Source organism: Theobroma cacao, chromosome 3 (assembly GCF_053813885.1).
Source record: "Theobroma cacao isolate CCN51 chromosome 3, ASM5381388v1, whole genome shotgun sequence".
NCBI classification, from domain to species: Eukaryota; Viridiplantae; Streptophyta; class Magnoliopsida; order Malvales; family Malvaceae; genus Theobroma; species Theobroma cacao.
The window spans coordinates 43563917-43677415 of NC_142641.1; the positions used below are offsets into that span (position 1 = coordinate 43563917).

Below are 113499 nucleotides of genomic sequence, written 5' to 3' on the forward strand. Positions count from 1 at the left end.
TTATTCATATTTTAAAGTGACTTTTTTTAAATGGAATTTTTCGTAAGAAATGCCTTTTTCCAACAGAATTTTCACAAAAAATTTTATAGAAATTTTTTTGTAAATATCTAAATTGATAATACCTTCTCTCCAAAATGAAAAATTTTAAGTAATCATCGAATGTTTATCAATGAAAAACTATTCTTAATTGAAACATTTTTTTCAAAAATGAATTTGGTATTCTAGGTGTTATAAATTTATAATATTATGGTAAGTGAAAAGTTTATTCAAAATTTGTCGAAATTTTTTAATCGTATATTATTTTTAATTTTTTTTCTAATTTATTTATTTATTTTTAAACTAATTAGATAAAAATTAAAATATACCTAAATAGATAAAATTCTCTATTTCATTGGTACAATAATATTTTAAAAAAATATTCATGATTTTTAATTACATGTGAAAACAAAAAAATAGATACAATAATACAACTTTCCTAGAATAATACCACAGTGATCATAGTACAACTTCCTCAGTATGATATCGTATATTAATGTTGTATATACCAAAGAAGGGATGAAAAAAACAAAGCCAGCTTATTGAATTGTTTATTGGTCAATTTTCATTCTCCACTTCCACTGTTAGTTCATATTATCAATTTTAAAAAAAAAGAACTAACTTCCCTGTCACATTCAGTCTCATTCTCTCATTTCTAGATGAAAGGGTAATGATGAAAGTGAGAGCTAGAATCGAGTAATGGCTGTGAAAATATCAAAGCCCATTAATGTAAACTTGGAAAGGTGGGGGACATAGCAATATATAGACTTTTTAATACTTTGGAGTTTGGACAGGATATGGTGGTGGGAGGATCAGACACATCCTCTAACTCGATTGAGTTTACACTAGCTGAAGTCGTGAACAAGCCAGAAGTCATGAGAAAAGCACAGCAAGAATTGGATGAAGTAGTTGGCAAGGAGAACATTGTGGAAGAAACCCACGTTCACAAGTTACCATATCTACTTGCAATTATGAAAGAATCATTGCGTTTGCACCCAGTCCTCCCTCTCCTAGTCCCTCACAGCCCTAGTGAAGACTGCACAGTTGGCGGGTACGCTATCCCTAAGGGTTGTAGGGTGTTCGTCAACGCCTGGGCAATTCACAGGGACCCTTCTGTCTGGGAAAATCCGTTGGAGTTCAACCCTGACAGGTTTTTGAACAGCAAATGGGATTTTAGTGGGAGTGACTTCAATTATTTTCCATTCGGGTCTGGCAGAAGAATCTGTGCTGGAATAGCAATGGCTGAGAGGATGGTTTTATATTCAATTGCCACGCTCTTGCATTCTTTTGATTGGAAAGTGCCAGAGGGTAAGAAGTTAGATACTATAGAGAAGTTTGGGATTGTATTGAAGTTGAAGAATCCACTGGTTGCAATTCCAACGCCAAGGTTATCGAATCCAGCTCTTTATGAATAAAAATTTTAGATTGGAACCCTTCACTTCTTGTACTAATAAAAAAGAAAGTAAAGTTAATGCTAAATATGTATAAAATAAAGTACTGTTCAACATAATATATTATACTATCTATAGCTTCTCATCATTAGCCTTGAGTCCTTGATTACTGGCTAAGTTAAGTTGATTAATTGTTATAATTATGATATGAATTGTAACTTAATTAATATGATATCATTGTGAAATTATACACATGTAATTTATAGAAATCTGCCTCCCATTGACAAATGAAAAATTCAATATCTTTAATTGCATATTAATTTGAGATTATCGATCTTTCGTTCACAACTTAACATACACATGATATGTTTAATTTGTTCCAAAATTGAAGATTGAATGTTTTTGTAGGGTCAAGTCTTTTTGTTGCACATAAGTTTATTTTTTAATCAACAAACAGCATCGAAATTGTTGCATTAAATCTATTGACAAAATAAATTCTTTATTGTAACTAGTAATTTTTCATAAAATATAATTTTTCTTTTAAGAATGAATTTGAAAATTTTGTGTTGATGAAGAGTTTTTATAAAAGAGCCCAATACATCGAGGGGCCTAACCGACCCAATGACTACTAGGAAAGCTGCTATTGTTTGAAACTATATGTGGAAAGGGCCTCACGATGCTTTCGGCAAATGAACCAAATGGCCCAAATAAATCTGGCTGGACTCTGCAGCGTAGCTTATAGATAGCCACAATCCTTTCATAATCTTAACTTCACGTGGCTTTTTATTTTATTTTCTGAGCAAGCATGCCACCAGGCTGAGCTCCCACTCTGTGTTCCCTATCACCATGTTGTTCACCACCCTTTTGGAAGATGATGATAATCGTTTCATAGTCAGAACACGAACTCTCTCTACCATAAAAAAAAAAAAAAAGAAAATGAGAAAAGAAAGAAAAAAGGCGATGTTGGTGGAGAGAGAGAGGTGCGAGTTTGAAGTAACTGCAATTGCTGAGGCTCGACTAGAAAGAAAAAATTGTGAAAAATAATTAATCTTATAAGATTATTTTAACAATAGCATTCAATAAAATTAACTATTTTTATCAAATTTTATCATAATTTGATAAAAATACTCTTTAAATCGTTTCAAATAAATTAAATGTTCTTGATTTCTCTTACTCTCATCATCCAAACAAATTAAATGTTGTTTGTCTCTTTTGCCATCAAGCTTTATTTTGTCATCCATCTCTCTAATTTTAACACCATCATCATTTCTATATTTATCTCTCGTTATCTCGTCATATTGTCTTCAATCTACAAACTAAAGAGTAGAGATGATATCAATATATGTTTTTAAGTTTTTTTTTTATAATTAAAGAAGAGGAGATTCGAACCCTACTATTTATGTAGGGAATCATGCACCAATCAATGAGTTCAAATACTCAAGTGCAATATATGTTTTTAGATTTATTAGTTTACATTCACAAAATCTCAAAATTAATAGATTAAAGTTAAAAGTGAAATTTGTAAATTAAAACATTGCTTAGAGTTGTTGCTCGCCATGTCTACATATAACAACTCTAATGCACTTGGCACGTAACAAATCTATTGAACATAGCATAAGATATAATAATATTTTTTTAAAATAACGTGTAGCATAAATTTTTTTAAATATGATGTGTAATAATTTTTTTTAATATGATATATAGCAAAATTTTTTTGAATATGATGTGTAACAACATGGTTTTTTCAAAATTACATGTAGTAAAATTTTTTTGAACACAACTTGTAACAATAAAATTTAATTTTTTAATATGATGTGTAATAATTTTTTTTTCAACATTACGTTACGTGCCATTGAAGGTAATTTTGTCCCAAATAGAACTTTTTTTTCAGAGTTAGCAATTGGCCCAGCTTCAAAATCGTGTGCGTTTGTCTAGCACTGTTGCACTTTGGTTTTTGTTTATTATTGATTAAAGAAACCAACCATATGTTTGGTTCGCGGAATGAAATATAATAGAACAGAATAGTTATCTTATGAGAATAGAATAAAGAAAGAATAAAATAGAATAATTATTATATAATTTGATTCATGTATGATAAGAATTGTTATTATGACTCATTATGGTGTTTGGTTAGTAAGAATAGTTTTGGAATAGTTAAAGAATAAATGATCAAATGATTAAATTACCTTTTATTATAATTTAGTAACCTAGACAATTACTCATTATTATAATTTAATAATTTTTTTAATCTTTTAAATTTATTTTCATTAAAATTTTAAAATATTAATATTTTATTATTAAATTATTAATATAATTTTTTATTTCAATTTCTTTTTATTTTTTCTCTATTTGTATTTTCATTTTAATATTTTAATTTCTATTTTTATTAAAAACTTAAACATTAATAATTTATTATTTAATTATTAATATAATTTTTTATTTCAATTTCTTTTTATTTTTTCTCTATTTGTATTTTCATTTTAATATTTTAATTTCTATTTTTATTAAAAACTTAAACATTAATAATTTATTATTTAATTATTAATATAATTTTTTTATTTTTTTCTTTATTTTCATTTTTTATTTGTATGTTATAATTATTTTCAATAAATAGAGTCATTTTTATTCAATAAAATTTTGACTTTATTCCATAGTCATGAAATAGCCATTAACACTGAGAAAGGGGAAATAGTTAAAGCTCAAAACCAACCAAACAAAAGAATAAAAATGAGAAAGGAATAAGGGGGAATAGCCAAGCTATTCCCTATACCAAACGTGCCATAAGATCCTGTTTCTAGACATCATTAAAGGTTGCTTAAATATAAAACACAACCGTTTGCTCGTTGTAAGTCATAATTTGTGGGATTCATCAGCCTAAAAATTCGTAGCTTCAATATAAAACACAAATCAGTATATTTAGCTTGAACCATTTCCTTTTATTAAATTTTGAATTAGTTAAAAGTTAGTTATATAGTTAAGGCCCTGTTATTTAGTTCATGAGAAAGTTTCAAGAAAAGAATATATAATTTTAAAGATAAAAGAAAATTTAACTCTATATAACTTAGCACTTTGGAATGACTTGAGAAAAATAGAAGGAAAATGAATTTTTTGGTATATTTATCAATGTTAAATATAGAAAGAAAAATTAAAGGAAAAAAATGGACATCCTATTCTTAGTTGACAAGTTAGAATATAAGCAATACAACTTTGCTTTAATCAAATAATGGAATGGGTAGTTGGATATCCAGTATTCTTATCTCAATTTTTATTATAATCATAAATTTGTAACCAAAACTAACGTACTAAAATATAATTTGAATCAAAATAAGAAAATGGAAAATTGGATTATTTTTTTTTCCAAATTATAAACTGTGATTTGGATTCTAAAATTATTATTTTCCCAAATTAATTAAATACCAATTAAATTAGATGTCATTTATTCAAATTTTTTGGGATTAATTTTTTTTTTTGCAAACAAAAAGGAAAATAGCAATGGTTGATTTGGAAATATATGAGTTATACAGTGATAGAGTGCCCACTGCCAACTTCAAAGTATTCTAATTTTAGATAAATCATACAAAACACAATGATTCAATCGTTAACATTAAGGGTACATGAGATCATCCTGATGATAGAATCAAACCTTGGCAATTAAATCACTACAACATCGTAAAAATGATACCAAAATGCTATAAGTATTTGCTCAACTAGAGAGGTGGTTAAACAAGGTTGCTCCAAATTGGTTGGCAATGGGAGAAACACTTATTTTTGGTATGATCGGTGGTTAGGTGACAAATCACTAGTAGAGGTATGTGATCGAGCTATGAACTTGTTGACAAATGATGTTGTAAGTGATTTTCCTTGATGAGAATGGGAGATGGAAACCTGATAAACTGAATGATCTTCCGCAAGGCTTGCGAGATCAATTGTCTTTGGTGCATCTGCTTTCCAACAAATGGTCCCCTTCCCCTAATGGTATTTTCTCAGTTAATTCTGCTTATTCATTGATACAAAGCCATACTCCACTTCCTTTGCTTGGTCTCGAATATGGAACATTAGATGGTCCCCTAGAATTCATCATTTTTTTTAGTTGGTTCGACATAACCATATTCTTACAAGAGAGGCCTGCTTTTGAAGGAAGCTTTCAAATACCTCTCGGTGTCCAAGATGTGATGCTGAAACGAAAAATATATTGCATGCTTTAAGGGATTGTTTTGTCTCTCAAGCCATTTGGAGAAACTGGACTCATGGTGCTGACCTTGATCACTTCAATGGTCTTTCTTTGCATGAATGGCTCCTTTACAATTCTAATAGAAAAGATGTCCTTGTGGAAGCTAACATTTCATGAATCACTCTCTTTGGATTTACTTGTTGGCATGTTTGGAAGCTTAAAAATAAATGTCTCTTCGAGGAAGGATATCAGTGGCCTTTCGGCGCTAATTTTACCATCATTGCTATTATTAGGGGTTTTATAAAGTTTGAAGTAGGCCTTTATTCTGCCCTTTCTCGACAGTTGTGCTTTATTGCTTGGCAACCACCTCTAGAGAGCTTTGTTGAGATGAATGTCGATGCAGCTGTTATTTCTAATCTAAGAGAGCTTAGCATGGGAGATTTATGTCAAGATAATGGTGGATATTGGATCTTTGGATTCATGGGCAGACTTGGTATGGGTACTATTCTGAAAGCTGAATTACATGTTGTTTATAAGGGAGTTACACTTGTTTGGGATCATGGATGCCAATAGATTGTGGTTGAATTGAACTCCAAACTTGCTGTCTAAAAAATTTATCAAACAATTTAAGATAAAGACCTTTTTTCGCCTAATATTCATTTTATGTAGCAATTAATGATGAAAGATTAGGTATGCTTGGTACATCCTATTTATAGGGAAGCAAATTTCTATGCTAATTTTCTTGTTAAGAAGGCTCAATTGGGGGAATTTGAAGTTATTAAGCTACAATCTCCACCTAACTTCCTTTTTGCTTCAAAATGATTTAGTTGGTGTTACTAGGCCTAGAGCAGTGGTAGGCTAAGCGGTTTCGCTCCCATATATATAGTATACATTTTGGTATCATCTCTCGTCGAATATATATGATATGAGTAGGACACCCTGAAAGAAATGAAATGAAAATATCACTAGCTAGGAGGATAACCATGCCTGTCAAACCAATGAAATTGCAAACAGATATCAATGAATTTAAATATTTAATTTATCCTCATCTTACCCCCAAAAAATAATATATAGTTTTCTTGGAAATTGGACTTTTTGTTTCTTCGTTGAAACTGCAATTAATTCACCATATTGTGTAAATCAAAATATTTGCAAGATATTCATAAAAAAAAATCTACTACTACTATTACTACTATGTTCCGCTCTGCCCTTTGATATGAGTTTTCCTTTTAAATATACTTTACAAACCACGTCTATCTTTTCCATATGACGATTATAAATCTGGAATCCAAATCCTTTACCTCCAATTCTTGCCCTACTTTGTGTCCAAGCTTTCACAAGGTACCATGTGTCTATTTTTAATTATTAATTAATACTTATCTTGTTATAATTTTTTCTTTCTCTCTTATATTTTGATTTTAATTTTTTTCCTCTTTCTCTATCTTTTCCCATCTTTCTCTATTATCAAATGGTTGCTAATCTTTTTCCTTCCAATGCTTGTTGTTATTCTAGCAAGAAAAGCAAATGTATCATGGCCATGGGTTGGTAGCTGTTCGATCGGATGATTAGCATAATTAGATGACAGGTGAGGATCAAAGCAAGGAGTGGGTAGAGGAGGCTGCTCCTTTAGCAAGAATTGCACCACCGGAGACCAATTAAAGTTGGGATCTGCCGGAAGAGGTACTGGTGAAATAGAAGAGAAAGGTGAAAACTGTTTTTTCCCGATCAATATAAATCATGCTCACTTCCTTGTTGCAACGTTAAGCTCTATGCGCTTCCTCGTTGCTTCTGCCTTATAGCTTACAATTTCTTTTTCTTTTTTTAATCCCTCCTAGAATGTCGCACACAGCTTACACCTTGTATTCATGGCTGTGGGATGGTAGCAACCAGAAGGTTGGACTGCTTGGAGCAGTCTTCTCATTTTTTATTACCACGTTGGTAATTTCACTATGGCAACACTGGACTCTTAGGAAGTCAAGGAAGCCAATCGCTCCGTTGCCGCCTGGCCCCCGTGGCTTGCCATTAGTGGGATATCTTCTGTTTCTTGGAACCAATTTACACATGGTCTTTTCAGAATTGGCGGGAATATACTGCCCCATCTTCAAACTTTGGCTTGGAAACAAATTATTCGTGGTAATTAGCTCACCATTGATAGCAAAAAATGTGGTTCGTGTCCAGGATAAAACATTTTCTGAGCGGGATCCTCCCATCTCTCCGCAGATTATTACTTGTGGCTGCATGATATTGCATTTGACTCTTACAGCGGTCCTAGCTGGAAAATGAAGCGCAGAGTTCTTGCTAGCGAGATGCTTAGCAATGCTAGCTTTAATGCATGCTAAGGTCTACGAAGAGAACAAATGATGAAAACTATTGGGGATGTGTATAAAAACGTTGGTAAGCCAATAGATGTCGGTGAATTGTCATTTTTAACTGCAATCAATGCGGTCATGGGCATGGTGTGGGGAGGCAAACTCTGAGGAGAGAAAAGGGCCACCATTGAGGGTCGGTTCAGAGAGATTTCTACAGAATTAATGGTGCTATTGGGAAAACCAAACCTTTTTGATTTCTTCCCCTTGCTTGCACGATTGGACATACAAGGTATAAAGAAGGGAATGAAGAAAATCTCTCATTCGTTTGATCAAGTTTTGAGTCTGTAATTGAAGTAAAAACGAATTATATGGCCACCACGAAGGAAAAAGATGATACAACGAGTGAACAAAAAGACTTCTTGCAGTTTCTATTGGAACTCAAGGACAATGAAGGTAGCGCATCGCCTATTACAATGAGTCAACTCAAGGGCATGCTGATGGTACGATTTCTTACCATACACCAATTTTCCTTTTTTTTTTCTTTTTCCTTTTCGTACAACATCCTTTTAACTCTGCTTTCTGGTTTGGGTAATGCGTGCTAATAATTTTTAACTAGGACCTTCTGGTGGGTGGAACGGATACTACATCAACTATGATGGAGTGGACAATGGCAGAGCTAATCCAACATCCAGAAATAATGGAAAAAGTGAAGAAAGAATTAGCTGATGTTGTTGGGCTAAATAGCACCGTTGAAGAGGGTCACTTGCCTAATTTACTGTACCTACATGCGGTGATAAAGGAGACCTTCCGATTGCACCCGCCCCTGCCCCTCCTGGTGCCTCGTTGTCCTAGCGTATCAAGCACTGTTGGTGGCTATACCATTCCAAAGGGCAGCAGGGTTTTTTTAAATATCTGGTCCTTTCATAGAGACCCCGATATATGGGATAATTCTTTAGAATTTCAACCTGAAAGGTTCTTGAATGATCCTAACAAGTTTGACTACAATGGCAATGAGATCCGGTACATGCCATTTGGCTCTGGAAGGAGAAGGTGTCTAGGACTTCCTTTTGGAGAGAAGATGCTATATTTCATGCTGGCCTCATTACTGCATTCTTTTGAGTGGAAATTGTCCCAGGGCACGGAGCATGACATGTCCAGCAAATTTGGAATTGTTATGAAGAAAAAGAAGCCTTTACTTCTTATTCCAACATCAAGCTTACCTAATCTTGAGCTCTACAAAAAATAACTGCAATGCTGTAGTCGTACTAAACTATTATTGTATCTCCTTTATACAATTAGATTGCTTTTTAGCAAATTTCCTTGGCCACCAGCAATATTCAGACAATAGTGCCATGTAATACTTTCTTATCAAGTAAAAGGAAATATATTGACACACGCCCGCCATTGAGTCAGACGGTTGGGATGTTGCTATAAGTAGGTCGGCTACCAGACCGGGACCAAGGGCGGAAGGCCTCAAACAACCCTCGACGGCAGGATTCTGTAGTCTGAGACTGTGACACTCCATGGCTGCTGCAACAGAAAGTTTTCGTTTATCTTGGGCTTAATGTAAGCAGAAAAAGGTTGTAAGCTGATGTTATACAAGTCTTTACGCTGATGTAACTTTTGATTTTTAGTTGGTCAACAGTTCCAAATTTGTGATTGAAGATTTCACTCTTGTGTTATTATTGCTTCTTGTTTGCATCGAAGACAGGAGGAAGCAGGACCGACTCGAATACAGAATACTTATGGCCATCAAGAGGCTGGCCCATATATTTAAACTTTAGCGAACGGGGCGTGTGTAGTGCATGTGGTAGCGGGGTCAAGCCATGTGCAGATGCTACCTAACAAACTGGAATACTTTCAAACTATGTCCTACTCCTTCTGTGCCGCCATGATCTATCACACATCACTAATCCATACTGTAAACAGTGTGGTCTGTTTCCACTCATCGTCTCCACATACTGCTTCCGATCGATAAGATATTTTAAAAGTCAAAGAAAATAAAATGGGCTATTGATTGATTATTTCTTTTTTTTTTTTAGTAAAAACCAATAACCCTTTCTAGAACTTTAATATCCTTATTTTAGGCCTTATGAAACGAAAAGGAGTTTGCTGTTTAATTGAACCAAAATTAACTTCAAATAAATATTTTTGTACTATTAATTATTACTAACTTTCTTTACCCTCTAATCTCTATCATTATTATTATTTATGTTTTTTTAAGACTCAATGACCTAATAACCTTTCATATTGTGTTCTTCTTTTTTAAAAAATAAAATAAAGATAAAAATATTTTAGGGATTTACAACTCTAATTTTTTTTAACACTGTGATTGAAGCATTTTTTTTTTATAAAAAAAGATGGATTTTATTGACCATTTTACCAGCTAGCCAAAAATAGTCTCAAGCTAAAATCGCCGGAAACTCCTGTTGGCATCGAACCTGGCCTGGCAAAAGAGAAATACAAGAAACAGCAAACTGCTCACGTAAACTTTGGCAGTAGCCCCAAAACTCAGCTGATTCACCCTGTGATTGAAATATTGATTTCATGGTAGTAACATACTCTAGAAAACAAGTGTATATATAAAAAATGAAACAGTAAAAAGAAAATGGAAAGAGCATGTTGGCTTATCTGTTGTTAATTTTTAACTTGCATGGTAGGGATGGCTGATTTTTAGAACAATTCATTTTTCAAAGAATGACGTACAGAAATCTGATATGTTGGCAAAAAAAAAGATACTTATAATTGGGTTTGGGAGTCCAATAGATGATATTCATAAATTTTTCTTCTCCTAACAGTTAGATAGATATTCACATAGATTTTTCATAGAATGCCATAACATAATTCATTGATGTTGGTACTGAAAATGACTTGTTATAAAATGGCCCAATACATGGGGGGCCGAACCCAATTGCATCCCAAATCAGCAAAGGGCCGAACCAACCCAATTGCGTCCCAAATCAGCAAAGCTGCCAATTTTTAGAAACTATACGTGGAAAAGGGCCTTACGACTACCACATAAAGTTATGTTACGCTTCCTATAGTGCAAAATAAAGGAAAAAGAAAAACATCAAACAAGGTAGAGGAAAATGAACTCGCTTTTGCTTCTTAGAGGCTTTTGTGCCAAAAAAATTCACATGAAGTTTGAGATTCTTTCTATAATTCTTTTATTTATTTTTTTTCAATACACTTGTTATTATCATATATTATATGTGTAGGATTCAATTATTGCTTGTGAATCTCATATATATATATATATATATATGTACCTGACTAGTGCTAAAACATGCACTGAATAATAATGAAAAAAAATTAATATTTTAGTCAATGATAAGTGCAACAATCTTTCTATTTAAAAAATTAAATTTCAATTTTTATTCTTAGAAAAATAATGGACAAAGAAGTAATAATGACTCAATTAACTTCTATTCTCCCTCCACCGAAACTTATTGTTAATTAGGTTCAAACATTAATCATCAGAACTCATATGTTTAGGACTGAGTTTCAATTGGTTTCGGTTGGGATTGTCAAAAAGTCAACCTAATCGACGGCATTAGAGGAGTAATCAGCACCGACCAACCAGCTGGTAGGAAACACCATAGAGGTTGGAAATGACACTTGAAAGTCCATCACCATCGCGCATAACAATGTTTTTCTTATTCTTATATTCTTCATTTTTATTTATTTCTTCAATTTTTTTTTGTTTTTGTTTTTTTATGGATTTTTATACTATACATTATCATAGAGTTTTTAAATTTTATAAACGAGATTAAAGGATTGTCATTCCATTAAGTTATATTTAAAAAATTAAAAGTTAATATAGTAACTAAATAGATGCAAGATAATATTTTAACTCGTTTGTAAAATCTAAAAATTTTACTGACCCTTTTTATAAAACAATAATACGTTTTTCCTTAGTCAATGATATGTCATGATTTTTTTTGGCTAAAATCCGAATTCAATCTTTATTAACTTTTATTACCCAAAATGACATATAAATTAAAGAGAATGGAAAGAAATATATTTCAAATAAGGATTTTTCCCTAAATTTTGAGATATAAAGATTGAATTCGGATCAATTTGCATCTACACAAAAGTCTCCATGTGAGTATTTAAAATAGAGAAAATGCCAATGTCAAAATGGAAAAAGTCAAAGCAATTTAAGGTCAAAACATAAATGTGAAAGCTGAGGTTCAACCCACAAAGGACCTGATGACTGTGTTGGAACAGCCCTCAACCTTTGGTGTCACTGTTAAAGTGAGGTAAGGAATCCACGTAACGTGGATAAGTACATTTTATTTTCGGGGCCAAGACGTTTTTGAGAATTGTGTGCTGCTGTGAAGGCATGCTGATTGTGGGAGCTGCTGTGATGTTTGGTGTTTTATGAATGAATGAGAACTATTTCCACATCTATCATGATTTTGTTTACTTCTGGGAAGGTGTTTTAGGGGTGTTGATGATATGCTAGGTGTTATGGTGACACTAATTTCAGGCTCATGGATGTGGTTTCTTTGGTTTCTGATACTTGTGTGTAAAATGTACAAGTCCTTCAAAAAATTATGTTGAGGGACATGGGAAGTTTTTATGTTCATATGCTTGGCAGGGACACTTTGACCTTGTGTAAAAAGGGTAAAATAGTCATGAGAGGATGCTAAGAACTCTAGGCTTTGTTAAGAAAGGTAGAATCTTCTGTCAGATGTACAATTACTGTCCAGATGATCCTATGATGTTTTCTTCACTTTAGAGCATAACAAACTAGGATCAACTTGCTTTTGTTTTTCCTCAGGGGAGTGTTCTTGCCTCTCTTGTTAGTTATACACAATGAAATTTCAAAAAAAATAATAATAAATGTGAAGGGCAGCAATTTTGATTGAACAATAGATCTCGTGCAAACCAAGTTTGGCACCAGGCAGATGTTTGACATGAAGTAATAATTATACATTAAACTGGCCCTTAATTCATTTGGGCCAATTGTATTTTATGGAGGGTTCATAATATTGTAGTGAGAGCGATGTATTTCGACCTTAAATGATATATATATGTGATACTCCAAATTTTAATATACTCGCAAAGTAGTGTAATAATGGTGACATGGACTAAGAGTAATTTCATCTTCTTTTTGGTGAGTTTTAGCAAATATTTTATATTCAAGATTTCATAAATTATTTTTATAAAAAATAATATAAAAAATAAATAATTTTTATTTTATGGATAAAATGGTAATTTTAGATCTCAAATCTAAATTTTTAAGTTTTCATGAATTCGAATATCTCTAATTTATTGTGGACCTTTTTTCAATGTTAAAAGAGTTAAAAAAAAAGAAAAAAAATGATAAAGTTAACTTATTAATGGTATTTTCATAAATATTTGAAACCTTTGTCAACCTTAGGTATAAAGACCATGACTTTCCAGCATTTTCTTCTTCCTCTCATTTCTTCTCTCCGTTCCTAATCCTTCGTCTTCCATGGAGGCCATTCTTGAAGCTTTCATAACTTTCTCATATTAACTCCAAATTTCATGTTTTTATACATTTTTTCATAAGATTTTTCGTGCTCTTTGCTTCTTTCAGCTCAAAACCCTCCAAAAGTCTTCCCTCTACACTTTCTCTCACTACCTGAACATTTTAGAGAGAGAAACTTTTTAAACTAGCTTGAAAGCTCTTGAAAGACTTTTTCTCCATTTTAGTCCTCACAACACCTTCAAAAGCTATTCTCATTGAGGAAAATTAACTACGAGTCAACCAAGGTGAGTAATGGATTATGGTTGATTTTTAAGTTTGTTAATGATAGTTAATAATTAAATTTGTGGGCTGTTTTATTGTTGATGGATTATATTTTGGTACAAAGGTGAGTATTTATTATTAGTGCGACTAAAGTAGTGAAAATAAATGACTAGCTAATGACTAGAATGTTAGCTTTGTTAATTTAAAAGTATATTGATGCTTGGAACGGGGATTAGGGGATGTTTTGATGGGTTGAGATTGTTGGAGGGAGAAATAAATAATAATTATGGTAATTCATGGTTTAACTAGTAGTGTGGATGACTAATTTAATAAAGGGCATTGTATTGGTGTATGTCAACATTTCTATTTGGAGCACTAATTTAGGTGATAAAAAAAATCAATTAAAAAAAAAAACAAGTGGGTGAACTTGCATTTTAGATATACTTCCTCGCTGCAAAATCAAACTCTTGCACGTCCTTGTTGCTTCTGCCTTTTAGCTTACGACTTCCTTGTTTTTTTTCCTCCTAGAATGTCGCACGCAACTTACACCTTGTATTCATGGCTGTGGGATGGTAACAACCAGAAGGTTGGACTGCTTGGAGCAGTTTTCTCATTTCTGATTGCCACGTTGGTAATTTCACTCTGGCAACTCTGGACTCTTAGGAAGTCAAGGAAGCCAATCGCTCCGTTGCCGCCTGGCCCCCGTGGCTTGCCATTAGTGGGATATCTTCCGTTTCTTGGAACCGATTTACACATGGTCTTTACAGAATTGGCGGGAATATACGGCCCCATCTTCAAACTTTGGCTTGGAAACAAATTATTCGTGGTAATTAGCTCACCATTGCTAGCAAAAGAAGTGGTTCGCGTCCAGGATAAAACATTTTCTGAGCGGGATCCTCCCATCGCTGCGCAGGTTATTACGTATGGCTGCAATGATATTGCATTTGACTCTTACAGCAGTCCCAGCTGGAAAATGAAGCGCAGAGTTCTTGCAAGCGAGATGCTTAGCAATGCTAGCCTTAATGCATGCTACGATCTACGAAGAGAACAAGTGATGAATACCATTGGGGATGTGTATAAAAACGTTGGCAAGCCAATTGATATTGGTGAATTGTCATTTTTAACTGCAAACAATGCGGTCATGGGCATGTTGTGGGGAGGCAAACTCCGAGGAGAGAAAAGGGCTATCATTGAGGGTCGGTTCAAAGGGATTTCTACAGAATTAATGGTGCTAATGGGAAAACCAAACCTTTCTGATTTTTTTCCTGTGCTTGCACGATTTGACATACAAGGCATAGAAAGGAGAATGAAGAAAATCTCTCATTTGTTGGATCAAGTTTTGGAATCTGTAATTGAACTAAGAATGAACATGGCCACCAAGAAGGACAAAAATGATGGAAATAGTGAACAAAAAGACTTCTTGCAGTTTCTTTTGGAACTCAAGGAGAATGAAGATAGCGCATCATCTATTACAATGAATCAACTCAAGGGCATGCTGTTGGTAAGATTTGTTATCATACACCTATTTTCCTTTTTTTTTCTTTTTTTTGGGTACAACATACAGCCTTCATCTTTACTTTCTGGTTTGGGTAATGGGTGCTAATAATTTTTAACTAGAACATTTTGGGGGGTGGAACGGATACTACATCAACTATGATGGAGTGGACAATGGCACAGCTAATACAACATCCAGAAGTAATGGCAAAAGTGAAGAAAGAATTAGCTGATGTTGTTGGGCTAAGTAGCACCGTTGAAGAGGATCACTTGCCTAATTTACTGTACCTACATGCGGTGATAAAGGAGACCTTCCGATTGCACCCCCCTCTGCCGCTCCTTGTGCCCCGTTGTCCTGGCGTATCAAGCACTGTTGGTGGCTATTCCATACCAAAGGGTAGCAGGGTCTTTTTAAATATCTGGTCCATTCATAGGGACCCCAATATATGGGATAATCCTTCAGAATTTCAACCTGAAAGGTTCTTGAATTATCCTAACAAGTTTGACTACAATGGGAATGATTTCCGGTACATGCCATTTGGCTCTGGAAGGAGAAGGTGTCCAGGACTTCCTCTTGGGGAGAAGATGCTATATTTCATGCTGGCCTCATTGCTGCATTCTTTTGAGTGGAAATTGCCCCAGGGCACAGAGCATGACCTGTCCAGCATATTTGGAATTGTTATGAAGAAAAAGAAGCCTTTACTTCTTATTCCAACACCAAGCTTACCTAATCTTGAGCTATACATAAAGTAATTGCTACAATGTAGTCGTACTAAGCTATTATTGTATCTCTTTCATACTATTAGATTACTTTTTAGCAAATATCTATCGTCTATCTTTTGAAAAAAAAAATCTGTCGTCTATAGCAGGAATTAGACAACAGTGCCACGTAATATTTTCTCATAAATATCAAGTAAATTTTGTGAAATAACCCATTAAAGTAATTAAATAAAATTATATACTGATATATATACCTCATTGAGTCAGATGGTTGGGATGTTGCCGTAGGCGCAGTGGCTATCAGACCAGGACCAAGGGCCTCAGCGAACCCTCAGCCGCAGGATTTTGTAGTCTGGGACTGTCGTTACCGCTATAATGTATAGCATAAGCATATAAAACCAGGTGGTCCATGGTGGTAGGCTTGCGATTTAGATTTGTCACACCGCTGCTGGTGGTTTCAAATGGAACAAAGAAGTTGGGATGTCATATGTTTCATAATTTCAAGTTTTGTCGATTTTGGGTGGTCAACAGTTCTAATAATTTGTAATAGAAGATCTTACACTCGTTTTAAACCCTAGCAAATGGGCGGGTCCAATCCATGAGGGTAAAATAATAGCGAGGTCCAGCCATATATGGATGCTAACCAACAAAATTCAATACTTTCAAAATCTTTCCATTCCGCCACAATAGATCCCACACTCATTATCCATCCTGTAAATGGTGTAGTCTCTTTCCACGCATCTTTCCACATACTGTCTCCTTTATCTGCTGACTCACCCCTCTAGTAACTCCAAACAAAGCCCTCTAGCTAAGGGCTAAAGCCCCTGACTTGTTTATTTGGCTTTTTCCTGTGTCCGTGTTTCCTTAACTCCGGGTTTCACATTTCTCCGCCACTGGTTGTCTAATAGTAGTAGTTTTATTCCGTTTCCTTACAGCTAATGCCCAAATTATAGAAGTCGTGATCCCTTAAGCCAGCAATTCTTTTTTTTTTTTTTCTATAAGAAGCAAAACCAACAATTCATTAATCAAAGGGAGAGAAATCCTACACCACGGATGGTGTAATTTTTCTCTCCGCTGATAACAAGCATCGTTACTCAAAATAGCATTTTATCAAAGAATCAATACAATTACTTTTCATGAGTTAAAAATCAACACAGTATACAATTTTAGTAAACAAAACCCATCTCCATCCTATACAAATCAAGTAAACGAAAATCCATCTCAATCCAAACGTCCATCAATGCCAGCAATTCTAACAGTTCACTTCATTTTCCTTGATTTACATCCTTTAACAAACCAACACTTAAATTTTTTTTTTAATGCCGAGACAGATTAGAGCAAGTTTCGGGACCGTGAGGGCATGACTTGCAAGACTCCATTTATGTAACATGTTGTTCTGTCGAAATTTGAAAAGTTTTTTGATGAGTATAAGTATGCCATTGTCATCATCTTCCTTTAAAAAATGTTCGAAATAATTATCTTCATTACAATATTGACATAATTTCATTTTTTAATATACTGTGAACTTTGTAAAAAAAAAGAAAGTATAAAAAGTCAAATTCGGGAGTTTCATTTTGACAAAATTTCGAACTACTCTGATTAATCTTAATTTTTTTTATATAAAGATAGATACGCAAACAAAGACTCCGTGTCATTTAGCTAAAAATTGACTAATCCAGCGAGATTTTTTTTTTTTCCTTGACAGAACCCTGAGATTACGTTTCCAACTCTAAGTTACGACTAATCTTCCCTCCGATTTTTTTCGATTTTAATAATGTAACGTAATTCAAGGTTTTTTGGAGGGGCAGGGCTGATTTGCGATGTCGGAACATTTGTCTTCACATCCTGGATTTAAAATTTTCAGTAGTAGTCTACTCATTACTCAGTAGGATATACTAAAAGTCAAAGAAAATAAAACAAGCTATTGATTGATTGATTGATTCCTTTTTTTTTTAATGAAAACTAGTAACCCTTTCTAGAAGCCCGTTGGGTTCCCTAAAGGTCTATAAATATAAGACCGAAATAGCCTAACGAGACTTTACTTTCCTTATTTTAAAATAATAAAAAAAAAGATAGAATCATTTTATGAACTTATAACTTTTGTGTTAGGGATTCAAGACTTTAATTTTTTTTTAAAACATTATAATTGAGGTATTGATTGCACGGTTGTCACATGTTTCCGAAAACATGCATATATATATATATATATATATATATATATATATATATATATAAACAAGAGTTGGCTTATCTGTTGTTAATTTTTTAACATGCATAGTCGGGGCGGCTGATTTATAAAACAAATTATTTCTCGTATTGGGAAAGATTTTCAAAGAATCAGGTCAGGAAGAAGATTTGATATAATTGGGTTTGGTGAGTCCAGTAGATGAAGGTATCTTGTAGACAATATTCATATTTTTTTTACGTAGATAGATTTTTCATGATGACTCCTATATAAACTATATAAAAATGCCGTAACATATTTCATTAACGTAGGTATTGATAATGATTTGTTATATAAAGGGGCAATACATCGGGGGCCCAACTGACCCAACGACTACTATCCAAAATTAGGAAAGCTGCTATTTTTCGAAAATATATGTGGAAAAGGGCCTTCCGATCTGTTTCTCAAAAATGAACCTAAAGGGCCTAGCACACGCATCAGTGATCAGACCGGTGCCTAATTTATAGATAACTACAACCTTTTCATAATCTTATATTCACGTGGCCTTTTGTACATATATATGTCACACCTGTTTCCAAAGCATCTTTACAGTTTCGTCAAAAATATATGACATTTAAAATTTTCAAATAAATTTTTATTTTTTATTACATTAAATTAAGTATTTATATATTTATTTTAAATTAAATAAATTATTATATTTTTATTTTAAATTAAATATATCGTTATAACTAATTATTGATTTAGTTAAAGTGTCACACGATATTTTATGTTACGTAATATTGATATGACATATTAACATGTTATAATAAATAATAATTTAGTATATCAATATAAAATAATAATATAATTATGTGCTATTTTTTACTTTTTACATTAATATCACGTGAGTATATATAAAATGATAAGTGATATTTTTATTAATTAATAATTAATTAATCATTAATTATAAGAGTTTATTAGACTTAAAATAAAAATATATTGAACATAATAAAAGAATTAAATTTTATTTACATTTTTTTAAATAGTTTAAAAATTATTTCGAATATTATGTCAAAAAAATATCATTAAAATTTTCTTAAATATAAAACATATCCATTTGCTTGTTGTAAGTAATAATTTCGTGGGATTCATCCTGAAGTCGAAAAGTTCATGGGAATGAACAAAGGAATTAAATTGGATCGTTTTAACCAAACCAAAGAGCTAATAAAAAAGAGGTATGCCAAACTCTCCAATCTCTATTAATAAAATTGTCATTTCAATAAACTCGGTATATTTATCTTCAACCATTTCTTTATACTCAATTTTGGATTAATTAAAGTTAGTTATATAGTTAAGGCTCTGTTAATTAGGTTATGAAAAACTTTTAAGAAAAACAATATAATTTAAAGATAAAAGGAATATGCAACTCTCTATATATAGTATAATAATACTTTGGGATGACAAGAGAAAAATAGAAAGAAAAGAAGTTTTTATGTATATTTGTCAATGAGAAATATAAAAAAAACAATTAAAGGAAAAAATTGTAAATAACCTAAAAACTAAATATCCTATTCTTAGTTAATAAGTTACAAAAAAAAATTAATTTATCCAAATAATGGAATGGTTATCCAGTATTTTTCTTTTACTCCATCAAGTGATTAGTTTTTATTAAGTATCAATAATCTGACACAACTCTTGAAAAAGCCAAGTAACATAGAAGATGGGAACCCAGCACATGAGTCTACCTTTCTACAACACACCAGAAACCAACTGAAACGAAGGTCCAGAATGACGAAACAGGTTCCATAGCTGGAAACGGTTCACTTAAGACAGCTAGAGCTGGGAAAGACAACACCCGGAGGCACACATAAGGATCCGACGTCCACAAAGAAAACAGATCAACCCCTGTTAAAATACTCCATCAATGATACCAAAGTCACGTTACACAGCATGCAACACAAGAAACTCACATAGAAAACGTGTCAGCCAGAATAACTCAACACCTGCAGATGGAGAACCATTAGTCCACAACAGATAATCTGGCCTTAGAGCTTGTGACAGAAATGAAAGGGGCTACATTAGTGCCAAACGCAGAACACCGTGGCAGCGCCATGCTCGAAGGCGCCAGAGCAATCACCACCTTGTGTAAAATATTTCCCGCTATCCACACCAAATCAAGCCAAGAAAAGTCTTAATACACCCCTAGTAGCCACCCCCTCAATCCCATCGGGCACCCAAATCTTCTCAAGTACACAGTCATTTCTGTCTGTCAATTTCGATTCCTGGAATCATAATCACCCCAGCTTTACACACCTGAATCAATGTTTGCACCATACTGGTTATATTCTTCATTTTTATTTATTTCTTTTTTATTATATTATTCTTTTTTTATGGGTTATTATCTTATACATTGTTGTTAAAAGTTTTTAAACTTTATAAATAAGATTAAAGAATTGTTACATGTCCATTAAATTATATTTAAAAAATTGAAAATTTAATATATATATATATATATATTTATATAATAACTAAATAGATATAAGCTAATGTTTTAACTCATTTATAAAATTTAAAAGCTTCATCATGCTGCGTATAAAACAATAATTTATTTTTTATTAGTCCATCACACTTAACTTGTTCTTTTTTTTTTTGCTAAAATCCTATTCGTGGTTGAATTTTATTATTATTATGAATGACATATAAATTAAAGAAAATGGAATGAAATATACTACAAATAAGGGATTTGTTTCCCTAAATTTTGATAGATAGATTAATTTTGGATCATTATGCATCTAGACAAACGTCTCTATGAGTATTTAACACAGGGAAAATGGCCACGTCAAAATGGAAAAAGTCAAAGAAATTTTATTAAATTAGAAGGTAAAGAATTAGGACGCGTAAAATTTGACTTTCACCATTGAAAATTTGTTATTGTGCCTATCATTAACAGTTTAAATCTGCATAGGAAACTACGGTGCTTCGCTTTGCCCTTTAATTTGACTTTTCATTTTAGATATACTTTACAAACCAAGTGTGTCGTTTCCTTAAGGTGGCTATAAATCATTCTCAATTCCTAGCTCGGTGCAACATCAAACTCTATACACTTCCTCGTTGCTTTTGGCCTTTAGCTGACAATTCCATTTCCATTTTTCCCTCGTAGGATGTCGCACACAACTTACACCTTGTATTCATGGTTGTGGGATGGAAGCAACCAGAAAGATCGACAGCTTGGAGCAGTTTTCTCATTTCTGATTGCCACGTTGGTAATTTCACTCTGGCAACTCTGGACTGTTAGGAAGTCAAGGAAGCCACTCGCTCCGTTGCCGCCTGGCCCCCGTGGCTTGCCATTAGTGGGATATCTTCCGTTTCTTGGAACTGATTTACACATTGTCTTTACAGAATTGGCGGGAATATACGGTCCCATCTTTAAACTTTGGCTTGGAAACAAATTATGCGTGGTAATTAGCTCACCATTGCTAGCCAAAGAAGTGGTTCGCGTCCAGGATAAAACATTTTCTGAGCGGGATCCTCCCATCGCTGCGCAGGTTATTACCTATGGCTGCAATGATATCGTATTTGACTCCTACAGCAGTCCCAGCTGGAAAAGGAAGCGCACAGTTCTTGCCAGTGAGATGCTTACCAATGCTAGCATTAAGGCTTGCTATGGTCTACGAAGAGAACAAGTGATGAAAACAATCGGGGATGTGTATAAAAATGTTGGCAAGCCCATTGATATTGGCGAATTGTCATTTTTAACTGCAATCAATGCGATCATGGGCATGTTGTGGGGAGGCAAACTCCGAGGAGAGAAAACGGCTACCATTGAGGGTCGGTTCAAAGAGATTTCTACAGAATTAATGGTGCTATTGGGAAAACCAAACCTTTCTGATTTTCTCCCCGTGCTTGCACGGTTTGACATACAAGGTATAGAGCGGGGAATGAAGAAAATCTCTCATTTGTTTGATCAAGTTTTGGAGTCTGTAATTGAACTAAGAATGAATTACATGGCCACCGAGAAGGAAAAAGATGATGCAAAGAGTGAACCGAAAGACTTCTTGCAGTTTCTATTGGAACTCAAGGACAATGAAGATAGGGCATCATCTATTACAATGAATCAGCTCAAAGGCATGCTGATGGTAAGATTTGTTATCGTACACCAATTTTTCGTTTTTTCTTTTAGGGTACAATATACACCTTTTATTCCTGCTTTCTGGTTTGGGTAATGAATGCTAATAATTTTTAACTAGGACATTGTGGTGGGTGGAACGGATACTACATCAACTATGACGGAGTGGACAATGACAGAGCTAATACAACATCCAGAAATAATGGCAAAAGTGAAGAAAGAATTAGCTGATGCTGTTGGGCTAAACAGCACTGTTGAAGAGGATCACTTGCCTAATTTAGGATACCTACATGCGGTGATAAAGGAGACCTTCCGATTGCATCCGCCCCTGCCCCTCCTTGTGGCCCGTTGTCCGAGTGTATCAAGCAATGTTGGCGGCTATACCATACCAAAAGGTAGCACGGTCTTCTTGAATATTTGGTCCATTCACAGGGACCCCCATATTTGGGACAATCCTTCAGAATTTCAACCTGAGAGATTCTTGAATAATCCTGACAAGTTTGATTACTACGGGAATGATTTTCGGTACATGCCATTTGGCTCTGGAAGGAGAAGGTGTCCAGGACTTCCTCTTGGGGAGAAGATGCTATATCTCATGCTGGCCTCATTGCTGCATTCTTTTGAGTGGAAATTGCCCAAGGGCACAGAGCATGACCTGTCCAGCAAATTTGGAATTGTTATGAAGAAAAAGAATCCTTTACTTCTTATTCCAACACCAAGCTTACCTAATCTTGAACCATACATAAAGTAACTGCTATAATGTAGTCGTACTAGACTATTATTCTATCTCCTTTGTATTACTTAGATTGCTTTTTAGCAAATTTCTGTTGTCTATAGAATAATAGAAAGATTCAGACATGAATGCATGTAATATTTTCTTAGTATCAAATAAATTTTGTGAAATAAACAATTAAAGCAATTAAGTAAAAAAATATATTGATATACGTCATTGAGTCAAGACGGCTGGGATTTCGCTGTAGGCGCAGTGGCTAACGAACCAGGGCCAAAGGCCTCAAACAACCCTTGGCGGTAGAGCTGTAGTCTGGTACTCGGGGTGGGTACTACTCTAATATGGCATAACCATAGAAAACCAGGTGATCCGTGGGGTCTTGCAATTTGGATTTGTCGCAGCTGCTAGTGTTTTGGTTTCAAATGGAGCAAAGAAGCTGGACTTTCATATGCTTCTCAATATGAAGTAGTGTTGATTTTAGGTGGTGAACAGTTCTAATTTGTTATAGAAGATCTTACTCTCTTTTGTTCTTTCGGAGAGTTATGGATTGAGGTAACCCAACCAATTTTTAATGAAATCTTTATGGCTTATCAAAAAAAAAAATGATCTTACTCTCTTTCTTATTGCTTCTTGTTTGCATCCAAAAGAGAAGACACCAGGGTAGGCTTGAATACAGAACATTTATAAAATTTTCAATTTCGGCTCTACAATGTACCATGCCCATCAAGAGGGTGACCATATCTTTGAACTCAAGCAAATGCCCGGTTCCAATGTATGAGGGTAAAATGATAGCGAAGTCTTGCCATATATGGATGATACCCAAACTTCAAAACTTTCAAACTCTGTCCGACTCCTTGCATGCCGCCACGATCGATCCCACTTCAGATATCTGCCCTGTAAACTGTGTAGTTTCTTTCCGCGCACCTCTCTCCACATATTGCTTCCACTCGGTCTCCTTCATTTGCTCACTCATGATTAACCAGTCTAACAACTCCAAATAAAGCTCTCGAGCTAAGGGCTAAAGTCCTTGCCTTGTTTAGTTGACTTTTTCCTCTGTCGGTACTTCTATAATTCCGGATTTCAGATTTCTCTTCCACCAGTAGTAGAGTACTAGCAATGCCTAATTATAGAAGTCGTGATCCCTTAGGCCAGCAATTCTAACACTTCACTTCATTTTCCTTGATTTACATCCTTCAACAAACCAATATTTTTTTTTTCTAGATGATAAGATAGATTAGAGCAAGTTTCACGACCTGTGAGTCTGTGACTTGTAAGACTCTTTCATATTTATATAATATCTTCATTTGTTGAAATCTGAAAGGTTTTTGATCGAGTATAATTAAATTTGTCATTTTCATCACCATCTTTAAAACAAAATTATTAAAAATAATTATTTTCATTAAAATATTGACATATTTTTTTAAATACTATTAATTTCATAAAAGAAAATGGAGTATCAAAAATCTAATTCAAGAGTTTCACTTTGATGAAATTTTGATGTAACCGAATCATGCCAGCAAGAGTACATGTCATTTAGCTAAAATTGGTGATCCATATTTTGTGCCATTGCCTAATCTTCCCTCCGATTTTTTCTTCCCTTTTAATAACGTAACGTAATTAATGGTGTTTGCCAGGGGCAGGGCTGATTTCTGAAGTGGGAGCATTTGTCTTCATCTCCTGGATTTTTTTTACTAAAAATGAAACCCTTTATTTAACGAAAACCAAAAACTCTTTCCTGAAGCCCACTGGGTTCCCTTAAAAGTCTATATATATATATAAGACCAAAAAAGCCCAACAAAACTTTCCTTTCCTTATTTTGGGTCTAATGAAACCTAAAGGGCTTTGATGTTTAATCGAACCGAAATTAGCTTTAAATAATATTTTTATACTATTGATTATTACTAAATGACCCAATAACCTTTTGTATGTCATTTTTCATTTTTAGAAAAAATAAAATAAAGATGGAAACGTTTATGAACTCATAGCTCTTGTGTTAAGGATTCAAATTCTTAATTTTTTTTTTAACATTGAAATAATAACATCACGATTGTAACATATTTCAGTAATATGTTAATATAAAAAAAGATAATGTTAAAGGAAAAAGGGAACAACATGTTGGCTTATTGTTGTTAACTTTTCAACATGCGTGGTATGAATGGCTGATTTTTAAAACAATTTAACTTTCATCTTGGAAAAGTTTTTCAAAGAATAAGGTGAAGAAGATTTGATATGTTGATTATTGGGTCCAATAGATGAAGGTAGCTTATAGACAATGTTCGTATTTTTTTTTCTTCAGACAATTACCTCTAGATAGATATCACAAAGATGTTCATGATGAAACCAACAAGTTATATAGAATGCCATAACACATTCATTGAATTTTTTTATTCTCTAAACCATTAGGTAAATGTTCATAAATTTTAATGATGAGTTAAAAAAAATTAAAACGTTATATACTAGTATTTAAGTTGTCATGTCAACAACACTCCCCTGTTTAAAGAGTAAAATTTGAATCTCTTTCTCCTGATTATAAAAAAAAAAATTTAATTAAGAATAATTCATTAAATTTCTGTTTGGTTTATTTAAAAATAAATAAATAAATCAAGAGAAAAATTTTGAAAAAAAATGTAAAATAAAATTCCTTGTTTTATTTGTATAACTGAAGGAATAAGAGGAAGAAGTTTTTCCTTATGCATTTCTGTTGAAAGTTCGGAATTTTCAAGCTAAAAAGTTTCAAAAAGAATGTTCTTATAAGGGAAAATATCAGTCAATATATTCAAATTCAAATAAAGCTGCCGATAAGTTTTATGCAAGTTTGGATTTAAACATTTGAGAAATTTGCAGAAATAATGCGTTAGAATTTTGCTGCTTATAACCAATGGAATAGGTGCCGAATGATGATATCAGTAGGGAAATTTCAACTCCTATGATCTCTAGTCGACATTAGAGGCTTCGCAGTTGGAAAAAATCAAACAGTGTGTATAGATAATGAGTTCATGCAGTCGCATCGCTCGAGGGTGGCTTTGGACCGGGTAGGTGAAGCAACGCTATTGCGTTGGCCCTGCCGTTCTTAGATTCCGGTAGTAGGAGCTTGACTGAAGCTCCAAGGTAGCAGAATTTGCCAGAGGACAATCAACTTTTCGCTGTTCAATGCTAATTTGGTCAGGGCCGGCTTTAGCATAAAGCAGGCAAAGTCCTACTTTAGGCCCCACAATTTTATTTTATAAGGTTCATAAATTTATATATTATAATTAATTATATTAAATATACATAAAAATTAAAATAATTAATAAAATATTTTTTATATTAAGTGTCTATTAAATATTTATTTTCTTTCACTTACCACCTCTTATTAATTCTCAATTATTTATCTCACTTTCTCACTTATATGAAAGTCAAAATAATTAATAAAATTACATATTTTCTCATTTTCTCAATTATGTGTTTAATAAATTTTTATTTTTTTATCATTTCTTAATTTCCATATGTTAATAATTCTCAATTATTTTTTATTTTTAATAAATATATTATGCTTTTAATGATCTATAATTAACTGTAATTTTTTTAAATTTCAACATAAAAGACCTTATTTAATTTTTTTTTCTCAGTAAGGGACTCATTTAAAACATTTAAATATCTAATCGCTTGTGGCCTTAAGAGGTATTGAGCCGCCCTTGAATTTGGCACAATTAACAACAACATGACGATTCCACTCTCGAGTTCGTCCAAGTCAACAACAGCGTCGCCTTCAGTCACTATACAACGCCTCAAGGGACAACCTACAATTCTTTCTTAGTCAAAATACCCACAAAGTCTCTTTATCAATACGTTTTATTCAATTTAATCAATATACTCAAAATTAACATAATTTAATCTCTTAATTTTAAAAATTATTTAATTTAGTCTATCTTCTTAAGAATATTTAATTTTACTGTTAAAAGAGATGATATCAATATTGACATTAGTGTTGACGTGGCATGTCACAAGGTACCGACATGATGACATGGCAGTTTCACGTGGCAAATAAAAAATTTTTCAAAAAAAAATTTTGAGCCACATCATAAGAATTAAATAGAACAAAAATATATAGTACATAGACTAAATTAAATAAAATTGAGATGTTGAGGGACTAAATTGAAAAGGTAATTGAAAAATATAATTTTTAAGTAAATGATAAATATACTTATTAATAAGTCGAATATTTAAGTATAAAAGATTTATGGTGTTAAAAAATATATAAATATTTTTTTATTTTATTATTTAATTTTAGAATATGTACATTAATTTATCTTTTTTGTAAAAATTAAATTTAAATCCTCTTTTTATAAAAAAATTTCATATCTAGAGTCAAATTTAGGTGAATAACTTACATTATATTAAAATAAAATAATATAAAAAGATTAAATAAATTATTATTTTTTCTATTTATAATAGTATAAAAATTTGAAATTTATTTTGACTTAATTTTTAACTTAAGCTGAACTCAAATTAACAAGATAAGTTGATTTAGTTACAACTTTCACAATTTACAAATATCCATGCTTTTGAAATTATTTAAACCTTACTCAATTTACCTTTTATTTAAATTTACTCAAAGTTTCTTACAAAATGATTTTATTTAAGTTCAAATACCACAATCAAATTCTACTAAATTTAAATTAAAATTATTAAATTGGATCTACAAAAAATTTGTAAATACAAAATAAAATTATACAAATATTTATAATTATATTTAACTCTATCAACCATAAATGCAATCTTTAATCCAAGAAATGTCAACCTAAAAAATATAACCTAAAATATTAAACAAAATAAAAACATAAAAAATAAATAAATAATTAAAAAGTTAAATAGCTCAGATTCTATGGTTATAATAAGATGTTTGTCATACCAAAATTAAACAAGTCAGAATGAAAGATTATTTTTATAGTCAGCACTAACTCCATATCTCCCTTCTTCATTTTTTTTAAAAAGTAAAATACCGTTACTCCCTAAACTTTGATTAAAATTACACAAAAGTCTATTAGTTTTCAAAATGGATACCCCATCCAAAAAAAATATTTTTCCCTGAAAACTTAGGTCTAGTCATTAGTTAATTGTTAGTATTTTTATCAACTTATTGACGTTGTAAGAGTAAAAAAATAATTTTACATTTGATTAATTTTTAAAATTACTATTATATAATTTTTTATTTTTTATTAATTAAAAAAAACCTCCCAAGATGGGGGCTCAATCAAGACTCCTAAGGGAGCATCAATCTGGTGCTCCCCTCCCTTGGTCGGTGCTCCCCTTTTTAAGGGAGCACCATTCTGAGCTCCTTTCTTTTGTTTAATTTTTTTAAAATATAATAATAATTTTTTAAATTAATGAAAAAAGAAAGGACATTTTAATCTTTTCCTAATTTCTGTTAACAGTGTTTGTAGTTTTGAAGCAAAGTGTCTATTTCGAAAACTAATTGATCCGTTTAGAATTTCAACTAAAATTCAAGGGGGTTGGGATATTTTACCCTAAAAAAAAAACTAAATAAACCTATTTTGCTAATTTGAATTTCGCTCAAGTTAAATACTAAGTCAAGTAAATTTTAAAATTTTGTAATATTATAGATGAAAGAAAAAGAATTTATTTAGTCTTTTTATATTATTTATTCAAGCATAATGCAAGTTATTCATCTAAATTTAATTTTAGGTATGAAATTTTCCTATAATTTTTATAGAAGGAGAATTCAAACTTAATTTTTACAAAGAAGATAAATTAATTAATGTACATATTCTATAATCAAATAATCAAATAAGAAAATATTTATATATATTTTTTAACACTATAAATCTTTTATACTTAAATATTTAGCTTATTAATAAGTATATCTATCATTTATTTAAAGATTTGTATTTTTCAAATATTTTTTTCAATTTAGTTCCTCAATATCTCAATTTTATTCAATTGAGTCTCTGTATTATATATTTTTATTAAATTTAGTCCCTATGATGTGGCAATAGCACGTCAACATGTCAGTGCCACGTTAACATTGCCACATCATCATATTTAGTGTCATGTGGCACTGCCATGTCCTCACATTGGAGTCACGTGGCATGCCACGTCATCATGTGGGTGGCATATCATTAAAATATGCTACGTCAGCGTCGATATTGATGCAAAAGTCATCCCTTTTAACTGTAAAATTGGATACCGTTATGGGAATGAACTAAATTGAAACAATTCTCAAAATCAATAAACTAAATTACTTCGATTTTGAGTACAGAAACTAAATTGAACAAAATACATAAGTACAGGAACTTGTTGAGTATTTCGACTATTTTTTCTAAGTACAGGAACTTGTTGAGTATTTCAACTATTTTTTCTTACTTTTCCTCACTTCTTCCAAGAAAACTATAGTGTAACCCACACTATGCATTCAGGATACAATTATTTGATGTGTGAATAAAATATAAAATTAATTTATAATAATAATAAAGATAATTATCTAAAAACAAATGGTGAACCGATGCATCATTTACAAATATGAAATTACATTGTAATTTATAAAGATAAATATCCAAAAATGAATAGATATTTTGATGGTTATCTGTCGAGTTAACTTGGAGACTATTATCGTATTAAAAATAAATATAAAAATTCAAAAATGGTGCTACTTCTCTTCTTAAAAACAAACTAAGTTGAAAGATTAAATATATATATATTAATTAATTACATGTAAAAAAGTTTAAAGTGAAAACAAAAATAACAAATATAGTAAAAAAATTAGAGATTTGGTTCAAAAGATAAATAAGTTGAGAAAATAAAAAGAAATAGAAGAAAAACAAGAAAATAGGAAGAAAGGAACGAAGAGAAAAACTAAAGCGGGAAAACTAATATTGACAGCAGCATGAAGATTTCACTCCCGACTCCGTCCAAGTCCAGGGCTGCGCCGCCTTGAATCACAGTACAATGACTTAGGGGACAACCCCACAATTCTTTCTATCCTTTTTCTCACTTTTTCCAAGAAAATAATTATCCCTCACGGACCATTACACAATAATACCATTTGCTACTTATTTAGCGATCTCATTTTGTTTAACTTGTAATGGTTCAATTACTAGCATGGAAACTACAACGCATTTTACTAAGATCCAGTTAATTGTTCGACTCACTATCATAGAAGTGTTATAGATTTGCGGATAATCTATGGATGTCTAGATGAGATCGTGTAGAACGCAATGCTTGTAGGGAAGTTTTGGGGACTATGGCTGTGCCCGTCTACTCTGATTAGTCTGCGTTAGCAGTTAGCTTAGTCGTTTGGCTTGAATTCTAAGTTACAAACACGTGCCTTTTCTCATCAGGAAGAATAAATAGACCATTGAACATTCTTAGTTTTTGTCCTCTGGTCGCTGTAAGTCTTTTTCATTTTTCCATTTGCCTTTTTTGGAATAACGAATATTGTATTAGAACTATAAATCACGCTCACTCCTGATCGGCAATATCAGACTGTGACTCTGTGCACTTCCTGGTTACCTCAGTGTTTTAACTTACAATTTCTTCTTTCACCTCCAAAAGCAACAAGATGTTGCACATAGCTTACAGCTCGTGTTCATGGCTCTGGAATGCTAGCAACCAGAAAGATGGACTGTTTCGAGTTGCTTTCTCATTTCTGATTGCCATATTAGCAATTTCACTCTGGCACCTTAGGAAGTCGAGGAAGTCAATCGCTCCATTGCCGCCTGGCCCACGTGGCTTGCCATTGGTGGGATATCTTCCATTTCTTGGAACTGATAATCTTCACCTGGTCTTTACAGAACTGGCTGGTGTCTATGGTCCTATCTACCAACTTTGGCTTGGAAACAAACTATGCGTGGTGATTAGCTCACCCTCGCTAGCAAAAGAAGTGGTTCGTGATAACGACATAACATTTTCTGAGCGGGATCCTCCCATTGCTGCACAGATTTGTACCTTTGGCTGCAATGATATTGTATTTGACTCCTACAGTACTCCCGACTGGAGAATGAAGCGGAAAGTTCTTGTGCGCGAAATGCTTAGCAATAGTAGCATCAAAGCTTGCCATGGTCTACGGAGAGAACAAGTGATGAAAACCATTACAAATGTGTATAAAAATGCTGGCAAGCCAATTGATTTTGGTGAATTATCATTTTTAACATCAATCAATGCGGTCATGAGCATGTTGTGGGGAGGCAAACAGGGAGGAGATCAGAAAGGGAATAGCATTTGGACCGACTTTCGAGAGCTTATAACACAATTAATGGTGATATTGGGAAAACCGAACGTTTCTGATATCTTCCCCGTGCTTGCGTGGTTTGACATACAAGGAATTGAGAGGGAAATGAAGAAAATCTCTCAATCGTTTGATCAACTTTTCGACTCTATGATTGAAGCAAGAATGAGCGTTGCCACCAAAATGGAAAAAGATGATGGAAAGACTGAACAAAAAGACTTCTTGCAGCTTCTTTTGGAGCTCAAGGAGAAGGACGATGGCTCATCATCAATTACAATGAATCAACTCAAGGCCCTGTTGATGGTAAGATTGTTCTCTCATACACCATTTTTTCTTTTTTGTTTTTTTGGATGCTAATAATTTTTAATCAGGACGTTGTGGTGGGTGGAACCGATACCACATCAACAATGATGGAGTGGACAATGGCAGAGCTAATGCAACATCCAGAAATAATGGAGAAAGTGAAGAAAGAAATAGCTGATGTTGTTGGTCCAAACAGCACCGTCGAAGAAGTTCACATGCCTAATTTGCGCTACCTAGATGCTGTCGTGAAGGAGACCTTCCGGTTGCACCCGCCCCTGCCCCTGCTCGTGCCCCGTTGTCCGGGCCAATCGAGCACCGTGGGTGGATATACCATACCGAAGGGCACCAAGGTCTTCTTAAATATCTGGTCCATTCACAGGGACCCACATGTTTGGGATAATGCTTCAGAATTCCAACCTGAGAGGTTCTTGAATGATCCTGACAAATTTGATTACTTAGGAAATGACTCCCGATACATGCCATTTGGTTCAGGAAGGAGAATGTGCGCAGGAGTTTCTCTAGGGGAGAAGATGCTATATTCGACCTTGGCCTCATTGTTGCATGCGTTTGAATGGAAATTGCCCCAGGGTGCCGAGCAAGATTTGTCCGGAAGATTTGGAATTATTATGAAGAAAATGAAGCCTTTGGTTGTTATTCCAACACCAAGATTATCTAATCTCGAGCACTATCTAAAGTAACTTTATAATTGTATTTCTCTGCACTAGATTGCCTCTTAGCAAACTTCAGTCGCCTGATAGCATGATTCAGGAGACAGTGCTATGTAATATTTTGACAATAACGGCTCATTAAGTTTGTTGAATAACCAATTAAAAATAATGAAGTAAAAGAGTATAATTCTCATTGAACCGGCTAGCTTTTTTTCTAATGCATGGATAAACAGGCATTGAGCCCAAATTATGTGGAAACAACAAGCTATACATCCGGTTGATGAGAGCAAATTATCTAGAGGTGAGTAAAATTGAATCAAATTAATTATTCACTCAAATCAAATGTTATTTAGATAAAATAGTTCGTCTTATTGGGTCAATTGATTTAAAATATTTAGTTTAATTAATTTATTTGATCGATTCTCAATTTTAAAATTTTTAAATTATGAAAAAACTAAACTAATTTTATATATATATAAAAATATATAATATATAATATTATTTTAAATTTATATAAAATATTATATATTTAATATTTTTAATTTTTAATTACTATCTACTAAATTACATTCTCCAACTTTCACTTTTTTATTTTTATTTTTTAACCACCTGTGCTTTACTCTTTCTTTTTTTCTCATCTAGTTACCTTTACACTTTACTCTTTCTTAAGTCTTTACTCCTTCTTTTCTTTAAAACCTAAGCTTAAATCCTAAAACTCCCTCAGCAAGTTGATAATTTGCTGTGGTTAATGGTTTTGTATTAGATGATTTTATACTTTGTAGATGTTAATTTTATTATCTTTGATTTTTAGTTATGTTAAATTTTGAATGTTAATTTGATGATTTATATAAAAAGACATAATTATGTGAGTAAAGGAATAAATGCTATAATTTTTTCTAATATTAAGATTACTAGTATTATTTATAATTGCAGATAAAGTTTATAAGTTTTTGTATTGTAATTTACATAAAAATTTATAAAACTTTGGTTCATTGATTCAAAATTGAACTGATTGAACCAATTAAATATTTAATCGATTTGATTTTTTTTATTTGATCAAATTTAATTAATTTTTTAAAAATATTTAATTTATTTAATCTTTAAAATGACAGAACATATCTATTAAATTACTCAATTGCTCACCCATGTATCAACAGTTCTGCTGGTGGACTGTAAACCCAATCGACACGGCACAGGCCTAGAGGGAGTTTGCACCCAAGCCTTGTTGTCAGAGCTCCCAAATCCTCTTTAATAGCCTTAACAACCTCCAAATTGCCATTTTCAATCAGGCACATATTGGCCCCATGCATTTTTTGTATTCGGTTTTCAATTGTCTATTTTACTCTTTTTGTCTCTTTCTTGTCATTATAAATTGATTTTTACAGAATTTAAAAAGAGTTAATTTTGATATATTTTATATTAAAATTTTAATTTTTTTTTAAAACTGAGGTTTTATGATTTTTAATATAAAAAATCATAAAGGAAATAATTTTGAAATATATTAACATAAAAAAGAAAGAGTAATATATTATTATAGGTGTTTAAAAAAGAAACAGGAAACATTGTTTTTGGACATTAAAAAATATTAAAGAATGTTGCCGAGACACTTTTACTGTTAATTGTAACATTGACAAGCTTTAACTCCATCTTAATTTCATCCCAAATCTATAACAATAAGTGGACCACTTTTTATCAATTTTAAACCTCATCTCCTTTAACTTACATTGCTGAATTTCTCCAATTATCTTGAGATGTAGCCGTATAATATTTTTAGCCTGAATAGCCGAATAGATTAGTTAAGCAGCCATCTTACTACTAGTTATTTCTTTATTTATGCAACTTGTCCAAAAAAGTTCCCAACCATATGGTATGATTACCCAATAGTGAAAAATTATTGTGACAGTTTCAACCTTTTTTAAACTTATTGGATACTTTAAACGTGGCCACTGTTAAAAGCCCATCATAATGATGTTTCTTTAAAGTGATTAAGACAAAGTAACCTCTAATTAATCTTGATAAGGAAATAAAACCAGTTCCTGGATAATTACTATTTACGCCTCTCACCATTCAGAAACTTAGATTTGCTTTGTAGGTCCTAGACTTGTTCTGAAACGAGCGTTTCATGCTGAACCAGCAGGCTTGCAAACAGGTAAATCCTTTTCAACATTGGGTGGAATCCGAAGAATTGGGTTGCTCTCGAAGAAATTAACTGGCTTCAAATCAAAGCTTGAGGACACAGTTGGCATAATAGGAAAGTCCTCTTGGCATGGTATGTGATGGAAGCCTAGAGTATACCACAGCACAATATCCTTGTTCTCAATTGATCGGTCCCTGCAAAAATCAATCACATTGGAAATGGAAATGAACATTAGCTATGGAATAATCAATTTGAACAGGGAAAATAGATGTTAACCAAAATCAACATTCTTCGTTTCTTACCTATCAGACCAAACTGCAAGAGTGTCTTCACCCTGGCTCTGGTAAACAAATAATCCACCTGCCCATTGCTAGCTTTTGTTATATGGAGTGACCCATATCTGGTTATTTGTGAATGCACCTCTTCTCTGTGGTGGATCTTCATGATCCAGCAAGCTAAAGGCGGTACCGCCAGGAACTACCTTATATCCAACCGAGTTCCCAACCCTTGTCTTCTTAGTTGGATTGATCACATGGAACTCAGATGGGTCATAGAGTTTAAGCTGAACTTGTGCATCTTTCTCTGTTTTAGCCACATTTCTGACAGCTTTAGCTTTTTCTTGGTGACTCTCCCGGAGAGGTATCTTGCCTCTTGATATTTACTTTAACAAAGGAATTATCGGAGCCATCTATGTCCATATCCAAGTAGAATGTGATGCAATGATCATGGATAACGCCAATAACGTTTTCAGACAAAAGCGTGCCAAAGAGATGTTCTTGCCCTTCCACTTGGTTCATGTTTTCATAGGCGGTCCCTTTCACCGTCAGAATGCCGCTAAGTCAAACCTGTGGCCATCAGTAATTTTGATATTAGAACAGCGTAATATGCTAGCCAGGAAACTCCAAATAAACGCCAAATTTCAATGAAATAGTAGTTTTTGGTTTATGGGGATTCGTATAAGCCACTGTGATTTGTACGACTGGGCAACGTGGCTGGCTTGAATTTGTTTTCATGTTTTGATTATTCAGGTGAGTCTTCTCAACGTCCATCATGCCTTTTCAATATTTTCTTAATCTTTATGAAATATGGACGGATTACAGTGAAGCGATAATTGTGAAGTTGAGTTGTATTGCCAACAACCAAACTCCCTAATCAGCTTTGCCTAAGTTGGCAATGACCAATGGCCACATTATTAGACTTTTTGTCACTTGCTCGGTTAGAAATTACAATTATTTATAATTTATTTAAGGAAACGGGAACTTACACTTCCCAATCAAAATAATTCTCTCCAATTTTCTCCCCAACTAAAAACCTTCAAACTGTCATAAAATATCATTTCATTTCTTTTTTGTTTTGTTCCTTTAGATTATTCAATTATTTAAAATTTTTTTGACATATGAAATACAGCTGAACAGGAGTCTATCTTGATGATGCAACTTGCAGAGAAAATCGGTGACGAAGAATATGCAAAAAGCAAAGGTATTCCTTAAATTATGTTATTATCTTTCATTTTTGCTATTTAGTAAGGATAAGATAGACTAAAAAAATGGAATGGATTGGGAAGTCGTTTTCTTTGGCTTGAATTTCTATTTGATTTTACTTTTTCTTTTTTTAACTCGTTAATCACTGGCTGGCTTAACCATTTTGGAATTTAATGTGTGTAAAAATTTCATATAATTTTGGAACTGATTCTCCAGAAATAAAAACCTTTGAACTGTCATATAATTTTGTTTCATTTCTTTTTTGTTTTGTTTTTTATTTGTTGTTTTAGTATGTTCAATTAATTGAACTTTCTTTGACATATGAAATGCAGTTGAATCGGAGTCTACCTTGATGATGCAATTTGAAGAGAAAATCGGTGAAGGAGAAGATGTAAAAAACGAAGGTATTCTTTAAATTATATAATCATCTTTTCTTTTTGACTATTTAGTAAGGAAGAAATAAAATGGACTATAAAATGTAACAGACTAGGAGGCAGTATTTTTTGGTTAGAATTTCTATTTGAATTTACCCTTTTTATCACTTATTTATCGCCACTTGTCTTAACTACTTTGGAACAACGACCCCAAAAATAAAAACTTTTGAACTATCATAAAATTTCATTTCATTTCATTTCTTTTATGTCTTGCTTTTTATTTTTTGTTCCCTTCGTTTGTTCAATTAATTGAAATTGTTTTGACATATGAAATGCAATTGAGCCGGAGTCCACCTTGATGATGCAAACTGAAGAGAAAATAGGTGAAGAAGAAGATGTAGAAAACAAAGGTATTTCTTAAATTATAAAATCATCTCTTCTTTTTGGCTATTTAGTAAAGCACTACTTTTTTTGTTAAGATTTTATTTGATTTTACCTTTTTTTACTTATTTATCACTACCTATCTTAACTATTTTGAAAATTAATGTGGGCATTAATTTTCGTCGATTTTTTTATATCGATATTGTTTTATACTTTAACAAAAGATAATATCAGTCAAGACTCCAGTGGTTCCACACACAGCTATCCAGCTAATTTTTCTGATTATAAGACTCAAAAAAGGGTCTGTTTTACACGATTATTTTTGTTGCTTTCAGCATTTCAAGTGTAAGTAGTTTGTTCTGCTCTTTTGACACTGGTTCTTGTCACTTTTTTGCTGCACCTTCTGCAATAAGTATTAATCATTAAAGGAAGGATTTTCACCATAGGCTTAACCACCAAAGTAATGAAATCAAGAATAGTCAACTAGAAAATGTTTGATTATGATGAGCTGCGAAACTAAGAATGCTACACTTCAAGTTCTGCTGCTGCACTTTTCAAAAAAAAAAGTTTCTGTTGCTGCTTCAAAAACAATGACACTTCCAACAAGAATAGAACTAGAAGAACAACTTTACGATCACCGGTTAGCAACCAAGTAGCTAGAAAACTATTCCTTAAGTTGACACTGCAGAACACTATAATGTTAACTTTTATATGCACAAAAGTAACTGCAAAAACACAATATCATAGCATAATGTAAATTTTGTTCATGGTTACACTCCTTTTGTTAAGTAGGTACAAATAAATGTATAAATTTATAAACATTGCCTCTTATTTTTTGTTTAAAGCAAGCATAACAAATTGAAGAGTGAATAATGATCTTAATTTTCATTTTGACCATTCACTTTCACTTGACTAGGTGCAAATAAATGTATACCCTTTCCTTTTGTATGAAAATTTGTATATTTTTTTTTTGCCATAAACATTTCTTACAATATTTTTTTTTAATCTAAGTGCAAAGCATGGAGGTAAAATCTAATATTTTTAAAAAGAAGTCTTAATAGGGCTTTCAGAGTTAACCACATGTAGGGTAGGGTAGAGAGAGTGAAAAAGAAAAGATATTGAAGCAATGAGAGAGAAAGAAGGGGGTGCAAAGAGGTCAGAGTTTATTATGTGAATAACAAATAAAGAGAAAGAGAACAGATGTTGAAGCAAAGAGAGGGAGTGCAAAGAGGCCCGTGTGTTGCACACGAGTCATACTCTAGTTTACTAAATTACATTCCCCACCTTCACTTTTTCATTTTTAATTTTTAACCACCTGTCCTTTACTTGTTCTTTTTTTCTCATCTAGTTACCTTTACACTTTTCTCTTTCTTTAGTCTTTACTCTTTTTTTCTTCAAAACCTAAACCTAAATCCTAAACTCCCTAAGCAAGTTGATAATATGTGATGATTAATGGTTTTGTGTTAAATAGTTTTATATTTTGTAGATGTTAATTTTATTATTTTTGACTTTTTGTTATGTTAAATTTTAAATATTAATTTGATGGTTTATGTAAAAAAATATAATTATGTGAGTGAAGGAATAAATGTCATAATTTTTTCTGATATTAAGATTATTTGTACATTTTATAATTATGGATAAAATTTATAAGTTTTATTATTAAAATTTGTATAAAAATGATAACATTTTAATTCATTGGTTTAAAATTGAATTGATCGAACCAATTTAATATTTAATCTGTTTGACTTTTTTATATTTGATCAATTTTAATTAATTTCTTTAAAATATTTAATTTATTTAATATTTAAAATGACAGACCAAATCAATTCAATTGCTCAAATGCTCACCCATGCATCAATAATTCTGCTGGTGGGCTGTAATCCAATGTACATTGCACACACCTAGAGGGAGTTTGCACCCAAGCCTTGCTGTCAGAGCTCCCATCTCCTCTTTAATCAGGCACATAGTGGTCCCATGCTTTTTTTGTATTCGGTTTTCAATTGTCTATTTCACACATTTTGTCTCTTTCTTATCATTTTGAATTGATTTTCACAGAATTTAAAAGAATTAATTTTAATATATTTTATATTAAAATTTTAATTTTTCTTTATAAATTGATGTTTTATGATTTTTAATATAAAAAATCATAAAGGAAATAATTTTGAAATATATAAATATAAAAAAAGAAAATGTAATATATTATTATCTGTGTTTAAAAAAGAAAAAGGAAACACTGTTTTAGTACATTAAAAAATATTAAAGAATGTTACAGACAGACTTTTATTTTTTTTGGACTGAAAATATCTTTCATTAATTCTACAATTGTCAATTACATTGTGAATATCAATATTAGACAGTGACATGCCTCCTATCCTGTTTGTTTCTCCTTCCAAGGAGATAAGCCTCCTTAAAAACCTTATCATAGTGAATCCTGTGAGACAAACCTATGATAAAGAAAGAGTAGTCACCTGCCATGGAATATTACAATCTCATTTACAAATTCGAATTATCCTTCATTGCTTAGAAACAAATTCCTATCATTATTAACAACTTTATGGATCAACACTGATAATTTTGATAAATTTTTTCATTCAACCACCTCATTCACCATTCTTTTAACTACTTGGGTAATCGAAAATGTGCTGTCTAATTAGTCTCTCGAGTATAAATTAATGAGAGAGACTTTTACTTTTAATTGTAACATTGACAAACTTTAACTCCATCTTAATTTCATCCCAAATCTATAACAACAAGTGGACCACTTTTTATCAATTTAAAACCTCATCTCCTTTTTCATCATTTACTCACCAACCAATCTTGCCCGTGCCGTTCTCCCTTTACCGACTCTGTCCAACTTGCAATTTTCTTATGCGCGATGGGATTCACGTGCAAAGTCTGTTAGGCCTTGTTGATCGCTCCGACAGTTTTTTCCTACATTTTTTCTCCGTATTTTCCTTGTTTATTTTTTTGAAGAAAAATGAGAAAAAAATTGAGAACAAATTTCCTTCAAAGTTTCTATAGAAATTTTCCTCAACTTTTTCACTTAGGAAAACTAATTTTCAAAAATTTTGTTTTCTTGTCCTTAATTAAAACCAAAGAAGACCTCAATCACTCATCCCATTTTCCAGGTATGAGTGTATGTTACAAACTTAAATATCTTCTTGACCAAATTAAATTATCTTAACAAAGATCCAAGGCACATTTTAATCATGGTTGTATTCAAATTCCCTTGGTAAGTCCGGGAAACTTCAACTATATAAGGTATCGAATGGTTTCAGCTTTTAAAGTAACCAAACTCATCTTAACCCTTCATGTTCTCACGCGTTTCAATTTCTTTTGCGATGACAACTCAAGACTTCTTTGACAAAGGAGAGAAGTTCCCACAAACGACAATCCCTTGTGTTCTTATTACATTATTACTAGCCTTGTGTTTGTTTCCATGGTCAATCAAGAAATTGAGGGGATCAGGAAAGGCAAAGCAGCTACCGGGACCCCGTGGCTTACCCCTGGTCGGCTACCTCCCATTTCTCAGTAGAAACATCCACAAAACTTTCATGGAATTGACCAAGATTTATGGTCCAATTTATAAACTTCCGCTTGGACAGCGACAATGTGTGATAATAAGCTCTCCAAACTTGGCAAAAGAGGTGGTACGTGACCAAGACACCATTTTTGCCAACCGTAACCCGACCATTGCAGCACTGGCTTTCTCTTTTGGTGGAAAGGATATTGCTTTCACGCCTTATGGGCTAGAATGGCGGATGCTGCGCAAGATATTCGTCCAGGAAATGCAGAGTAAAGCAAAGCTGGATGCGTTTTACTCTCTACGAAAAAATGAGGTTCAAAAGAGTGTTAGAGATGTACTTGGGAAGGATGGAATCCCCATTGATGTTGGACTTTTGGCGTTTTCAACAGTGATCAACATGATAACTAGCATGTTCTGGGGTGGCGCGATTCAAAGAAACAAAGGAGCTGGCACCAATGCCGAGTTTCGCGCAGCAGTGTCGGAACTCCTCGTTATATTGGGAAAACCAAATATTTCAGATTTCATCCCAAGTCTGGCGAGATTTGATCTACAAGGAATAGAGAGGAATGTGAAAAAGGCATCCAAGAGGATAGAACAAATTTTCGATTCCGTGATCTATCAAAGGATGAAAAAGAACGAGGAAAAAAGTCAAGGCACAAAAAAGAAAGATAGTAATGATTTCTTGGATTTCCTTCTAGAGTTCAGAGATCAAGACACTGGAAGTCACTTTCCCGAGCACAAATGAAAGCCTTCCTCGCGGTAAAGTTCCTCCTCTCAATTCGTTCTTCCATTCCCATTAACTAGGAATAACAAAAATTTTACTATTCCAAGTGTCCAAGACTCCAAGTAATCTTTTTGTTTTGTCTTTTTCAATTGTTAACAGGACATTGTAATTGGGGGAACCGGCACAACCTCGACTGCTTTTGAATGGACAATGGCAGAACTGATGCTACACCCAGAAACGATGAATAAAGTGCAAGAAGATTTAATAGAAGTGGTGGGTGCTAACAAAATTGTTGAAGAGTACCATATTTACAAATTGCCTTATTTGCACGCAGTTGTGAAGGAAGCATTAAGATTGCATCCACCAGCTCCGCTGCTCCTACCCCGTTCCCCGACCCAAAGTTGCACCGTGGGAGGCTATACTATACCAAAAGGAGCTAAGGTTTTCATGAATGCTTGGGCTATGCATAGGGATCCCCAGTTTTGGAACGATCCCTTGGAGTTTCAGCCTGAGAGATTTATTGGTGATCATGCTGATAACTTGGATTACTTAGGGAAAAACTTCCATTATATTCCGTTTGGGTCTGGTAGGCGAATATGCGCAGGGCTTCCCCTGGGGCAGAGGATGTTGATGTATATATTGGCTACATTCTTGCATATGTTCGAGTGGAAAATGTCGGATGGTGAAATGCCAGATACCAGGGAAAAACTTGGGATTGTGTTGGAGAAGTTAACGCGGTTAATTGTTATTGCGACACCAAGATTCTGCACCTTAGAGCTTTATAAATAGGAGTGGTCATATATATATATATATATTAAAATGTTTAAATATATGTTGAAGTAACAATATATATTGTACATTTTACCGAAAAATAAAAATTATAATATACTAGTAATGCTAGATTTATTTAGTCCTTTCAGTTTCAGTTTTGTAGTGCTTTTTTCACTTCATTATGCTCTCCGTATATTTAGTAGTTTTTCTTTTTTTTTTTTTGAAAGATTGTGAGAACTTGCATTTAATTAAGGGGATATGGAATGGATATGGAACGTGGCACTTCGCAGACAGCTTTTTGATTGAGAGGTTGAGTAATGGTAGAAATTTGAAGGTATCCTTAAAGAATTTCATCTTAACAAGGAATTGAAAAATGAGCTGATGTGAAAAAGTGAAGCAAGTGGAAACTATACAACTAAATCCTTTTGCAGGTACACCCTTAGCACAAGTGTGAATGTTGATGGGGTTTGGAAACAAGTGTGGGCTAATATTGCTCCTCATTGAGTTGAAATCTTTGTGTGACAACTATTACAAGGTAAAATAGGAGTTAAGGAAGAGTTTGTTAAAAGGGTAGTGAACTTGAATAGTGATTTGCAATGTGTGTTGTGTAATGTTGAAAAGGAGACTTGTGATAACCTTTTTGTTAATTGTAACGAATCATGAAAAATATGGGCAGGATGGTGCAGGTTATGGGGCACAATGTGGATCTCCCAAGGGAAGGTTAAGGAGCTGTTTGTGGTGTGGAACAAATGGCAGCTGGGTGGGTTAGATGTTAGGATCTAAAAAATGGGGTTTTTTGCAGTGGTGTGGTCCATATGGAAAAGTAGAAATTAAATTGTATTTTAAGGCAATGAGTGGAATAGGAACCAGGCTTTGGAGCTAGCTAGGATTAGGGTGGCTTCTTGGGCAAATGCTAAATGGCCAAAAGAATATCTATATGTTCTAGATGTGTATAGACAGCCCCCAGCCCAAGGCTAGGATGCTAAGAAAAGTAAAGAAAGGAAGAGAATTTAATGGGAAAAAACCCTTGCAAGGACAACTAAAATTTAACATCGACGGAGCAGCTAGAGGATGTCTTGGGCTTGCTGGGATAGGAGGGATTTTGAGGGATCACAGGGGGGAAGTCAAAATCATTTTCTCCAAAGCTATAGGTGAGGCTGACTCCAATTTCACAAAGATGATGGCAGTGAGGGAAGCTTTCTTGATTTTTTCAGCTTCAAGATGGAAGGATAATCATAAACTTTTCATTGAGAGTGATTCAAATAATGCAGTTAAATGGACAATTCATCCAGATACGGTTTGGTGGAGAGTGAAAAAAGTGGTTTTGCAATTGGAGAGATTGAAAGAGGAATTGGAGGGTTAGGAGATTCGACATATTAGAAGAGAAGCTAACTAGAGAGCTAATACTTGAGCAAAAGAAGGTTCTCAACAACAATCCAACATCTTGAGAACTTTCACTTAAGTGCTGAACCCTTGTTTTTTTTTTTTTTGCCCTTTGGGTGTTTTGTGGTTTTGTTGATGTTGTGGGATAGGGGGGAAAAAAGTGAAAGTTGAATCATTGTGAAGTTTGTTTGAAGGACGTTAAGATGCAAGGAGGTTTTCCTGAACGGTTGGTAGATCACACCATTGAGTTTCCTTGTGTCTATGTTTATGGAGTGTTCGACAGTTCGTTTTTTGGTTTTTGAATTTTTACTCAATCCAAGAGGGTATGCTGGAGACCCGAAATGCGGGGTGGTCTTTTTCATGTTTGTGGGGAATGATTGTTTGATGCAGGATGACAGTTTTTAGGTGGTTTGGGGTTTTTCTGGTGCCTTGTTTCTTTGCTCTTGAAAGGGCTGAAGCCTGATAGGGCAGGTCATGCCACGGGATATTTGGGGGGTACATCGGCTGGTGGTGGGTGTAACTTCGAATATTTGTGGATTCCTTCTGTACCATGGCCTGTATCAGATATGGGGAAATATTCATTACCTTTATTTTAATGAAATCTCTCTAAATGACTTTAAAAAAAAAAAAATCAAGGGCCCTATTTAGTATGAGGAAAGTGAGTCACTTTTTTGAAAATTTAATTGATGGAAAAGATATTTTTATGCTTGATATGTTTCATTAACAATTTAACTTTACCTTGCGCTTCGCATCCCTGCAAGTCTTTGGAATATCATTTTCATAAAGAGAGGTGGGAAGGTGACTTTCTCCTGTCCACGAAAAGTAAACAAAATTTTTAAATTAAAATTATCTTTCGACGTCTTTTTACTCCTTAACTTCGAGTTGAACTGAATTTAGGTTTAAATTTTGAACCTCAAGTCTCAAATCTTGAAAATTTGAGATTTAAATAATGTTTGGCTGCGATTTGTGTTATTAGATGAGAGATGGAGCTTTCAAACTCAAATATTTGTTTTTTAATTAAATAAATAAATAATAAAAATACTACAAAAAATATTTTTATTAATTTTTAATAAAAAATAAATTAAAAATTTAATACCGTTACCCACACATGAGAACAATAACAAAACACAAAATTTTATATATAAAAAAATTTTAAGGTACTATGTGAAAAAATGCCATGGTATACAAGAAGTGCATGTGAAATTTATCTCATTTTTTTTATAAAATATATTTTTTAATTTAAATTTTCAAAATACTTTAAAATAATCAAATATTAATATAAAATAATATTTTATTATTTTAATAATAAAATAATAATTAAATAGATGAACCTAACTAAACTTAAACTTGACAATCTAAAATGGAAAGCCTCATATGTTCAGTTCAACACACGAACACCTTGTGACATATAAGTGTTATAAACTTACATTTTGATGTATAATGATAATTTTTAGAATTAAAAATTATATTTTTATAAAATACATGTAAATCAAAATTTTTTATTATTATATTTTAAAAATTTTAATCAATACCTTTTATGCATCGTTCTTTGCAAGATTAATTTTTAAACAATTAAGATTTAGTAATCACTTTTATAAAAATTATATTCTAAAACACATCAAACGTCACTTAAGTGATTGACGGGTGAAAGGTATGACTAGCAGCCTTCGGTTGAGAAAAAATATTACACTGTCAAAATGAGACTCAGCTAATCGATGGCGTCCTTGCGTGAGAAAAAATATCCTATAAAGCTGTATGTATAGTATCCATTAATCAAAATAAGATAATTACTAGTCTTCAGGAGGACGTGAGTTACAGTACGAGGCAAGAAAAGAATTGAGCAAAACGTGGTGGTAAAAGTAACTACACGAAATTATAAAATTTAAAGGTTTTTATAATTTGATTATTATTTTAAGCCAAATATCCAAGTGCCTGCAAAATATATCATCAGTCAATTTCTCACGCAGGCGGGAGCCTCATATTTAAAATTTTTTTATCTTATATAAAATTTTTAAAATTTTTAATATATTTTTTAATGGTCCTTTCAATAATTTTTTATTTAATAATTAATATAAATAAAAAATAAAAAAATCTTACATGGTTCACTGAATTTCAAAAGTTTTTTATGTTTTTAATTTATATTATTATTTTTATTTATATTTTTATACTATTTATTTTTATATTTTAAGTTTTTTTAGATTTACTTTTTTAATTTGTTAGGAATCATCAATCATTTTTTTTTCTTTTTGTTATATCATATGTAAGTTTCATCTTTTACTTGTTATGTTCATCTTTTTCTTATTATGTGAATTTTATTTTTTATTATTTTAAATTTTTAAAATTAATAAATTATTATATAATTTTCAAATATAAGTTATAGTGTTACACTGTTATTTATAATTTTATCAATGTATCATTTTTTAATTAATCATGATTATATAAGAAAAAATTATATTGAGTATATCTTTTTTATATACTTTACGTTTTATATTTAATTGAAAATAAATTATCTTGAATATATAGTCTTTAAATAATCTTAATTATATAAGAAAAAATTATTAATCTTATATATTGTATTTAACTATTTATAATTTATGTATTATGATTTTATATTTAGCATTATAAGTTTAAATAGAAATAAAATAAAAATATTATATGTTGAATGCATTAATTTTTTTTCAAGTTTAATTAAAGTATGAGTAGATTGAAAACAATTAACAAATTTTTTTTAAAAAAAGATGCAAATCCTCCAAATGATTTTTCTACACTTAAGCTATCAAATCTCGATATTTCTACTCACGAACAAAAATAATGTGAATCAAAATGTCCAATACTTAATACTAAAGTAATGGACCTTTTTAGTACATAATTTTTAATTGATGAATTTGAATTTAGAAAATATAGTTGAACATAACTTTCTTAAAAAACTATTATAAGTCTTTTTTTCTTGATTTATATGTTATAAAAAATTAATTTCCATTAATAATATTTTGATTATTGATTAAGCTCAATATATCAATTTTTAAAATTTTTAACCTTTATTTGTTTGTCTCTAACCCCTAACAAAAATTAGCTAACTCCACTCCTGTTCTCACTTGTACCAAACCTCATTATTAAAAATCAAATATCTTTTTTAAAATAGAGATTAATTAATTGATAATTTCATTAATGGAAATGGACATTTAATATTTAACATATATCAATGTTGCTCATAAATAAATTTTTAAATCTCTTCAATAATTTTTTTTTAGCAAATGTCTTCATTATTGATAATCAAGATATTTCTTTAAATAAAATAGATATTACAATTTTATTTTTATAATTTGATTATTGTAAATGAGTGAATAATTTACTATATATATATATATATATATATAATTCTTGCATGAAAATACTTGAGAACCATCAATCGGTTTAGAGCTAATTTTTAAAATCTTTTTACCGAACTTTATAATAGCGCTGGCCACGGCAAACGTAGATGTAGGGTTAGAATTTTTACCAAATTCTAATTATTATATTAAGTTGTTGGTTTTTCCAAATTATTAAATCACTTTACTAAGTCAATGTATTAAATGAATAGTTCCAACTAGGCGTAACCAAACTCATCTACTGAGGCAATCATCTTCTCTGGTGGAATAGAAATTATCATTAGAACAAATGTTTGATGTGGAAGATAAATTCTCAAAAATAGCTGCTTGAGCAGGTAAAATCCAATCCAAGTACAGTTATGATTATGTCACACGATTTAATCTTTATTTTTTCCATTTTTACACGCAATGGAATTTTGCTACCAAAATATGAAAGTCATATATAAACGTGTTAGACTGAGCAAAGTTAGGTGAGGGGGAAAAATCATGATCTGATCGTGCTCAAGGAAAACAACAAGGGTAGGATTTGATGACCGTAGCTGGAAAGTTGGCATGGATTTCTTTTCCAAGTTTCACCACCATCAAAGGGGTGACTAGTTTATTTTATTCAAAGAGTTTTATGCAAAACACTTTTGCAGAGTAGTTTGAAAAGTGATATTTATATATAGATTAATTGACTTTTTTTATTTGCAAATGAATCTATAATATTATAATCTTTTGTAGTAGTAGCCCAAATTAAATCATTTAATTAAGTTTTTAGAGACTAAAAACTTAGTGTATGATTTAAATTCAATTTAAATCATCACATTCTCAATTTAATTTATAATGCAATATTTGTGTGTAGCCGATTAGGTTGTTAACATATTAGCAATAAAATTGAATTATAATTTTATTAATTAATTTAAATTAATCATATTCATTTTAAATTGATTAATTAAATTTCATAAACGAATATTGACATCTAATAATGCATCATGACCTTTAATTGTTAAGAAAGTCAAAAGATTTTTTGACAACCTTTCAGTATATAGTCTATCAATATAATTCATTCCCTTATGACATATGGTGTAGTATCTACCTTTAATGATCTCCATATTTGTTTTTACAGTTAAATCATTAGCTTTATAGATACTTATGACATTCATTTTATAATCTCTAAATCACTTTAGCCAAATATTTAATTAAGCTAATATCAATCAAGAACCATTAAGATATGTCCTCTTGAATTACATGAAGTGATGATTTCTATCTTGACAACTTATTTGCCTTCACATGCTTCATATTATATCTAAAAACTTTTTGATTTGACATCTTTAATATAATTTGTAAATATAAAATCAAAGTATAACACTTCACATGCAAGACAACCTCATGACACATGATAAGTATTATATAGACACTAAAATGAGATACCGAATACACTTTTCATGTTGAGTCATATGCAATGAACTTGCTCTCTAAAGACAATCACCCACATGCTAGTTTTAAATATCTCTATACTGCAACTTATAAGATCAATTGCTTACTTTACAAATAAAGAATATAGCATATGTCGATTTTTAAGCATTATTAATGTACATGTCTTGTCTCAATAATGCAATGATCAAGTCCTTTTACAAACAATGTTTTGATGTATAAAAATCTTATAATTGTATCTCTATACAATTTCAAATATGGTATATATAGTTCCATGAATTTGTTGAGTTTTTTGAATTTGCAAAAAAACTCAAAGAAAAATAGAGAAAATAAAATTGAATTAAAGAAAGAGAGCTCAAACTTTTCAATTGGAATTGATTTCTCACACTAATTAATTCCACAGTTTTTGGTTTTTATACAAGCATTTGAAAACTAAACAATCGAGCTTAGATCTAAACTCAATAAAAGCACGTACTCAAAAAAAGGATTTAAAAACAAAAAGCACAAAAACCAACCATGGATCCTTGTGCACTACAAGGGTAACATTAACAGAAAAACAAATTTGCTGTTAAGCTAGAAAAGGAAGAAAAGATCAAAACGACGCAAAGCAGACGCGTCTTGCAACCAAAAAAAAAAAATGAAACGACACAGACAGCCACCAAATAACAAATAACAACTAACCAAATACAAAGCTTATTTAAATTTTTAGACCTCCCTAGCTTGCGCTTTATACTAACTAAATTGTTAAGGTAAAAATGAGACCGTATTGCCTCCAAAGCTAAGTCTTCAATCTTCAAACGGTCATTAACTCCTGCCAAACCATTTCCAAGCCTTTCATCCAGACTTCAATTACCTTTTTCAACAGGACTTCATCTACATAATCTTGAATAATAATTAAACTATAAATTTATAGATAAAAAATTATTTTTATGTTATTATAAATAATAAAATATCATACATAAATGTTTTAAATTATTATTTCTAAATAATGACAAATTGACTAATAGGAGTCACACAAAAAAATACGCTGCGGTAAAAACTTTCGATTACTATGTCAGATACTATACCAGCGTCTTCCATTTGTATCAAACATGGAAATTTGCAAAGGGCTTCCGCCAGCAGGGAAAAAGTCAGTGTATGTCCTGGCAACAGTGTCTGGGCAACGACTTCAGAAAATTTTTTGATTATCGAACCTAGCTAGAGTGACATCCATAGGATAATTATGAAGAGATTGGCAAATGAAATGATGGACTAATTTATAATTCAGGACCGTACTATGAATAGGATGACAGCTTGTAAAAATGGATTGCGTGCACGGGAATCTTGCTTGGAGCAAAAAATAAAACCTCTGTCCCAGAAAGAGACCAAGAAAAAGGCCCTTTCTTTCCCTGTTTTCAGCACTCTGAGTTTTATCATTTACCCTCCCTGTACGGGATGGGTTGGGCCTTCAAAACAGGAAATGATTGAGTGTTCATTATAAATTTCGATTTTGGTTTTGATGATTGCCCCTTTAAGTAATTCAAGCATGTCAAAACAATTGGTTATCAAGAGTTTGCGTATGTTCTGTGGTTTTTTAATGCTACCTGACATCAGGTCATTTATGGAATGACTCGATAAGCAATGAGTAGTATTTCCAATTTCCATACTTGCTGATGCTCTCATGCTCTCACATTGCTGAATTTCTCTAATTATCTTGAGATGTAGCCGTATAATATTTTTAGCCTGAATAGCCGATTAGATTAGTAAAGCAGCATCTTATTACTAGTTATTTCTTTATTTACGCAACTTGTCCAAAAAAGATCCCAACCATATGGCATGATAACCCAGCAGTGAAAAATTATTGTGACAGTTTCAACCTTTTTTAAACTTATTGGATCCTTTAAACGTGGCCACTGTTAAAAGCCCATCGTAATGATGTTTCTTTAAAGTGATTAAGACAAAGTAAACTCTAATTAATCTTGACAAGGAAATAGAACCAGTTCCTGGATAATTACTATTTACACCTCTGACCATTCAGAAACTTAGATTTGCTTTGTAGGTCCTAGACCTGGTTCTCAAACTAGCGTTTCATGCTGAACCAGCAGGCTTGCAAACAGGTAAATCCTTTTCAAAATTGGGTGGAATCCGAAGAATTGGGTTGCTCTCGAAGAAATTAACTGGCTTCAAATCAAAGCTTGAGGACACAGTTGGCATAATAGGAAAGTCCTCTTGGCATGGTATGTGATGGAAGCCTAGAGTATACCACAGCACAATATCCTTGTTCTCAATTGATCGGTCCCTGCAAAAATCAATCACATTGGAAATGGAAATGGACATTAGCTACGGAATAATCAATTTGAACAGGGAAAATAGATGTTAACCAAAATCAACACTCTTCGTTTTTTACCTATCAGACCAAACTGCAAGAGTGTCCTCACCCTGGCTCTGGTAAACAAATAATCCACCAGCCCATTGCTCGCTTTTGTTATATGGAGTGACCCATATCTGGTTATTTGTGAATGCACCTCTTCTCTGTGGTGGATCTTCATGATCCAGCAAGCTAGCGGCGGTACCGCCAGGAACTACCTTATATCCAACCGGGTTCCCAACCCTTGTCTTCTTAGTTGGATTGATCACATGGAACTCAGATGGGTCATATAGTTTAAGCTGAACTTGTGCATCTTTCTCTGTTTTAGCCACATTTCTGACAGCTTTCAAATAGCTTTTTCTTGGTGACTCTCCTGGAGAGGTATCTTGCTTCTTGATATTTACTTTAACAAAGGAATTATCGGAGCCATCTATGTCCATATCCAAGTAGAATGTGATGTAATGATCATGGATAACGCCAATAACGTTTTCAGACAAAAGCGTGCCAAAGAGATGTTCTTGCCCTTCCACTTGTTTCATGTTTTCATAGGTGGTACCTTTCACCATCAGAATGCCGCTAAGTCCAACCTGTTGTCATCAGTAATTTTGAAATTAGAACAGCGTAACATGCTAGCCAGGAAACTCCAAACAAACGCCAAATTTCAATGAGATATATCTTCATCAGACATACTCAAGCCACAGTTGACTAAAAATATCAATGATTTTTCTTCCTCAAAAGATGTGGACAAAGAAGATAACGATTGATGACCCCGATGCGCTACGTTGAAAAAGAAGCTTTTGAGAACGAAGAGTTCACTGACCTTAATCCTGATTAGCCCGTCTGTTTGGAACTCCCAATCAAGAATATAGTCATAGTTAGCCACTGATGCAGCCATTCTGACCACTAACGTCACCTTTGGCCTCACTTCCTTAATCTGCCAAAATAAAGTAGAGCAGATGGGTGAATTGCAATATTACCAACACCGTAACAGGCTCAACACGGCTAATAGTACTAGAGGGATAGGATACATGTTTTGCTTTTAGACGAACAAACAAAAAACATTCAAGATTTTGAACAATGAATAAACCATCAATAGGCAAAATTTTCAACACATGGACAATATCTAAGACTGTTAGTAGTATTAAAAAAATCTAAGCACCCCATGCAACAATCAGTAGGACTCCAATATTCTTACCTCCATACCCGTGATTGGACTCTCCGAATGCCGCCACCCTATATCACCGGTGTAGCTCTCAAACACGCAGATCATGTTTGATCGGACATAAGGTACACCATCACCGGCGGCAAACACACCATCCATATAATATGCATTTCTTGGACAATCATTAAGGGGGTCAAGTGGCATAGCCTGCAACCCGAACCCGTATTCACCCGCATCCATATAAGTCTTAAAATACCATGCATCGGTGGGGTCCATGTAAGGCACAAACAATTCAGACGTAAACCCTTTGTACATCACATCCCTCATCACCCCACTATCCGGGTCCCAGACCTTAGCTCCGGAAACCACCACACCAGCTCTGGGGTCGGCTTTTAAATGGAATTCCCAATTTGCCCATTTCACCAAATGTTCATCTTCAATGACAAAACTCGGACCCTTCGGCTGTTCAATGGATATGGGGTTTATCAAGTTGAGTTCCTGCTGCATCTTCTGCTCCGAGTAACGATAATCCGTGTTCGTGGCTTTTGGAACCGGGATGGCCCGACCCGTATCCGATATCTCCACCACTTCTTTTGTGTCCAAATCGAGTAAAACAGTTAACCCTTCGATTGGTCTCATGTAAAAGTTTGCAGTGTCTTTCATGGAGTAGCACTGTACCTTAATTAACCTCCTGTTCTCCTCGTTTTCCCCGAACCACCCCAACGAAATCGGCAGGCACGCCACGTCATCAAGATTAACACCTCGTTCGATGATCGTACGGTTGAACTTGGGGTTCGAAAGTGGAGCCCAGGTAGCGGATGTCATGTCCTCCATCGTCATCATCGGGTAACCGGTCGGAGGAGCCGTGTTGAGAACGTTGACTTCGTTGGTTTCCAAGTTGACCGTCAGCACGTGTGACTCGCCCTTGGCACGTGCGATGACGGAGGCTATTCTTGGGAAGAGCGGTTGGCCTTTTGTCCATTGCAAGACGAGGTCTTTGTCTGGTTCTTCTAAGACGACGGAATGGAGCGCGTAGTTTTTGGAGGATTTGAAGAGCGGGTGGGCAGAAAGGATGGTGCGGACCTTATTGAATTCTTGGATGGTGAGAGGGTCGAGGGGGTGGCGAGGGACGGCTGAGTCATGGAGACGCTTGGTGGTGGCGGTGGCTCGTGGGATTTTGGTGATTGAGGGTTGTTTGGACTGAAATCGGTTCTTGGAGGTACACCAGGGGGAGTTACTGGCGCAGTCGAGGAGGGTGGTGACGTCGGTTGGTGGCGGATAAGGAAGGTGAGTCCAGGTGAAGAGGAGGAGGAAAGCTATGGCGAAGAAGAAAAAGAGGAAACGAAAGAATGGCTTTGATTCCATGGTTGTGTCTTTTGTAACTGAAGGAGCGAAGAGTGTGGAGATAGCTGATAAGCCTGATGGGCAAGAAGTTTACAAATTATATATTGAAACAAGAACTGCTTAAGTGACAAGTTGGCAATACGGTGCACCAACCGATGCATGTGGCTATACCTTTTTGGAGTTTTGAATATTTTTGTGCGTCGGAAATGAAAATTACTCTCTTTCTTTTCTCACCAATGGTGTAGTGGTTAGACCCATTTCAATTTGGGACATAATTTCCCTGTGTTTATTACTTTATTTGATTCTTTTTTCCTAGATTGGCAACTGAAATTTGGTTTAGATCTTTTGGCCTATTAATAAAATAACCAAATTACTATGTCAAGGATGATTTTCAGATTGTTGTCTTGCTTCATTGGTTATTATATGGGAAACAAATCCCTTTTTTGGTGAAAAATTTAGGAGCACGATTAAGATCAGTATATAATGATAAATAACAGGTAGTGGCCAATATCAACACTTGATTCTCATTTTCCTTGAACAGCACCTTTATACATGATTACTACTTTGCTCATTACTAAAAAGATAGCAGAGTTGGTGAGGACTTCATTTCATTCTACTCATATCATGTTGATAATTATTACAATCATCTTGGCTGAGTTCTCATTTTATTCTTCAAAATAACACTCTGTTAATTACTCTGATTTTGTAAAGTTTAATTCAGTACACAGAAGTTGGGACTTCGAACATTTTTGTAGAGATTAAAGTTTAACAATCAGTATTAAGTTATTGCCACTTTACTATCATTAATTAATTTACTAATTACTACTAGAATGTTGTTATGGCATTGGTAATTAATTATTGCTAGATCTGAATTACAGGAATCTGACTGCCTTCAAAAATCAAGAGACTGGTACAGATTAATTGCAAGTGGGATCCTTGTTCAGACTCTTACGTGCAATTACGTGCCAATAAGCCCATGAGAAGTGGCAGATGCAGAGTCTTATATCAATGCTGACAAAAAAATGCCTAGAAGCACTTGCTAAAAAATTTTTTTTTAAAAAAAGCCCAAAATGCAATTTGTAAACTAATATTCTCTACTACTTTTCTTTTGTTGTTTTAATGACAACTTGGTTTGTTTTAAGAAACTTTTTTTAACTTATAAAAGTACGGAAAGAACACTACCTCTCTGTTATATATTAGTATTATTATTTTATTATGGCAACCCGGTTTTCAAGATATAACATACATTTGATTTTGATACTATAATGTTATCTTTATTTGTTGGATAATGTAAAGCAAGTACGTATATACCTTTTTATTCTTAGTTAAGGTCCGTTTTGTGGGTCACTCGGGTAAGTGAAAGTTGCTTGGAAACCGTCCGAGTTAACTTCAAGTAGGAGGGTAAGTCAAGATGTCACTTCCAAGTCGTAACATCAATTAGATATAGCGATCAATTACAAGTGCATTAGCCTGCGGGATTCTCTGGGATGATATGGTATTGAGGGAAAGGCAATCAAGATTCAAGAGAAAGCACCTGGCCGGCAGACAATTAAGTCTTTCTCAAAGGCTGGGGCAGCTCGAAGAATTGGATTGCTTTCGAAGAAATTGACAGGCTTGAGCTCAAAGCCTGATGTCACTGTTGGCATTACAGGGAAATCTTCTTGGCATGGAATGTGATGGAATCCCATGGTGTACCATAACACAATATCCTTACTTTCAATAGGACGATTCCTGTTTTCGAAGATAACAAAGCATAAAATCAATGGCAGAACCGATGCAGTAAAAGATTTTGTTAATTTTTCGAGTTTTATACCTTTCAGACCACACAGCAAGAGTGTCCTCTCCCCTGCTCTGATACACTAGAAGCCCACCAGCCCATTGTTCACTCTTATTGAAGGGGGTCACCCATATCTGTTGAGTGAAATAGCATAAAAACTTGCAGAAGTTTGAATTAAATCTTCCAATCCATGATTAATTAAATCACCAAATCAGTACTTTAAGGCCTCAAAAAGATACAGGTAGCACGGGGCAGAAATATATTTACCTGGTTGTTCGTGAACGCACTTCTGAGTTGTGGAGGATCGTCACCATCAAGCAAACTAGCTGCAGTTCCTCCAGGAACAAGTTTGTATCCGGTTGGATTTCCCAGCCTAGACCTCCTGGAAGGATTGATCATGTGAAATTCTGATGGATCATACAACTTAAGCTTAATTTGTGCATCTTTTTCTGTCTTCGCTGTTTTTCTCTCAACTTTCAAGTAGCTCTTCCTAGGGGATTTTCCGGGTAAACTCTCTTCCTTCACGAGATTAACATTCACAAACGAATTATTAGCCCCATCAATATCCATGTCCAGGTGGAAGGTAATGAAGTGATCGTGAACTACTCCAATAACATTCTCCGAAATAAGAGGACCGGACATGTCACCTTGATTAGGCACCTGATATACATTCTGATGAGGACTTCCTTTCACCATCAGCATTCCCGAGAGTCCTACCTGTTATTATAAATTAAATCATATGACTTAAATCAGTAACTTTAGAATCCGTCGACTAGAATTCCAACACTATTACTCAGGGAGGAGTAGAATAAAAGTAGCATAAAAGAATGACCTTAATCCTTATCAGACCATCTGTTTGAAACTCCCAATCGAAGATGTAATCGTAATTTCCCACTGATGCTGCCATACGAGCGACAAGGGTTACTTTTGGTCTCGCCTCCCTAATCTAGTTCAAAGACAGATTAAGGAAATTAACTTATGTAAGTGCAATAATTGAACGAGATGCAAATGAAGATAAGTAGCGAGTAAAAATGACTTAAATGAAGACCTAATACGTACAAGAAGCCAAGTGCTATTTGTTTTCGTTCTATAAGCAAAATAAAATGAAAAATACAGACTGAAGAATGACAGCGATTCCTTGTACTTTTATCTTTCTTTTGAATTTCCTAAGAGATTGATGCCAAATGGTAGGCAGAGTATGTACTGTCATCGGAGTAATTTTTGCACTTATGAAAGCTACCTGAGGAGACAAGAAAACAAAACAGTGACACCATATAATACTAATTTTCATTTTAATAGCGGCTAAGGTAAGAGAAATAAAATAGATATACAGAACCACCCATCTTTAAATCTATTATTATTCTTTTTGTTATTGCCATTGTTGCTATTGTTGAAGTCACATACCTGAAAACCGAAAACTTGGGTTTCAGAATGCCGCCAACTGATGTCGCCGGCATGCCTCTCAAAGAGGCATATCATGCTCGGCTGAACAAATGGCATGCCGTCCGAGGCCGCAAAAACCCCATCCATGTAGTAAGAGTACCTCGGACAATCGTTTAGTGGCACGAGTGAAAGGGCTGTTGTCCCTAACCCAAACTCCCTAGCGTCCATATACGACTTAAAATACCAAGACTCGTCAAGGTCCATGTACGGCACGAACAATTCTGAAGAGAACCCTTTGCACATCACATTCCTGAGCTCACCCGTCTCCGAGTCCCGCAACATGGCTCGCGAAATCACCAAACCAGCTCGTTGGTCAGCCTTGAGGTGGAACACCCAGTTGGCCCACTTAACCGTATGCCCATCTTCAATTCTAAAGCTTGGCCCTTTGGGCTGTTCTATGGAAATTGGGTTTAGTGGCTCCATTTCTGGTAGCTTCTCTTGAGCCGCATACCGGTAATCAGTGTCGGTACTTTTCGGAACAGGGATACGTCGGCCTGCATCATATATTTTCACCACCTCCATTTTGTCCAGGTCCACTGTCACCGTGAGCCCTTCAATGGGCCTCATGTAGAAGTTGGACGTGCCTTCACCAGAGTAGCACTGGACCCTTATGACCCTTTTGCCATCTTCTTTAGGCCCAAACCAGCCGGCTGAAGGCGTCAAGCACACCAAATTCGATAAAGAGATCCCTCGGGCGGTCATGGATTTGTTAAATTCTGCACTAGAAAACGGCACTTTGGACGCACCCAAATTATCGTTCATGGATAGCATAGGATACCCTGAGGTTGGATTTGATGGCATGGCTAGTGACACGGCTAGAATCCAAGTCCACTGAAAGCACGTGGGATTGGCCATTTAACAGAGCCAGAACAGCTGCTTTTCTTGGTGGAAGTGGGTCACCTTTTCTCCACCCGATAACCTGCAGCTTATCTGGTTCATCAAGCAGTAAGGTGTTAATAGTAGGGAAGGTAGATGAAAAGGGTTCATAGGACGAGAGGATGGTCCGGACCCTGTTGATTTCCTGTATAGTAAGAGGGTCTAGTGGGTGTCGAGGGCTCTCGGCTGAGTGGTCTGTCGATTCTTGAACTTGGGTATGTAACGCTGAACCCGCCTTGGAGTTGGAGAAAATTCGGTTCTTAGAGGTGCACCATGGGGCATGCAGAGAGCAATCAGGCAGTTCTGGTTTGCGTGGAGGGTACCAAGAACGCACCAGAAAGAATAAGATTAAGCATGAAATGAGACAGAGATGAAGCCATGGGGTTTTCTCCATTATCTCCCTTCCGAGAAGTGAGGATGAGAGAGAGCTTATGGGTTTCGAGTATTGACAATTGAGCTTTCCAAGGGCGTATATATTTATGTCCATCCAACAGAACAAGCCGCCTGATATTTTCCGTCTGGTCTTTGCTTTGATGTGAAGTTGAGGTTGGACATATTATATGTATAGCTGTTCTGTTACGCTGTATGCCATGAGTCTCATCACCCCGGACATTAAAACTTTGACAGTGATTGATGGCTAAGGTGAATTAAGTTAATGCAAGTGGGGAAACCCATGAATCTCGTTTTCTCAACTTACTGTAAATATAATCATTTTTCATTAAAGTTTGTACGTTGGTTGATTGAATTATATCGACATTATCGTTAGGGGATACCCTTTTGTTTAGAATATATATGTAAGTGTATCTCTCGTTAACTTTTCTTTTAACGGGGCAGGCTTTTGTTTAGAATACTTAACATTTTGGATACAAGAAATTGCATAAAAGATTGCCCGTTCTAATCTTGATGGTGCTATCTTTTTCTATATTAAGGTTTTTCTGCATGCATTTTTGTACTCTTCTTTTCTTTTTTACTAAATATGTGCATTCTTAACTAATCTGTTGCTAATATTTAATTTTTAAATTGGATATACTCTTTACGCAAATTTATACATCAAAGAACATGAAAGTAATTAATAATAATTTTTTAAGTATATATTTTCTTTTGAGTAGTGCCTAACGAAAAGTTTAGCATTTTCTCTTGAATAAATACATATAGTTTAGGCCAACTTCGGCCCATCGAAGAAGCCTTAAGAATTTACAACTTAGCACTATATGTTGAGCTCTTATAATTAATTTTTTTATTAACTTTTAATTAAATTAAAAAATAGTGTTAAAATTGTACTCATTCAAAAATTAATGATCAATTTGATTTGTTATCTTGAATAGAATAATCAAAATGAATCATATTCCAAATAACTTGTGTTGGAGTGAATATGGGTCGTGGGAGGAGTAAATTTATGCATGGATTTCAGCAAGTGGTCGCACGTATTCATTTACTGGCCTGACCATTGATCATGATCTGCTTCATTTACTGTGCAACTTCACTGTATTATTAATTTCCAGACTTTAAATTTCGTGCACATATTACATATTTTATGATCTTGATGGAGCAGTTGAATCTAGCTGCTTGTCTGCTCACACCAGCTTTGTGAGTGAGCATGGAAAGGTAGGTATCTGATGTAAATTGCTAAGCGTTCATCATTTGGTCCAATCAAATGTAGCTTTCGACACTTGAAGCAATTGCACTTCTCATTTTTCCTTTGAATTTTGAATGATACAATTCATGTTTTAACAGTTGAAGATTTCTCTGACAAAAATAGCATCTGAATGAGTCTACTTGTTTACTTGAATTCAGAAATTAAAATGATGGTGTGGTAGCATTTCTGCTAACAAAATCAAAGTAAGAAAGATAAATGATAGGCAATGAAGCTATAATTCAGCCTCCATATGGAAATTCCAGACACACTCTTCAACCAACTTAATCACGACAAGAAAAAGAAAAAGGGAATGAGCAATGTTGTGCAGACAAGGAAAGGCTAAAACCTAATAAACAAATACATACAACCCTTTATGTTTCTTCAACTGTAATACTCATGATGAGGCTTGAATGAGTTTGGTGGTTCTCTGTGATTAACAACTCTCAAATTTGAGACATCCTAACTTAAATTAGAAAACAAGATACCTTATTAGCTTCATTGGGGAAAGCCTTGCCTTCTGTCCAAGTTTCCATTTTACTTTTCAACTGAAATGCGTCAGTTTCCAATCTCCATCTTCTTAACCTTATTCTTTGCGTCATTTGTTCAAAGCCACCCAGGTGAAAGTGAAACAATTTGTCCGATACAACTCAACCCAAATCCCCCAGAACCGGGATAACAATTTGATCCGAAATAACATGTGCTGAAAAGGAAAGTTGTATCAGGTTTAGATGATTATTTATAAAGCTGTACAATGCCAACCGAAATTCTTGAATAGCCAGAGCTGTACAGGCTATAACGGAGTATCACTCTTCCACAGGAAATCAAATTCTGCAGCGACTCATCATCACTCCTTTGTAGGTAAAACTACCGATCAAGGTGCCTACTCCCTAGTCCCTACTCCAGGAAGTAGGCAGCCCTATTAAAAACATGTCCAAAAATGAATTTTTTTTTCCTTCTTGTTTTCCAATTTCCAAATCTGAGCCTGATTGCCTCTTAATAGATTTTTCTCCCTTAGTCAGGACTCAGGATTTAGTATAAAATATTGGTAATATAAATTCTTAGATGATCCAAGATTATTGATACCACCACGTTCATCATTACAGATTTACAATTCATAATCATTTTATGAATTTGTCTAAACTACACATTATTTTTGGTTTTTCAAGACAGACTCGTCTATTAATTTAATTTAAAAAATAATATACTAAACGAATCGTGTTAATTGTTAACAGCAAGATTACAAAGTTGCATATTCATTGAACAACATTTAATACATGGGATTTGATTTTGATTGCGTGGAAGAAAAAGAAACAGAAAGGTAAAAATTCTTGAAAAGGCTAACTCATTGGAGAGAGAGAATACTTACCCTTACAATATAATTAGGATTAACACTTGTTAGGCATATAGAGACAAAATCTTGAAAGTTTTTTTTTTTTCAACCAAGAGATAAGTAATTTTTTTTAACTTAAAAGGGAATATTTAATTTTATTTTTGTTAAAAAAAAACAATTTTGATCCTTATTTATTATAATGCCACCTATAACAATTTTTTAAAATATTAAATTTTAAAATTTAAAATTTTCAAATCTGAATTTTTAAAATTTAATTTTACATAATATCACGAAAAAATTACAATTAAAATTATTTAATTTGATCTAAAATATTACAAAGTAGAGATTTAAATTTAAAAATGATGAGAATCCTTCAAAAAAATTAAAATTCAACCTGTCCACTAATCCATTCCATGCCCAAAAAGTAAAAACCCACCGCCTCTCCATCGTTTCTCTCTCCTTTTAATGGTAATTTCCCTCTTAAAACTTTACAAAAATTCCCAGACTTACCCTTTCCCACCATCTTCACTGCCACCAACCAAACCCTTATAAACCCCCCCAAATTCCCCCCTTTGAAAATGACCACCAGCCTTCCACCTTCCCCTAGAACCTCCCCTTCCCCCTTCCTCCTTCACCGCTAACGCCACCGTAACATTGCCATTTGCATCCCCAAATCCGAGTCCTAATCCTAAAAATCCCATCTTCGTTACTCTCTAAAAAAAAAAAAAAAGAAAGGACAAATGTCACACCTTGACAACATTCCTTCCACTCCTGGGAAATACAAACCAGACAAATCTTTCCGTTTCCACTCCTCCACCGCTTCCTCTCTTTCAAAGCTAACCCTTTATTCCACCCTTTTCCTTTCCCTCCTCCTTATCCTCCTCCTCCTCCTCTCCACCCCTTCCTCCACCACATCCCCACGCCGCCACCTCTCCACTGGGACCCACCACTCCCCAGTCTCTCTCCCCCACAAACTAATCCACAAATCGGCGCGTCCTCGTTCAACTGCCGGTCACACCGTCCTTGTCACCGGCGCCGCTGGCTTCGTGGGAACCCACGTTTCGCTCGCCCTCAAACGCCGCGGAGACGGCGTCCTTGGCCTCGACAACTTCAACCAGTACTATGATCCGGCCCTAAAAAGGGCACGCCAAAAGTTCCTCGAAAAAGCCGGGATTTTTATCGTCGGAGGCGACATCAATGACAAGGATCTTCTCCAACAACTCTTTGACGCCGTTTTGTTCACTCACGTAATGCACCTAGCAGCCCAGGCAGGTGTTCGTTACGCTATGCAAAATCCAGGGTCTTATATTCATAGCAACATTGCTGGGTTCGTGAAGTTACTGGAGGTTTCGAAATCGGCAAGCCCGCAACCGGCAATTATCTGGGCGTCTTCGAGTTCTGTCTACGGTTTGAATTCTAAGGTACCCTTTTCAGAAAAAGATAGAACTGATCAACCTGCGAGTTTATATGCTGCTACAAAGAAAGCTGGTGAGGAAATTGCCCATACTTATAATCACATTTACGGGCTTTCAATTACTGGATTGCGATTTTTCACGGTTTATGGTCCCTGGGGCCGCCCTGATATGGCATATTTCTTTTTCACTAGAGATATAATGAAAGGTAAAACAATTACTCTATATGAATCGCCAGATAAGGGTAGTGTGGCTAGAGATTTTACTTATATTGATGATGTAGTGAAAGGGTGCTTGGGGGCATTGGATACTGCAAAAAAAAGCACGGGAAGTGGGGGAAAGAAGAGAGGGCCAGCACAATTTAGGATTTTTAATTTGGGGAATACTTCACCGGTACCTGTGAGTAGGCTTGTGAGTATATTGGAGAAGATTTTAAAGGTTAAAGCGAAGAAGAAAGTAGTGCCATTGCCAAGAAATGGGGATGTGGAGTTTACGCATGCCAATATTAGCTTAGCAGTGAGGGAGCTTGGGTATAAGCCTACAACTGATTTGGAGGCAGGGTTGAAGAAGTTTGTGAGGTGGTACCTCGGTTTTTATTTGGGGTCAAAGAAGAGTTCATGGTGAATTTTCTAAATCTTTTTTTAGAAATTCTTCATAATTTTTTTTTCTTTTTACTTGATATTGATTACTTTTATTGTGTTCATGTTGAGGTTTATTGAGCATTCACTTTATTGTATGCTTGATATAATCATCCAAGGAGGGGTAATGTTCCATGGGAACTGTTTTACTTGTCGGGTGGGCATTTTCTCACAAACATTTTGCCCAATTTGTTGTGATGGGAAACTAGCAGCATTGTAATTGTTCTTCCTCATGTTGCTTCCTTGTCTTCTTGGAAGCTTTTTTTAGCAGTTTAAGCACTGTACAGTTCATGACTGATAGTTCAAAAAGATGTTCTGATTGTTGGACCATATTTTGCTCAACCTTACAGCTATTTCAATTAATTAGCAGCTGCTGCAATGTGCTTTTAAATGATATTGTCTATTGAATTCCCTTGGTTTTGCCTGCCCAGTTTTGGTTGGAAGGTCTTGGAGATAGATGATGTTTTAACTTGTTTGCTCCATCTATGTTGTTATTATAATTCATGTAGCCAGAATTTCATCTGTGTCTATAACATTTACTGGCCTCTTGAATGGGTAATGTTGTCTCTGATCCTGAGCTAGACCAGACACATTTTTGGTATGAAAAAGCACTGCAGAAGCATGTCTCTATGTTTTCTTTGTTTATTTGCAGCTAGGCTTGTCATCGATCTGTTACTGTAACATTTATTTGTCCACAGGATTGGAGAATTTTTGGTTTTTTTTTTTTTTCGGTTAGGACACATGCTATTTTTGCTTGCAGAGCTAGACTCCCTTAGAGTCCTCTGGTGATGTTTAAATTTTAGAAAATTTTAAAATACAGAGGGATTGTTAGGAAGATAGTTACTGCTTGACTGTTATGGCATTTTTGTTAGAAACAACTTTGTGAGGGTACTGTTTATCAGCTTGTTGTAGAGATAACATCTTCATGCCTAGGTGGTTTCTCTTTTCTAGTCTCATATTAAAACAATTTTAACAATTAACATACATAAGTAATTCTTCCCCTTTGTTAAAACAACTTAGTTGTGTACAGGTTATGCTGGTATTCTGAAACAATCTTTGATTTAGATTGATTAACTTGAGGAGTTATACTTGTGCTTTGCCCATGTCTATCCAACTTTTCCCTTTATCCACATCTATACTTGGTTGATTCTTTCTGATTCAATGAAATCCTTTTTTACGATTGTGAATCAGGGGAAGCTGCCATTTAGGGGCTGTGGGGCTGGTGATTATTTCAATAGACCTATTATTTCTTTTAGCCGTAACTCTTAGCATAAAACAAGAATGTATCTGGGAAAAAAAAATGGAGGAATACAGACAATTTATCAGTATGACATGGATCAGCAGGTTACAGTTATTTTCTTTTGATGGTATCCATGGTATTGTTGTGACTTGTCACAACATTGGCAGTTAAGTCTAGTCTCTTTATCTATTTGAAACCAATGCATACAGTGGTTTCATGAACAAAAAAGGGAATTATGTAATCAAAGAACTGGAAACATTGACAGGCCTGATTAAATGGACGAAAAGAATTATGTTAATAGCATTTATGCATTTTTGGTCGTGTAAGAAGTGGAGAAACAGTATTAAGGAGTTTATTTATAGTAGTTGCAAGCATTATCAATGTCATTTTAGCAAAGAAAGGGAACAATAATAGGAGGATTTTTAATAATTATTGCTGATATCTACCACTAGTTGTTCAGGTTTCATCCTCATGTACAGCTGAACAGAACATAAAAATGATTTGCATTTTTGTACTTCAAACCACAGAACATACAGACCACGCCATGCATAGTCAAGTGTCTAAATTTTTACCCCAAGGAGGCAAGATTCATTTCCTAAAGCTGTCGCTATTCTTCACCAAGTTTGGCATCATATTGCAGCAGCCAGTGGCATCCTTTCTTTTATCTGGGTATTGGCAATTGCAAGAACTGAAAAGTAGGCGCTCTACTGCAGAATAAACTTATTGAGGATTCCAGGCAATATTCTTTGTAAAATAAGATCAAATGAGTAAATAATAGATAAAGGCCACAAATATAGGAGGCACCAGAGATGTAAGATGTTCACCAAGTTACAAGCTATACAAGGCATATGCTCGAAAGTAGTTATCTGAACCACATTTAAAGGAAAGATGGACCAATGAAAATAGCTCCAGAACCAGAAAGTCAATGACCATATCCGGTTCTTCAGCTCTTTTACTTCTACCAAATATTGAATCCAAGAGAGGATAGTAGATGGTAGTGAACTGTGTTAAATTAGTGTCGCCGCTGGGAAGAAGTGATATCAGAATCAGAGTCCAGATCCCACCATGCACCAGCATCTTCCTTGTGCATACAGTCAGCATCGTTTCCATCATCAGTACTATCAAAATCCTGATCCTCACTCTCATCGCCATAACTATATAACTTCCTCTCCACTTCTGGATTATATTTCCACTCCAATCTCTTCAAGATATCACGGTCCTTCCACTTCCCCACAACTGATACTGCCTCCTTCTTAGCCTTTCCCATCAATATTTCCGTCCAAGAAAACCCAGCATCTGCAAGTCTTTTCAATGCCCCATCACTGATATCTCCCACAACAACAGTCTTCAAACACCTTAGTTTTGCCTCCTTCAAAACACCTACAAAATCTGAATCATCCGACACAAGCACCAAACACTCAGCTTTCCTCTTATCCATCACATCCACTATGTGATCCCTCAATGCAACATCCGCGGCTTGTGGCTTATTTGAGACAGTCCCAATCCAAAACCCTGCCCTTTTCAACTCATCAGCCAAACCATACCCAACTTTCGGTGTCAAAACATCGCTGGCCGCATTTCTATACTTCTCCATTTTCATTGAATACTTAGCTACCAATTTCACCCTCCTACTCCCTCTAGCAGACTCTATTTGGTTCAACCTCTTCTGATGTTCACGCTCGTGAATTTGCTTAAAATGATTAATAAGTTTCTCATTAGTGTAAAATCTTCTCCCACAAACTCTACAAAAATATGGCTCAACTGACTTAATCACACCCTTATTCTCTAACTGATTCAACAATTTCCTCTCTTTCCTCTGCTCCCTAACAACTTTTGGTACATAGCTAAAAGCATGATGATTAGCATAGGCTACCATGGACCTAACAACCCCGAATGAAGAAGCTGCCGTTTTCAACTTAACAGCAGCTTCAAAAGGAGGGAATGAATTTGGGGGCTTGTTATCCAAATCCCAGAATATTGCAACCCTGTTTTGGGCAGTTTTTGATGCCAAAGTCGATGTCGAAGTCGATGTCGAGTTTAAAGAATCAAAACCCACTTTTTTCTTAAAATGACAATATCTATACAGGGAGTTCCATGGGTTTAGGGCTTTAGTTCTTGTAGACTGAATTGAGTTAAAGATGTTTGGAAACTTGTCAAGCATGGCTGAAAGTTATAGGTGATTATTCGTGCTGATGGACTGTGAATGGAAACATGGAGCAACAGAGAAATGGGTGAAAAAGAGAAAAAAGAAAAAGAATAATTGGAGATTGACTGACCTTTGAAAGTAGAGAGACTAAAGATGGTATCCTCCAAGGCATAGCAGAGAACCAACTAAACAGCTGTAGAATGGAGGCCCCTGGCGGGCAGTTAAAGGGAATATAGAGCGGGTTTTCGGGTGGGTGCCCGGATAACTGGTTTTTAATCGAGCAAAAACAAGTGCGTGGCCCAATTGACGGACCCAATAATTGGTAAATTCAAAGAAGGCCTGCTGTGCCAAAAGCCCAACGAGAGCTCAAAAATCCCCCATCAATAAGCACACACATGTGAATCTGTTGTAGGTCGGGTCTCATTTATGGTTACTAGTTAATCTGCTTCATACAAAAATATAAAAAAAATTGCATCTAATTAAATATTAAAGCAAAATGAAATACTTTTTATTAACAATTTATAGCATTATGCTTAAAAAAACTCTTGAATTATTTAAATCAAACTATTATATTTTTATCTTTAATCAAATAAATCTTATGAGTAATATTAATTGATTGTCATTATTAAAATACTACTTATCATTTTATATCTATATGTGAAAAATAAAATATCATGTAATCATATCATCGTTCACTAATATGTTGCGTCAATATTATGATGTATAAAATGACAAATTTTGTTTTTTTGTAAATGAACTTTATTAAGATCTAATTAAACGAAAGAAACTAATCCCCGACATATCGTTTATGAGAAAAGATTTGATCTCTACAGGGAGACATCATAAAATCTATACTCCTCGTCTAAATCAAATCCTTTATTAGTCAAGTAGTCCGCTACGGTATTCCCTTCTCTAAATATATGTCGTATTTTGATTTTTCATTGACGATGAAGTAAACCTTGAATAGCTTTAATCAAATCTGTATTTGAACATAGATGGCTTTTGGGGGAAGTGATGGCTTGCACCACTAGTTTACTATCCACTTGGAGATCTATTTTCCAGTAACCCAACTACCAGGCTAAATTGAGTCCTTTACAAGTACCCCACAACTCAGCTCGGTATGCAGTGCACCTACCAAAGGTTGCAGAAAAACCACCAAACCAGTTGCCACAGGAATCTCGAAGTACTCCACTAGTTACTGCCTTACCTAGTGATCTTCTAAAAGCACCATCTGAGTTTAAGGTAAACCAACCATGTGGAGATGCTGTCCAGTCAACCAGGATCTCCTCTTTCCTGCTTTTTAGTGCTTCAATGCCATTCCTAATCTTACCACAACTTTTGACAATAACTGAAGCAAAACTAAGGATTGCATTTAGTTTCCCCTCTATTGTTACATGCTTTCCTTAAAAAATCCAAGCATTTCTCCATTTCCAAAAGTACCAGCAGCTCGTTCCAAATATGGTCACCCACTGGATCTCCCTTACTGTTAGTTTGCAATGTGACAAATTATGCGACAGCCAGTCGGTTAAGCTTGCGCTGAAGAAAAGGGCTTGATATTTCTGTGGTACCAGCCGCAACCAGAGAGCACTAGCTAGAGGATAGTCTCGCAAGGTGTGCGGGATAGTTTCATCCTCCTGTCTACATTGCATGTTGCAAGAATTGCTTGATAAGTGACGCATTACACATTCCTTATTGGTCAATAAGCATTTCTGCATGCACTGATACAAAAACGTGCAAATTCTTTGAGGCCCTTTCTAATGCCAGGCCATGTTCCAGATACTTTGTATTCTGTCTTGAGTGCCCGTATCTTCCTGTAGCCAATTATAGGTAGATGAAACGGAGAATAACCCAGATGAGGAATGTGCCCAATATGGTTCGTCAGTTCGATCGAAGAAAGGTGGTGGTAAGGCCCTCGAAAGGAGACTTCTCTCTTCATCTAGTAGCCATGCATTAATGCCCTCAAAGTTCCAACTTCCATTAGAAAGTATAAAATCACGAACCTTTCTATTATCATTAATGAAATAACCCCTCGATCGAGCTGCCCCAATTAAAGGTCTGTCCCCAAGCCAAATATCTGTCCAAAAACGAATAGTACGATTATCTCTGATTGCCCATCTAATATTTCTTCTAAATGGTTGCCATAGTCTGCTTATCGAATTTCAGAGAGCAGAAGACCCAGCTCGATTAATTCTAGTTGGCTCCAATATTATATTTTTCCTGTAGAACTCTCACCCATAATTCATCTGGCTTAGTTATAATCTTCAAACAAATTTTCATCAATAATGCATCATTTATAGCCTGTAAATGACGAATTTCCAAGTCGCCTTCCTCTTTAGGTTTGCAAACATCCTGCCACTTGAGTAGTTGATTTTGTGACTGTTTGAATCACCTCCCCATAAAAACCTCCCTACAACATGCTTCAATTTTCCAGCAAATATTGACTGGTATCGAAACTGTCTGCATAACATAGTAAGAAATGGTTAATAAAACAGATTTAATTAGTGTAAGTCTACCTGCAAACTGTTTTTTAATTAATATAATTAGTCAATTATTAATTACAAAAATTTATTTAATTTAAAATAAAAATATAAAAATTTAATTAAATATAATAAATAATAAAAATTTACTTAATTTTTCAAAAATAATTCATAAACTTTTTAAATTATTATGTCAAAATTTATTCAACATACTTCCTCTAATGATTCTTACTCTTATACTAATTTTAACTCTGATTAATTTATTGTAAATACTTTTTACTCTTTTTTCTTTGGAGTAGTTTTATTTTTTAAATGTTCGATAATAAGAATGGAAGGAATTTCGGAAGATGCCACTGTATCTAAAATGCGCCAGTAGGGTGCATGAAATTAAACTGCGCACACCCTTGAGAAAACGCTGACGGGCAGCTGAGAAACGTTTCCGTCAATTGACTGTTAACTCCCAGCCACGTGGGTTCTCTCGTCTTCTCGTCAAATTAGAATTTAAAAACTTGAAAAAAATAAAGGGGATAATTGGAAAGAACAACTAATACTAGAAAGTTAGGAACAATAATAAGAGAGAGAGAAAATTAAAACAGAGAGATCGTCGATCGATTTAATTGATTGATTCAAAAAGAAGGAATCGAATAGAATGAATGTAAAGTGATTGTATTCAGCAATGAAAGGCGTCTTCTCGGCGCCCGGAGATTACATCCACTTCAAGTCCCAAGTTCCTCTTCACAAGATCCCTGTAAGTTTTTTTTTTTCCCAACTCTCTTTCTATATTTTTTAATTTCCACTTTTCATTTTTTCTCGTAATTTTATACAATTTTGATGTTGGGTTTTATGGTTTACTCTTATTATGTTAGAGTTTATGTTTTTGTTCTAGATATGGTATTGTTTTGATGAGAATTCTGATCTCAGGATTGCAGAATGTTGTTCTGGGTGTGTCTATTGTTTGCTTAATTTTATGCTTTGTACTTATAGTTTACTATTTATGCTGGGTCTGAATTTGTTTCAGCTGTGAATGTCCTTTTATGGTAAGTTAGGGATACGTATGAGCTTTGATTTTTACACATTGGAAAAAAAATTTTGTAAACGGATTTCAATTTGAGACCTGAAGATTGATTTTTGCTTATGCTAATTGTTGAATTCTTTTATGGTGTGATTTACTTGTTGGCTTTGTATCACTGAGGATGCATATGTTTGAAAGGTTATTGACCAGTCAGTAGTTGTCAGGTTTTCCTTCATGCTAGAATTTTGTTATTATTCTTAAACTTTTATGCTCATGATTGTGAACTCCTTAGCTTCAATAAACTGTATCGCTGTTAATTATAATGTTGTTCATGAAGATACATTCTGATTTTCTGACAAGTTTTATGCCTTTCTTGTTGTTTTGTTTATTTTTTTTACTGTTAATCGCTTGAAGTCTGGGATAGTTGACCCAACTTTTATGTTTTTTGCATGGCTTAGCATACCTCTTGAATGGAGACACAGAGAGGGACTCTGCTATTACTTTTTATCAACTGTTATGGATCTCATTTTAGGAGTTGTTTGTTTCTCCCACAGATTGGCACAAAGCAGTGGCGATATTATGATTTTGGTCCCAAAGTGGTTCCTCCTATCATATGTCTTCCTGGAACTACAGGGACAGCCGATGTCTACTACAAACAGATCATGTCCTTATCCATGAAGGTTTTAAGCTATAAATTATAGTATCTTTGACTAGTTCTAGATAGTTTTTTTTTTCTTCCTATTTGCTGCTTCTTTAGTTCTTGGAAGATATCCTATGGGAGCTGACATAGGCTGTTTTATCTCTTCAAAACTACATGAAAAACAGAAGGAAACCTCTATAAGCTATCAGTTTTTTGTATGACTATATTCCTGTCTCATTATTGGTTTTAGTGTTATGATAAACTGGAGATTTTGTAGTTCTGCTTGTCATGGATATTTTTGGTTCTGTTTGTTGTTCAGAGAGTTAGCTCCTAGCATTATGCATCTTATGTCTTTAATAAGTAGAGTTCCAAATTTCTTTTGACCACTGCCAGCCTGAAATTTCCTCATTTCATTTATTGGATGAGGGAGACATTATTCTTGTTCTGTATAATGGATTTATTCAAATTATTATATGGTTTATTACCAAAAATTATTAGACTATTGTGAAGAATTTTTACTTCTTGTTAAGTCTAATAATTAAAGTTTCACAAATGTCCAGGGTTACCGGGTGATTTCTGTTGATATTCCACGTGTTTGGAATCATCAAGAGTGGATTCAAAGTTTTGAAAAGTTCTTGGATGCCATCGATGTTCACCATGTGAGAGCTTAATATATTTCTGGCCTATCCTTCATTCCTTCCCCACTACAGCATCTATTTGTCTTTTTCAGTGCATATTTCGTATTTCCTATTATATGTTTCTGAAATAAAGAATAGGTTGCCTACTTAAAGTAAAAAATATTTTACTATATTAGTTTTATAGTAAGTTTGTGGAAAGGTTCTAAAATGACAAATTTATCCTGATTTGCTGGTTCCACTGTTGGAACTATATTGTCAGTCAAGTTTATGGCAGGGGTAGTTCATGTTGAATTGTAAAATTTGCTTAGTAAGTAACATGTCTTGTACAGATACATTTATATGGTACATCCCTTGGAGGCTTCCTAGCTCAACTTTTTGCTCAACATCGTCCAAGACGGGTTAAATCCTTAATTCTATCAAATGCATTTTTGGAAACACGCAGTTTTGCCGCAGCAATGCCTTGGGCGCCTATGTATGTCTTCACATTTCTTGTAGTCAACTCTAAGCTGGATATAATCAAAATTTCTTCATTTGTTGGATTATGCATTGATGACTTACTCATTTGCATAAGATATGCCTCTCACTGGACTGTAAATTATTTGGTATTTTTGAAATCAAATAATTGCATGTGTGCGGTTTAGTGGGGCATCAAGTTAGAACAAATTTCCTTACAATGAGTCAATTCCCTGTAAATTACGCTCGCCTGTATAAATGCATTTGTTGGGTGACAGGAAAAATATGTTAATCTGCTTTCACTTATATTTTTTTTATATAAAATAGGCTTTCCCATGGTATAATTTTACTTATTGCTATACATAGTTTCTTGCATATTAGGTTTACAAGTATTCTTATTTATTTTAATAGTTCCTGCAATTATTTCTCAGTTTTTTTGCTTGCATGATCTTTATTACTTATTGCATGTAATTACAAAAAGTGTTCTTAAGATATTAACTTGCCACATGCAGTGTTGGTTGGACCCCGTCTTTTTTGTTGAAACGATACATCTTAACAGGAATTCGTGATGGCCCTCATGAACCTTTTATTGCTGATTCAGTGGACTTTGTCGTTTCACAGGTAGGCTTCTAGGAACACCTGGAACATTTTTCTGTATTGGTATTTTTGTTTTATCGTTTTGGATGAGATTCACATCACTTGCTTGTTGTGCCCTCATTATAATCCTGAAGTAATCTTGCTTCAGAGATTGCATATATCGCAGTTTTCCAATGCACAGTGCTTTTTGTTATCCTCTCAGTAGGTGCTTTATCATATATAGTCAACTAGTCTTATTTCCAGCCTTTGTTATCCTTCATCCACTTCCTTAGTTAGATTGATCATCCTGGCAAGGGAAAGTTCTGTGTTTCTGTAAGCTACATGGGATTCAAGCGTAGTTTTGCTAGGTTTTTAACTTGGTTCTATCAATTTAGAAATGTAATCAGTTGAGGTGGATTTATGTGGTGAAATTCTAAACGGTGTTTTTCGTAGAATTGTTCTCTCTCTCCCTCTCTCTATGGCTCTTTTCCTTGTTTCTTTGATGGGCAAGGGGAACAAGCCCTTTTATTTTCTGTAGGTAAGCGCTTTTTCAGTTAGAAGTATGCACATTGTATTTTGCTGCTTTAAAAGCAATACGATCTACCATAAGAAAGAGGTTGCCTTCTTTATCTGAGGCCATATGTGACAATCATGTCAGGTTGAAACACTCTCAAGAGAAGACTTGGCATCCAGGTTGACTTTGACAGTTGATAGTGCTTCAGTTGGACCCCTTCTACTTTCAGATTCATTTATTACTATCATGGATGTAAGTTGTCTGAAACTTGCTTTTCATGGGTGTGCACACAAATATATTTTAAATATTCATGCTTTTTTAGGAATCAAGGTTTCTTTGCTAAGCTGGACAAGGATAAACAAAATAGATGGTTTCTCCATCTTCGTATGCTGTTAGCCTTTTCCTTTAAAAGTAAATGAGATATATCTTGTAATTCTATTAAGTGTGATCGTTTAAATTTTTTTGTTCATCTCTCCAATTTTTAGATTTTTTAGTTACTTTGCAGGTTAACATGCAAAATTTTCCTAGCCGCATGGCTGTAGAAATGTTTTAAAGCACAAGATGATTTCCTTCTTGCAACATTTGTACTCATATTATGAAGTTTTTCCCTTTAGTTTTTTATATTTGAAGGGGAAAGATAAGCTTTACCTGATAGCTCTATTGTTGACATGGTTTCGCACTCGGTCTCAAAGACAAATGATTTCTCTGCAATTCCTCAACAACTGAAAGATCAGCTGAGTGAGAGGTATCCAGGTGCAAGGCGAGCTTATCTGAAAACAGGAGGTGATTTTCCATTTCTTTCCCGCCCAGATGAAGTCAACCTACATCTCCAGGTATATGATGTGTCCATATAAACACAGGACTTATCTCATAATGATAGTACTGTCAGTATACCAAGAAGATTGTTATTTCAACTGGTATCTGAAACATGGCAGCTGCACCTGAGACGAGTTGGGGTAGAAGCTCAGCCAGATTTGGTTCGGAGCATCCCAAAAGATGGCACTGGTGGGAGCCCTAGCAAAGAAAATGATGAAAAGAAGGATAGTGATGACCCACCAAAAGATAATGGGGGCAATCCCGAAAGTACTTCTGAAGAAAGACAGTTGCCTCCAGCTCCTGAAAGTTCAGAATCTCATGGCCTTGATGACCAGCTCCTCAGCAATGCAAAAATTTGTTCCCTTGGTCATGAAGGTGCAATTAGTTTGAGGCATTCTGCATTGTTGAAGAATCAACACACTGTAGCCTCTAAAATCCTTCTTCAATCGACATGGGAGTTCTTTATTTTCTCTTTGCTTCCCTTTTACGTGGAGTCATTGTACATTACTTCTAGTTATGGTTGGAAATTCAGACAACTGGTGTAAAATAGACCATAAATTAGCACTTTCTTCTCATCATTGTTGTTCATACAAGCAATTGTTGCAGACCAACCTGCGGTTTCCGTTGACAATGTCTTACCTGTTGCATTATTTCAAAGTTCTTGCTTTTATTGAATTCAAATAATATGTTGTGCACCTGGGACCTTGTAAATCCTGCAGGATCTGAAAACTACCATCCTTCGAAATAGATAGATTGTACCCGTTCCAATAGATTGTTCATTCTTTTAATTTTTCGTTTATAATTTTATGAAGGAATTTCCATCCTACTTGTCTCAAAGAGAAAACCAAAAACCAAAAATATAAGAAAATGTGTTCATTAAAAGTCTGACAATTTATCATGCAAAAGCATGGGTCTAAACTGACTAACCGCTTATCCTTGAAAGTGAAAACCCTTTCCTTGGTACTTGTTTGGTTTAGTTTTTTTTTAGTTTATTCACCTTTTAAAATAAAAAAATCATGCCAAATAAGAATTTAAAAAAACTCTTAAAAAAATAAGTAATTTTTTTAAAGAATAAAATTAAAAAAAAGTTTTGCAAAAAGCTCCATAGAAGAGCTTTCCCTCCTTTTTTTTTAAAAAAAAAAAACAAGCTTCTTTTTTAGGATAATTTTTCTTTTTATTTTAAAAATGTCCTCATTTATTAAAAATAATTCTAATATTATCTATTTTTATTTTTGTATGATGTATTATTAATTATAAATTTTATATTATATAAAAATACTTTTTATAAATAAAAAATAAAATTAACATTTTTATTATAAATAAAAGAATTTATAATTAATAAAATATTTAGTTATTAAATAGCTTTTATGACTCCATCACAAATTGGTGTCACCCTTCGTGACTCTCACGGTATTGCTCAGGTCAAAAGCGTCACCGGCAGCAAGATCCTCCGCATTCTCAAAGCTCACGGTAAAACTTTTCCTTTCTTTTCAGATACGAAAACGTTGTGTCTGCAGTGGTACTGTTGCGTTTGAGGATTGTTAAATTGGGGTAGGATTGGCGCCGGAGATTCCTGAAGATCTTTACCATTTGATAAAGAAGGCGGTGGCGATTCGGAAGCATTTGGAGAGCAATAGGAAGGATAAAGATTCCAAGTTCAGGTTGATTCTTGTGGAGAGTAGAATTCACCGGCTCGCTCGTTATTACAAGAAGACTAAGAAGCTCCCTCCTGTTTGGAAATAGTTAGTTCTTTGCATCTTTGTCTGTCAATTGAAGCATGACCATTTTCCTTTCTCCTACATGATTGTGAACTTTTTTATCCTGTCTCTGCAGCGAGTCAACCACGGCAAGCACTCTGGTTGCTTAGAGAAAGTGTTGGAACTCTGGACTGGAGGCCTGTTATGTCCTGATTTCACGAGTAAGACCTTTCCGGTGAGAATCTGTCTAGTAATGTGGGATATTTATAATGAAACTGAAACAATGATGAAGTTCTTTGTGCTAACCATTTTTGGGATAGTCAAGGAGCATTATTGTCTTACATTTATTTTTTCCAATTCACACCTCAATCCTCACTTATGTCTTAGCGTGTCATCATGTGCTGAGAATTGTTATTTTGCTTGAATTGTGTGCTGATTTGTTTGCCAGCATGGAGAATTATATCAAGTTTCATTTCAGGAACAGGCCACATCTGAAAACCTCCAACATATCATTAGGTTCCAACCGTATCAACCCCAATTTACTTGTCTCTATTTCTTCTCTCTTTAATCATCGTCAAATGACATTGAAATGATGTGCATAACTCATAGTCATTTAGATTTTTTAAAATCTTACAGCAATTAATTTAAGCCAAGTTGGTAATCCCTGGCAATCACACAGTTCTTATGAAGAGAACCAAATAATAAGTGATTGCTAGGTCAAACCAAGCACCAAGCAACTGCAACGGGCTTTCATTGTCCATTCTATGCATTTTCACTGACTGAAAAAAAGAGAACTTGAGCTGCTCTTTTTCCAAGAAGTTCAGAGTAAGGCAATCTATGTTGTTCATAGTAGTCGACCATGAAATTCAGCTCGCATTGTCCACTACTCGCAGAATCTAAACAATAGATGTATATTAAGCTGCAAAACAAGGTTAGTTAACTACAATAATCCCATTCCAACCTCGTGACATCCACGCTAATTGAAAAATAAGGATCATAAAGTATCAACATTTGATTCCAACATTAACATGTTAACAAGATCAACTAAATGCAAGCCCCTGTTCTGAGTCCTGGATCTTGAGTTCTGACTCTCTGTTGATGGCTAAACAAACCCATACTGCACTGTGCTTGTACATTCTTCAATACCTAAGTATATATTTACAAGTTTCAAGCATCATTTCCAGAAAAAGGAGGGCTTCGTATTCTGTTTGCTGTCACCTACACAAAGCAACTCGCCACTACTGAATGCTACCATCATTGGACAAAGCTCAACATAAAATCTAATGGTGGACCAGTGAGGCTGCAACTAGAAAGCAAAGGAGCAGACTTCATCTATTTTTGCACATCAAAAGAACCAAAGACTAGAAGTGCAGGACAAGATAATTCATCAAAATGATGGATCACACATCACAGCCCCACAGCCTTATTTAAAGCTATCAATCATAAGACTGATATAAGCTGGCATCCTTTTAAGCATGGCGTTAAAGGAAAAAGACCCAAACGCCAAGATAGCACTTCCTGGCAACAATGATTGCTCAAACAAGGTTATGAATAATCATCTATCCTATTCTGAATAAATTTGTAGGTGAAGGTGGTGGTCTTTGGTCCTCCATTCAACTAAAGGCTTTCTGCAACCATCAAAAGGTAAGTCAGATCCTTACATCATAAATTTGCAGACTTTTACAATGAAAACCGCATAATAGCAAACTCACCATACACTAAATTCCATCATTTTACTACGATGTACACTCTTCCCTAAAAATTAAGCTAGCGGCTTAGTATCAGTTTACTTCTGATTGATGTAAGATAAAACACCAGCAACTGATGCAAGTCCACAATCAAATTTGCAGTTACCTTTTGGCCATAAGTCATACCATGATCGAGACAACAATGTCGAGGCAAGATGGTTGAAATCGATCATCCATCAGTACATGCTCGACCTACGAACTCAATTTTAAAGTTCCTCTCAACCCAACTCAATGATAATATAGATAATGGATACAAAGTTTACAAAAATAAAGATGTCAATTGGGAGGAAAGGGAGGGCTTTCATATACATCTCTCAATCTGTCAAATTACAAGTACAACACATACTCTCTGAATTTTAACAAAAGAGGCTCACAAAATTCAAGGATTCAATGCAAATCCTTCCTTTCCTTAAGAGAGACGACTAAAGATAGCACTCTACCATAATACCAGTTGAGAATTAAGAAACCTTAGCGGCCACTGCAGAATTAAGAAACTTCTTCAATCAGTTTTATCTTAGGCATCACAATTAGCATCCTTGAATCAGCATTCCCTCTCATTGACAAACTATTCTCCGATGAAAATAAACACTTCCCTCTCATTTCACCAACTCCATAAGATTAATACATGGACATTATACAAACAAAACAATCGGTTCAAAACAAAAGATTGTTGAAACAAATTCCTCAAAAACATGGGGGAAAGAACACAAATTTCTAATACAAAACCAAACCAAACACAAGATATTAATATAAATTACATAGCTACACACCAATCAAATTCTCTAAGAAAGAGAGTTAGCATTACTTCCAACAATTCCATAGAAACAAACGAAAACAACAAAAAACATTATCCTCCCCCACATCAAATCCAAACAGACCCTAACTTCCCCCCAAAAACAAAAGAACATTTTCTTGAAAATCAAAGAACAGACAGAACAAACATTAATGACCTTTCTCACTTAGCAACCATCCTGGCAATAAATTCCTCATAACGGATCTTCCCATCCGACCCGACATCCACTTCCCGGATCCACTCATCGAACTCCGACGGCTCCAGCTTCTCCCCAATGCTAGTCAATATATGTCTCAGATCCGCCACAGAGACAAACCCGGTCGACTCCTTATCCAGCACCTTGAAAGCATCGCGTAGCTGCCGATCGAAAGGCTCAGGTTTCATGTGCTTCGCCATGAGATCTAAAAAACGAGGGAAGTCAAATGGCGCCGTCAGCTTCTCTTCAGCGACTATAGCTTTGAGTTGGGCTTGGGTCGGGTTTCCCCCGAGAGACCTCATTAGGATCCCTAGCTCCGATGGAGCGATCTTGCCGTCGCCGTCGGTGTCGAAGAGAGTGAAAGCCTCTTTCATTGATGAGACTTGGTCGTCGCTTAGATCCTTGCCCATTTTCTACGGTTCGGGATTACGGGTTTGGGCGCTTTAGCTTTGAAGGAAGAAATGAAATGTTCTTTCTTTTGTTGCTTCTTGTTGTCTTTGAATTTTGATTTCAAGTGTTTGTTGTTGTGAGGGGAGGAGCGAGGGTCGGAGAGTTGCCTGAAACGGTGGCGAATTAATGGTGTGATTTTTAAGAGAAAGCGACGTCGTTTTATGGTTCTGACACAGAAAATAGTTAAAAGGTGCGACTTGTCCCGTTCAATTATTCTATGTAGATGCTGATTGCTGAGGAGGCGTAAGATTATTGGGAATCGGAAATGGGTCCACAATCACAGGTGATTTCAATTAATTAAGACGTTACATATATATTAATTACATGCCTAAGTTAAATTATATTTAATAATCTCTTCTTATATTTGAAGGGCTCATATAATTCAAGCCACTTTCCTTTTTCTTTTTCTTTCCTTGTTTTTGCTTACCTAGATCACCTTGAGAGAACATATAATTCAAACTAATCTTTGTCATAAATAAAATATTATTTTATGAATAAAAAAAACTAATCTTTGTCATAAACTATTTTTCTTAGTGTAGACTCTACTCCATTGTCCTAAACCTATGTTATAGCCTTCACAATTATTTTCGAATTTATTATTTGTCTTCGGACCATTTTATTGCAATAGTATGTTTGTCTGTTAAAAAGGTCCAAGTCAAGGCCCGAAGAACACGGATTTCAGGCTTGCAATTATATGAATCATCCTTTTATGTTTTTTGGGTTGGAGGAACAGTCCTAGTTTCTTGCAATGATTGTTCTAATGTTGGCCCAAGGCTCATGGGTCTGTCCCATTAACTTCACCCTAAAGCTTCTATAATGCCATACTCGTGGATCTATGTCCCATTAACATCAAGACCAGAGCTTCTACACTACCAAGACCCAACTTGGCATAAATGCCAAGCTTCCTTGCTCTGCAATTCTCATCATATTCAGTCTAAACTTTCATGTTCACTTGGATTTGAGAGTGTAGTACAATTTCAGGAGTTATCAGATTTGCCAAAAGGTTACCAACATTCAAGCTGCGAAAGGCCCCTTTATAGTCAAGTGCAATACGGCTTTGAGTTTGATATGTAGGATGATGGAGAGTATAACATAAAATAAGATAAGAAAGGGCATTGTTATTTTATGTTTGATGTGTGCAAAGATTAAAAATAAGATATGATGATTTTTGTCTTATATCACGTTTGGTTTGTGCAAGATTGGAAGTAGGGTAAAATGATTTTTTTTCATTGGTCAAAATTACCTCAAGCATATAGCTTTAAGTCCATTTTTAAATTTAAATTTGACATAATGTCTAAAAAAACCTCTAAACTATTCATAAAAATTCCAATAATTACATATGTTTATCTATTTTTTGCTATATTAAATCAAAAAGCAATCAAAGAATTCTTTTTTTTTTTTTGTTTATGTTCCAAATGCAATAACATCACCTTTAGCATACCTTTAGACCTTTCGATTGCCTATGGTCATTTATCCTTTCTAGGTCTTTCCATGGTTAAAGTTTAAACTAATAATCAACAGTCATATCTTGTTTGTTTTTGTTTTCCAAGAAGAAAACTTTTAACTCTTCATTAGAACTTAAAAGTAAACCCGCCATTAGGGGAGATGTTTATGGAAACTATTACGACTGGGAGAAATTTTGCTGCCCCCGTGGAAGATGTGAAGAGATGATTATAATGCAAAGGAAGTGAACGTCTTTCATTAAAGAGGACACTTTTTCTTGTTGATACCTGACCCTTGTGCAAGAAGAAAAAATTTAAAGTATCCACACCAAATTTCTAATCATAAGAAAGACAGGTCTTTATGTCCCTGCGACATTTGACTAAACAAGTAGTGGTTGTTAGATACCCGTCAATCTCAAACGGTAAACATTTCTAGAACGAAGAAGAGTGGAAAAAACCAAAGACAGAAAAATCAATGTTAATTAAGCATATATTCCAATCTTGTTTTGCATTAATTCAAGTACGCGTATTGCAATCAAACCCTTTAGAGAAGAAATACATTTGTTTTGTCTTTTTGCCTAGAATTTTGGACTTTTTTTTTCCGACAAATTAATTTGATCCATTTTTTTTCCTACCACTGCGATGGAGAATTAATGGTGGGGAGGGAGGTTATGTTCAAAACACCATGATATTTCAATGAAATGGCATGATTTTCTTTGTCATCATGGCCAGTATCTGCCGCCCTTTTTTTTTTTTTTTTCACCACTAGCCCTAGTTCTTTCCCTTTCTTGCTCAAATTATACCATGTGAGAGGCAGTAAGGTATAAGAGGTCGATATCTTTTTAGAACATGGGAAAAGATGGTTCATCGTTCAAAGTGTAAAGTTGGGGGCCTACTACTTTTTCTTGTGCACGATCCAATTCTTTAATTGAGTATCATGTTGTGTCTAATCGCGGGACCAATCCCTCTAGTTTTGCCTCTTACTAATTTTGTTTTGATTCGAGTGTCCCTCTATCACATTAACTACCCTTTGAAAATTGCAAAGGAATTTTTTTTCCTCTGAAGGACGGATTCAGTTTCAATATTTAATTGTTCAATTTTGAATTACATTTGTTTGTTTCATGTAAAGTTTACACATATAGATTTCAGGTGCGTATCAAACATGTAAATGGTGGTATAATTAAGTAGCCATAACATCAGCAATTGATCACAAAACAGGAATTCGAAGCAAAGTGTTCAACCAAAGGCCATTAGTAAGATGATGGGGACAACCGGATGAACCATTTTCCCAGTGTCGGCATTGCAAACACAACATTTCAACAAAGGTAATCAAAGATCATTGAGACAAAAGATCCCAAAATGGACCCCCTTTTTCCCCTCTTTGAGAGGAAAAAGCAGTAGTTATTAGTGACGAAAAATGTATTAAACTGTTAAAATGATGTGTTGGTGTGGGCTATGAATTAGGGTTTTACGAGAATCCAAGGTAAGGGAATAGTTGTATAATATTTGTCCTACTTATTTTTATTGGGTCAAGAATCCCTTATACGAAGCAAATCCGAAGGACATTTTGGCTTGTTGCAAGTTTGACGTGAGTGACATGATCAAACTGGTTCAGTCAACCACCGTCTGCCCCCTCCTCGAGAAGGGGAAAAAAAATCCCACCAAAAGGAATAGGAAAATAAATAAGGCGGTGATCTCCAGTTCATCCACTTCCTAGGCTGGTTTTCTGGCCTTATTTATTTTTATTTTCTTTGGGGTAGTTTGCTGCTTCTTGCTAGGATTTCTACAATAGGGCATGAGCATATTATTGTCAACCCCACGTGAGAGGCAATTTTTTGTTAGGTTCCCTACCCAAATCCCATTGACTTCAAAACTTTCCCAATTCAAGGAGAGGAATATAACCCTGATGGGCTGATAGCCTAGACTTTTTTTAAAATTTTATGGTGAACAACTGCAAATAAAAATAATAAAAGTACGGCACATTGTTTGAATTTGAGCAATTTGAAGGAATAACTGTCCCATAAAGAAATCTCTAACTTTTGAAATTCAGAATTGGCACCTTTTTTTGAATTGCTACTAATTGTTCTTAATCAGTTTAACATATGCCTTGGATTCCTTATAAATTACTAGTAATTTCTAGGTCGAAAGAAAATGGACTTTTTAATCTTTTTATAAAGTTTTTAGGAGAATTTGAAATCGAGATCCATTTTGAGTAATGTTAAATGCATTTTCCTTATAATAAGTAATCCCTTTACTTAAATATTGAGATCCCAATTGGGAAATTTAATTCTCCAATCATCCTAGCTCACATGTAAGTTAAATTCCGTATGCTCAATTGATCCAAAATTGCCCATCTGCTTGGCTTATCCATTTCTGTACAAAAAGTGATCACACACTAGCACCAAATTTATCAGTATTACCTACTTGTCACAGACAAGAAACTCAATCACACCCACACAGCTCATTTCCTGATAATCAGACCTAAATCAAACTAAACTACAAAATCAAACGAAGGAAAAAGGCTTGCTATGGTCGCAGTGATGATGCGAAGCTGTCATCATATCATCACCCATATTTCTTTATCGCTGGTGTTAAATTTCGAATGGGAACATGTCGAGTTGCCCCCAAAGTCGCTATTAATGGTGCATTCTCTGTTTCAAACTTTGACATGCACTTAGCTCTACACTTCTCCACTTCTCTTTCCTTCTGTCTCTTTCGTGCCGCTCTGTTCTCACTATCTTCTTCTTCATTTCATTAACTATTGAATTTACTGCAAATATTCTACAGAAAGAGAGACTTAATTACTCTTAAAGGAAGAAACAGATATGGCTTGTTGTCTTTGAGCTTTTTTATTATTAACTAATTAGAAGAAGAAGGATACCCTGGCAGGTTTCAGCCAAAGGAAAAAGATGGGTATCTCTCAGTTTCTGTTCTTTCTCATTCTTCTGCTGTTCACATTCTTCCTTCCACTATCGGTTCATGGGAACACAGAGGTTAGAGCTCTAATGGAGCTGAAGGCTTCTTTGGACCCAACAAACATGGTCCTCGAGTCATGGAAAAGTGATGGTGATCCTTGCGGTGGTTCTTTTGTGGGTGTGGCTTGTAATGAGCACCGTAAGGTGGCTAACATTTCGTTACAGGGGAAGGGTCTTTCTGGTAAAGTGTCGCCTGCTGTTGCGGGACTCAAGTGTCTCTCTGGTTTGTACTTGCATTACAATTCTTTGTCTGGAGAGATACCTAAAGAGCTTTCAAATCTTCGAGAATTGACTGATCTTTATCTTAATGTTAATAATCTGTCCGGCAGCATTCCTCCTGAGATTGGTAACATGGCTGATTTGCAAGGTTAGTTCAGTTTTGGTTTCTGAATTTTCGTTTACTTTAGTTCCATATTCTTGTGGTTCTATATTATGCTTTGTATTGTTTGGGTAAGTGAGTATCGGGAGGGACCTTTAATTTTTCTTTACCATGAAATCCCATTTCGCTTTTCTGTGTAATTAGTTATGGCAAAACTAGGCAATGATTTTAACCATGTCTTTAGCCGTTCTGAACTGAACAAAAGAGGGCAGAAGTCATGTCTCTAAGAACAAAATAAAACATTGTTAAGGTTGCTTGGTCAAGTTTGTAATTGTCTATGAAACCAAGCAAAATATCACGGCATCAATAGTGCATCAGAGACCCAAAAAAAACCTATTTTTCTGGTAGATCTCGACGTAGATCATGAAAGTTAGGCACTCATTTATTCTTTTTCTTTATATTCCATCCCTTTGCATAGCAGCTAATCGTTTTATATAGAGTTCAACTTTTCAAGCTATTCAATAACTTAGGTTATGGCCGAATGTAATAGCTAAAAAATATCTTCGTTATACGGTCTCCGAATTGGCTTTTCTTGGGCCCCTATACTTCACGTTCTACCGTTGCGAATCACAGAAATCACATGTTCTATGATATTTTCTGCTGCCTACTACTTGCCTTTATCAGTCAGCTCAACAACGGAAGATGTTCACACTATGCTTTGCTAATATATGAATTAAATTGCTTTCCTTTCCGTATTTATACGTAATGCATCCCACAGCAAGCTATGGACCATGAGATTGAAAGATGTTGCTACCGTTATACGATTTTTACTGAGTTGTTGGAATTTTAAAATAATGGAAATATCTTTGAATCTTACTGTGATATTGATCTTCAACTCTCATCTTAACGAGCAAGTTGTTTGATTTGTAGTTCTACAGTTATGTTGCAACCAGCTGACAGGGAATATACCTACGGAGATAGGGTCTTTGAAGAAATTAAGTGTTCTTGCTTTGCAATATAACAGATTAGATGGTAAAATTCCTGCCAGCATAGGGAATTTGGGAATGTTAAGAAGACTTGACTTGAGCTATAATCGCCTCTCTGGTGCAATTCCTACAACATTAGCTGATATTCCACAATTGGAAATTCTAGAAATCCGAAACAATACTCTATATGGAAGTGTCCCTTCAGGTAAGTCTGTTTTCTCCTAAACTAACTTTTGACATTAATTATTGCTCTTATATGATTCTTCTTGTTCATGGTTAACTTAGACTGATTTGTTGTCTGCAATGAATCAAAAACAAGGTCTGAAGAGATTAAACGGAGGATTCCAAGGTGAGAACAACCCGGGTTTATGTGGCACAGGGTTTTCAACGTTGAGAGATTGCACTCCTTTTGATGGTCTCAACATCAACCAGCTTGAACCTTTCCGATCACATCTAAATGGCACTGCTACAGGAGTTACCTCACAGACTTCAAATATCCAGGGCGATTGCAACCACACTGATTGCTCAAATCCATCGAGATTCCCAAAGATACCTGTTATTGCAGGGATTATTACAGTCAGTTTCGTTTTCGTAGTTGCTGGATTTCTTGCATTTGTTCACTACCGTAGGCAGAAACAAAAGATAGGAAATACATCTGATCCTTCTGACGGGCGCCTTAGCACTGACCAGGCTAAGGAATTTCACAGGAATGGAAGTGTTTCTCCACTTGTAACTCTCGAATATTCATACGGATGGGACCCATTAGGTGATGGTTGGAAAGGAATTGGATTTTCCGAGGAGCATTTGAATAAGTTTAGGTTCAACCTAGAAGAAGTTGAGTCTGCAACTCAGTGCTTTTCCGAGATGAATTTACTGGGAAGGAGCAATTTCTCTTCTGTCTACAAAGGGATTCTAAGAGACGGTTCTCTTGTGGCCATCAGGAGTATAAACGTGACTAGCTGCAAGTCCGAGGAAGCAGAGTTTGTTAAGGGCTTGTACTTATTAACCTCCTTGCGACATGAAAACATTGTTAGGCTGCGAGGGTTTTGCTGCTCGAGGGGCAGAGGCGAATGTTTTCTCATGTATGACTTTGCTTCTAAGGGAAACCTATCTAAATATCTAGATATAGAAGGCGGAGGTGAACAAATTCTTGACTGGTCGACAAGGATTTCCATCATCAATGGCATTGCAAAAGGTCAGTTTATCAGATCAGGTTTCCATCAAGGATCAAGAGTCCTTCAAATGTTTCTCTTTTAACTAATATTCTTATATTTTGCTCAAACAGGTATGGAGTATTTGCACAGAAGTGAAGCAAACAAGCAGCCCATAGTCCACCGCAACATATCTGTCGAGAAAGTTTTCATTGACCAGCAATTCAACCCATTGATTGCAGACTCTGGTCTTCATAAGATTCTTGCTGACGACGTTGTCTACTCAACTCTGAAAGTGAGTGCTGCCATGGGTTACCTAGCGCCAGAGTACATTACCACTGGCCGTTTTACAGAGAAGACTGACATATTTGCATTTGGAGTGATTATTCTCCAAATCCTGTCTGGTAAACTTCAACTGACAAGCTCAATGCGGTTGGGAGCGGAATCAAGCAAGTTCGAAGATTTTATTGACACAAATCTCAGAGGCGAATTTTCTGAATCCATGGCAGCTAAGTTGGGGAAAATTGCACTTAGTTGCACCCATGAACACCCTGACGATAGACCAAGCATGGAGACAATAATTAAAGAGCTAAATGATTGCAACGTCAGTTCTTGATGAGCCTTTTCCCCAAATTGAAGAAGTGATGATGATGGGATCGAAGAGATTGCTGAAACTGCTTTTTGTTGGTTGTTATAGATCTTTTCACAGGGACTATGATGATTGAGGTGTGAAAAGATGGCAGTCTAATGTAAAGTGGAGTTGCAAAGGAAACCTTGGGAGGGGTTTCCCCATCATTACTAGCAATAAAAAAGCCCTATGGAGAGGTGGGGAGAAATAACTTTCTAGTCCTACAATTTGGTACGTACACCAATTCGTATCTCCATGAGCATTTACATTTGCAATCGCAATCGAGCGAGCAAAACAAGCCTCAAACCGCTGAACTGCTCCCCTAGGCATAGCAACAAGCATTTGAAAAGGATATTATGTTGTCTGGAGATGTGATCGTTCAACATTGTAGTGCCTGCAAGCTTGTTTGAAGCTCGAATTCGCATTTTGGAAAATTACATATTAACCTCCCAAAAACAAATTGCTTCTTTGTAAGTAGAAACAAAGCTACGCTCGTCGTCTAGACCTATAATATACCATTTGTGGTCGCTTTAAACTTGGTTTCGTTACTAGTGTAAAGTTGTTTTTCTCTTCTGACACTCAACTTTCATTAAGGAGCTGGAATTTCACTATTTGTTCTGCCAAAGACGGACTTCAAGAAACCATATTCTCTTTTTCTCACAAATTCTCAACTGCGAATAAACAGCTTGGTAACAAACATCCTGATTATAACAAATTGAACGTAGGGTAGCTGTGTTGCACCATGATCCATAGAGAGGCAGACGATTTTTAAGAAAATCATGGACATTGCGGATACAACATACGATGATTTCACATTTATTTCCTCACAGCAGGTATTATATAGTAGCGGATAAACAATGGTAATCACCCGATTCCACAGTGTGGCAGTTCTTTCCTTTCTAGTTTGGATACCTATTCGCTCTCCAGCAAACAAGTTTTCTCCTGGACTATGATGAACTGATTATGGAGCATCAATGTACCACGATTGGAACCAACACCAGCCAAGCTAGTGGACATACTGAATCCTCAAGGCACATTTTTAAGGCTTATGACGTTTCCCTTGGAGAACATCCTTTTATTTTTTTCTTTCTTTGGTGAGAACAAAAAAATGTAAACAAGTTAGCAGTTATAAAAGAAAGTTCCAACAAGTTGTACTGCTGCTTATAACCGTGTGAGGTGCCAAGCCAGGCCAACATCCGGAGGACTATCAAGGAATGCAAAGCAGTCTATGCAACGGCACTATGTTGTTGATGTTCTTGAAACCATTCTGTGGGCCACCAATCTGGTCTAATGGCCTCCACCTTCACATCCTCCTGTCCTTGTAGTGTCAATGAGCCAAAACCTTTGAAGGCTTCATCCAGCCGCAAGACACCCATTCCACAAAAGCCAAGTGCAGTGATCACAGTCCCTGCCTTCTTACCGGAGGCAGTGTTAATCACTTCTGAACCAGGGGCAACTTTTCCCTCCACCTCTGAAATAACAGAAAGGTGTTAGTTGTGTTGTGCCAAGATAATTAACTTTATCAAAGCCCAGTGGAGGGAGGCTACCTTTTCCATTTTCGTCAAGAAACTTTAAAGGAAGCAAGCGCTTGCGAATAACCCCCCTGTGGTGTGTACGAGCTATGAGTTCTTGTCCCACATAGCACCCTTTATCAAAGCTGATTGCATTTAGGCCTGTGAAATTGTATTCAAGTGGAATTGCCTCTCCTAAACAACATAACAAAAATGTCACAACAGAAAGACCAGACAAATAGATCTAAACTCCGAAAACAAAGGAGAAACATCTCATAATAAATTGAAGAAAAACAATAAGAAGAATAGCCAAGTTAAAAATAAAGTTAGAAAATGCAAGAAATATTCAAGAAACTTAAGTATACCATTAGCAACAAAGCAAACAGGCACCTTTTGGAATTTCAGTTGAGCCCTCTGCAACTCCCTTCTCTAATCTCCACAGAAGATAATTCTCTTCATCTGTTTCTTTATCAGACTCAACTAAAGGTGCTGCAACAGACAAGAGAATATTAAATTTTGCAGTTTAAGCGACCAGTGGATTGCTGACTTCTATAGAAACAGTACATCTTAAATTGATTCTTATCTCAAAGCCAATGATTTATGTTAAAAATGTAAATAAGAACACATTCTTCAGAAGCAACAAAGGTTTGGTTAACTCACGTGTTGTACCGGATGGAAAGATCCCCCTAAAACCTAGACAACCCAATCTGGGATCCTTAAACCATTGCCATCCAACATCATTGCCATGTGAAGCTGTTGTGCCAGAACCATCAACACCAATTCCCCAACCAACAGAAGCAGCCTCTGGTTCTTCAACAGTTGGTGTCTTTCCAAACAGGTTCTGACCATACCTCTGCCAGCAAGAGAAGTCTTCTGCCACATTCTCAATTTCTACCTTAGACCTCAACCGGTATCTGCAACAGCAAATAGAGGAACGACTGTCAACAGAAATTTTAAAGTTTGCATTACTATAAAAGAGAAACACACATCACCAGCTGGTATAATAGTCAATGCCTTAAACTAGCTGGTATAGTAGAAGAATGCCTTAGAGATGCAAGAACATTTTCAGACTTACATATTCGACAAATCATTTTTAAAACAAAGGCAACACTACCAGAATTCATACTGATTGTGAATTTAACAAATAATAATACTCTGAGGAACTACAAAGCGATACAGACTGATAGCTTATCTGCTTTAGACCTCTCAGCCAAAAAATGTAGTAGTGATTCAAGCAAGTTATCAAACAGAATATCTAAAGTCGCAAGTAAGGCATTATACATGGCTGTTGAATGCCAACACTGAAATGCAGTCTATCCAGCAGAGGCTTATCAAAACGACACCCAAAGTAGCTACTAGAATTTGCAAACACAAAAGAAAGCATTTTAAATAAAGCTAAAAACAACAGAAAAATTTAACCTGATTTTAATCAAAGAATGAGAGATCCTAAGTAATTCAAATGCACAAGCTATACACAACAGAATATTATTCTCCCAAAATCAATAAAATTCCCAGTTACGATTAAAACGGTCCAATCTCTAAAAAAATGTAAACTAAAAGTACCCACTTCTTAAAAGTCGCCAACAACTCATCCAAGATCGAGCCATCGACATCAGCCAGAATCTCCACCGACCCACCAGACGCACGACCCGGACCCGACCCAGTCCTATCGAGCTTCTCTTCGGCGCGAGGCGGCCTATACAAGAACAAATCATACAAAAACCTTCCTTGAGGCGTCAAAAGAGCTGCATACATAGGAGGAACTACGACAGAGGCCACGTTTGTCGTAGGAACGGGGGAGTTATCTTCACGCGGGGGTTCACCGAATCGCCGAACATCGTTTGTTAAAAGACCCTGAAGGAATTTGATTGTTTCGGGTCCCGAGAACCGGATTACGGACCGCGATTTTAAGTGAGAGCAGAGAGGACCGGCGTTTTGGAGGTGGTGAAGGGAACGATGGCGGATGAGAAGAGAGGGTACGAAACGGCGCATTTTGGTGTCGTTTCGCCGGTGGAGATTTGGGTTGTTTTTGTGGAATTTAAGGTTAGACGAATCAGGGAAGGGAGCTGTTTTGGGTGTTGGCATGCGTGGCGAGTTGGGCTGGTGACACGTGCGCTTCGGTCCAGCTTTTGGTTCTCGACACTGACACGTTGTTAAAGGGTAGACACACACAGATGTTGGATAAAATAATAAAATTGTTGAACGAGATTGAAACTGTTTTAATTTTGGGGATGAATGTGGGCTTTGAGTTGATGTTTAGATTGGGTCATAACCCGAAACAAAATATGGCTTTTGGATCATTGGTCTGGCCCACCCAAAAGTCATGACTCATTGGCATTAGGCAGCATTGCCTTTGGAAACATCATTTCATATTGCTCATTGTTTCTCTCTTGCATTCCAAAGCTAAAGTAAATGAATCATGAAATATTGCTTTAACTTTCATCCTTCGAAACTATATTATTTTTTCACCTCGAATGTATATATATATCTCATTAACCATAACTATAAAAATAATATTCATTTTTCTATTCCATTTTTTCTTTCAATTTTGTTTTTCATGAAAAATGGTGTGATTGAAGTAGATAGAGTATAACCAAAAAAAAAATTTGATCAAAGCATATACAAATTATTTTTCTAAGTTTAATAAAAAAAGAGAATTTGATCATGTAGAATGCAAAATACATATAAACATTTCACAAACATGAGACCCATATTCGGTTACATGTTCAAACCAAATTGGTTCATTTTAATTTTCTCTGAATTTCATTTTCTTCTAAGTTACGTAATGTTAAAAATTCTATTGCTATAATCCAATATCAAAACAACCAAATTTTAATCTCATTTCCTTGAAGGAATAACAGTCCTTTCTCTTCTTTTATCGTTTTCTTCCCTTAAATAATAATTTTTATTAACATAATATATTAAAATTTTAAAACAAATATTTAATAATTTTTAATAAATATATATTTAATTTAAAATCAATTAATAATAAGTGAAGAGATTTTTATTATATTTATATATTTCTAATATTTCTAATTTAACATGTGTGAGACAATCATTATATATATATATATATATATATATATATATATGTATTATAACAGGACTTATTCATTTTATTTTATAAGATGTGGACTAGAGTTATAAACAAGCAAGAGAGATGGAGAGTATGGTAAGAGATTTGAACCAAATTTTTTAAAATATAAAAACATATGCATTTAATTTTAAATCAAATAGTAAGAGGTTAGGGTTGATGATATAACAAACTATTAAAATTAGGTGATTATGTCCAGCCTAATACTGAAATTAATTCTAATTTTAGGAAGTCCACGGTTTCGAGACAAAACAGCTATTGGATAATTCTTTAATTTTCAACAGATTCCATCTACATAAAAAAAAATAATTTCAACAATTAGCATTTGATTATTAGGAGATTTGAAAATTTGCAGAGACCTAGGCTCCGCCGCAAAAAATGGATTATGCTGATGCTTAAGCGGTCGAGTCACAGAATTCATCATGACTGGGGCAAAGATTATTCCTGCAAGTTGTTGTCCTGATAAACTAAAGTAAATATATATTTAATTTAATTAAGTGAAATAAGAGGTTTACCTAATTTTGTTTTCGTAGTGTTGGGGACTTTGGAGTTTGGATCACCACTTTACCTAATTTCTGATTTCTCATTTATGACTTTGAATTGAATCCAACTCCGTACCATTAAGTATTTCTCATTTACCTAATTTTTTAGTAATAAAAAATTGTGTGGTGATTATCTGCATGAACATGCCCAAGTAATAATCACCCGCACTAGCTTCTATTGCTTGCAATAAATAATTATCAGTGCCAATCAACTTCATTTAATTAGGTAACCACTTGTTCGTTCCAAAAATTTGGACTCCAAGCTTAGTTTATTGAGTATTTATTAAAATTAATTAAGATTTTTTTATATTAAATACAGTAATAGACCATTAATACAATGAATTTTTATCATATTAAAAAATATTATTTAATATGATAATTTAAATTTTTTAAAATACTCAAAAATGAATACTTATAAAATTTTGACAAAACTATCTTTTTGTTGTTACAGTAAAATTTTTATAAAATAATACTCGATAAATTAATAATCTTGATTAAATAATATTTTTTTTCGATCTCGACTTGAAACCAACATGATAAATTAATAATTCGTTAAATTTATAAAATAATACATTAAAAAAAAGACATTAGTCTCACTTGATATATAAATTAATAATATTTTCATACATCAAAATTTTATATATATATATATGATTCAATTAAGAAGTTTTGTAAAATATGACTCTAATGTTATTTATTTTTCTTTGAAATTGATGTCCCTTAGATCTCATCTCTAACTTTTTTTAATGCATTAAGAAGTTCCGCTATAGTGTTCTCTTATAACAAGAAAAAATTATGCAATATTATTGTTACTTTGAATATATATTTGCGCGAGATTAACTTCAATATAAAACTATCATCTTCAATTTCATTTTCATTGTCATTTTTTACGACGTTCTCAATAATTTACTAGTTAAGAATAAGGATAATTTGTAATTCGATAATTAAGTAATATTCATATAATCAAAATATATAGCACTTAAATGTTTTGAAAAAACAAATTATCTTGATAAAATAATTTTTATTAAATAATTTATAAATTATTAATTTATCAATTAAATAATATATCAATTAATTATTTAATTTTATTGATCTAAAGAGTATTAATTTATAAAAATTTTACTGTATTTGAATTTTAAACTTTTAGATTAAAAATCTCAAATTTAATTTCATTGCAATTATCTAATTTTGTTTTTTTTTATCTCATCTTATCTAAATCTAACATGGAAAAAAAAAACAAATTGAAGTGAACCTAATCAAACATCAAATGATCATAGATCATTTTTTTTGGAAGGAAGATAATGGCCAACATGAATATTTTAGCATATCGGAATTGTCCCACTGTCTAGCGTAGCATTATCAAAGCTTTCATCTTGGAATCAATTAAGCTTTGCTCTGCGTAATGGTTGACGTAAAATCTCAAAAGAGTCAAGACGGGAGGAGGCCGAAGGCTTCAGCCTCAAGTTTCGTACGGTCTCTGTTTTCATACGGATGACGAAAGAACCTTTTTATGCATTTTGACTTTTGCGCAACCTCCTGGATTATTAATCAAAATCAAAATTGATGGGCACTAAAACAAAGAAAAGAAAGAAAGCAGAAGAAATTGAAAATTGGGAACGAGACAATAAAATAATCATTGCGGAAAAAAGTAATTGTTGTTGTCTTCGTCGTCATCGTCGTCATCGTCGTCAGTGATGATCTCAAACAGAAGGGAGAAAATGAGAAGTTCTTTCTCTCTTTAATGTAAAATAATGATAAATTTCGTAATCTTAAGTGCCTACTTCAAATTCTATGTTTCTCTCCTGCAACAAACATGTGCCGCACACTCCTAGTACCATATAAAGTATTTTTTTAAAAAAAATTTAAATTATAAAAGTTTATATATAATTTATTTTTAAGATAAAATGAGCATTTTCAAAATCTTCGAAACATATTATATATATATTTTTCTAAATTATATCATGTCACATGTGTTAAAAGAAATTAAAATGAGAGGCTAACTAGAGAGCATATGCCTTAGCAAATGAGGGAGTTCAACTTTAGTCTTCTGTTTTGAGAACTTTTAGTTAGTAGGGAGGTACATGGGAGGTGGGTCACTTGTATTAAGCTGTTGGTGATGGAGTGGTATTTCGGGCAACTTGGAGAACTCTGAAAGGATCCTGGATGTGTACAGGGGAGTTTTTCAACCCTTTGATTGTTTTTCTAGTTTTGTTGGATTCTTCTGTGAATGATTGTGTTGATGTATAGGGGCCCTGCTTTTATTTTTGTTCCTAGTTTCCTCTGTGGGTGTGTGGCTAAGGTTGTGCTAACCTTACTGCTGGTTGGGGAGTGTAATGTGTTGTTTTTGGGGACACCTTGAGATAGCTAGGACCTGCAAACTGTTTTTTGATGTTATCTGCAGGGTGTTTTTTTTTGGGAGAGGAGGATGTTTCTTCCCTTCGTTTGGTTGACAATTTAGCATGAATTGAATAAAATTCAGCTTTTCAAAAAAAAAATTTAAAATGATCTAAATTAAGATAAATTAGTTTCAATAATTTTATTTAAAATACTATTTTTTTGTAAATAATAATTTTAAAACTTAGATGAAAACTAAAACTCGTTCCCTCATTTCCATTCTCGTTCTCGCATCCGAGCATTTATCTCATTAATTAGTACATAATCTTCTTACTTAAAGAATGAGATTCAAATCTTCCTCTCTCAATTATATATATAAAAAAAAAAACTAAGACTCGTTCCCAACAGATTGAACTTATCTCCTCTCGACTTAGCTTTCTTTTTGGGTGTTGATATGTCTACAAATTATTAATCAAACAAAGTTTGGATTCTCCTTCCATTGAAATGATAAAATACTTTATTATTCATTCTTAATCTTCCACTCTTGTTAATAAATATGTGATAAGCATGGAACTTAAAATTAATCAGCAACAGGTAAAGTTTCAACCTAAGTATATAAATCAACACAAAAGTTAGATTTAAAATAAAATAAAATAAAATAAACATTGTCATGTCATCCAAGATCAACTCAAATATCATATAGTAGAAATCATGCATGTGATTTAGTGCATGTTCACATATATTAGATAACACGATGCAAAAGACTTTAGAAAACTTTAATATTAACTTTCAATATATATACACACGCGAAAGTCCATAGTTTGGATTAAAACCATCGGTGAAAATCAGCAGAAAAAATATTTGATTATTTCAAATTGTTTGATTTCAAGGAAGACTGTTGCCCTTTGAAGGAGAAAAAGAAATAATTTTGCTGATGTTTTAGAGGGTGGCAAAGACATGTTAAAGTCCATATTCAGTTATTGACTTGGCAAAGCTTGTTCATGCAAGTTGGTCAAAGCTATATCCAATCAATGTCCATCGAAATACGTTATTTACTATATTTGGGACTTTGCCTTAATCAATTCATCACCTAATTTTTTTGGTTATTCTGGTGGAAGCCGACTCCGTACCATTACCCAACAAAATTCCTGTGAGCTGTTTATAAATTATTGTGAGTTGACAAAAAACCATGAAAATGACCCAGTACGAATGGTCATATTAACATTTTTACTTATCTTTTAAAGCCATTTAATTAAAACTCACAATTTAGACAATCAAATAAAAATAATTATGATAATATATGTTATTTTTTGAGCTTTATATGTATAAATAAGCGTCCAATAGTTTAGTGGACAAGACTTTATTTTATATTTATATTAAAGACATGGTAAAACTCTTTCTGTAACATCAATAGTAAAATACAAATTTACAAATGTATTGATTTTTTTAAAATGATAAAACACATAATTTTATTTCTATAAATTGATCATGTTAATTACAATTTTATATTTTATCCTTTATTTTTACTTATAATAACTTTTTAAAAATGAAAAATTAATTAAACAAAAATTAAAATAAATTTAGTAATAATAAGTAATTTAAACTTTGAAATAAACTCAGCGGATCATATTTCTATTCAAATACAACGTGAAGTCTTTGTTTCTTCGTATATGGATCACCACGGCGTAGCCAAGCATATTTTCCACGGCTGCAGTAGAATGAGTTACATTTTCCACGTGGCAAGCCAAGCGGGCCAAAATTAAAATGTTTAATGTGCGTGGTTCTGAGTCAAAATGAAGAGGCGCCGAGGGAGGGGATTGGTACGGCCGGTCTTTCTGTACATCACGGACAAGACATACGGGAACCCGTCTGCGTTTTGACTTTCGCCTTTGCCTTCTGGATGTTTCATCTGGACCCCACATATTCACCACATGCCCCCCTGCCCCTGCCTCAATATTCAATTTTTCTGTTTACCAAAACTGCACTCCTTTTGACACTCATTTTACATTTAAACCTCTCACCTTCTACACTTTGAAAATTAAAACCATCAAGTTCGCAATTTTCATAAGTTCTATCTCTTCTTCTTATTAGAAAAAGGGTTTAGGGTAATAAAGTGAAAGTATATTAAGATATCATTATTAATTACAATTGATCTAATCGATAAATTACTTCATATTAACAATAAGAAAATTTTTGAATTCGAATATTATTAATAGTAATTCTATCATTTATGAATATTTCTACGTATGACATGCTGAAAAATTGTAAAAGGGTACAGTAGAGTTGACAATAATCTTAGAATCACATGAATGCGTGATAGTGGCACTGAAATCCACTCAACCCAAAAAAGATAGGAGTTGGGGAAACAGATGAAAACACCATAATGGCTAACCATATATTCATCTACCTTGAATACTGCAAATGAGTCCATGATCATTGAACTTTAGTCTATACAACTTCAGGGAAGTTTATCCTTCTCATTATCTTTCAATTAAAATTATCCTCTTCAAGAAGAACCCCACTTCCAGTATAGAGCATATCTTTATCTTGACTTAACATAACAAATTCATAAAACATCATAAATTCATATCTAACTTCTCTTATAAAACCAATAACAATTACAAATTTTTTCCCTAGTCCCCCCACCCCAACAAGTAGTACTAGTATTTATACAAGAGTTAATTATGATTTATGAGCTTTCTCTTACACCATGTTTAATATATATATATACACACGTATATACTTAATATCCAGTGAATTTTGTGATTCTTTATTTACACGCTATGAATAAATTATATTCTCACGAAAAAGTAGATTATTAATTTTATCTAGTAAAATTACAAAAATACTAATAAGTGTGAACAAATAGACTATTTATTAATTGATAATACTTGATAATTTCATTATGTAAAACCAGTAGTTTAATTCTTTATAGGAATGGAAGTTATTTACATAGTGTTAATTGATAAAAAATATATTAATAAGGTGTTAATTGAAAAAAATTAAAAAATATCATTTTAAAAAAGAAAAAACTATATATAAAAGGTGTCGATAGAATTTATTCTATACTTATTGTGAAACCTAATTTACCTAAGAAAGAAAAGAATTGGGTGCATGCATGTTTCTTTCGATTGTTTTGCGTGGCAGATGCGTTTGGAATAAAATCAAATATTCACACTATAACTTTGAGTCACATTGCCACAAAAATACGGCAGCCATTATCTTCACATATGGAAGCAAAAGATTCGACAGACGCGGCCTTATTGCCTTTTCCTATTATGGGAAGGGAGGACACATGTTACACAACGCTGGCTAGCTGCTACATTGACTACGAAATGAGTGAAAGCTAGAAACCTAGTACAACATATATATCCTCAGTTCCTCAACAAATTAATTAAAAACAAAACTTAGTTTAATAGAAATAACATGTCATAACCCTTCACCAAAATTTTGGATGATGATGGTTGCATCATCAAATAATTTAATAGACGGTATGCAAATTATAAAATTTGACCACTCCTCCTAATTATATCCTTGATGAATGAGTATATATAACATGATGTTCATATGAATTTCATGTGCATGATCATTAAAATTTATAATTGTGAACCTATAAGCACATTAAGAAATCAAAAGTAAAAGAAAATTTTTATGATACTCAATTTATATCAATATGAATTGAATTTACATGTAAAATTTAAAAAGTGGATTAATTTAATTGAAAAAATGAAAAATGAGAGTGGAAGCATAATCCTAAAACTTTAATTATAGTAAAAATTTACAAGAGGAAAGTAAATTGATCCAACAATAATCCAGGTTAGCATTAGCTTAAACTTTGAATAATTCCCCAAATAGGTGCAGTTGCGCGTAGATGCTTCGATCCCGTTCAAACAGTTATCTTAATTAGCAAGCTACCAAACCGGTAATAGGAGTGTAATAATTAGGAATTATTCTAGGAAATTTCCGTGGACCACCTGGGTATTTGCAGAGAATTTATTAACGAAACTGACATTTGAGAGATTCCGAAAAACCGGACTGTTTCACATCAGTGCTGGAAACATTAGATTAATAGTAATCCATAGTAATCCTAATCCGCCACACGTAGGATTTGTCTGTCTGGGTCCATTGTCAACGGTCCAACACAATCAGTTTTCAGGACATCTTTTTGTCTCGAATAAAAACCCAACGCCAACTGCTCTTCTCAGCTTGTCTACCAAGAAAAGCACAACTTGAAAACGGCCAGACTGAGAGACAGAGAGAAACGAAAGAAAACTGAAGGAAGAAATGAAGCTAGTTTGGTCTCCAGAGACAGCATCCAAGGCTTATATTGATACTGTTAAATCTGTAAGCGCCGAGCAACCGTTCTGAACCCTGATGCCTAATTCCTTTCCTTTTTGGTTTTTCATTTGATTAATCGGTTCTCGTTCTTCTTGTTTTGTCTGCAGTGTGAACTTTATCATGAATCTGGTGTAGCAGAGCTTGTTTCAGCCATGGCTGCAGGCTGGAACGCGAGATTCATTGTGGAGACGTGGTCACAGGGCGGAGCTACCATAACAAGCATCGGCCTGGCGGTTGCTAGCAGCCATACGAACGGAAGACACGTCTGTATAGTCCCTGATGAAAGATCAAGATTAGAATACGTCCAGGCCCTGGAAGAAGCCGGAATGTCGCCTGAAGTCATTGTTGGAGAACCTGAGGAGGTAATGAATGGATTAAATGGCATAGATTTCATGGTGGTGGATAGCCAGCGAAAGGACTTTTCCAGGGTCTTAAGGCTGGCAAAACTGAGTAACAGGGGGGCAGTTCTGGTATGCAAGAATGCTAATTCCAGAAGTGCTTCAAGTTTCAGATGGAGAAGTGTTATCGATGATGGATCACGCCGGCTCGTGCGTTCTGTGTTTCTCCCTGTGGGGAAAGGCTTGGATATTGCCCATGTAGCAACCAGTGGAGGAAATTCAGGTTCAGGCAAGGGCGAAAGCCGGTGGATCAAGCACGTTGATCGACAATCAGGGGAAGTACATGTCATACGAAAGTAGAGTAATTTCCTATTACTCCTGTAGAAAAGGAGAATACAATTGTATGTACATTTCTTTTCAACTTTTTTGTTCTTGACTCTTGACTTGTACTTGTACAGAAATTTTGAACCTGAAAAGTTATTTAGAAGAACATTCCAATTTCCTGGTTGAATCAATTAATAGTTTCAAGGGTATTTTACACCATATTTTCTATTTTCTCATCCATAATTATTTCTGGCCTGTATATGTACAGAGCAATGATTATGAATCTGGGGCAGCGAGCACCCATAGGACCGGTTCTTCTTCTTTTTGCCTTTTTTGTTTTTGGTGGGTTTTGAAACTGATATATGCTCGTTAGAAGTTACTCCCTATTGAGAATTCAAGAATCTGAACCCTGTTTCATCCATGAACCAGCCTGCGGCGAATATCCAAGAAATAAATAAGCACACAGGTTCAGACCTTTTTAAGTAATTGCGATTTCAGAGCCGCTTGAACAAAATTACTCGCGAAAACCCTAGAGACCATAACAATAAATCCTCCTTGTACGATTAGCTGTGACAAACATGAACACGTAACAAGATTTTGGTGCGTAATATCTTTAAGAATGATGTGCAGCGGCCTATAAATATAATGGATCAATGGCTATTTTACATCAGGAGAGAGTAGTATTTCTTCCCACCCATCAAAAACTTTAACAAGAAATATGGACAAAACACTTCTTTAAGCTCCCTTCCAGCTGGCTACTCCCTTACTGATTTGATGATCTTCAGACGCTATAAACCTAATGACTTATGACACCATAATTTAGTCCCAACTGTCCCGACTTCTTCTAAATGCTTTCTTGTCTGAAAGGGCCTTCTTGCTTTTAAGGCGTTTTTGCTCCCCAATTGCAGCCCTGTAAAAGGATGGAAACACATATTAATTGCAATCCAGAGCCAATAGCGAGGAATATCATTGAAACAAAATTCAAATATTGCCTCCAAAACAACACAGAAAGAAAACAGGTAAAGCAGCTGGCAGTGTCCACTTGTAAATGTTGGTGAACTCTTACATCTTTGCAATTTTCTTCTTTTGCTCTTCTGATGGGGGTGGTGGCACATAAGCAGCAGCATCAATGATTGTCTGTTTGGTCAAGAAAAAAGGACGAAAAGATCATTAGGTCATCACCATATCCAGAAATCAAAAGATCAAACAAACAGCATAATCCAGCAATTGCAAACATATTATACCGTAACAAACCAGATATGTTTGTAATTGCATCTTTGATGGGTAACAACCAACTGCTAGGCACACTATAGCAGCAAAACATAATTCTTAGAAAGAGAGAGGGAGTATTTAAGCACCTGTAGTTTTGCCAGAGCATCATCAATGTTACCCCTGAACAAAATACAGCTCAAACGAATTACATTGGTAACACATTAGAAGAAAATTGAACAACAAAAGAAACAGGGGAGAGAAACAAACTTCTGTGTCCTAGTCTTCGTTGAAGAAATCACAATTTCACCATCCTTGTTTATCCGATTTTTTTCCTGTTCATAAATAGAATAGTTGAGGTCATAGAAAAATGAGAATTCCTAGACATAACCAGATCTAGGGAGATCTAAACTGTAAGCTAATTCATTCTGGGGCAGTACTACATGTGGATTTAATGTAACTTTGGTTTAAACTCCCCAGTGGAAGACCCTAATTCATAGTAATAGGATCAGAGTCATATATCTCATATCAGCAGAGCATCATGACTACTTAAACTACAGCACTTCTGTCCATGTTGGTGCTAATTTTTAGTTCATTTTCATTTATTTCAAATATCAACAAAATATAAACTCAAGTTCAGAGGAGATGCCTAGAGACTCAAGTGTCCTTTTTTCCCATTTCAGCCCATGCAACAAGGTCTTCTTTCTTCACTTTTATGGCCTCCACTCATATCTTATCACTCCTCTTCATTGGTACTTTCACAAGTTTGCAGTGTGAAATAACTAAAAATACCATTTAAGTTCCCTTATATAATCCAGAATTAGCTATGGATTTCAACGTTTTACGCTTATGTTGGTTTTGCTGTGATCTTGACAAAACAACTTTAAATTAATACAAACCACAAGTTACATTGCTTGTCATGACTAGTATAACTGCACTCAAAAGACAAGCACACCAATAGTAGATTTTATTAGGAGGGGCAGAAGGAGGAGAAGAAAGGCAGAGAACATAATAGTTTCATGCTTCTGCCAGTCTTGGCAAAACATAATTTGAAACATTCTCAATGTTCGACCATGACACATTTTATTAGAGCTTTATTTTTCAATTCTTAATATGTGAGAAAGAAGTCAGTATAGAATCATAGCATTGAAACGTAATTCTAACAATGTAAAATCAATCTGTCAGATCCCTATAAAGACATATCATTCTTATTTTGATGGCAAATGTTTTCTAATATCATAACTTATTTAAAGATAAGCAACTAATAGATGGCAGCGACAAACCAGTTGCATAATCCTCTCTCTGATCCTGTCACTCAGCCAATATGCGTTTTTTACATTGAAGCGCATGTCCACCTTGGTGTTAACTGTACATTCAGCAACGAAAATTATCTACAGGTCTTATCAGCCAGGGTTTAGCGTCTACAATGACATGGATTGTGAAACATGAAGAGGATACAAGTACCTTTGTTTACATTTTGACCTCCAGGGCCACCACTTCTTGCAAAACTCACAGTAACATGATCTGCGAAGAGTTTATAAGTGTAAAGGAGAGGAAGAAGCATATAACTTCCGCATAATGCATCCTTAAATTGCCTTGTTAAACTGTGCATTCAGCTCAGAAAAAAAAAAAAAGAGATAACAGCATTGTTGCAATAGTTTCACGCTTTATTTTCATTTACTTTTTAAGTTTCTATACAGGTTTCCATTGATTTATATCTGTACCTAAAAAAGAAAAAAAAAACGAAATGAGAGAAAAAAAGCTACCAAACAAAAGAATTTATTTCCTTTACTTCTCCGTGGTATTCGCAATAACCAGAAAAAAAGAGTGAAAACAGAAAGCATAATTACCCAGAGTGATTTGTGGGGTGGGCTCATTCCCGGCGGAGCTGGCTCGCTCTTCCGCTTCCTGCAGGAGCTGTTGCACTTGCGAGAGGCGAGCAGAGACTTTTCTCTCGGCACTGGCGTCTGACGCGGCGCAGCGAATCCGGCTGAAACTGATTCCTCGGCTGGGGGTCACACGGATGGTCCCACAGAAACCGGGCAGAACCGCACGAGCCGAGGATGATAAAGAAATGGAAGATAGCGGTGAATGATAGAGGATTTCTTTGAGGATCATGTTTGCGCTTGTCCTAATAACCGCCATATTAGATTCTGTTAGAATTTTGTAACCCTAAATTTTAAAAGTTTTACAACAAGATTGGAGCTGTTGTTTTCAACTTTTGCATTTTAGCTTTTGGTGGTTCGAAAAACTTCTGCTATTCTTCCAGTTTGGGAAATTGCGACTTGGATTTTGGAGCATCCGGTGAAATCTGTGGCGTGGGTTCCTCCTTATTTCTGTGTTTCATGTGGCCTGCCAGGTGGCACATCGCTTTTTGATCGGACTACGGATTGGCCAAGGCTGCCTTGACCATTTTCTCTTTAGCCAATAGTCGAATCACTAGTTCTATACTGTAATAAAACAAATATAATCCTTTTGTATAAATGGGAGATCGGATTTTAACCACAACATTTGAAAATTACTGAATAAAGACTGACCCCAGATTAACAATCCAGTTTTCAGGTTCTCATTCCAATCATCAACATATAAATAACAATATGACATGCCTTGTTCAATACTTGGCGGTCTGTCCTCCATGTATGTCAAACAAGGATCAAGAAAACAGGATCCACCATTAAAAAATTCATCACTAAGTGAACAAAAGCATAAGAAAGAAACCATGAAATCCGCAATCATCTCAAATTGCAAACTTTATATACGGAAAACTCGATATCATAATGTGTCACACTTAAAACTTAGAAGGGTATCATTTGCAGCAACTATATAAACCTCTCTGCATTAAGCACCTCGAAAGCAAAAACCCCGCTACAACAGACCTGATAAAATATGCAACCGTAGAGCTGAAAACTAATAAGAAAAACAAGTGCTCTAAACTAGAAAAGATGGCTATGACCAAGCATAGAATGCTGTATGAGAAAAGGCAATGCCCTCTTCACTGCAAGATCTACTCGGTGCCTTCCAACTTAGCCCCTTCGCTTCCCCTGTGAGTAAGAACTCTTATCTTTCAAAACAGTCGAACCTCTCATCCTCATAGACTGCTGGCTACTTGAGGGCCCTGCCCCGTCTCTGGCACCCAGCATCACTCTCCCTGACTGCTGAGAACACTCATTAGAAGGAAGTGCCCATCCTCCCCGACCTGCCTGCCCATTCTGTCCACCGCGACCAGCCCCTGAGACAAAAAATTGCAGCAACAAATATGATTTGATGTTATAAGGTGTCAAAAAGCATCGGGACGGAGTTACCCTCTTCCTGCCCCATAGTACCCTAACACATCCACTATTGACATATATTCTGAAAGAGTTGACCTGGTTTTATGTAAAAGCTTGTACCAAAAACATACTGTTAACAAGAAGCGTGGCTTGGACCAATTGCACAGGTAAATAGAGGAAGCACAGCCTTGCTCCTCCCTATAACAAGTGATGCAAAATGTACCATGCAAAGAAAGAAGCATATCTAAATTAAATAGTAAGAAAATCTTACCTATGCTATCATGGCCAATAAAATTCCCAGACAAGCCAGGCAAATGCTTTCTAGCATTTCCATTCCAAGCTTCTTCAAAACCAGAAAGCTCATCTGGAAAATTCACCAACTCAAAACATTCACTTTAATTGCCATGGACCTGTTAATCTACCTATACCAACATATATATTGTAGCACAAAATGCACTGTTGTATGTAACATGTGTATACCTTCATTCAAATTGTGCAAGGTTTGCATTGTATCCACCCTACCATCTGATTTCAGCTTTCTTGTGACTGAATGACCCTACAACAAAAGTTCTACTCATAAATACACCCTACACTCACCCTCTAATCAAAAGTCAAAATTTATATTGAACAAGAGAAACAAGATTTTAAAGCTACCTTGTCACGAAGTCCCCTAGAGACCCTGTGGGTTGCTTGCCCTGTGGTTGTATCAGCTTCCTTGCTTTCTTCAAAGGTGACCTATTCCACAATTGAGGGATGTAAGAGGCAGAGCAAACTTGGGCTTATTAATGAACACATCTTTAACGTCAGAACTACTTACCCCATCACTTCCAGTCCTCCTTGTTTTGGATGAAGTATGGTAAGCTCCATTAGCACCACCATAAGTGACAGTGGAGCTCTGAAACGCAAAGCTACGAGTTTGAGGCTGTTGCTGTTGTCTATCATACAAACTATTGTAACCATTCATATATTGCAAATGCCTGTTCCTTCTCTCAGACTGTCCAGCTTCATCATCTGGAACCTCAACATAAGGTTCATCATTCGACCTACCATGCTTTCTTGGATTTTCTTTCCTCTCTTTATCTGCTTCTTCTTTTTCATCATCAGAATTTAGTTCTTGGATAATTGGACCTCTTGATCTCTTTGGCTCCGGAGGCTGATGCTCAATAAACCCATTTGGATGCATATCAGGGAAAGGACTTTGGCCGGGGCCAAAGAAGCTTGATTCAAACATGCCTCCAAAGGGTCGTGCGAAGAAAGGGTCATCAAAAGGGTCCCTTCCTCCAAAGAAATTGGAGAGTAGACTTCTAGGACCACCAAAGCCTCCAAAGCCCCCAAAACCACCGAATGGATCACCAAAATCAAAAAAAGGATCCCTTCCACCTCTGCCTCCCTGCATTTTCTGATACCCTCTAAACTCTGAAAAGAAAAAGCCCTAAATTATCAATTTTCAGCACACCAGAAAACCAAAAAAAAAAAAAAATTCAATTACTTATATATAAATAAATCTAAATGTTTATATAATTTTGTCTAGCGATTACATAACAAAGAAAGCAACACCAGTAATCACACTCCAAGTCAATAATTTTTACATTTTATTTAAATAGAAAAGTATATAAAAAAGCGATCGTATCACACTTCAGAAGCAAAGATCGATCAAAATCCTAAAACCAAAAATAATGAAAAACATTTCACTTAAAACAACAATCAAAGACAATAAATTGTTCAAAAATAAATAAAGAAAAATTCTATTCTATTTAAAAAAGGAAGAATTTTGTAAGAAACAATTACGAAAATAAACTAATCAGTGATTGGATAGAACGTGATCATCGTAACATGTACGCTCATATTCAATGGAAATTACACCCTAAAAATGGAGAGCGGGGGACAGTACCTTGGAAAAAGAGAGGGAATTGAGCCAAATTGGGGAGGATCGAAACCCTAATTGCTCCAATAATTGATCGAAATGTGTTTTGGGGGTCTTTTCACGTGTATCGGGTTTTACGCGAATTTCGGGTTAAAAAGAGCGAAAAAATAAGAGACGTGAGTGAAACCGCCTAATTTGCAATGAAGAGAATGGAAGGTACTAGTACGTGCGGGAGTTCTCCGCAATATTAACGCCTCAATCCGCACGTGTAAAGCCACCTATAAATTTAAGTACAGTATAATCTTATTTTTAATTCCGTAAACCACTTGTTAACTTTTTTGTTTCATTAAATAATTCTACTTAACTCAGCCAAAATGTTTTTAAGTTGTAGCATTCACTTTGAAGTTTTCTACCATAATTTATGTAGAATCAAATTGTACTATGGTTTATGAGGCACTGAAATTACTGATATTTCCTTACGTCAAAAATATAATAGATAAATCACTGATATTTCTCGTTGTTAACTTTACTTATTAATTATTATCACGACTAATCTTCACCATTTTTGAGTTTTTTCAAGTTCATTTAACAAGAATATTTCCAAGTAATTTAGTATGTTCAACATTAGAAGAATTAGAAGCAACCAAACTCACTGACCATACAATTTCAAATTACAGGCAACCAGGTTGTCCTGTTGGGTAAAAAAATAATTTTTTTTTCAAATTTTCAATCATTACAAACAAGAATACAAGCTCAAATGGAAAGATTACATGGCAAGAGGGAGATGCAGTGACAATGTTGGGCTTACATCAGGAAGGGCAGGTCTCAAGCAATTTTTAGAGACAATGTCATCAACTGACAAAGATACAACATGTACATAAGATGCAACCCCAGTTCTCATGAGTGGTTTCAAGCTTGTTTTGCTAAACCTTTAGTTAATGCTGCTGGGGTGGCTCCCAGTCAGGCCTTGTTGGATATTCCAAACCCTGAAGGGACGGCATGCATCTTAAATCCTCCTCTGAATACGCTGGGATGAACCAGAACTTCTTCTCTGTTCCAAACACCTGAATATTCAGAAAAGCAAAAATGTGATATCATGATTAACACTGAAATCTAAATGCACGGGGATGCATAAATTAATGTCATACATTACGATATTGAAGTCACTTGAGGGGAAGTTTTCAAAGACGTACTATTATAGAAAATTTAAGGGTTTACATGATATAAGTCCTTGAATTTGCTTCCAGCAGGGTCTTTTAACTAGACTCCGTGACAGCAATGATAAGATATGCATTTTGCAGCATGGAAATGTGTTAACATCATTCCCAGAACAAAAAAGTATTATGGTAGTAAAATTTAATCAATGCTTAACGTTTATAAAATAGACAATTGCCTCAAAGACACTGGATACACTGGATAAGTATTAGAGCCAAAGGGAGGTTGGGACGAAAGAAAAAAGAGGCAACCTGTTCAAAGTTTTTCTTCCAACCAAGGTCATAACGCCACTTAGGAGTCGTTTTCTTCTCATATGCCTGAAAATAAAATTGAGCAAAGCAAAAATGTGACCTTTACTAATTATATGGGCAACAAAAGGGAACATAAGTGTGAAAAAAGTTACCTCGATAGTGGTGGTATTGGCTCCCACCAGTGTTATGTGCATAATCAGAAAGCCCAAAATACTCAGTGCAAATGCAATGTTTAAAACTGAAAGATTTGAATGAGAATAGGTTAAAATAAAGACAACAAATTAGACTGAAAAAACTTAAACAAATAGAAACTTACCAAAAGTGATAAAAGTAGCTGCAAGTGTTCCCGGTGTTTCAGCTATCTCACCATCATTAAAAAATTCAATAAAAACCCGCAATAATGATAAACTGGAAAGTGTTGCCCCCAGAAATGTGTAAAACTGCATCAAAATTAAGCAAAACAAAATACAACTCACATCTTTTTCCTTTCTATAGATGCCAGTTAGTCATGTGTCTAACAGTGATACATACTCGCATAAGAATCTATTTAATAGGATAATCATTAACATAAGTACAAATAAACCAAGAGAAACAACCAATAGAAATCCAGCAGTAGCAGGAAAAGAAGTGTTTGAAAATGTAAATTTCTTTTTTTTTTGAGAATGAGAAAGTGCAAAATTTTAAGAGTTAGAAACGGAGCATATCATTCACTATGATGACTGGTCAATACAAGCTCAAGTGCACGTGCTATCCCACAAAAAATATACAAATCCCAAAATTATCTAAGTTCTATACATATATCTACCACTCTTTCTCATTACACTCTCCAATCATAGCATTTATAAATTATGAGTATGGGGGACAATGCAAGGATTCGATTGCTCAATATAAGGATCATATGGATTTTAATGGCCACCAAAGAAGACAACTTCATCATTCTGAGGTTCACATGTAAATTAATGAACTGTGGACAATGTCCGCACACAACAGTCAGATATGAGCATTCACTCCGATGGCAACTTTCCTACTCTGGCCTGGTAAAACTGATTAAAGAAGTATAGTGATATCATCTTCTTTTTGAAATAAAAAATATTGATGTTATGAGCAACAAATTAGGGGATCATAAGGCACAAAGGTACAGTAGAGAACAATCAAATTTAGGTTTCTAGTTTTATGGTCTGTAAGTTAGTAGGCCGCTAGAAGAATAATCTATTATGCATCTAACAACATGAAGAGAAGACCCTACTTGATGCATCATAAGTTCAACCACCCTATTTTACTTTCTGTTTTCCCCCTTCCCCTATCCTGTTGTGGCTTGTTCAACATATTGACAGTCACCATAACTTCCTAGGTTAAATGTTCATGGACTGCACCAGGTCAAGATGATTTTCAGCTCTAGTACTAAAGCAAGGAAATTTTAGGCATTAGAATTTGACAATAACTACATTACAATTCTTTGACTAATCAACAATCCAGGTAATAATGAAAAATGTATTAAACCGTCCACTTCCATGGCCTTAAAAGTGAATGCATCAGCCTAATTAAGCATCAAATAAATGACAGCTGCATGAGACTTGTAATGGATACATTAAGGTTCACATACCAAGAAAAGAAGGAAATACTTGTAGTTCAATGCCCCGACACAGTTGACGACCCAAACACAGTGATGGTCCATTTTTAATATACACCTCTTACCTGAAATCAATTAATAAACCAGGGTTCTTTCACTAAAGATGGCATCACAACAAAGTTACCACAGAAGAATTCGTCTAGAAAACTCACAAACAGAGCAGTGATGGGTGCGAGGTGGTTTAAATTGGTTGCACTTCCGGCAGAAACGTATGTCTTGGTTTGGAGAATCACCAGGCACAGCTGACTGATTTGAACCTAATTCTGGACTTCCATAACTAAAACTCACCAAAGGATCAACTTCACCTTTCTCCTCATCCCTCGGAGGCTTCCAATTTGGTGGAACTCCCCCAGGATCCGTTAGAACAACAGCGAAGTAACTCCAAATTACCATCACCAGCTAAAAAACCAGGTAAATAAAATTCAAAATGCAGCACTGCCATCTAACAAAACTAATTACGAATGCAAACAAGGAAAAGAAACCATAAATATTGCCATCCTACGACAACTAATTCCAAGTTTTATCTCTTTTTTCCTTTTAAGTTCAGGAAAACCTAAACCTCATAAAGTCACATAATATACTCTTACATCTTCATTGCAAACAGAAACAACAAAAATTCACAAGGATTAAGTTCTCATATCTCATTTATCATCACAAAAGAAACCTGTATTTCATCACCAATCAAAACTAAAGCTAAAACTAAAATCCTTTGCCCTTTTAAGTCCAGCAAAACCCACAAAAGCAAAATTCAACTACATTGAAGCATTGAACCTCATAAATCATAAAACCACTTATATTCACTCTCTTTTATCATGAATAATACGACACTTCATCACCATATAAAGAAAGAAACAGCTAAGCTAAAATCTTTGGTCCCCGTAGGACCACCACCGACACAAACAAGCCATCAAAAAAGCGACAAAAGAGAGCAAAAGAAGAAAAGGGTATACCAGAAAATGAAACAAGAAGATGACTGCAACAGCGGAAAGTGCATCAAAGCCTCCAAGAAATAGACTTGGGCCATAATGAGCAACGACCACAGCATAGTAAGTAACCCCAACGATCCCAAGAACGAAAACAATCATAATTGAACCCAGGGCACGTAGGGCCGTACAGAATTTGAACACGTTCCATGCCATATTCATTTTGAGTTTGGAGAACAAAGAAGAAATTTTCGGGCAAAACAACAACAACAGTTAAGAGATTAATTTGGAATTCCGATTGGCGGTGGAGTTCCGTTCCCCGAGTTTGGGTCAATAATTAAAATGATGAGATTGATATTTCTGATGTTAGATTTGAATTGGGAGTCAGCCTTTCAAGTTTTTTACCCAGTAAGGTAAGGATTGCATCATAAATAACATAAATCCAGGTCTACTGAATAAGAAAATGAATTTTGTAATCTTTTTCCAACACGTTTTTTTCTTGAAGACCACCAGCAAGATGATTTTGGAGGTGATGGGCCGAGATTTATTTGTAACTGGGACTGGACCAGGAGCAACGAATTAGGATTGGCGGGGCTTGGCTCGGATATCAAGGATCTTGGTTTCAGTATCTTATTGGGCCTAGCGAACCAATTTCAGTGAATAGTAAAGCAAGTCGTGGATTCAAACCAGGCCTTCTTAAACAATTGGACAAAAATTAAACAACCCCTTCCCTTCGGACAACTATTAAGATTTTGGTAATACTCATTGCTCCAATTAATAAGAAAGAGGGACCAACAAACACGATAGCCAGTTACCCATCAAGACTTTTTTAGCCATTTAATCGAATTTGTCTAATTAAGAAATTAGGAAGAATACAGTGTGAAACAATATTTACGCCTATACTAAATTTATTTTTCCACAAATGATAAACTAAAAGTACTTTTTGTGTTCGTCGTTAATGTTGCGAGCACCAAGACTTTGTAATTTTCCAAAAAGGCTAACTACATCTTTCTTGGGAAAAACACGTACATGTATAAAAGGTACAACCCCTCTACAACGGGAACAGTATATTGATTTATTAATTGTTTGCTTTCATTGAAACTTTCTCTTTCTTATTCTCTTAGTACTTAAAGACAGAGGCAGAATTAATCAATTTTTATTAGGAGATCAAAAGCTAAGAAAAATAAAAAATAAAATATTTAAATTAATATATTGAATTTAACTATTAATAATTAAAAAATTTATAATAAATAATAATTTTATATAATATGTAAATAAAAAAAACAAAAAAAAAACTTATAATAGTACTCTAAAAAAGTTTTGATAACGATGGTAATATTTTTTTTAATATAAATAACTAAATTATTTGTAATAAACTTATCATATATTTTATTTCGAAGTCTTGTCTTTTTCAATATAAATGACTAAAAAATTAATATAGTCAACATCCAATATTCTTATTTTATTATATTTAAGTTTGTAATACTAAATATTAAACTATAATGCATAAAATAGAAATAATTAAATATGATATACAAAATTAATAATTTCTTCTTATACTAAAGATAATTTTCTTTCAATTAAATATAAAACGTAAAACACATTAAAAACATATACTCAAAATAAGTTTTTCTTATATAATTAGGATTAATAAAAAATAATATATTAGTGAAATTTTAAACAACAACCAATATTGCAACACTATAACTTATATTTGAAAATTACATATACAATAATTTTTAAATTTTTAAAAATTAAAATCATTAAAAATAAAATCCAAATAACATAAAAAAAAAATCATGACAAGTAGGAGATATAATCTATATAACAAAAAAAATGTGATTGATGATTCGTAGAAATTTAAAAAAGAAAATCTATAAAAACTTAAAATATATGAAGAAAAAGAATATGATTGAAATAAATAAATAAATATAAAAAATTAAATAAAAACTTAACCTCTTTATAGTTTCAAAATATAAGGACAGAAAAGAAAAGAGAAAAAGATGGGTGGAGAAACTTAAAAAATTAAAAAAATTTAAAAATTTGAGTAAAATTGAATGAGACTTGTAAAGTTATTTTATTATTTTTTTAATTATATTAACTATTTAATAAAGAAATATTTTAAAATTTTATTAAAAAATATATAATTTATAAAAAATTTCAAAACCCCCCATTATAAAAAGACGCTCCGCCCCTGCTCGAGAGAGTGTTTAATCATGTCTTAATTTAATACCCCAATTCTTTTTTGACCCTTTATTGGCATGACTATCGTGGTTGCTTATTCTACATATTATATGCATTGTCCTTGGTGTTGCTCTTTATCCTCTTAGATGATAGATACACGTTATTAGTCCATTGCTATAATTCAGCCTCATGATATAGATTACTATTTCTATTGGAATATTTGGATCAATATACAAAAGCTGGTTAATTTGGTTAACTGATAAAACTCTTCGATATAGTTCTTTAATTATTTAAGATTTGTATTCAAAATATATAGTATTCATTAGAGCTGGAATGATATAAAAAGGAGTAGCCAACAGAGGGAAAAAAAAAAGACTAGTACATCATTTCACAGTTCACACCCGTGTGCTCACAGACCAAAAACGGACTAAAAGGCCGACGAAGCCAGCAAAAATGAGTCCCCAATCCATGCAGAGGAAGACAAACGTCGGACACGTACACGTGATCCCATACAAAAGACATTTTACGGAGGACACATCACCCAAGTCAGCCTTCCAAACATTGGTAGCAGCTCTGTTGTCAGCCTAGCTAGCCAGGCAGCCAAGGACCACTCTCTCTCTCTCTCTCTCTGAACCCCATTGCCCCATTTATTATCCTCACATGCAAGCCTGATCGGGTCCATGGGGCGGGCGACCAGGTTGGTGGATATTCCAGGGCCACCGAAGGGAGAGACCATTAAATGCTAGTAGTTGAGGATTCGAGAAAATGGAGATAAGGGAATTTAAGAGGGTGTTAACTGTGACGCCTTCTCACGTAGTTTGCAATAAATGTTTGAGGTTGGTGCACCAGAGTCGACTGTTTTATACTTTTTTTCGATAAATTTGAGAAGATTACATATTTCTCTTCCTATTTTTGCCTACATAATTTTTGCGATGTCGGTCCCATCCGGAAGTTTCCCTTTACCTTCAACTATTCCCAAGTGTATTTTCTTTTTCACTGTTTCTTTCCCAGAAGACAAGGTAGAAAACGGTTAATGTTATGAAAGATGCTTTCCGCATGAAGTTGGCACTTGACGAACAGTCTGTAGTCTTGTTCAAGGTCTCCAGAATAATTGTAAATTGATCATGATATTCTTTCTTTGGTTTCCCTCACAGATGAGTTTCCAAAATGATGATCAAGGCGATTGAATAACATGAGAAACAAAAACTTAAAGGTAGCATTTTCATCAAATCAATACGTAAAAGAGACATACATGTCTAGTATGTACATGTACATACATACATAATGCAAGATATATTTAAAAAGTTTTTTAAAAAAAAATAGAAGGCCTTGAAGATCAACCAATTAATTACTTGGTGCCTGGCAAACTCGGCAAAAGTACCAAAACATGAATGCAGAAGTACTGACTGGCAGAGGTGTAGGGAGGGGGCTAGTAGGGGCCCTGGCCCCCGAATTTTAAAATTTTTTATTTTTATTTTTATTTTTTAAAAAAATTTATAATTTTATCTCTATAAATATTAAATTTTTTATTTTCATCTCAAAAACGAAATTTTAACTTCAGCACTATTAATTAGTGTAAGCAACAATCCAACACACCAGCATTCTCATTGAATCGTTTGCATTCAAATTCACCCTCCTTTGATATCTTGAATGTAAATGAACCCGCTTGAAGACAGTTCTAACATTTATTACACAATAAATTTTATTTATATCCCCAAGGGTACTTCCTAGAGCCAAAGACCCATTTCTTTTCTGTTGAGGTAAAAAACTCAAAAGTGAAGAACTTTAATTAATTAAATCTGGTAGCAAGCACCTTATCCCAATCTGCACCCACTCCAACTGCTTGAGTTGAGTTTAACCACCTGGTGCCAACTCTTGTTATATAAATACAGCCATTGATAGTCTTTCTATTTCCACAAAAACTGTTACGACCTAAATTGGAAAGCCTCTATTTTAAGGTCTCACGAAGAAATTGGGAATGGACCAGCGGAGCCTGACCAACCAATTCTGTTTGAAGGTTAAGTAGAGTAAATAACCAATATAACTATTGAGTATAGAAATTTTTGGTAGACGCCACAGTGCACCGCTCCCCAAGAAAAGCCCCTAAAACTGAAATTGGCTTTTGCCCATTGGCCTGTTGCCCTGCGTGTTCGAGAGGGCAAATCCTGGTGCACGCTTTCGTTGCCGGCATTTTTAATAATGACCATGACCATGGATGGCGTGGGCCTCTTGGGAGTTGGGACCATGACTCATGACTTGGTTTTTAGAATTGTTCTAGCCTTTCTTCTCTTCCCTTCCTATTTTCGTTTCTTAAAATAGTTGTAGTAACCTAAATCTTTGCTAGTAAATAAAGACAAAAAAAATATGTTTGATTTTTAGGTTTCATAAGGACAAATGTTGCTGTTGTTGAGTTCAAAAACACTATTGCTGTAGTAACTAGCAACTTATTCGCCAAACGTCTCTACTATCTGTAAAAAACAATGACTGCACATTGTTGCTACATGTTAAAATATCTGATTCCCTTTAGACCTTTAAAAAAACCTTAATTTTTTATCACTCTACTTTCAAAAATAAAGAAGTAACACAAGTCTATCCACAATCCATGACAATTCTCTACAATGAGAGAAATTTAATCAATGAATTATCTTTCTGCGTGTCCTTGTAATCAGGCCTCAATGATAAGGACAAAACCATTAATAAAAAGAATACCAAAGAGATAATGGTTTAATTTATAGACAAGAATAAAGTGGGTTTGATTTTGAGTATGAAAGGATTGGTGCGCCATTATTTTCACTTGCTGCATCATTACCAGTAAAAGTTTGGCCAATTTGCCTTTTCAAAGGGGCAAGGCAAACTGTTGCCACCATGGGCGATTAATCTCTGACATTGCGGCTGTTGCCATTAGAATTTAGACGACTCGGTTTATTGGAAACAAAACCCAGTAGCCTCATTAGGGAAAAATTAAAGAATTTGCCAATCTTAAATTAATAGGGATACAGGGTTATAAAGCTTTACCTTCACTACTATAGAAGTTTTAACCTTTTTTAGAAGAGAATACTAATAAAGGAATATAAAACGGAAAACTAGACAACGTAGGGGACTTCAATTCTCACCTTTCTGTCTATTCTTTCGGTACCCAACAAGAGAGACGGAATTGGAATTTCTAACCTTATTCTCCTAACCAAGGGAAATAGTCGCCAGCTCAAATCTTAATTATTGATTATTACCTTTCAAATTTTAAAGAATTCATTTGATTTCAATTATTTTATCGTGATAATAATCAAAATAGATCTAATAATTAAGCATAGTCGGTAATAAATCAATAAATTATATATATTAGATATATATATATATATCCGGTCTAAAAAATTATAGCTCTCATATTAAAATTCAATGCATTTATCACATTGAAGTCAAATTGTCTCTCATTCTTTCTCGTCCGTCATCCTTTGATTCTTTTCATTAAGCGATATTAAGTTAGTTGAGTATATTCCATTAGAATCTCTGAACTTAAATTTGTACTTGGAACCTAAATTTAAACCGGAAATAATAAATACCTTTCATCATTTGTTGCGTGGTGATCTTAGCTAACAGTGCCGTAAATGAATGCAACAAGATTCTCAACTATTGATCATGAGATTGGACTCTTGGCATGCACATCCATATCATTCCCCTTCATTTTTTTGATCATTATCTTTTAATTCGTGGTCTCTCCTATCTTGCTGAAGCCTTTCCTAAATCCATAATAAATGTTTAATCAGATTGAAAGTGATAGTATATCTAACTCGGGGAGAGTCCTCACATCACAATAAAAGGTGGCTATGTTGGTTAAGGTTTATATTGAACCATTGTACACCTTAATTATTGCAGAATTTGCAATTTTACTGTGATATTTAATGAAAGGTAAAATTAGGGTATTTAATTAAAATAACTTTTGAATCCTATAGAGAGGATAGGGACGCCTTTTGCTGGGTCTTTATTCTTTTCCCATG

General features: G+C 34.5%; 18 protein-coding genes, 1 non-coding gene and 2 pseudogenes across 23 annotated transcripts in view; 11 read left to right on the forward strand and 10 right to left on the reverse strand.

The window, feature by feature from the left end:
- LOC18606343 (carnosic acid synthase-like) overlaps nt 1-1575 on the forward strand; it is a 2675-nt gene extending 1100 nt beyond the window's left edge. The window contains exon 2 of the mRNA XM_007039901.3: nt 831-1575. Within this exon, the coding sequence (XP_007039963.3) occupies nt 831-1451 (621 nt within the window). The 3' untranslated portion in view covers nt 1452-1575. The remainder of the gene's footprint in view (nt 1-830) is intronic.
- Nucleotides 1576-6879: 5304 nt separating this feature from the next.
- LOC18606345 (carnosic acid synthase-like) lies at nt 6880-9535 on the forward strand (annotated as a pseudogene). The gene is made up of 4 exons (XR_016025389.1): nt 6880-6939; nt 7111-7302; nt 7434-8407; nt 8524-9535. The product of XR_016025389.1 is annotated as a carnosic acid synthase-like (transcript).
- A 3825-nt stretch (nt 9536-13360) lies between these two features.
- LOC18606346 (carnosic acid synthase-like) lies at nt 13361-15945 on the forward strand. The gene is made up of 3 exons (XM_018116970.2): nt 13361-13652; nt 14158-15130; nt 15247-15945. The coding sequence occupies exons 2-3, from the start codon at nt 14159-14161 to the stop codon at nt 15874-15876; spliced, it is 1602 nt and encodes a 533-aa protein (XP_017972459.2). The 5' UTR covers nt 13361-13652; nt 14158; the 3' UTR covers nt 15877-15945.
- Nucleotides 15946-21083: 5138 nt separating this feature from the next.
- Nucleotides 21084-23413, forward strand: LOC108661252 (carnosic acid synthase-like). Its single transcript, XM_018117266.2, has 2 exons — nt 21084-22143; nt 22255-23413. The coding sequence occupies exons 1-2, from the start codon at nt 21169-21171 to the stop codon at nt 22882-22884; spliced, it is 1605 nt and encodes a 534-aa protein (XP_017972755.2). The 5' UTR covers nt 21084-21168; the 3' UTR covers nt 22885-23413.
- Nucleotides 23414-27713: 4300 nt separating this feature from the next.
- LOC148763852 (small nucleolar RNA snoR8a) lies at nt 27714-27806 on the reverse strand. The gene has a single exon (XR_016025627.1). It is a non-coding gene; the product is annotated as a small nucleolar RNA snoR8a (small nucleolar RNA).
- A 2552-nt stretch (nt 27807-30358) lies between these two features.
- On the forward strand, nt 30359-32234 carry LOC18606348 (flavonoid 3'-monooxygenase CYP75B137-like). Its single transcript, XM_018118034.2, has 2 exons — nt 30359-31390; nt 31459-32234. Exons 1-2 carry the CDS (start codon nt 30422-30424, stop codon nt 32086-32088), a joined length of 1599 nt encoding a protein of 532 aa, XP_017973523.2. The 5' UTR covers nt 30359-30421; the 3' UTR covers nt 32089-32234.
- Nucleotides 32235-33990: 1756 nt separating this feature from the next.
- On the reverse strand, nt 33991-38906 carry LOC108661191 (copper amine oxidase family protein). The gene is given in 4 exon segments (XM_088804635.1): nt 33991-34389; nt 34498-34806; nt 34808-35029; nt 38797-38906. Coding segments are annotated over 4 exon segments (852 nt in total). The 3' UTR covers nt 33991-34178.
- Nucleotides 38907-39772: 866 nt separating this feature from the next.
- On the forward strand, nt 39773-41472 carry LOC18507249 (labd-13Z-ene-9,15,16-triol synthase, chloroplastic pseudogene; annotated as a pseudogene). The gene is made up of 2 exons (XR_016025313.1): nt 39773-40716; nt 40841-41472. The product of XR_016025313.1 is annotated as a labd-13Z-ene-9,15,16-triol synthase, chloroplastic pseudogene (transcript).
- An 8078-nt stretch (nt 41473-49550) lies between these two features.
- LOC18606349 (amine oxidase [copper-containing] gamma 2-like) lies at nt 49551-52745 on the reverse strand. Its single transcript, XM_018118033.2, has 4 exons — nt 51162-52745; nt 50787-50900; nt 50006-50553; nt 49551-49897 (listed from the first exon to the last, which is right to left on the reverse strand). Exons 1-4 carry the CDS (start codon nt 52491-52493, stop codon nt 49687-49689), a joined length of 2205 nt encoding a protein of 734 aa, XP_017973522.2. The 5' UTR covers nt 52494-52745; the 3' UTR covers nt 49551-49686.
- Nucleotides 52746-53886: 1141 nt separating this feature from the next.
- On the reverse strand, nt 53887-57003 carry LOC18606350 (amine oxidase [copper-containing] gamma 1-like). 2 transcript variants are annotated; one of them, XM_088804368.1, is made up of 6 exons: nt 55654-56684; nt 55394-55489; nt 55082-55195; nt 54517-54966; nt 54286-54383; nt 53887-54203 (listed from the first exon to the last, which is right to left on the reverse strand). In XM_088804368.1, the coding sequence occupies exons 1-6, from the start codon at nt 56545-56547 to the stop codon at nt 53993-53995; spliced, it is 1863 nt and encodes a 620-aa protein (XP_088660494.1). In that variant the 5' UTR covers nt 56548-56684; the 3' UTR covers nt 53887-53992. The 2 variants fall into 2 exon arrangements, with proteins under 2 accessions (XP_088660494.1, XP_017972359.2); XM_018116870.2 differs by lacking the exon at nt 55394-55489 and having other exon boundaries at nt 55654-57003.
- A 3048-nt stretch (nt 57004-60051) lies between these two features.
- GAE5 (UDP-D-glucuronate 4-epimerase 5) lies at nt 60052-61914 on the forward strand. The gene has a single exon (XM_007039909.3). The coding sequence runs from the start codon at nt 60275-60277 to the stop codon at nt 61568-61570; it is 1296 nt and encodes a 431-aa protein (XP_007039971.3). The 5' UTR covers nt 60052-60274; the 3' UTR covers nt 61571-61914.
- A 1664-nt stretch (nt 61915-63578) lies between these two features.
- Nucleotides 63579-65150, reverse strand: LOC18606352 (zinc finger (C2H2 type) family protein). Its single transcript, XM_007039910.3, has one exon. The coding sequence runs from the start codon at nt 64983-64985 to the stop codon at nt 63837-63839; it is 1149 nt and encodes a 382-aa protein (XP_007039972.3). The 5' UTR covers nt 64986-65150; the 3' UTR covers nt 63579-63836.
- Nucleotides 65151-67966: 2816 nt separating this feature from the next.
- LOC18606354 (alpha/beta-Hydrolases superfamily protein) lies at nt 67967-72866 on the forward strand. Its single transcript, XM_007039912.3, has 8 exons — nt 67967-68195; nt 69014-69139; nt 69660-69758; nt 70067-70209; nt 70703-70811; nt 71425-71532; nt 71973-72113; nt 72216-72866. The coding sequence occupies exons 1-8, from the start codon at nt 68124-68126 to the stop codon at nt 72639-72641; spliced, it is 1224 nt and encodes a 407-aa protein (XP_007039974.3). The 5' UTR covers nt 67967-68123; the 3' UTR covers nt 72642-72866.
- Nucleotides 72867-73463: 597 nt separating this feature from the next.
- On the forward strand, nt 73464-74276 carry LOC18606355 (small ribosomal subunit protein uS15y-like). The gene is made up of 3 exons (XM_088804707.1): nt 73464-73566; nt 73652-73838; nt 73930-74276. Exons 1-3 carry the CDS (start codon nt 73464-73466, stop codon nt 73961-73963), a joined length of 324 nt encoding a protein of 107 aa, XP_088660833.1. The 3' UTR covers nt 73964-74276.
- Nucleotides 74277-76252: 1976 nt separating this feature from the next.
- On the reverse strand, nt 76253-77183 carry LOC18606356 (putative calcium-binding protein CML13). Its single transcript, XM_007039915.3, has one exon. It carries the CDS (start codon nt 76938-76940, stop codon nt 76497-76499), a length of 444 nt encoding a protein of 147 aa, XP_007039977.1. The 5' UTR covers nt 76941-77183; the 3' UTR covers nt 76253-76496.
- A 3838-nt stretch (nt 77184-81021) lies between these two features.
- On the forward strand, nt 81022-85092 carry LOC18606357 (Leucine-rich repeat protein kinase family protein). The gene is made up of 4 exons (XM_007039916.3): nt 81022-81764; nt 82647-82907; nt 83022-83897; nt 83988-85092. The coding sequence occupies exons 1-4, from the start codon at nt 81332-81334 to the stop codon at nt 84467-84469; spliced, it is 2052 nt and encodes a 683-aa protein (XP_007039978.3). The 5' UTR covers nt 81022-81331; the 3' UTR covers nt 84470-85092.
- A 175-nt stretch (nt 85093-85267) lies between these two features.
- LOC18606358 (Glycine cleavage T-protein family) lies at nt 85268-88030 on the reverse strand. The gene is made up of 5 exons (XM_007039917.3): nt 87560-88030; nt 86653-86906; nt 86383-86481; nt 86029-86187; nt 85268-85952 (listed from the first exon to the last, which is right to left on the reverse strand). Exons 1-5 carry the CDS (start codon nt 87982-87984, stop codon nt 85708-85710), a joined length of 1182 nt encoding a protein of 393 aa, XP_007039979.2. The 5' UTR covers nt 87985-88030; the 3' UTR covers nt 85268-85707.
- Nucleotides 88031-96149: 8119 nt separating this feature from the next.
- On the forward strand, nt 96150-97128 carry LOC18606359 (ankyrin repeat/KH domain protein (DUF1442)). Its single transcript, XM_007039918.3, has 2 exons — nt 96150-96306; nt 96408-97128. The coding sequence occupies exons 1-2, from the start codon at nt 96247-96249 to the stop codon at nt 96996-96998; spliced, it is 651 nt and encodes a 216-aa protein (XP_007039980.1). The 5' UTR covers nt 96150-96246; the 3' UTR covers nt 96999-97128.
- A 368-nt stretch (nt 97129-97496) lies between these two features.
- Nucleotides 97497-100457, reverse strand: LOC18606360 (Class I peptide chain release factor). Of its 2 annotated transcripts, none has more exons than XM_007039919.3 (7): nt 100022-100447; nt 99636-99695; nt 99455-99537; nt 98442-98506; nt 98321-98354; nt 98029-98099; nt 97497-97872 (listed from the first exon to the last, which is right to left on the reverse strand). In XM_007039919.3, exons 1-7 carry the CDS (start codon nt 100314-100316, stop codon nt 97782-97784), a joined length of 699 nt encoding a protein of 232 aa, XP_007039981.1. In that variant the 5' UTR covers nt 100317-100447; the 3' UTR covers nt 97497-97781. The 2 variants fall into 2 exon arrangements, 1 of the variants encoding a protein (XP_007039981.1); XR_001927194.2 differs by having other exon boundaries at nt 97837-97872; nt 98207-98354; nt 100022-100457.
- Nucleotides 100458-100903: 446 nt separating this feature from the next.
- LOC18606361 (glycine-rich protein) lies at nt 100904-103508 on the reverse strand. Its single transcript, XM_007039920.3, has 6 exons — nt 103332-103508; nt 102258-102856; nt 102095-102175; nt 101921-101996; nt 101712-101804; nt 100904-101400 (listed from the first exon to the last, which is right to left on the reverse strand). Exons 2-6 carry the CDS (start codon nt 102834-102836, stop codon nt 101195-101197), a joined length of 1035 nt encoding a protein of 344 aa, XP_007039982.3. The 5' UTR covers nt 102837-102856; nt 103332-103508; the 3' UTR covers nt 100904-101194.
- Nucleotides 103509-103942: 434 nt separating this feature from the next.
- Nucleotides 103943-107761, reverse strand: LOC18606362 (DHHC-type zinc finger protein). The gene is made up of 7 exons (XM_007039922.3): nt 107351-107761; nt 106553-106799; nt 106374-106465; nt 105087-105210; nt 104923-105008; nt 104771-104836; nt 103943-104368 (listed from the first exon to the last, which is right to left on the reverse strand). The coding sequence occupies exons 1-7, from the start codon at nt 107543-107545 to the stop codon at nt 104240-104242; spliced, it is 939 nt and encodes a 312-aa protein (XP_007039984.3). The 5' UTR covers nt 107546-107761; the 3' UTR covers nt 103943-104239.
- Between the last annotated feature and the right edge of the window lie 5738 nt (nt 107762-113499).

Excerpts from the sequence above, each read along its gene's own strand:
- LOC18606346 (XM_018116970.2), top strand. The coding sequence starts at position 14,159 with ATGTCGCACGCAACTTACACCTTGTATTCATGGCTGTGGGATGGTAAC. Across the intron at positions 15,131-15,246 it reads AACTCAAGGGCATGCTGTTG|AACATTTTGGGGGGTGGAAC; the intron begins GTAAGATTTGTT and ends ATTTTTAACTAG.
- LOC18606354 (XM_007039912.3), top strand. The coding sequence starts at position 68,124 with ATGAAAGGCGTCTTCTCGGCGCCCGGAGATTACATCCACTTCAAGTCC. Across the intron at positions 69,759-70,066 it reads ATGCCATCGATGTTCACCAT|ATACATTTATATGGTACATC; the intron begins GTGAGAGCTTAA and ends TGTCTTGTACAG. Across the intron at positions 70,210-70,702 it reads GCAATGCCTTGGGCGCCTAT|TGTTGGTTGGACCCCGTCTT; the intron begins GTATGTCTTCAC and ends TGCCACATGCAG.
- LOC18606349 (XM_018118033.2), bottom strand. The coding sequence starts at position 52,493 with ATGGAATCAAAGCCATTCTTTCGTTTCCTCTTTTTCTTCTTCGCCATA. Across the intron at positions 50,901-51,161 it reads GTCCAATCACGGGTATGGAG|ATTAAGGAAGTGAGGCCAAA; the intron begins GTAAGAATATTG and ends TTATTTTGGCAG. Across the intron at positions 49,898-50,005 it reads CTTGCAGTTTGGTCTGATAG|GGACCGATCAATTGAGAACA; the intron begins GTAAAAAACGAA and ends TGATTTTTGCAG.
- GAE5 (XM_007039909.3), top strand. The coding sequence starts at position 60,275 with ATGTCACACCTTGACAACATTCCTTCCACTCCTGGGAAATACAAACCA.
- LOC18606362 (XM_007039922.3), bottom strand. The coding sequence starts at position 107,545 with ATGAATATGGCATGGAACGTGTTCAAATTCTGTACGGCCCTACGTGCC. Across the intron at positions 105,009-105,086 it reads AGCTACTTTTATCACTTTTG|TTTTAAACATTGCATTTGCA; the intron begins GTAAGTTTCTAT and ends CAAATCTTTCAG. Across the intron at positions 104,369-104,770 it reads GGAAGAAAAACTTTGAACAG|GTGTTTGGAACAGAGAAGAA; the intron begins GTTGCCTCTTTT and ends CTGAATATTCAG.
- LOC18606348 (XM_018118034.2), top strand. The coding sequence starts at position 30,422 with ATGTTGCACATAGCTTACAGCTCGTGTTCATGGCTCTGGAATGCTAGC. Across the intron at positions 31,391-31,458 it reads AACTCAAGGCCCTGTTGATG|GACGTTGTGGTGGGTGGAAC; the intron begins GTAAGATTGTTC and ends ATTTTTAATCAG.
- LOC18606358 (XM_007039917.3), bottom strand. The coding sequence starts at position 87,984 with ATGCGCCGTTTCGTACCCTCTCTTCTCATCCGCCATCGTTCCCTTCAC. Across the intron at positions 86,907-87,559 it reads TTGTTGGCGACTTTTAAGAA|ATACCGGTTGAGGTCTAAGG; the intron begins GTGGGTACTTTT and ends TTGCTGTTGCAG. Across the intron at positions 86,482-86,652 it reads CTTTCCATCCGGTACAACAC|CACCTTTAGTTGAGTCTGAT; the intron begins GTGAGTTAACCA and ends TGTCTGTTGCAG.
- LOC18606355 (XM_088804707.1), top strand. The coding sequence starts at position 73,464 with ATGACTCCATCACAAATTGGTGTCACCCTTCGTGACTCTCACGGTATT. Across the intron at positions 73,567-73,651 it reads CCGCATTCTCAAAGCTCACG|GATTGGCGCCGGAGATTCCT; the intron begins GTAAAACTTTTC and ends AAATTGGGGTAG. Across the intron at positions 73,839-73,929 it reads CTCCCTCCTGTTTGGAAATA|CGAGTCAACCACGGCAAGCA; the intron begins GTTAGTTCTTTG and ends CTGTCTCTGCAG.
- LOC108661252 (XM_018117266.2), top strand. The coding sequence starts at position 21,169 with ATGTCGCACACAACTTACACCTTGTATTCATGGTTGTGGGATGGAAGC. Across the intron at positions 22,144-22,254 it reads AGCTCAAAGGCATGCTGATG|GACATTGTGGTGGGTGGAAC; the intron begins GTAAGATTTGTT and ends ATTTTTAACTAG.
- LOC18606360 (XM_007039919.3), bottom strand. The coding sequence starts at position 100,316 with ATGGCGGTTATTAGGACAAGCGCAAACATGATCCTCAAAGAAATCCTC. Across the intron at positions 99,538-99,635 it reads AGGTCAAAATGTAAACAAAG|TTAACACCAAGGTGGACATG; the intron begins GTACTTGTATCC and ends CTGAATGTACAG. Across the intron at positions 97,873-98,028 it reads AAGAAGAAAATTGCAAAGAT|GGCTGCAATTGGGGAGCAAA; the intron begins GTAAGAGTTCAC and ends ATCCTTTTACAG.
- LOC18606356 (XM_007039915.3), bottom strand. The coding sequence starts at position 76,940 with ATGGGCAAGGATCTAAGCGACGACCAAGTCTCATCAATGAAAGAGGCT.
- LOC18606352 (XM_007039910.3), bottom strand. The coding sequence starts at position 64,985 with ATGCTTGACAAGTTTCCAAACATCTTTAACTCAATTCAGTCTACAAGA.
- LOC18606357 (XM_007039916.3), top strand. The coding sequence starts at position 81,332 with ATGGGTATCTCTCAGTTTCTGTTCTTTCTCATTCTTCTGCTGTTCACA. Across the intron at positions 82,908-83,021 it reads ATATGGAAGTGTCCCTTCAG|GTCTGAAGAGATTAAACGGA; the intron begins GTAAGTCTGTTT and ends ATCAAAAACAAG. Across the intron at positions 83,898-83,987 it reads CATCAATGGCATTGCAAAAG|GTATGGAGTATTTGCACAGA; the intron begins GTCAGTTTATCA and ends TTGCTCAAACAG.
- LOC18606350 (XM_088804368.1), bottom strand. The coding sequence starts at position 56,547 with ATGGCCAATCCCACGTGCTTTCAGTGGACTTGGATTCTAGCCGTGTCA. Across the intron at positions 55,490-55,653 it reads CCCAAGTTTTCGGTTTTCAG|GTAGCTTTCATAAGTGCAAA; the intron begins GTATGTGACTTC and ends TTGTCTCCTCAG. Across the intron at positions 55,196-55,393 it reads AATTCAAAAGAAAGATAAAA|ATTAGGGAGGCGAGACCAAA; the intron begins GTACAAGGAATC and ends TCTTTGAACTAG.
- LOC18606361 (XM_007039920.3), bottom strand. The coding sequence starts at position 102,836 with ATGCAGGGAGGCAGAGGTGGAAGGGATCCTTTTTTTGATTTTGGTGAT. Across the intron at positions 101,997-102,094 it reads CTAGGGGACTTCGTGACAAG|GGTCATTCAGTCACAAGAAA; the intron begins GTAGCTTTAAAA and ends CTTTTGTTGTAG. Across the intron at positions 101,805-101,920 it reads CTTGCACAATTTGAATGAAG|ATGAGCTTTCTGGTTTTGAA; the intron begins GTATACACATGT and ends TGAATTTTCCAG.
- LOC18606359 (XM_007039918.3), top strand. The coding sequence starts at position 96,247 with ATGAAGCTAGTTTGGTCTCCAGAGACAGCATCCAAGGCTTATATTGAT. Across the intron at positions 96,307-96,407 it reads ATATTGATACTGTTAAATCT|TGTGAACTTTATCATGAATC; the intron begins GTAAGCGCCGAG and ends TTTTGTCTGCAG.